The sequence below is a fragment of the Ziziphus jujuba genome, chromosome 12, assembly GCF_031755915.1.
Source record: "Ziziphus jujuba cultivar Dongzao chromosome 12, ASM3175591v1".
Taxonomy (NCBI): domain Eukaryota; kingdom Viridiplantae; phylum Streptophyta; class Magnoliopsida; order Rosales; family Rhamnaceae; genus Ziziphus; species Ziziphus jujuba.
Genome location: NC_083390.1, coordinates 5,181,165 through 5,288,012, shown reverse-complemented (window position 1 = coordinate 5,288,012; position 106,848 = coordinate 5,181,165). Strand labels below are relative to the sequence as shown.

Below are 106,848 nucleotides of genomic sequence, written 5' to 3'. Positions count from 1 at the left end.
AAAGATAAAATTTTAAAAAATGAATAAATAAACAAATCTTTTTGAAGTCCAACTGAAAATGTAAAATTGTCTTGCACTGAAAGGGCTTCTAATAAGGGGTCATGTGGATGGTTTGGGCTTACAAGCTACCCATCTATATTTGGGCTTTGTTAAAGTCATCGATAAGTCCATAGTTGAAGCGCATTTTAATTTTTTTATTTTGCAGGAAAAACTTGTATAGGGGAAGCTGGGGGCTCCACCTGGAAAAGGAACAAATTTGTGGAAGGACAGTGAAAGAGAGGTGGAAAAACCCCATTTCTGTGGGTTTAAGAAGGGGTGCGAAAGCTGGGAAAAAAAAAAAAAAAAAAAAAAACTTTTCAGCTTCTTCTTCATCTTTTGTCTCTCTATCTATCTCTCTGTGTATCAATGACGACGGAGAGTATGAGGGTTCGGTTGGTGTTCGAAAACCGGAGCATACTAAGCGAGTCACAGAGGTCGGAGGGACTGAAGCGAAGTTGGATTCTCATCAAACCAGAGCTTGAAGCCATCTCCGACCTCATCGATTTCATCCTTCGTGTTTTTGACCTCCACGACGCTTGCCCCAATGGCCTCGTTCTCTCTGTAAGCCCTCTCTCTCGCTCTAATTTCCGTCTTAAAAACACCACGCTATTCTGTTTCTTTCGTTTTACTTTTGTTTTTTGTGCTAACTTTTTTAAACCTCAATGGCACTAGCGGTTTGAAATGAATGCTGTTGATTTCTCTATCTTTTCCTACATTTTTATTTGCTATTATGGTTTTTTTTTTTTACTTTTTTCTTTTTTCTTTTTTCTTTTTTCTTTTTTTTAGCCTCTCCTAAATTTGAAGGTTGATTCCTCTTTGTGTTTTGGTATGGTATACATATCTATGGTGTGGAAATGTGTACAAGGATCATCAATGTTATTACTTCTGTGATTGGTGCTTATTTCTTCTGCGAGTTTTCTGTAAAACGCCAGTAAAACGCTTAAATGTCTCTTGGGTATTCCAAAAATTTAGCGTTGTGGGGCATTTATTTATTCGTCTCTGCGTTCTTGTCGACATTGCCTGTGTTAATTTCCTGATTTTGATACGTTTTCTTATTATTTCTTGCAGATGGATGGCTTTGTATTACCTCCTTTTGAGTCAATTTGTATTTTGAAGGATAAAGATATTGTCCGGTCAGTTTTTGAAGGGTGCCTTTATTTTTTTATCTTTCTTTTCTTTTAAACCATATGTTTATATTCTGGCAAGGACAACAATGGGGTTTTAATTATATGGTTTTCTTAAACAGAGTGAAAAGGAAACAGTCTGTGTCGGATGATATTTTCACACTTCGTAATGGAAATAAGACTCTTGAGCTTGAAAGGATACCAGATAATACACCCATAAAGGCAGGCATGAAGCTTTTGGCAAATGAGGAATTTGAAAAGGAGACTGGAGGTTATCAAAGTGAAACTGAAGAGGATATACCTGATCAGTTGGAAGAGACACTGCATGCAGATGGTACACCAGATAAAAAGAAAGTTTCCAAGAAAAGGAAGGCATCGAAGATGCGACAGAGCTCAAAGTATGTAAACATCCTGTTTATGATATATCTAATAAAATCATGTTCTTGCTCTTTGCCTGGAATTTCAGTGCTTGTGCTGGAGAGTAAAATGGTTTTCATGTCTGATTCAGATGTAACAAATGAGAATTGTTGTATACATTAGAATGGAAAACTAGTTAAAGGTATTTTATAGTAAATGTATTGTATTCTTTTCTTCTTTATTACTAAGTTTTCTACTTTTATCTATTTTAATCTATTTATTAATTTTTAATCACAGGAGGAAGAGAAGTAAATTTTCTGCTGCTGAAGAATCTTCTGATGCTCCAGAAGAACCGAATGGTATTGAGGCAGAGCCAAACGAAAGCTTACAAAATTGCAGTTCCCTTCCTGGAAAGATTTCTGCCCAGAAGGACAAGTCAGCAGAGAGTGAAGCAGATGAGTCAAGCAACCCAGATGTTTATGGCAAAAAGTGTGCAGTTTTATCTAATATGCCTGATGGTACTAAAAAGGTTAGACTACCACTAGTGTTTTTGTTGGATGTGTAGTTTCATGTTTGTTTGTGGAATGCGTTTAAATTATAAAAGGAACAGTTTGCTTTAGATATATGAGTATTTTCTTTCATATATTTCTAATCCTAGATAGCTTATCTACCAGTGTGGTAGAGAGCAAGATCATTGAAGTAGGAAATTTAAACTCAAAATGAGTTTATAAGTAAAAAGCATTGCGTAGTAGAAAACCAATTGAATTAATAAAAAGGTAAGTCTAGTATTTTAAGACTAGGGATATGAAAATGAACCTTTAATCGAAACCATGCAGCTTTACCCATACAGTCAACCATATCAGGCAGTGTAGATAGATGCTCTTGTAAGATGAGTTTAACCTTTTTTAGTTTTATTATTATTTTTTTCTACATGTTAATTTATTCATCTTTAAAAGGTTTAGTATTGTAATTTATCCCATCCTTTTTGTGTTTCTGTCTTTCAATCAGTTGGCTAGTAGAAGTGCTCGGCGTAAGAAGGCCAAAAGGCGATGGTTAAGAGAAGAAGCTAAAAAAAAGGAGGTAATTTGTTGGTATAATAGTTACTGATCAAGTTAAACACATGTGCCAACTATCATACACATGTATGTCCCCACCAGTGCACACAAACACAGGTTACTGACTCATGTTATGATAAGTGTTTTTATATGTATGCAAATGCCTTGATCTGCATGGTAACCCAAACTAATGATCTATTTGGTTGTTGGCGACAGAAAATTTCTAAAGTATATGTCCGTAGAATGTGAGTACCTGGATTTGTGTTTTAAAATTTTTTGTTTATGATTTTCAATTTTGCAGCTAGAGCAGAGGCAGATACTTTTAACGGATAATCAACGTTCATCTGTCAAAGATAATCACAAATGTGATGAAGAACATCAACACCCAAACAGATGTAATGATGAAGATGATGACATTGTTCCTGTGGTAATTAGGCCAGGACACATTCGGTTTGAGCCCTTCAGTCAAGGTGTGTGTTTTGGTGGGATAGTTTTAGCATCATAATTTAGCTAGTGATGCTATGTGATGCTATGGGTACATATGCAGAATTGGAGTTTTATGTAAAACCAAGTTCTTCAATCATCTGATATGTGTGTTTTTCCAGTAGATTCTGATCAGGCCATCCAGGAACATCAAACTTTGGTGGTATGTTTCAGTTATTATTTTTCTTTCTCCTAATGGAAGCTCTCTTGCTTGCAGCTTCTGCAGCTGCTATGTCTTTTCATTTGTTTTCTTATCTATCTAAATTCTATGATAATAGCAAAAAGTTTTGTATAATTTTCCACCCAAACTCCTAGTTCCTTTGACTTCTGTTTTCTTATGGTTTTTTACTTATTTTTTCAGTGGAATGGAATAACCAACAAGAAAAAGGGACAAAAATGGGGCAAAGAGAAATCTCCATATTCTAAAAGAAGTGACCGCAAAAATCTGAATGGAGAGTCTTCTGAAATACCAACTATTGAAGAAGAGGCTCTTGTAAATGTTCCTAGAGACTTTTATTTTTTTAGAGAAGAATTGGCAAAGGTTGGAAGAGGATGACCCAATTGCACTGATACAAACTTATCTTCTTAATTCTTACTTCAGGAAACTTTTCAGTGGAATGGAATAACCAACAAGCAAAAGGGACAAAAATGGGGGAAAGAGAAATCTCCATATGACAAAAGGAGTGACAACAAAAATCTGAATGGAGAGTCTTCTGGAATGCCAACTATTGAAGAAGAGGCTCCTGTAAATGTTCCTATAGACTTTGATAAGCTTAAACCCTGTACCAGTTTGCCTAAGGTTGTTGAATGACGCTTTTATTTATTGCTTCAATGAATCTTTGTATTCTATCATCATTGAAAAAAGTAAAACAAAACCAAACGAGATATGGTAGTTCTCCTTTTGCTGTCAAGACCATTCAGCTCTACCTTCCATCTTTTTTCGAACAGTCCACTACTACTTTGGACTACTGGTTGACTGAATAAAATGATATAATTTTAGATAAAACAGCAAAATGTTTTTCAGACCAAATGATTATGTTCAACTTTATTGATCATAACTTGTGTTTGATACATCTATTTTTTGAGGATAAGATTATTCATTTGTTTTTAATGTACTGCAGGTTGGTGATCAAGTTGCTTATCGTTTGATTGAGCTATCATCATCCTGGACTCCTGAGCTTTCCTCCTTCCGAGTACGCTCTTTCTGCTGCTAACCTACCACTAATTTTCCACGGCCCCATACTGTATAACTGATTCTTCTTTCTGTAGGTTGGAACAGTTTCATCATATGATGCTGAATCCAATAGGATTTCACTACTGAAAGTTCCAGAATATCCAATTGTCTTTGAGGAGATAGATGAGTCGTCTGCAGTACAACCATCCCTATATGGGGAAGATGGATCTCTAGAGGTACTCAGCCATGTCTTTTATTTTTATTTTTATTTTCCTGTATTTTTTGTTATACTGCTGTATATCTACTTTTCATTTGTGTTTTTTTTTTTTTTTTTTTTTTGGTCTTAATGGCTGTGATTTTATTTCATCAAAGCCAAAATTGATGAAGTTGGTGCTTAAGCTCACATGGAGACTTGAATTCATTCATGTAGTACATTTACCGTACTGGACTGGTTAAGTGAAATGCTAATGTAATTCTTCTATAACCGTTATTAAAGAATGAATTATAATATCTAGCTTAGCCAGAGATTCAACTTGGATAAGTTTTGAGCTATAGTTGGAATCTCTTAAAGCAGGTTTTAAGAAGTCGGCATTCCATCTCTTTTGACTTGGGTTACTTTTTCACTAATATGTAAATGTTGACTAAGAAGTGGAAGTTTATGTTTACTAATTATGATTGTTTATCGGACCTTCCATATATTAAACCCTCATGTGTATTGTTGGGGAATAATATTAGGGAAGGATTGTATCAAAGAGAATGAATGCAGCATATGGTGGCCAAACCACTTTACTGCTCAAGTATGACCTGATTTTTGACTGGCTTTATGGTATCGGAATTGTCTCTGTAAAATTGTTCCTGAAAGGCTTAAGTTTGTGTCTTATCTTAATTATATACTGACAGACTAACCTTGGACTCTGGCAAACCATGGATGATATATCACTTTTGATGTAGCCTCAGCATGTGGAGGCTGTGCACTACTGATTATTTTTTGTTCGCTAGTATTGACAAGTAAAGTTCCTCTGCAGATAGACTATTCATCACTGGTTGATGTCCGAATTGTCAAACATGGAAACTTGAACAGTCCAAAAGCGGTCACTGATGGGGTTAGCGAAGTTACTGAAGGAGATCAAACCTCTGCATGGGGTCTTTGGCCCAAAAAGAATGGGGAAACTCAAGCTCCAACACAAGGTATTAATTTTCTTCCATGCTAAAAATCAGGCTTTCCATGGAGCATTCAGGATGTTTTTATTTTCATTGATGATCTCATTCTTATTTAACTTTGTAGAAAATGGGAAAAAAATTAGTGGTTGGGATGAAATTAGTGAGGCATTAAATGCCAAAAAAGCCCAACTTTCTCAAGTTGATCATTGGAACGAAACAGAGGGTTCAGGCAGGAGCCCATGGTCTAACAGGGCCTTGAGAGGTAGCGCATTGGGTCCAACAATGGCTCGCTTGAGATGTCAGAACGGATTATAAGGTGGTGAACACTGTTATTACCAAATCGTGAGTTTCTATCAGTTTCTTGTCAAATACAGCAAAGTGCACAGTCCACAGTTGATGAACTTTTGGACAGAAAGTAAATTAATACTACTTTGGAGTAGCTTTCAATTAGATAAAAGGGCACTCCACAGTTTGTGAACATTTTGACTGTAAGTATATGAATGCTACTTTTGGTCCCTTCCTATTATGTCAAAATGCACTCCATTTAGTTTGTGAATTTTTTTGACGGAAGTAAGCAAATTGAAATTTTGCTCTGGAATATGCTAGTTGCCAAGTTTCTTAAGGAGGTTATGTTATTTTCAGTTGGCATATAAATTATTGAGCAAGGGTTAAATGGTTATGGAGCTTAGTGAACCAACACTCGTCTGCTTTTCCTGACCTTTATCATTTTTAGGATGTTCAAAATTAGATCCCAGAAGCATTCATAATGCAAGAATATAAATGTGAAAAAACTATATGGGGGTCTTTGTGATACGATTAGCAATGAATGAACATCAATGTCAATTTTTTTTTTCCTGGAAGAATGAAACAAGCAACCATTGAAATGATTTATTAATTTCATGGAATAAAAAATTTAAATAATTCGAAATTACCTACCTTTTGTTCTTTTTTGTTTGAAAATTCTCGTTTTGAATATTAGGTTATGGTTCAAAAAGATTCTTTAGACTTAAAACAAAACACAGGCGACTGGACAAAGAACGAACTTCTTTTTACTCGTTGACTGATGTATTTGAATTGCATAGAATCATTTTTTTCCCCCTTTTAAGTGGGATTACTGAACTTTTATTTTGTTTTATTTTTAGGTAATAAGTGGGATTACTTGACGGGTAGTTGGACGGGTGGGTTAGCTTCATGCAAAATAATGAGTTTGACAAATAATGAAATAAACATTATAAAATTTACATATTATCCATGTTATATTCTAACTTCTGATTCTCTCAGATGGTTTAGCAGCTGTGAAGTTTGACGAGTTATAATCTAATAGCCAATATTTTCCGTTAGTAGGGTATCTTAAGTTTGAATAAATACAGCTCAAAACCCATATTTCCTTATAGTATATTGCAATCTCATCCTATCCATATTTATTTGGGTCCAATATGGCCAAAATTTTCTCGTATAGAAATAATTGTATAAAACAAAGCCATGACAAAATATAATAATAATAAAGATTTTAATTTATTTTATTCCTCCATTGTCCCATTCTTGGTCAGTCTTTGGCACGGTGAGAGAAATTGCTTATTTTCTGTTTCACAGTTCATGGAGAGAATAAACAGAGCCTACCGATAAGTTAGATGTGGTATAGACTGGTCTTTAAGGAGGAAATTTGACCAAATGTTAATGTTTTTCTGATTCTTTGTTTCACCATCCAGATGAAATTAACCCACCTAATTTCTTGTTTGGCTAGTTGTATTCCAAACTCGTAAGCTGAATTTTGTTACCAAAAAAATGAAACACTCGTAAGCTGAATTCAAACTTTATTCCAAGTACAACATTGGACTAAATATTTTCCATCCTATTAATTTGTTTGGGTCAACGTTTGATGCAGACTTAAGGCTTATGATTTGATTTTTTTTATTTTTTATTTTTTTTTTCCTTTTAAGGCTGAGTAAATTGATCTTTTAATTAAATATAGTTTTGATCTTTGAGAATTACCAAACTGAATGAGGTACATTTTATATGCATCTTCAGAAACTTGCAGAGAGGAAAACCATACTGAATATAAGATCTGCAGACTGCTGCGCATGACAAAATTTCATACAATAAGATAGCTTTGCTTCTTGTTTCCAACTCAAACACCAACACCTTAGGTGCTGGATGTATTAAAAAAAAAATTAAAAAAAAAAAAAAAAAACATAAAAGAGAAAAAAGAAAAGAAAAGTTGCTTATTCCAACTGATATATTATATTCTGCCAAAAAAAAAAAACAGAGAGAATCCTGAGACTATTTACTTTGAAATTAGTATTGATGCACTGCGGGCTTGTTCTCTGTACATATTTTCTTATCTTCCCAAACATCACACAAGCAGATAAGGAAGCTGCCAGGGATGCTAACTCACCTTTCTTATCTTCCCAAATATCACAGATTGATCCTCAAATTCCATCTAGTTTAACCACCGTAACATTATAATTTCTTTTATGAAAGCCATTCAAATTTCCAAAACCAATCTTAACCGTAACTTCTGTCATCCATTTTCGCTAATAATATATGGCTGAGATGGTTTAGGAACTGCTCTGGTTCTTCTCCTTCTCTTACTATCTGGAAAAACATCATTTCCAAAAATTTTAGCAATGGAATTCAATACCATGACATCAAAACAAAACATTTACTTATCAATCATGAAATCTCATATCCGAATAATTGAATAGGCATTTTAAGCATTAGAAATATACAAGGCATTAAGATGCCTAGTGGGTACTCTGAAAGCTATTACAATCTAAATTTGGTGTATCTATGCCAATTGCAACTAGGGCATTCACTACGTGAAAGAACTTAAAATTAGACCAGGTCAATACATTTCTCAAGTAAACCTGGTGGAAACGTGGATGCATGTGATTTTGAAACATCAAGTCTAAATTTTTAAACCTTGGTCCACAAAACAGACTATCTCAACAGTTGCATCATGTTTTATAATTAGGAATTCTTGGCTCTAACCTCAACAAGTGGCATTTCCAATATGTTAAAAGGGTAATGGTCTTCCTCAACATCATAAGGACCATTTCCATATTTTGCTGATAAGTTTATCTAAGCACGTAATCATCAATCCTCAAGTGAATAAGCCAAACAACAGATTTCTTTGTAATAGATACAGAGTGTCAGGTTACTAAGGTTTCTCTATATCTACTCCATCCTTGCCTCACCAGCACCAACCTCACCCCCACCAAATCGCACTACGTGAAAGTTGTTGTTGTTGTCATCTTTTTCTTTCTTTTTTTTTTTTTCTTTTTTTTCCTCTCTCTCCCGGTAAGAGAGAGTATTTCAATACAAGTAGATTACTATAAAACTTTTCTAGTTTCACCTTCATATATAAGCTTGTGAAACAATAGAACCATCAAATTTAAAATAAAATCTAGAAATAAAATGAGCAATAAATGTAAGGGACTAATTGCAATCCAATTGAATGCATTAATTAATTTGTTCAAAGAAAAAATGTGGTAAATTCACTTTAGTTAAGAGCAACATATAATTTTTTCCCCGGTAGAAATCTGTTTTCTGAAACTAGTGTCAGCTGCCATAGTAGACATAAAATTAACATTCAAGCATAATTTTTAAAATTCCTGCACAATAATTGTCTCACTTTAAATTATCATCACCTTAAGATGGACAATCTATATAATCTCGCATATCATGTTAATAATAGTGTGTTAACCAGGACATGTAACAGGAAACAAATGAGAAAAGAGATGTACAAAGTTAATATATTTACCTGCAGAGGAGTATTCAGAGGCAGATCCAGACGACTAAGGAAGTTGTGTCCAATCGTTTCCAAGTTAAAAACACCATTCTCACTTGTGTCACTGTGATTCCACCCATCCTCATGCAAAATTTTACTTCCCAACCATAAAAATAAAATGCCAGGATATTTTTTGCCCAAACCCACATCTGGAGCTAACAAAATATATGCTGATTTAGAATCAAGAATGTGAATGCTATGACTCCCAATTTTATTGAAAGAAGGCAACTCGTACAAAACCGAGGTCGTAACATCAGCATCAATTTCACCAGATGATATATAAGATTTACCATCCTCTTTCTCATCTTTACTCCTTTGTATTTCGTCCCTACAGTTCGCCTCTAGCATTACTTCATCCCCGTCGTCTTCATTCTCAGATTGGCTGAAATCTGTGTCTTCCATCACATCATCTTCTTCGTCAGGAATAGAGAAGGACCATGACCTTACCAGATTCCTTGGAACAGGAGGTGGCTCATCAATTGAAGGTAGCAACATCAGAGGTGGAGGATTACTCCCCCTGCGCTCTGCAATAGAGGGGGCAATCCCTTTACCTGATGTACAAGGACTTGCCCCTCTCAACGAAGGATTAGCATAAAACGTCTCTGGTGATGAAGGGGTGTTTTCTTTATATGGAATATTAGAAGTGTCTAGCAAAGGAACAGTCTTGACGAAAAATGGATCTGTAGAGTCCAAGCCAGAAGGTGAAGGCTGCCGTGAGGAAAAGTATGATAAATCAGACCAATTAGAAGATGATGGTGAAAAGGTAAATGAACTGGCATAATCAGAGGTAGAAGGCGATAGTGTAGGGGATTTGGAATTGAACTTGGTACTTCTTTCACGGAAACAAGAGACAGAATCTGGTGACCCACACGGAGGTGTTGGCGATGACAAAGGATTAGCTAGAGTTACTGAGTGTTCTACTTGTTTACTAGTATCCACTATCCTTTCTGGACTACTATTTGGAAAACATTTAAACGAATCAGGTGAACCACATAAATCTGTCGGTGGTGATAAAGGTGATGAAGGATCAACCAATGAGGCAGGCCGTTCTCCTTCTTTATGGGTATCCGTACTCATGGTTGACACATCATTTGATGGAGTAGTTTCACAGTTCACCTTGGAGGACATAACAAGTTCTTTCATACCACCCATAGCAAACTTCCGTCTTAGTCTGCTCCATCCATTTTCTCTAGCAGGAAGGCAAGTTTCTGATCCCATATTTGATACTGAAAAAGGTGGAACAACCCCACCTGCAAGTGCCTTGTGGAAAAGTTCAAAATCCAAATCATATTCATCTAACTTCCTTTCACCAACTCCAGTCCGAATTTCTGTAGAAGCCTTATCACTTCCAGGAGACCAAGTTTCTTTTTTTTTGACCTCCACCTTGCTGCAATCATCGACTAAGGGCTGCCCACTGGAAAGAGCATCCCAAAATTCAGCCGGCTCCTCACCTTCTTCAATGTTACAGATCGGACCTTTTGCCCTCTCATACCGGATAACCTGAAAGGCTGCTGCCCTTGCATTTTTTGACATCACAGAGCTGCAATTCTTCCCACTCCAAACATATATAGCAGAAGGAACATGTAAAATGAATGCCCCACGAGAATCAAGTGCTTGTGTACTTGGATGGTTTATCATTTTGGGAACAAGATGAAGAGGATCATATGGCGAATGTGGGGCCATACGATACATCCTTACCATGGAATTTGGACTAACAGGCACAGCATGAACCCGTTTCTGGCACTGCAGAAGCTGACAAGCAAAACCCATGTTCGGATTAGTCACCCCTCTTGCTGCCTTCACGAATTGAAATGCATCTTCAAAGCTCTGGCCTTCCCTCCACATGAGGTATGCAATGACCAGAGAGGTCGACCGTGACACCCCCTGGCAACAATGCACAAGAACCCGCCCACCTTGTTCTCGAACATCTTCAAAGTAGTCAAACACATCGTAGAGGATACTTGTAATATCCTCAGATGGGCTATCTTGCAACCAGAGCGTTTTGTACACAAGATCAATCTTGAAATACTCTGGACAAACAAACCCAACACAATTCAGCACATGGGTGATCCCATTTTTTCTTAAAATCTCACGGTTCTTAGCCACAGCATCACTTCCTAAGTATATATGCTCAGCAATTCTGGAGCATTCCTTGTCATAAAAGGCAAGCTTGTCCCTCTTGAACTGGAATTCTCTAACTTCTTGTTCGGAATTCGAATTGGAATTCGAATTCTCAGGTGGGTTAACACTTGGTCTTGGGGTTTGAGGATGAGGCCAAATGCCAAGATCATCAGAACCGGCTCTTGGCCACTCCTCAACATTTCGACGGGCAATAGAAAGGGGCTGAAGTGGTGGCAAACAAGACCGAGCTTTGCTATTGTTTTGCGGTCTGGGATTAGAAATAGGCTTAGTTGGTGACCGGTCTGACCAAGAAACAGACCGTAGATAGGTTTTCCGGGAAGAACCGGAACCGGGAAGCCGGTTCTTCTTGTCTTCCTCACCCAACATCTTACAAACTTAAAAGGCAGGAATTCTGAAAAGAAAAAAACACTAACAGATACCCATTAAAGGAAGTATCCAGGAAAGGGTACAGAAAAAGAGAAAATTGAGGTTTTGGCATAAATAGCTCATATTGAAAAAAGTTACAGTGGTTTTTTTTTTTTTTTTTTTTTTTTCCTTTCCCACCTAAAACCCTTGACTCTCTCTCTCTCTCTCTCTCTCTCTCTCTCTCACTCTAAAAAAACAAAATAAAGTTTCTATTCTTTATCTGTCTAGATAGTTGCTGAAGAAGAAAATTCAAATACGAAAACGACCCAGTAAAACCCTAGCTAAGCTACAGTTTGGCACATGGATTTAGCCAATAGAGACAAGAAGAAAGTGAAGGAAAGTGCAACAAGAAAACGAAAGAAAATAATAAAAAAGAAAAGAAAGAAAGAAAAAAGGGTAATGGGATTAGTTTAATATAAATATATTATAGAAGAAGGACTTACCACAAGAATCTCCATAAGCAGAAGAGTGTGCTTGGTTATTATGCTTAGAAAAACTTTGAAGTTACTTAGAGAACACAGACAAAGGGTGAGAAAAGAGAGAGAGAGAGAGAGAGAATGAGTTGTGTGAGAACGAGTTGGACTGAGTCACCCTATGGTTGGTACTTGGGAGTCGTTGGTTGGTTGTTTAGACTGAAATAGAGAGAGAGAGAGAATGAGTCAAAGTGCCACGTCATATGGAATACCAATAAATCAGCAAGCATGCATGTCAAGTCTTGTGATGTCATTTATGTTTCGCCCGATAAGCTCAGACCGAGATTTTTGGGAAAGGAATTTTATTTTTAATAAATTAAATATCCTCTCTTTTTTCTTTTATTTATTTATTTTTTTTTTCAATTAAATTTCTTACATATTTAGTGCTCTTGGTCCTGCTACATTCACTTTGCTGTTAGATTCTCTTCATAACCCTCACTCCCTGATTCCCTTACGTGGAGATCTGTAATTGGATTTACTTTGATGTCAAAAGTCAACCTTTATGCTTCTATTTTCACCCCAACTATGAGAAGGTATCCGAATTGCGCAGCAAAGTTCCAAAAACTTAAAGCTAGTATGTGAATTTTCGTAATTGCATTCTGGTTTTTTTTTTTTTTTTGACATTTTAGTTTTTAAATTTTAGTTTCTAATGCATTTTGGTCTTTAAAATTATTTTTTATCAACTTAATATCAATTTTGAAACATACATTGTATTTAATGTTATATGAAAAAATTTTATGGGGATATTTGATTTTGTGATTTTGTTCATTCATTGCTAGTTTGCTACAATAAATATATTAGATACTAAACTAAACATAGTTTAAGAATTAAAATGCAACGACCGAATTAATTATCTTCATGTAAAAAGATATTAGATTATCTAGTATAAAAAATTTAAAAATCATCATAAACTCTTTTTGCATACGGTTGTTAATTAATTGGTTATAGGTTCTAATGCTATTTAGGAAAATTTAATTCATTTGGGATTCTCAAAAAATAAGGTTTTTAAACCAAAGTGTGAAAAAATTTTCAAGAAGCAAAATGTAATTATGAACATAGTTTAAGGAACAGAAACAGAGACAATAACCCTAGTTTTTTACAAAAATTATCTTATAAAAAAATATTTAAAATAAATTTTTAATCAATTAGCAAAACTAATTTGAAACTTATCAAATAGTTGTCCATAGGGACAGTGCATGTTCCACAATAATAATGAAGTTTAGGGGAATGACTCATTATATTCAAGGTTTCGTCCACCTTCTGCAGCTACTGCTAGGTGCAACAAACAAGTGGTCCATTTGAGCAAAAAAATTTAGCCATGGATAGTTGCAACTTGCATAAAATCACTCTTTGAATTTACAACCAATACAGTGAAAGAGTCAAGTCCTCGAAATGGCTGTAATCTTGGTGAGAAAAAACCTAATCAAACCCCCAAAAAAAAAGTAGTCAGATTTATATTATACTGAATTCCTTCACAGGCATGGCATTCTTGTAATAAAAACCCATAATCAAAGCTTCTGAATATTTCAGTAAACAAATCTAATTAAATTGTCTAATTTAATATTAGAACCTTCTTTACTCATTTACTTAATCTCAAATTAAATATCAAATCTGCCTATTTTTATTATAAATTATTTTTATCTAGAATTGTAGGGCTTTGAACAAGTTAGATAAACAATAAGCCACTTTTGTGTTCCTCGTGCCATTTCTGGAAGGAGCACTCACTGGGATAAAGCCTTGGGAGTCAAAATGAAGGAGCTGGGATTAGGAGGCTGCCATATGGAGTGGTCTGGATGGCAAACATTATACATGAAATAGCTCCAATTAATTAATTAGGTAATTCATAAAGAATGGATTAGAATAATAATAATAAAGGCTCTAATTGGTCAATTATGTGGCCTTGCCATGTGGGGGGCCTAAACTCCTCCTAAAATTCCAACCTAATGGGGGTATTGTAAAGCTGTTGAAATTTGACCCTTTTTTATTTCTTATGCAGATTCAAATTTGAGATCATAAAATTGATTCTTTAATTGCTCAATTAAATCAAATAAAAAGTTAAACTAATTTTATGTTTCACTTGTGATTCTCCATCATCAACTTTTGTTGTCCCATTTTCATCCCAAAAAAAAAAAGAAAAAAGAAAAAAAATTTGTTGTCCCGTTTGCTAGCTTTAAGGATATAGGTCTCTACCAAATAATAAGATGAACTTATAAGATAAATATTTATAGTTAACAAATTCTTTTTAAAAAATAAAAATAAAAGTTATGCTATCCATCAACTCACAGGCCGGTTGACCTGGCTTTGGTTTGATTAACATTATAATAGTGTCACATGAATAAATAGGCCATTTTAGACATATTGTAACATTTCATGGCTCATGTAACATTTTTTTTTTTTTTTATGTTCAAAATTAAGGACGAAATCCAAAACAATTCTAATAGCAATTAAGCCTTAAAAACAATAAAACAAAACTCTTTCCTGTTCTTTGGATTAATTGCCTATACTCCTGCATAGCCTAGAATATATTCCTAGTTTATTCCATAATTCCACTCAAGAAATCCAATAATGTAATACGTTAGAAATTAGAAAGTGAGGTTTGATTGGTAAAAAAATGAGATCCCAACTCATAAAACAAATCTAATTTGGATCTTTGTTATTGGGCATAATTGGAACTTACCAATTATACATATATAAACACAAGAACAAGAGCCATTCTGTTCTAGTCAACAAAGGAGTTGCACAAGGGAAAAAAATTGGTTAAAAACAAAAGAAATAATAAAAAAGAAGGAGAAGAGGAAGAAGAAGAAGAAGAGGAAATAAGGTCAAAAAAAGTGGGCGAAGAAGAAACAAGTAAATTGCTATCTTGGTTTTGGTCCCCCCACTTAAATTTGTAAAAGAAATTTAGTCAATTTAAATTAATCCTTGTGAAATGCGTCATTATATAAGACAAAAATGAATTTTGATAACTCTTAATAACAATTTTATAATAAAGTTATGTTAGTTTTTTAGGTACCCCGAACTAAGACCAAGTTTTGAAAGCCCCAAGTTGAAGTTGAAGCTGTATTATCAGTAATTAGATAAGACCAACTTGGTTTTTTCCTCATACGGCCTAAGTCTAGGTATTGACTGCCACAAACTTTACTCTTTCCAAACTGACCTTTCACGTCGAAGCAATAAGAGAAACAGAAGAGTGAGATTGAGGTTGAGGTTGGCCTTTTTGGTATGTTTTATGAACGAGTAATAACCATGTCTAACTATAACTTTGAATTTCTATCATGGCCACATATATAATAATTTGGTCCTCCAATTAAGTATCCATTCAAACTCAGAATTTGCAATTATCCTTCAAACTTGGTAAACTTATGGATAAGGTGGTGGTGAATTGAATGTGCCTTTTTCCTTTGGTGCTTGGGGATTTAGGTATAGATTAGATGGATGATGATATTATTGTGATTTCAATTATTATTACTGTGATTATTATCATTCTTACTATTGATTATACAGACAATCATTTATTACTATTTTCTTTCAAATAAGCACCATAAAAATTGTTAATGAGCACAACTTGCATTCACCAGTCAGCTAATTGGTGTATAGGACGGACATATGAAATGCAAGTGTAATTTTTGACGATCAAGGAAGCTTCCTGTACATTTGGGTGAGTTTCCTCTCCTCTCTTTTTTTTTTTCCTTTTTTTTTTTTTCTTTTTTAAATAAGTTTTTCTTTTAAACATTTATATTAATTCTCTACATTTCGATGTTTCAAATTTACGATTTTTCAATTATAAATATAAATAATTTAATAATTAAATCAACCTTACTTGACTTTCTTAGAAAATTGGTTATAAAAGCAATTGTACATTTCCATTTATTACATGATGAATGTGAACGGAGTTATGGAAATTAGAAAAAAAAAAGTTCTAGGTCTTATTATGTAAGTGAATACATTAAAATGGAGAAAAAAATGTACAACAAAATATGTATATAATTAATAGAGACAAGGAAGATGAATAAATATATAAAAGAAAAAAAGAGGGACACAACATGAAAAATAAATTTCCTTTAATATTTTTTTTTGTCACTCTTTAGAAGATAATTATAAAAGAGAGGAGAGTACTTATATTACTTATACCTGCCAACTATTTTATTGAAAATTATAAATATCAATTTATAATTATTGGTATGTCAAATAAGTTGATCTTAATTGATAAATTATTTACACTTATATATTTTAAAGGATTGTGGATTCAAAACAAAATAAAATGAAAAAAAAAATCATTACTAGTACGTGAATTATTGATCAATTAATAAAACCGAAATATTTGTGATAAATATTATGGTTTCCATTTACATTTTTCTATTTTCGTTTATAAAAATGAAAAAAGTAAAAAAAAAAAACAAAAAAAGGACCCATTCAGAGCCCAATGACATAGCCCAGACCAAGTCCATGGATTTGGTATTGGGTCCTCAAATATATTACCCATTGGATTTGGAGCCTCCTGTCTTGCCCGAGACCAGTGTGTCTCTCTGCACTCCATCGCCGAAACCAGGTGCTTTTCTGTTCTTTCTCATTCTCTCTTACTCTCTTTCTCTCTCTTCCTCCATTTTTAGGGTTTTAGGGTTATGTTTGTTTGTTCTTTCTTCTTCTTCTTTTCGAGCTACCTTATATTCTGAATGTCTCTGCATTGAAAATCCAGTCAAGTCCCGCCATCTTCCAACACTTTGATATGTATTCGCTCTGATATGTATCATAGTCTTGGCGTTCAACGCCTCTTATACAGAACTCGCATATCATACTACGTCAAAGCCGGTTTCATTAATCAAGCCGTCCAACTGTTCGACGAAATGACCAACTCGAGCTGCCGCGTATTTAGCATAGACTACAACCGATTCATCGGCGTCTTGGTCCGCCAATCGCGCTTCGATTTAGCCGACTACTATTATTGCAAGATGATCCCTCAGGGATTTTCATTGACCCCATTTACTTACTCTAGGTTCATTTCTGCTTTGTGTACCGTTGGAAGCAAAAGGAGTAATTTCGATCACGTTGACAAGCTTCTTAAAGACATGGACAAACTCGGCTATTTCCCTGACATTTGGGCGTTTAATATATATTTGGATTTTTTGTGCGGAGAAAGTCGGGTGGAATTGGCAATGCAAGTGTTCGGCAAAATGGTTGAGAAGGGAAGAGAGCCTGACGTTGTTACATACACTATATTGATTCATGGGCTGTGCAAAGCTAGAAACTTCGACACTGCCGTAGAGCTTTGGCGTACTATGTTTGAAAAGGGGTTTTCTTTTGATATCATTGCGTGTTCAGTGCTTGTTAATGGGTTGTGTAATGGTGGGAAAGTTGATTTGGCATATGAACTTACAATTGGAGAAATGAAGGGTCGAGTAAAGTTTAACAATTTGATATATAATTTACTGATTAGCGGGTATTGTCGAGCAGGTAGGATTGATAAGGCAAAGGCTATCGAGCGGTTTATGAAGAGTAATGGGAATGTTCCAGATTTGGTTACTTATAATTCGTTCTTGAATTATTATTGTGACGAGTTGATGTTGGAGATGGCACAGGACTTGTTGAAGAAGATGGAGAGCAATGGAATCGAAGCTGATGTATATAGTTATAACCACCTTCTCAAGGGTCTTTGTAAAGCTAATCGGCCAGATAAGGCTTATTTGTTGATGGTGAATAAGATGGAGCTGAAAGGTTTGTGTAATGTTGTTTCATATAATACAATTATCGGAGCATTTTGCAAGGGTCGCAATACTAGAAGAGCTTACAAGCTGTTTGAGGAGATGGGGTCTAAAGGGATTATGCCAGATGTGGTAACATTCACAATTCTTATAAAAGCTTTTCTTAGAGAAGCTAATTATACTGTAGTAAACAAGCTTCGTGATCAGATGGTGGGGATGGGTCTACGGCCTGACCGGAAACTATACACAGCCATACTTGATCACTGTTGCAAGACAGGCGAGATTGGGATGGCTCGTAGTATTTTCAATGTTATGATTGAAAATGATATTGCTCCAGATGTGATTTCATACAATGCCCTTATAAATGGACTTCGTAAAGCTGCCAAATTGGATGAAGCCATGCACCTATACGAGGAAATGCAGAATAAAGGATTCAATCCTGATGAGGTGACTTTCAAATTGCTAATCTGTGGTCTCATACGGGAAAAGAAGCTTTCAGTGGCATGTGGCGTATGGGGACAGATGATGGAAAAAGGCTTTACTCTTGAAGAAGGTATTTCTAAGATTCTAATTAATGCCAAAGCTGGATGATCTTGGTAAAAGGTTCGTAACTTATGTTCACTACTTAATGTTTGAGCTCGTTATTTATCACTGATACTAATAAACACTGGCGATGTTGCATTTATGCCGTGTTATGTCTCATTCCATTATATCGTATTGAATTTCAAAATGTTTAAAACTTTGATGTTGGAGGTCACGGTCACTAAGAAAGTGCTTCACATTTCTGGTATTATATCATAACTTGTGATCGATTATATTTTTCTTCATGTTTATCTGGTAATGTATCTCTGTGTTTTATGCTGAAGATGATATAGTTTTAATATGCTTCCATAATTGATGCAAGATAGAAGGTTGTGCTGCTTTATCTGATGTTTCCAAGAGCATTACGGTCATCTTTGTATGATTTGTCTCCCTAAATTTGGTGTGTTCTTTCTCCTTTATTTTAAAGAAAATACTTTACTTTGTTGGTCTCTTCCTCTCTTATTTTTCTTATTATCATTTTCTGTCAAATTGGCTATGAATGCTTTTGCTATGTACAGATTACTGGAGAATGCTGCTGTTTGGGGTGAAGATGGGAATGGGCTTGACAAGTATCAAACTCAAATATTTTATGGTAATTTCTACTTCATTGCTTAGCTTAGCAAGGATCAAACTGTCAAATTTCTACATTATTTCTACTATAAATGATCTTTAGGAATTCACATGGCGTGTAGAGGACACACTGTATTTTGAGAATGGTAGTGTGATAACACTCGTATTTGGACAGCATAAATCTGAATATAAAGGTATGGCATTTTTATTTCAAACATTTGATGCGTTACATCTTTAGCATACATGTACTTAACATGGGTGACTGCAAAATGTTTTGTCAGGACCCGCTGAATATAGGTGAGAGCCCCCAAAAGCAGTCATAGTTTTGAGATTGCCCTTACCCTGATTCAAAAGGTAATTGACAATCTTCATCTTCAATTTGAAAATTGTCTCAAATCTCAATTTCAAGAGTTTTGAGGACTAAAAGTCTATATCTCTTGGTATGGCACTTCCCAAGATCACTGAACTCCATGGATGGTGCATGAGTGATGAGAAGCTGCCATATATTTCTACTCAATTTCTGCTTGTTGCTTGACAATAAAGCATTGCATGTTATGTGACATGTGGGATGATAAACTTGTGACAATAAAGCTTGAGCTGTTCTTTAGCTAGAAATAATTTAAGGTTTTCTTATTGCTCTGGCAGAGCATTTTTCAATATCAGTAGGTGACATGTGAATGATAACTTGTATATTAACTTTAATACAGTGAAGAATCCTGTATTTTAGCCCCTATTGTTATCATATATAAAAGCACCATGGGATAAATTGTTTGTACCACTGTCGGTAGCTTATAATTGGTACTTGTTTGTTACTATTTAGAGTTGTTAGTACCGGTCTTGAGCATGGAAAACTAAAGCAATTGATTTGGCTTACCCAAAGAAAGCTGGTGAATAGGTTTCTTCCATGTTTCTTTTTCATTAAAGCTGTGCAAATGGAATTATGATTTATTTATTTACTTATTTTTTGGGTGAATAAGTGGAATTATGGTTTAATATGCCCTTAATATAAATATATAAATGATTTTCGTTTCTTGGTTGGCACTCCTAAAAATATGTTTCAATAGAAAGAAAAGAAGATGAAGATGATTCCAACGCACTTTGTTTAATTTGTTTTCGCGGACCCTATTGGTGTTGTATCACCAAAAAATAAAAAATAAAATAAAATTGGAATTTAGCAGCAAACTGATTGCTGCGTAAACTGACATGTCCCAATTAGTACATCCATTTTGATAGTTTATATTTCTTCTGAATAATGATGTAAAATGTATATGGAAACAAAAAAGTTATTTTAATCTTGAAATTAAAGAGCATTTTAATGCATTGAAACTCTCAAAATCAAGGAGATTTTGGGGGAAACGGATTCATAAATGGAATAATTAGTGTAACATCTGATATTGTATATATGCAGAAAGGAAGATTTATAATTTTCTAGTACAAGGATACTGAATAGGGATTAAAAATGGTAAAATGGTCAATGTTGCGGAGGAAAAGCAAGCATCTGATTCGGCATATAATGGACCATCAGGGCTCGGCTTAGCTCACTCATAATCACAGCTGCCAAAAAGTAATATTCACCAAGATTACTTGCCTCCCCTACTTAGCTATGTCTGATACTTTGCCTTTTTCATAAATCATCCTTGAAGTTCTCTTCAAGTCATCCTTTTTTTTCCTACTTGCCAAACACTAACAGCGAAAGTTACCTTATTATTATTATTCTCCTCCTCTTTCATTTGTCTATCACTCCTCATTACAATGAGTTCGCTCCGTGAAGCCAATCCTCATTTTGTCAGACCCAGACCACAACAAGATGATCGAAGTCACCAACCCACCATCCCACTGATTCCTTCAGCACAACCACAAACCAAGCGTTCCAAGTCATCAAAGGGGTCACAATCGTCTCGTCCTGACAAACAAGTCCGGCCATCACGTAAAGACCAACCACAGCGTCGTGATGATGAAAATATTCGGCCATCCATTGTACCGGTGGAACATAAAGACAGAGACTCGGGGCCACCTATAGCTCCATCAGTGCCACTTCCACAGCAGCATCATGATGGCCAACATCTGGAGCCACATGGTTCACCGGTTCCTCATCCACAGCGCCACCGTCCCGGGGTGCATGGTTCACAGGCGGCAGTACAACCACAGCACCAAGGTCGAACCAGCCGCCCACAGAGCCTGTGGCTGCCTTCAACCCAAAGAACCAACTTCTTGACATGGTTTGGTGCAGTCTTCTGTGCAATTTTTTGGATTGCGGTCATCATAGGAGGCTTAGTCATTCTCATTGTTTACCTTGTTTTCCGACCGCGAAGTCCCCGTTTCGACGTGTCTACTGCCACGCTAAATGCAGCTTACCTTGACATGGGGTATCTGCTAAATGCTGATCTTACAGTGCTTGCAAACTTCACAAATCCAAACAAGAAGATGAGCGTGGATTTTAGTTACTTGACCATTGAGCTTTACTACGGGAAAACCCTTATTGCTAAACAATTTCTAGAACCCTTCCGTGCAGCCAAGGCTCAAACCAAGTTTGCCTACCTTCATATGGTAACGAGTCAGATTCGGCTTCCGATACTCGAAGTCCGGAGGCTTAATAGGCAGATGGAGACCAATGCGGTGGTATTAGAAGTGAAGGGGTACTTCAGGGCAAGATCTAATTTCGGGAGTCTCCTACGGTACTCGTATTGGTTGCATGGCCAATGTACTATTATGGTAACTAGGCCTCCTGATGGGACTTTAATTGCAAGCAAATGCAAGACGAAGCACTAATGCAAAGGGCATGTTCAATTTGACAATGCTCTGCCCCATTTTTTTCCCCCTTTTCTTTTCTTTTCTTTAATATTTTTGTATAAAAATTTGAGAACTGATTTTGTGCATTGTTCCAACACATCTTTCGTTTTGGTATTCCAGTATGAGATCCGATTTCTGCATTGTTCCACCAATGTTTAGTGCATTTTTCTCTTCAGCTCGTGTTATCCAATAATTACTCGATAATTTAACAATTTGGTTCCTCAATTTGGGGTAGAATATTTGTGAAGTAATCATCTTTATTTTACCAAATCTACATCCATCTTAAAAAGTTCAGTGAACTAGGAAGTAGAAAATTGGATGCAGGATTACCGTGAAGCAAATGGCAGTTATGGAAAGCACAAAATATTTCATCAACCATGCATTGTTTGAGTTACATATATCCTGATGCCCACACCAATGAGGAAGCAGAAACCAGGGGAAATGACCCGAAAAAAAAAAAAAAAAAAAAAAAAAAAAAGAAAAAGTGCAACACTTGTACGCGATAGAAGCCACCTAAATTACATTTTCAAGGTACAAAACGAGGAGAATCTTCTCCCGACGAGTTATTTACAAGAAAAGAAAATGAGAAATTACAGCAATCTGAGGAATCCTGGTCAGTACTTTAATGATTGTACCAGGCCGAGGAATAACAGCATTCATGACCTTAAGCCAGCATTCAACTTTTTGCTAAGCCATGACTCAGTAAACCACTTCAAGTTTGCATACCAACATCACCAAAATGGAGAAGCTGTACCTCTTGGCTAAAATCTCCTGTAATGATCCCTGGTAAAGAAGGGGTGCCTGAGAGCTTCATGAGCTGTAAGCCTGTTGGAAGGGTCGTATCTAAGAAGAGCTTGCAAGAGGTCAATGAGATCCCCGGCTGAGTGATCCACATGCTGCATTATTAGATTCTGCAAATGCAAACCAAAGACTTTTTATGTTTATTGACTTGTAAAATGGAAAAAAGAAACATCCACGAAGGTTTTATATCACTTCCTAACATGTTCTCCTTTGGAAGCACACTTCCCAACATGTTAAAGAACCAAATAACAACAATATCATTGTAACAAGAAATAATAATATGAAACCAAATATATTGTATGGTACAGACCTGAAGACGAGGCAGCTTCAAAACAGCTTTAATACTATCACGAGAGGCTGCACCTTCAGGCCAGTCTAATCTACCCCTTTTAACATACTTCTCAGCATGGCGCCTGAACCAAAGAAGAAAGCAGAGAAGATTGTGAAATGGGGGAAAAAAAGGATAAAGAAAAGCTTTCATATTGAAATCGGTTTATCAATACGGTAATGTCAAAAGAAAGATCCCTCAAAAGGCACGCACTCTGCTCTTTTCAGCATATTTTGTGGTAGTGGGCCTAATACCCTCTCCATCATGGCTAGGTGTTCAAGGTTCTCATGTGTCTGAAACAAAGCTTCTCCCTGCAAATAATTGCAATTTTATAAACAGTTGCTTACGCTGATCTTGCATCAAGTAAACAAACTGATAGAATTACCAAATATTGAACATACCGAGCATAATTCTACCAAGATACAGCCAACACTCCATATATCACATGGATAACTCCATCCAAGTCCTAAAAGATATATAGGCTCGCACCACATAAGCTTCAAGTAACAAAACAATAAAACTATCCAAGAAAGGAAAAAAAATTTCAAGAGAACAAACAAAACAATATCATACCAAGAATAACCTCAGGAGCACGGTAGTGCCTAGTAGAGACAATATAGTTGTGTTCTTGATGCTCATAAGCTGTGCTACCAAAATCAATAACCTTAATGGCACTAGACTTTGGTAACCTCTTATAAAACATTCCTTCTTTAGGGGACCGAGAGGTGACCTAAAATAGCAGACAAAGAACTTCAAGCCTCAAGGGTGTTGAAAGCAATAAATAAAAAAAGAAAACTGTTGGTAATGTCAAACCAAAAGAATTGCCTGACAAACCTCTAATTACAAGGAAGTAGAAAAGCTAAAGCTAATTCAAAAATCAAGATTACAACTGAATATATACCTTGTAGTCAGGTATTTTAACATATTCTGGAGAAACAAAAAGTATGTTCTCAGGCTTCAAGTCTGTATGGATGAGGCGCATATCATGCATGACTGCAAAATTTTACACCACCAGAGATAAATATAAGCACTGCATTTTTTCAACATAAACATTTATCCAAATCTCTACAGTATCACACAGTACAAACAGAAGCCTTCCTAGGAAAAATATCTAGATAAACTAAGTAATTAAATGAACTTCAATATAAACACCAAAGAGAAGCTGCCAGCAAATTCCCAAACAATTAAAAAAATGGTTCATGCGACACCTAAACTGCTGCCATAAACCTTCAAATTTATAAAAGGAACAGCAGAAGTAACAACTACACACATGCGACACATTCCAATAGTTGCCTGCCAAGCTCGCGGACAAGATCAACCGGAAATGGGCGATAATTATTTTTTCGGAGAAAATCGTATAAGCTTGGTCCAAGCATCTCAAATACCTGTTAAGACCATTTAGATTCAACAAAAGCGCTTAACCCCAAAATATTTGCAAAGTTGGGGAATCATGTTATTAAAGAGCAAATACTTACAATACATATATGGTTACGATAGTCAAACCAGTTCCGTATTTGAACACAACTGCAAAGAATAAACCCACTTAACAAAAGAAGCAAATTTCATTTTAACTAAGAAATTTCAGGGGTAATTATTTGAGAGGAACTTTAAACTCACCGACTTCCATTTCTGTCATACTTTCGAAGCAACTGCAGTACATCAATTTCAATCATTGCTGCTTCACGATATTTCTTTATACTTCTCACAACTTTTATAGCTACCATCTCCTTTGTTTCTCGATCCCAGCATTCCAAAACCTGGCCAAACGTGCCTAGAGAAGGTACATTGATATGAGGGGATAGGTCAACAAAAAAACATATCCATCCAGCACTCCATCTAAACGCAGTCAAATTGAACTAACCTTCACCAATTTTTCTGTGGATTTTATCTGCAAGGAAAGAAAAAAAAAAAAAAAAAAAAAAAAGTTAAGGCCGTGACAAGAACAAGCTAAACAAATTTAAAAAAATTATATATACATATAGACATACATATACTGAAACCAAAAACATCAAAATGTAAATGGAAATAAGTTTTTAAAGGTAGAAAGATTTTGATATTAAGAAAGAAAAGAAACAAAAAAGAAAAAATTGTTGGAGAAACCAGAAAATATATTCATTTTGAAAGTATACGTTGTTTGCTTCTTCTTTCTTTTTTTTTTTTTTTTTTTTTTTATGTGGGAGGAGAGGGAGTGGTGTTGGACCAGTTGGATTGTTTCAGAAACTCCGAACAGGAGAGGGTACTAATGGTACTAAACCAAGCTATCGAACATAAAACGGCTACATATAAAACATTGTTTCAAATTCATAGTACTGGAAAGTTATGTACAAATTTCCCAACCAGAAAAAAAATTGACAGCCGTAAATTTATATGCATAATACAATTAGGTTCCAAAACATATTAAGTTTTAGAAAAACTTACATGACACATTGAGAAAGTAACAAAAGATAAAAATGCACTCTTAAGTGTCATTTAATTTCGAAAAATATATGAATAAGTAATGTACATAATAAATGCAATGAATTTTTCAATGGTGATTAAATGTAATTACAGCGAGAAGTTAAATTATCTTCGAGCGCAAACATGTAATGCCCATCTTTGTCATCGTCTCGCCAAGGGGGAGAGCCCTTTTGAGTCAATCCCTTTACAAAAAGACTAGGATGTTCTGGGAGTACCCTTGAAGGTGCAAAGCTTGTCCCATTTCCAATATCTTGCCCACAACACAATTCTGATAGAGCCTACACACAGCCATTTATTTATGCTCCACTAAACAAACAGTTAAATGAAAACTTGCACCTTTTTTAACTACTACTCAAGTTTCATATATTCCCCCATCTGTTCTAATCAAGCAAACTAAAAATTCAGTGCACATAGGATCATCAGATAAATCACAGATATGACACCAGACAAAGAAATACACCCAAATTTCCCATTACCTCATAGGTCTATGAAGCTAATCTAGCAGAATTCAAAGGGCATTTCCCATTACCTCATAGGTCTATGAAACTAATCTAACAGAATTTAAAGGGAAAATATCACACTAAAACTCCATCAAGTAAGCCTGTAAATGTACTTTAAGCTAAAACCAATCAAGTGCTTAACAACATCCAAACAGCAGAGGCACCATATGTTTTTGCCAACAAAATGGAACCTTTAAATCTTCTACATACAGAGGGCATAAACTTAAGCAAAGTTGAAACTTTTTTCACATCCCAATTTCCCATAAAACAAACAGATTAACAATTTAAAACAGAATTCAAAATCCAAACTGACTAAAATCTTCAGAAGAAAAAAAAAAAATGATGATATATATAAAATATAAGAATATCTCCTATAAGACAGAAATTTTTTTGGAACCAAAAAATAAAATAAAATTATGGGACATGAAGTTTTCAGAAACTCGGAAGAATTGAACGGCCAAAAATTGTACCTTTGTGTGGGGTTGAGGGACGTCCCAAGCTAACCTGGGCCTTTTTCTTGGACGCCGATCCATGTGAACGAGAGGGAATTCGGCCAAATAATCCATCTCCATCTCAAAGAAAAAGCCCTAGTGATTGATTCATCGTTTCAGATTAAATTCTCTTTGGTTCGTAAACCAGAGATCCATGGAGGGCTTTCTGTACCGGAGAAATAGCCCTAAACTCTTGTTCTTTGAGAGCTATTGAGAGTCGTTGGATTTGTTCCTCAGTATTGATCTTATCCGTACAGTTGTACACTTTGCTGTTGGGTTGACCACGTGTTCCTGATTCGAACCATGGTTAAGTTAGTGTTTTTTTTATTATTATTTTTTATTTTTGGTGTTTCCTTTGAATTCGAATATACTATTTTGGATGCCTTTTTACACATTTTCTAGATTTGGAATTTCACACGCGAATGTATTAGGCAAATAAATAAATAAATTGAATTAGAACCATAGCCTATAAGCTTTTAATATGTGTGAAAAACATGGCTCTTCCATGCATTACAATTTTAATTCATATGTTATTTGCATTTAAAAATACGTCAATTTATCATCATGTTAAACATTTTTAAATCTTCATTTACGATTTTGCTTTTTAAAAAATTAGGAATAATTAATTAAATAATTAACAACATAAGAAATTATAATTAACTAAAACTTTGGCACTTCGCCTCATAGAATATATTTGTTGGTATATATGATAATAATAATTAAGAGTATTTGTATATCTTCCAATTATTAAAGTATTGTTTGATAATGTGGTTAGTTTTTTGTTTTCAAACTTTTTTTTTTTTATGTATTTATGTGTGTAATTTGCTTTTATCTATTGTTAGTTTTTCTTTAACATCTAATGTTAGTTAATAATATCTATAGTTTGTTAAACATTTTAAATAATTATAAATTTGTGTAATTTGCTTTTATCTATTGTTAGTTTTTCTTCAACATCTAATGTTAGTTAATAATATTTATAGTTTGTTAAACATTTTAAATAATTATAAACTTGAATGAAATTTAAAAATATTAAAACAAAAAATCAAAACAATTTTAAATTATGTTCAATTTGATATATTTTTTTTTCTTCTTAAACTTTCTAGGTAATCTAGATGTATAACGAACTCTATTATCATTGATTAACATTTGAAAAAAATAAATTATACACATTTAAATTTAAAAAAAAATTCACCCATTTTACTAACGTTAACTTCGTACTTTGGTTTCTCATTATTTTTTTTAACATATTGGTTATTAAACTTTAATTTCCTTTTGTATTTCGGTCTTTTGACAATTTTTCCTTTATTTTTATTTTTATTTTTATAACTATATTGAAGCATGCAGCACACTTGACTCAACATATTGACTCAATATACATGACTCTTATAAGTTTATATCTTTTTATAATTTCGTTGTTTTATATCATAGTAAATGCATTACATGTTTCAAAAAGAAAGAAGGTAGACACAAAATAGTTGAATGACCAAAATATGAAAAAGTTAAAGTTTAAAGACTAAAGCACAAAAATAAAAAAAATAAAAAAAATTAAACAAAAAAAAAAAAAAACAATTAAGAGCCAATGTATTAAAACTTAATAACTAAGTGGGCATAATTTCTAACACCCTAATAATTAAGATAAATTACACAAAATCCTCCTAAATTATTTGACGCTTACAAATAATCCTTTTTATATCACAAAAGCCCCTCTCAAACTATTAAAAACTCAAATTCAAGAAAAAAAATACTAAAAACTCACTAGTCAAAGAAAAAAATTATAGATGAAAACAAAATTATCCTTATAAAAATATATATATAAACAAATTTGAAATTACTTAAATTCTCATAATGAATAAATTCATTTAATTAAAATTAATATTTTTTTTGAAGAAAATATTATTTTTAACTTATATGAATAAAATATTATTTTTTACATTTTATCACAAAGTAGTAAAGATAAATTTTATGAATAGTTATTTAAGTGAAAAATATATATTATTTTTGAATTCCCTCATTTGTTACATTGCCATGTGAACTTACAGTCACCACAAATAGCATTTTCATTATAGTATATTTGGATAAAAATAAAGTTAGTGAGAGTTTAATTTTTTTAGAAAAGTGATTATTTTTTTTTTGTTTGAATATTTAGTATAATGTGAAAAAGTATATTTTAGAGAATTAGATTCCCACCAATATAGAAAAATATGTAGAAAAGTTGTTCCCACTTATATAGGTATGATTTTTGAGAATCCAAGAGAAAATTGGTTTAAAATACATATTTATCATTAATTTATTATACAATATTAAATTTAATTACTTATAAATTCTAACTTTCCGATTACTTACTAAACAGACCAAGAAAAAAATTAAGGGTGTATTTAATTTAAAATTTGAAGGATTTTAAAAGTACTTAAAAGTTTAGAATATTCAATTTAGATTTTAAAAGTATCTATATAAGTCCAATGATATTTAATTCAGATTTAAATGGATTTATAAAAGTCCATAAAATCTATATGTATTCAATTAGAACTTTGTACAATTTTTTTAAAATCTAATAATAATAAAAAATCATTGATTTTAAAAAATATGATGGATTTTTATATATTTGAAAGTATTTTAATAGTGAAATTGTGAAAAAAAATTGTAAATATGAAATCCAGTATTAATCTTAAAGATTTTATTGGATTCTTATACATTCTTTATGAAATTTATGGAATTCTATAATAATCTATCAAATCTATTAAAATTTATAACTAATTTTAAATCCATTAAATTTTAAATTGAGTACACCCCTTAATTTTCAGAAAACTAAATACTAAAAAATTAAATCCTGAAAATCAATTTTACTGTCAACTTTGATATTTCTCAAACGGACCTTAGAGTAATTCTACTTGAACAAAAATATTTTTATACAGTTTCTAATAAATTATTTAATTAAAATGCTATTTTTTTAATCCATTTAAAATGGAAATCGTTTAGCTTTCTTTTCTAACTTTTTTCTCCTCCAGAATCACAAGTAGAATGTGCACTTTTAAAGCACGTTTATTTTTGTGAATAACTTTTAAAGCACGTTTGATACGCAATGGATTGTATAATGATGATACCATATTGCACATTGCGTTTGGTGAGATTGGGTATTGTAACTTATTATCTATTACAATAAACATAAGCAAATTTATATATTTTATTAATATTAATATTTTTTAGTCTCGATTATTATTATTATTATTATTAATCTCCATAACATGCATGATATGCATAATTATAATAAATGATTTAAAAAATAATTTATAATAATTTATTAATATGTGAAAAATTTTTTTATTAACCATCTTACTTTTATATATAATATAAATAATATATATATATATAATATAATAAATAATAATTAAATAATACTATTTTAGTTTTGATGTTTTTATATATTGCATGCAAGTTTATATATAAAATTTTAAATTATATTATATGTATTATTTGTTATAAAAAATAATTTAAATCACCAAATTAAAAATAAATAAAAATTAGATATACTGAAACAAATAATAATAATAAAAAAAATTTTTAAAAAAAACTTGTTCATCAATTAAAACCAGTTTAACACTACTAACGTTTGATTTATAATCAAGCTTGGGATCTCCTAAAATCTTGGGATTCGAATTTTAAAATTTCACTACATCTTATTAGAGTTGATCTGGTTGATAAAATCAACGTATCCGATTATATTTGAAAATTTATTAAAAAAATTTATTGTTATTAAGTACATTTGAATTTTAATTTTTTTTAATCTATATCGTAAAGTTTGTCAATAGGTAAAAGCTTGACTCTATATATAATATTATTCAATTATGAAATTAAAATTCAAAAGAGTATACCTATTTAATTTTTCTTATATACATATCATTTTTGTACTTGTTTAATTTTTTTCATCTATAAAATTCAAATGTATTTTTATAATTTAATTCAAATTCAAATTCAAATGTATTTATATAAAATTTTCCGACTACGAAATTCAAATGTATTATTTGATTCCTTAGAAATAATTAAGATTATTTATCTTATAAACATATTTTTATCTTATAAGGTAATTTATTTGTGGAAATGAAATTAAAAAATATTTACCTTTTTTTTTATCAATGGAATTGAAATTAAAATTTAAATGTATTTATATAATTTAATTCAAATTAAAATATATTTATATAATATTTTTTATTTATAGAATTTAAATTCAAATGTATTAATTGATTTCTTGCAAATAATTAATTTCTCTTTATTAAATTCTTATAATAATAATAATAATTATTATTATTATTATAATTATAATTATTATTATTATTATAACTCAATTAATAATAATTTAGATTTAAAAATAGATATATATATATATATATATATATAGTTTCAGTACATTATAATATAAATCAATATTAAATTATATATAATTTATGAAATATTATATATATTTTATTTTAATATTACATATAATTTGATTATAATTTATATTTAATGTTCATATCAATATTCATTATAACAAAATTTTCAATATGTAATATGCATTATTACGAACAATCTATATAATAAATAAAAATAAAATGCATATAATATATAATCTTATAATTATATTGGTATATATTAAAATATTTAAAATACATTTGATTAAGGAACCATATAATTACAAATGCAATTTATATCATATAATATTATAATAACAAAAAGATATATTTTATTTTTTCATTTCATATCCGAAATATATAATATTCAACTAACCAACTTATTGCCTACTTCATATCTCTGTTAATTATATTTATAATATAATAATAAATATATAATTATTTATTATTAATAAATAATAATATATATTTATTATCATTTATAATAATAGTTTTTTTATATTTTTAGATACATCCATAAAAATAAAAAATTTGATATTTTTACAATTAACTATAAAATATTATATTAATAAAAATATATATTTTTAAATACATCTAATAAAAAATAAAAAAATTTATATTTTTAAATAACTATTTTATTTGATATTTATTTGATATTAATTAATATTTTAATAGAATCATAATTAATAATAAAAAAATATTTTTTATTAAAAAAAATTAAAAAATATGAAAATGATTTGTAAACTATTCAACTTTTATATATTATTATATTATTATTACGTGGCTTCATAATATTTACGTAAAAGGCTTTCATAATATTTTAATTTAAAGCATCAATCCAGGGACCATTATTAGAAAAAAAAAAAAAAAAAATCACTGTTGCATATCTTCATTCCCACCACCAAACCAGATCTGCACACAATCATCAGTAATTAGTCTCATAAAATTTCGAAAAACAGATTTCACAATCACCAAATCTCATAATCAGGGGACTCGTTCTTCTAGTCGTTCCGCTCTGTCGATCGATGGTAATATAAGAGATCTGTAACCCCCCCAAATTACATACATAATGGTAATGGTTCTTGCTTCCTACCCATCTCCCAATCATCAATCTCACACGATCATCTGTAAATTTCACATCTCTACCAAAACCACATATAAAAATAACAAAGACCATTCCATGAACAGCGATGGCGATATAAAATGGTTTCAAATTACATGTGGTTGGTTGGTTGGTTGGTTGGTTGGGTTTTTATTTTTTATTTTTATGAGCCTTTCACACTTAAGACCTCCCAAATCGATTGTCGCAGAAGATCGCTACAGAAGATTGCTGGAGATCCACTAGAGAAGATATATGGTTAGGAAGGAGTCAAGGTCGGTGACAACCTGTGATCTTGCCTCTAATTGCTTAGTAAATTGTAAATTAGTTGCAGCTTAGTTTGTATAAGATAATACCAAGCATTTGAGGTGTATCAGTAAGTATTTGAATCACCAAACAATGTATAGACTAACTGATTCAATGTCAAACTCTAATACATCCTTATACAACGTATCAAACAAACCTTCAAGGAATTTACCAGTCCTCCATTAATGGTGACCTATTTTTTAATAAATTAAAAGTTTGTGAAAATTTGTGTCTGAAAAAAAAAAAAAAAAAAGAATTAGTCACGGAAGCAAATCTAATGGATGGCTGAAAATCTTCAACCAATCTTATGCTAGTAAAAATATTTGAGCTGGGGATGGTTTTCTATCGAAGAAAAATAAAATAAAATAAAATAAAAAAGAAAGAACTCACCATCAACCATAATAGCCACCATTTCAATTCCGTTGGTGGAGGGTAACGGCAGATGCTAGAAGGATATTGGCTGTTGGTGAAATATGTAAACAAATAAAAGGGATTTAAAAAAAAAAAAAGAAAATCATGATTTCAAATAATTAAAATCATATAATTAAAGAAGAGAAGGGTATTTTTGTAACCAAATTTTAGATGGGATTATGATAAGTTTGTTTTGGATTGTAAAAGCAACTATTCTTTTCATTATTTTTTGTCGTAAGTACAATCCATCATGATTGATTAGATTAATCAAAGTTAGAAAAATAAATTTTTTTCCAGAATTTTGTCGACATTGAAGGTAAAGAATTCTTCGTCAAAGAAAAGAAAAAATTAAAAAATAAAAAAAAGGAAAAGAAAAGAAATAGGGAATTCAAACTCAAATTTACAATACTTACCCAAAAAGGTAAGAGTTCTTGTCATAAGATACTGTTGACCCGAAGCATTTAAATGGAGTTTACTTTACTACAAATTTTGAATTACTCTTAGTCAATTCAATAATTATGACTATCAAATTGCGTGTGCGTCAAATATTACTCAAACAAAAGGATAAATTTGATATCAATATCATAGGAAAAAAAAAATCAAGTTATATTTTAAAATTATTTATTTCTATACGATTTCTTTTCGTGCAAAAATTAATTGGCATATAGTTTTAAAATAACTGATATAATTCAATATTTTATTTTTTATTATAATTTTTATCATATATAGCAAATTTATGAAACAGCTACATAAAAACAGGTATGAGTTCCAAAGAGGAAGTGTAGGCGGAGAAAATTTGGTTTGGCAGCTTTGAAGAAATATGATAATCACGAATTTCAAAGCAGCCAATATGTCATCCAAGAATTTCAAAGCCAAATTGTTTTTGGGGTAGACTATTACTCAAACTTGCTGTCTTGGATATGAAGCAACAGAGCACAAAATGTCGCAACAATTCCTACATATGTATCTCAACTTTATGAGTTACAGTGACAACAATAAATAAAAATAACATTAATAAAAATAAAACTAGCTAAAATAAACGAAAACTACTCTTTTTCTAGTGTATTTATATGTTGGAATAATGGAATTGGACAGTTCAACATGGTGATAGGTTTCTAAGGACAACAAAAAATTGGGATCATAGAAAAAAATGTTACTTTTAATTAGAGCAAATTTCTTATAGTGCCCAATAGTTTAGGCAATAATTATATGTTACTACCTTCATTTTGGAAAACTATCACTTTATACTCAAATGGTGTTAAATATAAGGGTTTGACTAGTTTGACTCCCAAATATCGATTTTGCCCCTAATTAGAGGTAACTTTTTTTCTTGATACTAAATTATCCATTCTTTATGAGACAATTCTATGAAAGGAAAGCATATATAATTGAAAAAAAAATTATAAGATATCACTTACCACTTATAATTTATCACATTTTTTAATATAAATTTTAAAATTTATTGACCTCTGATGGTAACTGTTTGTTACTATCATTTATATTAATTCAATAAGAAAGAACTTAATAATACTTATCACGTTGAATACTAATTTTTTAAAATAAAAAAAAGTTAATAATAAATTTTAATTTAATGATTCTCCTTCAGATTTTTTCCTAAATTATTTCTATTTTATTTTTATTTCTCATTAACACTAAACATATAATAAAAACTGTTAGCGACCTCCATAACTTTTTTTTTTCCCGATTAACTTTATCATTAATAAATGCAGCTGAAATCTTATCAATTAACGTTATCAATATGTTGCTACAAAAAAAAAAAAAAATAATAATAATAAAAAAAATCATTATCAATATGTTTATTAATGGCATGTAATATTTTTAAATCAAATGGATAAATATCAAAGTACAAATAAATTATTAATCCAATAAAACTATTATATTTGGAGAAAAAAATTTATTTCTTATTAACCTATCAGAGTTTATATTAAATAATTTAAATAGCAAATTTGCCGAATATATAAAGTAAATGAGATTTTTCCTTTTTTTTTTTTCCCCAAAAAAAAAAATCATTGCATCTGGATCTGAAGTGTCTTCTCTCAAGCTTGGTTTTGTTTTCGAAGATAGATCAAAAAGTGTGAGATGAAGGACGAAAGGAAACAATAAAAACAAAAGAATAAAAATAACTAAATAAATAAATAAAAGAAAATAAAAAAAGAAAAAAATCGGTTTTAATTAAATACAAAATTACCCTTTGACTGTTATATTTAACTAAGCTTGACTGACGGCAGGGTAGTTTATGATGAATATTAAATTAGTAGTAGTAACATGTAATTGGGGCAGACCTAAGGGATGTAAATGAAGTAAACGAGGATTCCAGCTGTCCTTGTACTCAGATATTATATTAAAAGCTAAGTAAATCGAATCTCACACGTCTGTCACACCTAAATGTATATATAACTCCATTCAATGTTCCAAAAACATTTGACAAAATCTGATGTAAAATTAGAAATACAACTAAAATTTACATTTACATATTATAGTGATAGTAATTTTATATGAGATATATATTGCCGAATGGGATGGGTAAGAAATTGCTTGGTACGTGTTGATTTTGGCGGTGTAGAATGGCGGTATGTTGACCATTCTCATTCATGCTTTTGTTTTCATTTGCCATACAATACCAATCACTTTAGTACACTTTAAAGGTTATGGGCCAGGACAGAAAGATACTTCTGATACACCTGCCCACAAAAGCATCTATATATAATTAAAAAAGATGAACAAATTTGCTAAATTGAACTTCCATTGATAAAGCTACCTTAAGCTCTAATGGCGTTCCATACCTATCTTTTGCTTCCTCTGCTTCTAATCCTTCCCCTACTATTTCTCATGAAAATAAAAGTAATTCAGAGAAAAAACAATAAGAATCTTCCACCAAGCCCACCAAAGCTTCCCATTGTAGGCCATTTGCACCTACTTGGTGAGCTATCCCACCAATCTTTATTTAAGCTGTCCAAAAAATATGGCCCTGTCATGCTTCTTCATCTTGGTGGTATTCCAACCGTGATATTATCGTCCCCGGAGGCTGCCAAGACCGCCTTGAAAGTTCATGATCTAAACTGTTGCAGTAGACCTTCACCGGCCGGTCCTCGAAGACTTACGTATAATTTTAGGGACATTGTTTTCGCCCCTTATGGAGATTACTGGAGAGAAATGAGGAAAATATGTGTTCTCGAGCTGTTTAGCACGAAAAGGGTTCAATCATATCGTTCTATTAGAGAAGAAGAAGTTGAATCTCTGATGAATTTCATAACGGAATGTTCAACGTCTTCTACTCCTGTTAATCTTACCGAGAAGCTCTTTGCCTTGACTGCCAGTATGATTTTCAAAATTGCTTTTGGGAAAAGTTTCCAAGGGAGTAATTTTGATAACCATAGATTTCATGAAGTTATTCATGAAAGTGAGGCTCTGTTGGGAAGCTATTTTGCTTCAGAGTGTTTTCCATATGTGGGATGGATTATAGATAGAATCTCAGGTATGCATCAAAGGCTTGAAGGTATTTTCAAGGAGTTGGATAATTTTTTTCAACAGGTAATTGATGATCATCAAAGTTCTGAGAGAAAAAGACAAGACCAAGATGACATTATTGATGTGCTTCTGAAGATAGTTAAAGAGCAATCTGGATTTGGTGCTGCTATGCTCACCGAAGTCAATATCAAAGCTGTCCTCTTGGTAAGCTAGTTATATGAAGTCTCCATATCTGTTATGCTTTTTGTTTTTAATTTGCTTATTATTATAATATATGTTTGTTTTGTGCCTGCCTCTTCTCGAACCTGTAACATGGTGGAGACAACTCATCCACTTGACTACAGGACTAGAAGGTTGGGCTATCATTATAATATATGTACTACATATATTAATTTATTATGAATTCTACAGTAATTTTCGGTTAGGCATCTAGTGTGTGTGTAATTAATAGGATATTCCATTAAAAGCACATGTAATTGGATCGGAGGCGTCTGGCATAAATTGGTTGACTACTCCTTGTAAAATAAATTAAATAATGTTTGAATTCTATATTTATGATTTTGATGATATTTTTTTGTGAAACAGAATGTATTTTTGGCTGGAGTAGATACTGGTGCAATAACCATGTTATGGGCAATGGCAGAGCTGGCTAAGAAACCAGAATTAATGAAGAAGGCACAAGACGAAGTTAGAAATGTGATTGGAGATAAAGGAAAAGTCAGTGAAAATGACACTGACCAACTTCAATATCTCAAGATGATAATAAAAGAAACTTTGAGATTGCATCCACCAGCTCCTTTGCTAATTCCAAGAGAAACCATGTCCCACTTCAAGATCAATGGTTACGATATTTTTCCAAAAATGCTAATCCAAGTGAATGCCTGGGCAATTGGACGAGACCCCGAATATTGGGAAAATCCAGAAGAATTCATCCCTGAAAGATTCACTAATAATTCCATTGATTTCAAAGGGCAAGACTTTGAGTTCTTGCCCTTTGGATCAGGTCGAAGGATTTGTCCAGGGATGCACATGGGAACAACTACTGTGGAGCTCGGACTGGCAAATTTGTTATACCGGTTTGATTGGAAATTGCCTGATGGAATGAAGGAGGAAGATTTGAATATGGAAGAGAAAGCTGGCATTTCGCTTACCATCTCAAAGAAAACTGATCTCCAGCTTGTCCCAATCAAGTTCTATTAGAAATTTAGATTATGTTAATTATAAGCTACTGTTGTTGTATTCATTCAAATATTAATTTTAGTGGTCCGGACCTTGTGGTCCTTTGAATAGTGAACATGGTAAATGTCCCACTTTAAGGTCAAAATGCTCTTTGACATATCCTATATTTTTACGGAGTTTTCAATAAGTGCATCTCTCATGGATTTGTGACTATTATCTTTATGGTAGATATTTTAAAAAGATTTATATACATTCAATTTTGAAACTCATTCTCAAATGATTTTGTTTAAACCTCAATTTATCAATAATTTGTAAATATATTTTTTCTTTAAATAATAATAATAATTTATTTATCTTTTTTTTTTTTTTTAAAATATCTTGATAAAAAACATTTTGATGAATCACATTGTTTAACCGTCTAAAATAAACAGTTTTTTTTTTTTTTTAGTGTTTATTTTTTTTTTTGACCAAATCAGCTAGCTAAAATCTAAAAATAGAACCATTTAAAAGACGTTATTTTTTTAAACTGTCTATATTTCTGATGTGGCAATAAAAATATAACAATCCATAAAATAAGGAGATGGTCAACTGTAAAAAAAATTGGACATTTAATACTCACTGTTACCAAATATATTAATTTTTAACTGATTTTGTCAAAAATTGGTCATGCCACCCATGTGACCAAGCAATTGAATTTTTTTTCTATTTTTCTTTCAATTTCTATAATTATTTTTTTTATATTGGTATTTTAGAAAGTATCCAAATGCAACTTCTTAATTTTGTAATTTTGCTGACAAATTGCTGGACAACTTCTTAATTTTCTATTTTTTTTAATATACCACTATTTAATTAATCTGGAAAATAATAATTGAGGTATCTACGTAAAGAACTGATTATTTCATATTTATCACTTAAAATCGATGCCTTTCCAAATTTGGAAAAACAACTTTCCTTTCCTTTTCTTTTATTTTGATCAGTCAGAGTTTGCTGAGTCATTGTTTCTACCTCAACAAACAGATATGGAGGAGAACATACGTGCATCTTTAGCTGGGATGGAATCCATTTATGAATTGACCAGGGTTGTTATTGAAAAAGACAGAAGGATGTAATCGATGAAAAGAATCGTGAAATAAAGAGTTTGGATGAAACTGTATCTCAGTTAGTTAAGGAAAAAGAACATATTGGATCTTTGCTTAGGAGTGCTTTGTCCAAGAGGATGACATCAAATCCATCTACCAAAACAAATGAATTGTTTCAAGTTGCAGAGAATGGTTTACGAGAGGCTGGAATTGATTTCAAATTTAGTAAGCATGTTGGGGGAGGTTTCCAACTTCTAATGACAAAATGGATGCTCATGAGACAGAAGATGAAATATATAATTTGGTAAGTTACTTTGGAAGTGGTTTGTGTTGTCTGAATTTTGGTTTATGGTTCAAAGCCCCATTTGTCATTGCTGAGCCGTTATGCGCAGGCTGGTGCTCTGGAGAATATTGTTAAGGAATCTCAGCTTGAGATCATTGAGCTCGAGCATTCTGTGGAGAAATTAAGGTAATCTATCTTGCTCAAACTATACCACCGATGTATGTTGATGTTTACAAGTGCACCCTATTCACATGTTTAAATTTGTGTATAAATTACATTTTCTAATATCCTGACATTTTATCTTTCTGCTATCTTTTACTGCTTTTCTGTATTAAGGGCCGAGTCGAGTTTACTTAAAGATCACATAGAGGCTCAAGCCAAGGGGCTTGGACATAGAATGCATCAAATTGAGGAACCTGCAGAGAAGGAGAGCGTGGCAAATGAAAGTGTATGTTATTTACATGTTGACAGTTCCTTTAGCAAATAATATTTCTTTACATTCTTTATAAGTTGCTGTTTGATTATAATATCATTATTTCGTATAAATTAAATAATTATGCGGAACACTGTTCATGAATCAACCAGATGAGACATGTGTGTCCTTTATTCGCATTTTACAGCATTGGATTATAAGTTATTTTAAATGTGTTGCAGATTGAAGGACTAACGATGGACATTGCTGCTGCTGAAGAAGAAATTACAAGATGGAAAGTGGCAGCAGAGGACGAAGCTGCTGCTGGTAGAGCTGTCGAACAAGAGTTTGTGGCATAGGTTAGATGTCTTTATTAATATTGCTTGGTACACACTCAGTCACTTTGAACAATTTATTATTTATTGGTTAGATGTCATTGTTAATACTCTTCAGAAATTGAATACTAGAACAGCTACTTGAAAGTGCTAATATTTTGGGATCAATTTCTGAATAAGAACTTCTTATATAACTGTTATATTTATCAGCAATAGTGAATTTAGTGCAAAAAGTGAAGAATATAGATAAGACAAGACAACCAATGTCTATTAACAGGAAAGGAGAACTTTGGAAAAACTTGCAAGATGGTTTAGAATAGCTATCGAATTCTTAAGAAATATGAGCACACGTACAAGTCTTGGATATTATGTTGAAATTATAGGTTTTGGCCCTTAAGCCTTGGAAGTTGGAAGTTGGATTAGGAGGTAAAGAGGCAAAGGCTGGGTGGTTAGGCATAGGTCATTGGTGCAAATCTTAACTCTTAACAACTGTAAGATTGTATCTATTAGTTTGTCTCTTAAAAGTACTTAATCAAATATCCTATAACTGATCTAATATTCAACATGTGGTTCCTTTAGCATGTTTCAACATTAGTTCTGGTTGAAACTCAATTTGACTTTGGTCATTCCTGCAGCTGTCAGCACTTAAGCAGGAACTTGAGGAGGCAAAGGGAGCCATTTTAGAGTCAGAGAAGAAGCTCAAGTTCAAAGAAGAGACAGCAGCAGCTGCCATGGCTGCAAGAGATGCAGCTGAGAAGTCATTGAGGTTGGCAGACACGAGGGCATCAAGGCTTAGGGAAAGATTAGAGGAACTTACCCGTCAGCTTGAAGAGTTTGAACACTGGGAAGACACAAGGAGGGGTAGAAATGGGCCTAGATATGTACTGGCCATGGCAATGGCTGGGGCTGGACTTTGTAGGTTCCAGCCGGTCTGACATGCAACAACAAAGTTCAAATGAAATGGAGCTTTCTGAACCTCTTTTATAATTATACATTTTTTTTTCTTTTCCTTTTTTCCTTTTGTATTTATTGTGATCTTTCAGAAGAAGTACAGTGAAAAAAAAATTAGCTTAGAGCATCTTCATTCTTCCATGTCTTTTTTGTTTGCAATGATAATATTGATCAATCTTTCTTCACTTGAATGCTAGTTAGAAGTTTCTCTATTTTCATGTTATGACTATGACCATGCTTACAGATAGCAATTACAGAATTTTTTTTTTTTTTTTTCTCTTCTGTTCTTGCTTTCCATCTTACTCATCTTCTCTCCATTTTTATGAATTAAACAGAACACAATATATGCTTAGAGATTGTACATTTAATATCATATGAGCATATGTAATCATAAATAACGAATGAATTGTCACAATATCAAGTTAGGTTTCAGTTTCCCTTTTTATCTTATTTTATTTTATTTTTGAATAAATTTGCAAGTCATTTGAATATAGAGATTTTACAATGCATATTATTTGACTACTTAGACCCAACGCAAGCAGGTTACTACTGGTTTAGATTATTGACCAAAGCAACAGAACTTTTATTATTTATCATGAAAAAATGATAGCTTCTTATACTCTTAAAAGCAGATCTTCTGTTGGTATAGGTTTCTCCTCAATCTATCTTCTGATGCTTTCCAGAGTACTTGGTAGGGACAAGGTTGAGAGCAATTTTCTTAGAGATGGCAAGTGAAATACCAGCTTCCTCTTCCATGTTTATATCTTCCTCTTTCATTCCATCAGGCAATTTCCAATCAAACCAGTATAGCAGATTTGCAAGTCCAAGCTCCACCATTGTTGTTGCCACATACATACCAGGACAAACTCTTCGTCCATATCCAAATGGCAATAATTTGAAGTGTTGCCCTTTAAAATCAATGGAACTATCAACGAACCATTCAGGGATGAATTCTTCAGGACTCTTCCAGTAACCAGGATCTTGTCCGATTGCCCAAGCATTAATATGGATTATCGTTTTAGGATGAACTTCAAAACCATTTACTTTAAATTGTGATATGGTTTCTCCGGGAAGAAGAATTGCAGCTGGAGGGTGCAGTCTAAAAGTCTCTTTCACTATCATCTTAAGGTATTCAAGCTGTTTAATGTCGCTTTCACTGACTCTTCCTTTGTTTCCTATGCATTCCTAACTTTATCTTGTGCCTTCTTCATCAGTTTTGGTTTCTTGGCCAGCTCTGCCATTGCCCATATCATGGTTATTGCTCCAGTATCCACTCCACCTAAAAACACATTCTGTCTCAAAAACATCACAAATAAGCAGAAACAAGTATAGGGCTCAATTTCTTTTACCAATGAGATCAAAAAGCACTTGTAATATAGACATTGCTTACCAAAAGGACTGCCTTTATGTTGTCTTGAGAGAGCTGAGCAGCTCCAAACCCTGTTTGCTCCCGAACTAATTTCAGCAGCACATCGATAACATCTTCATGGTCTGTTTTTGTTCTCTCAGCACTAAGATGATTATCAACTACATATTGGAAAAACCGATCCAACACGTTGAAAGTCCTTTCAAACCTTTGATGTAAACCAGAGAGCCTGTCGACAATTCCACATAAGGGATGAACTCAGCAGCTGAGTAGCTTCCAGCATAGCCTCCACATCATGAACCACTTGATGAAATCTATGGTTATTAAAACCACTTGTTTTGAAAGTAGTCCTAAAAGCAATCCTGAAAACTATACTAGCAGTGAGGGAAAAGAGCATCTCAGTAAGATTAACAGGAGTAGCGGAAGACGAAGATTCAGATATCAAATTGATGAGAGAATCAACTTCTTCTTCCTTGATGGACCGATATGACTGCACCCTTTTCCGCACTGAAAAGCTCAAGAACACAGATTTTCCTCATCTCTCTCTAGTCATCTCCATAAGGTGTAAAACCTACATCTTGATAATTGTAAGTGAGTGTTAGAGCTCCTGGCAATTGAGGTCTGCTACAAGAATTGAGATCGTTAACCTTTAAGACGACTTTTGCAGACTCTGCAGAGGATATACAAGAGTTGGGACACCGCCGAGTTGAAGAAACATTACAGGGCCATATCTTTTGGCAAGATTGCATAAAGATTGGTGTGGCAGAGTACCAAGATGGTGCAAGTTTCCTATGATTGGAAGTTTGGGAGGGCCAAGTGAGAGGTTGTTATTTTGTCTCACAGCTTTCAACTTCTTCTCCGTGGAAAAAGAATAGAGAGAGAAGAAGAAGAAAAAGAAGCAACATGTTTAGAGCATTGAGTGCCATTGGAGCTTATCTATAATTTCTGCAAATCAGTGTCCTTCATATATAACCACTCGAAGTCCATGTCTACAAGGAAGGAGTTATGATACGAACCTAGAGCGACCTACCTCTAAACCCATAACAAAAATTGAATTGGACCGTCTAATTACAAATTATCAATGGAAGACCTCGACCCGATACCTATATTTGAGGTAAGAATCTTGGTATGGTGAAGACGCTACAATAGGGTGCGGAGTAACCTATTGATAAGTCAAATTTGAACTCCACAAGTAAAGCTTGAAAAGTTCGATATAGTTTTTAGAAAACCAAGAGAATCACTCTCACTTTGAATCAAAATTGTAACTTGAATTTTATTCATGACTTGTGTGCCTTTAAATAGGCAAAATAAATTACAAAGCTTTCCTAAATTTGCTAAAAATAATTATGCAATAACTATGGACGAAAATTAGGTTTAGAAAACCTAATTTTGATAGGTTTAGAAAACCTAATGTGGTTAAGTTTACGAAACCTAATTTGGTTAGGTTTAGGAAACCTAATTGGGTTAGGTTTAGGAAACCTAATTTATCTCCTAGTTTCCTAATAAGAATAGGAAAGTAATTTAAAAATATAATAAAAGTAAATTCAGAAAATAAAATAGGCAACATGACAAAATCTAATCAAGACATAAAATAAAAACTAATATTTCCTAATTATAAAATTCAGCCAATGCCATGTAGGTGCATATCATCCTCCACGTGGCAAAAGTGCCATGTCACCATATGATACCATGTCACCATCTATGTCATCAAATCGTGCCACATCACCATATTGTTGGATTCCATGTGTTAGGCTTTCTTTCATGTTGGCATCCTCTGTTCCAATCACATGAACCAATTTTGGTTCATCTTCAGTAATGAACTTGCTTCCTTGGGATGTGAACACCTCTTGGATTAAACCATTTAGTGCTTCTTTAAACCTCTTTACTCTTGCCCTGATTATTGGTCCCGTAGAGATTTGAAGTGGCTCTGGATTCCATCTTGGGGTGCTCCTGGTCATGTCCTCATCATTCCCCTCCTCTTGAAAATAATTTATCCTCAAATCATCACCTGCACAAAAAGGAGATAAATCAGTGACATTAAAGGTAGCACTTACATTATACTCATCTGGAAGATCTGATTTGTAAGCGTTGTCATTAATCCGCTCCAGAACTTGAAAAGGTCCATCCCCATGTGACATAAACTTTGAATTTTGTAGCTCTGGAAACCTTTCCTTTCTTAAGTATAACCAAACCCAATCTCCTGGATCAAACACTATCACAACAAGTCCTAGACATACAAGCTCATTTCGACAAAAATCACACTTTTTAATATTTGCAAATAATCTTTCTTTCCTAAGCACATCTAAAACTAATCTAAGATGCCCTACATGCTCTTCTAAACTCCTACTATATACAAAGATATCATCAAAGTACACAACCACAAACTTTTCAATGTAAGCCCGCAAAACATGATTCATAAGTCTTATAAAAGTACTAGGAGCATTAGTTAACCCAAATGGCATAACCAACCACTCATACAAACCATGCTTTGTTTTAAATGTTGTTTTCCATTCATCACCTTCCTTCATGCGAATTTGACTTTTAAGATCAATTTTTGAAAACATGCATGCACCATACAATTCATTAAGCATATCATCTAACCTAGGAATAGGATGATGATATTTGACAGTTATATTGTTAATAGCTCTACAATCTACACACATTCTCCATGTTCCATCTTTCTTAGGGACTAATAACACAGGTACAACACATGGACTCATGCTTTCTTTAACATATCCCTTTTTAAGCAATTCACTTATTTGCCTTTGAAGTTCCTTTGTCTCCTCTGAATTACTCCTATAAGCCGGTCTATTTGGAATTGTTGATCCTGGAACAAAATCAATTTGATGTTCGATCCCTCTAATCGGTGGTAACCCATTTGGAATCTCCTTGAGAAAGACATCATCGAACTCCTGTAAAAGAGAAACAATGGAACTAGGCAAAACAAATTCATCAGGATTAGTTAAATGATTCATATATGCTTCTTTGTATATAATTACAATCATAGACTTTTTACAACAAAAAAGCTTTTTTCATCTCACTCTATTTTGCATAAAAACTCTCTTTTTTCTTTCCACTCTTTTTTTCTTCTTTTTTACTCGCACTCTCATCCTCACCACTCTTTTTCTTCTCTTGATGGTTGGATAAAGTTTGATTTTGTTGTTGTTCAGCTTCTCTCCTCCTTTGTAAAGCCAATTGATCATCAAAAACCTGTTTAGGAGTATTGGCACAAGCACTACTCGTTTACCTTTGAACTTGAAGACAATCTTATTAGTACGACCATGATGATTAGTATCTCTATCAAATTACCACAGACGTCCCAAATGCAAATGACCAGCTTGCATTGGTACCACATCACAAATAACCTCATCTTCATAATCACCAATAGAGAATGCAATCTTCACTTGCCTATTCACCTTCAACTCTCCACAATCATTAAGCCATTGTAGCTTATATGGTTGTGGATGCTTTATAGTGGGTAAATCTAGTTTTTCAACCATAGTAACACTAGCAACATTAGTACAACTCCCATTATCAATAATCATACTACATACCTTATCCTTGACTTTGCGCCTAGTATGAAAGATGTTCTCCCGTTGCACTTCCTTCTCATCTTTATACACAGTTAGAGCTCTTCTAGCAACCAATGACAAGTTCCCACCAACTGGATACTTGTAATCTCCTTCATCTTCATCACCAATGTCTTCCAATGGTGGCATGGATTCATTGTCTGACTCTTCCTATTCAGTTTCAATGTCTCCACTTTCCCGAATCACCATAACCCTCTTATTTGGACATTGACTTACAATATGACCCCTACCTTGACATTTAAAGCACATGATATCTTGATATTTAGTTGAAGATGAATCTGATTTACTTACTTGCTTGGATGAGGATGGATCGGCCTTAACTTCGGATTTAGGCCATGTGGTGGCTTTATCTTCAAACTTGGGCTAATTGGGTTTCCATGTGGTTGGGCTTGCTTTCCAAGTGTTTTAAGCAATACTAGATCTTGTGGTACCCCTCCTCTTGAGTTGTTGCTCTACTTTGAAGGCCATGTGCAACATCTCTTTAATCTCCACATAATAATGTAAGTCTACTTGATTTGCTATTTCCCTATTCAAACCAGCCAAGAAACGTGCCATTGTAGCCTCCCTATCCTTCTCAACATTGGCTCTCATCATAAGGATTTCCATCTCCTTATAATAGTCCTCCACACTCCTATTCCATTGAGACAAGCTTTGTAGTTTCTGAAAAATGCTTCTATAGTAATGGCTAGGTACGAAACACTTCCTCATCAAAGCCTTCATCTCCTCCTATGTATCTATAGGTTTTTGATCCGCTCACCTTCTAGAAAGTGTCTCTTTGTCCCACCATCCAATAGCATAGTCCATGAATTCAACAGCGGCTAATTTAACCTTTTTAGCCTCGGAGTAGTTCTGACAATCAAATATCATCTCAATTATCTTCTCCCACTTGAGATATGCTTCTAGATCACTTTTACCTTGGAATGATGGTATTTTCATCTTAATTCCTCCATAGTCATTGCCTGGTCTAACCTCTCTCTCCCATGGAATTGATTGGTTCTCGAACCAATGTTGATACGAACCTAGGACGACCTGCTCCTAAACCCGTATTATATTAGCCCGGATCTTTAATTAAGTTCAAGTTCTAATGGAATGGACCTCAACCCCTAACCAACCTGTGGTTAGAAACCTTGGTATAATGTAGACGCCACAATAGGGGATGGAAAACCTATTGATAAGTCAAGCTAAAACAACCAATTCTCTAATGGTGTTTTAGGTGTTCTCAAAGAACAAAGAGATAATTAATCTCACAAGTATTTTCTCAATCAAATCCAAGTTTTAAAGTTATCTTATTAATGAAAAATAAGCCTTTAAATAGGCTTTGAAAGAAACAAAATAAACCCTAAAAACCCTAGGAAAAACCGGCCACTCAATGAAGAATTCTACCTTGGCCGAAACTTTCCTTTTCCTAATCTAATTTTGATTAATTAATTCCTTTATTTTGAATTAGGAATTAATTAATTTACAATGAAAATAATAAAATAATAACTTTCCTAAACTTATTTTTTCCAGAAAATAAATAAATATAAACTAAAAAGTAATGGTAATTTCCTAAAACAAAAAGTAGAATCAAATTAGGAAACTATAATACTAGTTTTTTGACTAAGTTGACTTTGACCAATCTTTGACCAAATTGAGCTTCAAATCAACTTCTAGATGCTTTGTAGGATGCCAAATAAACTGAATATGAAGGCCCACACGTTGCCCATGCTTGGAAAAATAAGAAAAGGCTAATACAGTAAAATACAATAAAGCCAGCAAGCAATACAGCAAATTCGGCCAAATTGTTGAAGCTGTCCGTACAAGCCCTTTTTGATTGCATTTGAGGCTGCTTTAACTTGATTCCATGACCTCTTAGGCATATGTATTGAACCCATAAAGCATTGGAACCATTTCATGCTTCTCGGACTCCAAAAATGTACCAAAACCGTCACCCGGGCCCGTTTTGGCTTCTATTGCTTGTATGAGTAAAACAGGCCTTGGTTCTTTAGATATGGCCAACCACTCTTGAATATGACTTATTCCTTGTATAAAGACAGCAATAATGTCCTTGAACTTCTTGGCTAGGGCTCTAGTGATCGGTCCCACCTTCATCTGTAACGGATCGGCACCCCAGCAGATTGTCGGTTGTACTGGTTCGGGCGGATTCGCATCAAATGTCTTCTTCTTCTTCCTTATAGTCATCTCCCACTCGTTCCCAATTTCCCCTTTTTGGAATATCTCTTCCTCTACCACGTCCATGAGCAAACCTTTGTGGAGGTCGTTGCTCTGGCATTTGGATAGATGATTCCATCCTATCCAACCGATCATGGATCTGCCCCATCTCCAACCGTAGTGCTTTTTGAAGTTCTCCCACCATGGCTTGAATGTATAACTTCCGATCAGCCACACTTGGAGTTCCTTCCACACTTTCTTTGCTTTGGTCTTGTGACATGATTTTTTCTGTAGAACTTGTTAGTAAAAAGGACCTCACAACACTCCCTCATATGTTTCGCTCAAATTCAAGGTCTCAATTCACTCGTGTTTGCACTCTAGTTATAGTTCGGCTTTTACCCTCTATAATTCTCACCTCTTTTGCCTTTTACCACTCTAGTAATTCTATTTGGTTCTTTGCAAACTAATTTCAAACTAAAACAAACTGGCAAGTAACAATCCAAATAGACCTACCAAACAGTTATGAAAATAAGGTTAAAAAAACAAATAGAATGAAAAGTAACAAGAAAAAGGCAATGATGAAAGCTTAACAAGAAATTTGGCAGAAACAAAAGAAACTAGAATGTGAAGAACAAATTGGAATGAGATTTGCAAAGTGGAATTAGTGAATATTCAACAAACCTTATTTTCGGTATTGATTTTCGCTTATTTTTGGTGCTCTTCAAATCAACCAAAAAAAAAATTTCACTACCTGGTTTCTCTTAAAATCTCAATAATTCAATGCCACAAATCACAGGAACAAGAAAAAAAATTTAAGAACGAATTTTGCTTTTTTTTTTTTCATTTTTTTTTTAAATACGATTTGATCGGAATGAATGAAGAAGAACAAAAAAACAAAAAAAAAAAAAAAATGCAAAGAAAAATGCAACAACCCAAATGCAAAGAACAACCAAAGGAATCAAAGATGCAATTTCTAACCTAATGCTAAAAATTGCCAAAAAAACCAAGAAAAATAATGAAACAAAAGAAAAGAAATAGATAGATCAAACCTGTAAATAGAAACTAGCTCTGATACCAAATTGATACGAACCTAGAGCGACCTGCCTCTAAACCCGTAACAAACATTGAATTGGATCGTCTAATTACAAGTTATCAATGGAAGACCTCAACTAGTTATCTAGATTTGAGGTAAGGACCTTGGTATGGTGAAGACGCCATAATAGGGTACGGAATAACCTATTGATAAGTCAAATTTGAACTCCACAAGCAAAGCTTGAAAAGTTCGATATAGTTCTTAGAGAACCAAGAGAATCACTCTCACTTTGAATCAAAATTGTAATCTGAATTTTATTCATAACTTGTGTGCCTTTAAATAGGCAAAATAAATTACAAACCTTTCCTAAATTTACTAAAAATAATTATGGACGAAAATTAGGTTTAGAAAACCTAATTTTGATAGGTTTAGGAAATCTAATTTATCTCCTAATTTCCTAATAAGAATAGGAAAGTAATTTAAAAACCTAATAAAAGTAAATTCAGAAAATAAAATAGGCAACATGCCAAAATCCAATCAAGACATAAAATAAAAACTAATATTTCCTAATTATAAAATTTAGCCAATGCCATGTAGGTGCATATCATCCTCCACGTGGCAAAAGTGCCATGTCATCATAATGATACCACATTATCATCCATGTCATCAAATCGTGCAACATCACCATATTGTTGGATTCCATGCGTTAGGCTTTCTTTTATGTTGGTATCCTCCGTTCCAATCATATGAACCAATTTTGGTTCATCTTCAGCAAGGAACTTGCTTCCTTGGGATGTGAACACCTCTTGGATTAAACCATTTAGTGCTTCTTTAAGCCTTTTTGCTTTTGTCCTAGTTATTGGTCGAGTAGAGATTTGAAGTGGCTCTGGACACCATCTTGGGGTGCTCCTGGTCATGTCCTCATCAAGTTACTCGCGGGGATACTCAATTTCATATGGGCTGTTCAAAAAAAGGGAAAATTAAAAGCTTAAGTTTTGACAAAATTGTTAAACCCAAATCTGTCAATTTATCCACATCTATCACTATCGGTAATCAAAATACCCAATAAATAACACCCAATTTCCTTGTCCAATATCTCACTAATTCTCATGTTCAACCATTAAACACAATCTTCTTGTCCAAAAATAAAATGTTAAAAGTTTATAAAGAAGCGTAATGTTTTAAATATTACCTTTTTATTTTTGAAAAACTGTACTTGATGGGCAAAAACTTGGAACTTATTTCACTGTGGTTATGTTACTAGATTTTTTATCTAATGGGGAGCTTGATGGTTTGCATAAAGTTTACACATTATAAGCTCCAAATCCAGTTTGATGGTTGTTTTATTAGTATTAAGTAGCCGGCATTGAACTAATTGACGCCTAATATTTTGGATTCTGTCATATCAGAACTTTAAAAAGGCAAAGGAAATTTATGTTGGAGTGGGAAAAGGTCATGTTCAAAGAAGAGACAGCAAGCAAGACATGCAGCTGAGAAATCACTGAAGAGGTTGGCCAACCTCACTGCTAAGGTAGAGGAGGAATAATAATGGGCCTAGAGAAATCATTGCTACCTACCCATAGTAATATCTTGGCCTTGCACTTCCTAGGTTTAATAGACACACATGAACATGATATCATTGGAAATGTTCCTTCTGATTTTAATCAATAAAAGCTTCCAAAAAGAATTAATGAACTAATCTGTGTTGAAATTTTTTTTTTATGTGCACTTCATTTCTATGCATATTGATTTCATAACTACGTAATTCATTCGTATTCACAAATTATATGAGTTTTCAATGATAGGGATTCATAAGAGAAACAGAAAACCAAAAACATAAAAACTACCGAAAGAGCTATTAAGGGTTTTAATTAACTACTAGACAAAGTAAAGAATTAAGATTGTTTATCATGAAGTAAATACCATGAGATATGTAAAAGGATATTTTCTTGAATTACAGGTTTCTCCTGAACTCAGGCTATGTTCTGTTGTATTGTAGAGTACTTGATAGGGACAAGGCTGAAAGCAATTTTTTTAGAGATGGTAAGTGACATAGCAGCTTCCTCTTCCATTTTTATATCTCCCTCTTTCATTCCATCAGGCAATTTCCTATCAAACCAGTACAACAGATTTGCAAGTCCAAGCTCCACTATAGTAGTTGCCATGGTTATTCCAGGACAAACTCTTTGACCCGATCCGAAAGGCAAGAACTAGAAATGTTGTCCCTTAAGTCAATAGGACTATCATTGAACCTTTCTAGTATAAACTCTTCAGGATTTGTCCAATATTTTGGGTCTCGTCCTATTGCCTAAGAATTGATTTGGATTGTTGTTTTTGGGTAAACTTCATAACCGTTGACTTTGAAGTGAGAAATAGTTTCTCTTGGAAGAAGCAGAGCAGCTGGTGGATGCAATCTCAGAGTCTCTTTCACTATCATCTTCAAATATTTGAAAGAATGAGGGCAAGGTTAATCAAAAGAAAACAAGGTATGAAGGATTGAAATTGATTTGAAGTGAAGGTGTATCTCGGCTTTGATGTAATAAGCTGTTGAAAAATTTGTAACAAGGCCGGTTTTAGTGTTCTCTTGGTAAGGTATATTTCTCCAAAATTCAATATATTCATTCATGGAACTGTAATACATATTTATAGCACACAAAATAGGTGTGAAAGCAACCCATGACTGGTTTTAAGGACCAATACAAATAAGTCCTTCATGGTGAAGCAAAACAACATGTGTAAAGTAACTTTGCCACATGCATCATGGTTGGTTGACAAGTGTTGCTGCCTCATTAGTTGCTTCATGGTGAAGTAGTCCTCATGCATGATGACACATGTCCTTCCATGCATTGGTTGAGAGAAAGGCCGAATGGTGAAGCTCCATGTCACCAAGTAGCTTCCATGTCACCATCCTTGTCACCAAGGTGCTTTCCATGTCATCTAGGTGCTTGGTTTTTCTTAGACCCTAATTTGGCTAGTATACTTTAAACAACATATTTTGGTGTCTTTGTGCACCAACTTATCTAGCCTAGATTACACAATTTGCTAGAATTAAAATACAAACCAAATATGAAACAAACTAGGTTAATAATTTCGGCCAAGGCATTTCAGCTTTTACCTTGCCTTGGTCTCGATTTTGCATGTTTCATGGCTAACACTTTCCATGATTCTCTAACAATATTAAAGCTGATCAATATCAATTTCACTAACTTTCCCTTTGTTTCCAATGCAATCTCTCACTTCATCTTGTGCTTTCTTCATCAGTTTTGGTTTCTTAGTCAACTCTGCCATTGCCCAAATCATAGTAATTGCTCTAGTATCTACTCCTCCTAAAAACACATTCTATTTCACATTTTTAGAGCTAATTAGCAGAAAGAAAAATATGGATTTTTATTTAAAATACAAGGCAAAACAAGTGTATATACATATATATATATATATATATATATATATATTTAGCAGATAGACATATTTCTTACCAAGAGGACTGCTTTTATATTTTCATGAGAGATCTTAGCGGCTGCAAAGCCAGTATTCTCTTTCATAAGTTTCAGCAGAACATTAATAATATCCTCATGATCTTGCTATGTTCTTCCAGAAATGATATGATTATTAATTAAATGTTGAAAAAATTGATCCAACTTTTTGAAAGTTCTTTCAAATCTTTGATGTAAACCAGATAGCCTGTCTATAAACCATCCCACATAAGGAATAAACTGAGTAGTTGGAAAGCTTGCTAACATGGCCTAAGCATCATGAACAACTTCATGAAATCTATGGCAGTCGAAACCACTCTCTTGGAAACTTGTTCCAAAAGCAATCCTAAAAACTATACTAGCAGTGAGGGAAAAAAGCTTCTTAGTAAGATTAACAGGAGTACTAGAAGAAGATGAATAAGATAATTCAGATATGGAATTTATAAGAGAATCAACTTCTTCTTCCCTAATAGATCGATATGACAGAACTCTTTTCGCGTTGAAAAGCTCAAGAACATAGATTTTCCTCCTCTCTCTCAAATAATCACCATAAGCTACAAAAGCTACGTCTAGATAATGTTAGGAAATTGAGGTATAAAACTCACAATTACAGCTGAAGTAGAAATGATAAAAATGAGAATTTGTGTGCAAAATAATCAAATAAAATACACACAAAATAATTGACAATTGTAGAAGGATTTTATTATAGCAAAAGAATAAAATAATTTCTCTCTAAAATAAAGAGAGCACAATTAACAATACCCTCTCTCTTATAATAGGAGAAAAACACACACTCTCTCTAATAAAGGAAAGACATGAATATTTAGGCGAAATTTTCTCTCTAATACACTCCTTCTCTCTATTTGTTTCTATGTGTATTTCTCACACCAAAATGGAATCACCTTCCTTCTAAAATGGGATGATGTATATATAGATGTTGGAGGCAGTAAGATTGAGGCGGTGAAGTATTTTAATTGGAGTTGAATTTCTAATGCAAGCTGTCAATAGTTGAAATCATGCTTTGCATTAATTCTTTACCACTTATACGTGCAAGTTCTACATTCTTCCCCCTCCTCTACACTCTTCCACCTCCTTTGACTGGTCAATTTACTTAATTGATAAGCAAATGTGGGTTTACTTGCCACCACATATCTCCCACTTAAAGCCTCTTTTGCTATAAGCCTTCTATCCTTTCTACTTGCCATTTCATTTCCATGCTTGCTTATGTTTCTGCTAGGCCAATAGATGATCTACACCACACAAACTTGTCAGTACTAATTGACTTTGTCAGAAAATCTACCAGGTTGTCTCTAGTATGGATTTTCTATAGATCCACACTTCCTTCTTCCATCTTCTCATGAACAAAGTGAAATGGAACTTGTATGTGTTTTGTTTTCGAGTGGTATGCTGGATTCTTTGCTAGATGCAAAGCACTCTGACTATCACAAAACAGAGTTATTTTCTCTTGTTTGTGTCCAAGCTCTTCCAGTACCATTTGCAACCAAATTGCCTCTTTGCTAGCTTGTGAAGCTGCAATATATTCTACTTCCATTGTACAGGTAGCCACGACGGATGTAGTTTTGAAATCCAGCTTACAGTTCCTCCAGTAAGAGTAAACACATATCCCGTGGTGGACTTGCTTTTGTCAAGATCACCTACATAATCCGAATCAACATAGCCTCTGACAGTAAAGTCTGATCCTCCATAATATAATGCAGCATTTAAGGTACCCTTCACATATTTTAGGATCCTCTTCACAATATTCCAATGCTCTCTACCAGGATTCTCCATGTACCGACTAACAGCTCCCATTGCTTGTGCAATGTCTGGTATTGTGCATACCATAACGAACATTAAACTACCCACTGCTGATGCATATGGTACTCGAGAGATTTCCATTCGTCCTTTCTCGTTGCTAGGACTCATACTTGAGGATAACTTGAAATTAATAGGAAGAGGGGTAAGAATTGGCTTACAATTTTGCATGTTCAAACGCTGCAAAATTTTCTTCACGTAATTTTTCTGAGAAAGCCATAACTTCCTATTATTTCTGTCTTGGCAGATTTGCATCCATAGAATCTTGTTTGCTGGTCCCAACTCCTTCATTTCAAACTCCTTAGCCAACTCTGCCTTTCAATCTTTAATACGATCTTTGTTGGGGCCTGCTATCAACATGTCATCAACATATAACAGCAAAATAATAAAATCACCATCATTAAATCTCTTGTAATAAGCACAAGAATCTGAATTAAGTTTGTTGTATCTAAAGCTCATGATGAAGGAATCAAATCTTTTATACCAACATCTTGGCGTCTGTTTGAGACCATATAGAGATTTGTTCAACCTGCAAACCAAGTTCTCTTTTCCTTTTTCTTCAAAACCTTTTGGTTAGAGCATATAAATCTCTTCTTCAAGTTTTCCATGAAGAAATGCAGTTTTGACATCCAATTGCTTTAAATACAAGTAAAATGTAGCATACATTTCCAGGACCACACGAACTATTGTAAGTCGAACAATAGGAGAAAATATCTCATTGAAATCAATACCTTTTTTCTTAGCAAATCCTTTCACCACCAATCTAGCATGACAACGCTCCACTTGGTCATTGCTATCTCGTTTGATCTTATAAACCCATTTGTTACGATAGACTTCCTTCCCTGTGGTAATGGAACAAGATCCTATGTCTTGTTTTTATGGAGAGCTTCAATTTCTTCTTGCATTGCTGCCATCCACAGAGAAGCTTCTGGGCTTTTTTTAGACTCCTGGAACGTTGATGGCTCTCCATCTTCTGTTAGAAGACAGTATGCAACATTACCCTCCATAATATATTTTGAGTGCCAAGCTGGTTCTCTCCTCTTCCTAGTTGACCGTCAAATTTGTGGAGTTGCAAACTCAGCTTGCTCTTATTCATCGTGCTCCGATGCTGCTTCAGAAGAATCCAGAACATTTTGTTCTTCCCTTTCTTTGACTTAAACTATAGTAGTCTCTAGTTTCTCTTTCAACGTGCTATCATTTTTGTTTTCTTATATTTTATCTTCAGTAAATATCACATCTTGGCTGATTATTACCTTATGGGTAGTGGGGTCCCACAAGCGGTACCCTTTAGCTCCATCAGTATACCTTAAGAAAATACATTTTCTGGATTTTGGATCTAGCTTTGATGTTTATTGGGTAATGTATATAACATAAACAAGACTTCCAAATATATGTAAGTGAGAATAATTAGCTGGCTTACCAGTCCACATCTCCATTGGCATTTTTAGATCAATTACAGTTGATGGTGACTGATTGATCACATAGCAGGCGGTCTTGATTGCTTCTGCCCAAAATGACTTGGCCATCCCTGCAATTCTCAACATTGCTCTTGTACGTTCCAATAAGGTTCTGTTCATTCACTCTGCTACTCCATTTTGTTGTGGAGTGTACGCCACTATGAATTGCCTCTCGATACCTTCTTGTTGACAGAAGCTATCAAATTCTGCACCAGTATATTCTCTTCCATTGTCCGTCCTCAAACACTTGATCTTCTTCTCAGATTCAAGTTCCACCCACACTTTGAATACTTTAAAAACTGGAAATACATCCACTTTCCTTTTGATTGGATATACCCAACATCTCCTAGAGTAATCATCAATAAAAGAAACAAAGTATCTTGCACCCCCTAGGGACAGAACTGGTGCTTGCCAAACATCGGAGTGGATCAACTCTAAGATAGCTTTGCTTCTAGCATTAGATCTGCTAAACTTTAATCTATGCTGCTTACTAATACCACAATGCTCACAAAATGGTAATGAAACCTTTTTGGGTCTTGGAAGAAGCTTCTCTTTCTTGTCGTGTTTCTCCTTTAAGCATGTACAGATTTGCTACTATCTTTTCCGCTTTCATCACCACAAGCGCGCCTTTAACTATTTTCATGATTCCATCTTGAATATGGGTTTTGCACCCACTATTGTCTAACTGTCCCAAAGACAATAGATTTTTCTTTAGGCCTTTCACATGTTGTACCTTCTGGATAGTGTGAACTGTACCATCATACATCTTCAATTTAATGGTACCAATACTAGCAATCTCCAAGGCATGATCGTCTTCCATGGATACAGATCCTCCCGAGATAGGTTCATATTGGTGGAACCATTTTCTACGGGGGGTCATATGCCATGTTGCTCCTAAGACCATAAGCCAAATATCAGCAAATTTTCTTCTGCCTTCGGTAACTATTGTTGCTTCGCTGTATAAAATTTCACCATCATCTGAGGTACTTGTGACATAACCTTGAACTTTTGATGACTCAACAACTTTTCTTTTAGCTTCTTCATTCTTCTTAAGATGCCTACACTTTCTTTTGTAGTGCCCTTTCTTGCCACAGTAATGACACTTGACATTCTTCTTGCTTCTGGATTTTGACTTACTCTGATTTTGACTCCCATTGGGGCCACGTTCCGTTGATCTCCCTCTCGTCATCGCCAAAGCTTTAACTTGTTGTGAGCTTCCCGATTTGTCTTAACTTCTTCCAGAACCGCGGCTGCAATATCATCGAAGACTAAAATTTCTACGCTGTTGGTTATGTTGACAATGAGTTGATCATACAAATCAGGTAGACTTTGAAATAAAATTTCAGCACGTTCACCAATATCGATGTTCTGCCCCATTTCCGTGAGTTGTGAAAATAAAGTATTGAGGGTGTTGATGTGGTCTATCACAGTAGTTGACTCCATCATCCAAAGAGTGTAAAGCCTTATTTTTAAGAAAATTTTGTTGTGTAATGATTTGGCCTTGTGCAATTTGGTGAGAGTGTCCCAAATTTCTTTTGCAGTTTTTTTCTCTACCACGCTTGACAATATTTCATTGGCTAGTGCGAGATGCAGATTAGCAATAGCATTGCCATTCATCTCATTCCACTTATCATCATCAAGGAACTCCGTGGGCCTTTCGCCAATTGCCGCTAAGTAGTTATCTTTTCTTAAAATTGTTTTTATTTTCGTTTTCCACAATGAGAAATTATGCCCATTGAATTTTTCTATTTCGTACTTTGCTGCCATGTTGCAGATACCTATGAACCAGGCTCTAATACTACTTGTTAGGAAATTGAGGCATAAAACTCACAATTACAGCTGAAGTAGAAATGATAAAAATGAGAATTTGTGTGCAAAATAATCAAATAAAATACACACAAAATAATTGGCAATTGTAGAAGGATTTTATTATAGCAAAAGAATAAAATAATTTCTCTCCAAAATAAGGAGAGAACAATTAACAATACTCTCCCTTTTATAATAGGAGAAAAACACATACTCTCTAACAAAGGAAAGACACGAATATTTAGGTGAAATTTTCTCTCTAATACTCTCCTTCTCTCTCTTTGTTTCTATGTGTATTTCTCACACTAAAATGGAATCACCTTCCTTCTAAAATGGGATGATGTATATATAGATGTTGAAAGCGGTAAGATTGAGGCGGTGAAGTATTTTAATTGAAGTTGAATTTCTAATGCAAGTTGTCAATAGTTGAAATCATACTTTGTATTAATTCTTTGCCACCTATACGTGCAAGTTCTACATTCTTCCACCTCCTTTGACTAGTCAATTTACTTAATTGATAAGCAAATGTGGCTTTACTTGCCACCACAGATAATTGTAAGTGAGTATTCTAGCATCTGCCAATGGAGGTCTGCTACAAGAATTAAGATCGTTGGTCTTTAATACGATTCTTGCAGCCTCTGCAGAGGAGATTATGAGAGTCGGTACACTTCCTAGTTGAAGAAACATTATAGGGCCATATTTTTTGGCAAGCTTACATAAAGACTGGTGAGGCAAAGCTCCAAGCTGGTGCAAGTTTCCGATTATTGGAAGCTTTGGGGGAGCTTGTGGGAGGTTCTTCTTCTGTACACAATCTAGTTTTGACTTCTTTTTCATGAAATAGAGTAGAGGTAGGAGAAGAAGTAGAAACAGAAGCAACACTGGAGCATCTAGAGCCATTTAATTTCTCACAGCTTAACAAAGATCTCTGCAACAAAATTTCTTACTTTTATATAAGGATATTCTGATTTTAACGAAATTTGGTATAGTATGGAAACGAAGATGTGGTGAGGCGTGTCTCGTACTCCTATATCTATATTATCTATAGTAATAGTAAAAGTGGGAATGGAAAGTGAGATGGCACTTTTTGTAATAAAATGTGTTAGGGTTATGTATTAAGTCACCATGAAATTAGGGTGTTTTTGTAACTTTATTCAAATATTATAGTTATTTATTAAGCCAACTTTTTTGGTTTTTTCAATGGTGCATTTATTCTATTTAAGCTTTCTTCTAGAAGGAATCAATTCAATTTTTTTTTTCTTTTGCTATATACCATTTATAATTCTATCTACCTATATAAGAATCAATGTATGTTACTTTCTCTGTTTCTTTGTCTCCTTAAAAAAATCAATTGTTTTCTATGGATTTTAGACCAGTAATTTCATGAAACTTTTTGAAAATTCATAGCTAATTCTCTTTCAAACAATACACAAAGTCCTTACTTCATTATTTGCACATCAAACAAAGAAGAAATGTTTACTGAAAATCTAATACTTTGTTGATTTAAATAGATATATATATATATATATATATTTGGGTATGTGTAACATCTATGCCTAACAAGGAAAAATATATAAGACTCACGTGGGAGTTCAATGGTGAGAGCACCACAGCCTGGCCAATGGACGCTGCGTTCGAGTTTTTGGGGTGGGAAGGCCTAGGGGCATAGCATAAAATAAAAAAAGGAAAAATATATAATAAAAAACATTGAATGAAAGGATAAATTTGAAAATTGATTAGAAAGTTATAAAAGTAAATATAATACTACATAAGTCCAAAATTGTACTAAAATAACAACTTGCTGACTTGGATATGAAGCAACAGCACACAAAATGTCGCAACAATTCCTACATATACATCTCAACTTATGAGCACATATACCATGACAACAATATATCAAAATAAAACTAGCTTAAAACATGAAAACTACTCTTTTTTTTTCTGCTATTTATATTTCGAAATTGAACAGTACAAGATGCTCATAGATTCTTAAGGATAGCAAAAAGTTGGGATCACATAAACATCCTTATCAAATTTCTATATGAAGGTGGTAACACATTATAAATCTGATGTGTTACACAATCCAATAATATGCTGCCATGTCATCTTCTATATGCCCCCAGTGGTTTAATGCCACATCACATATTTAATTCAATTTTTTTTTTAAACAAAAAACTTCACCTTCTTGCCAAAGACAAACGTTTCTCTCTCTAAATCCGTTTTTGAGCAAGCGTTATCTCTAAACCCATTTTTGAATGCAGCCATTCGTAAAATGGAAGACAAGACTCTTGAAAATAAATAAATAAATAAAAACTTAAAAAAAAAGAAGAAAAAAGACAAGGGAGGAAGGGAGAAAGGCTGAAAAACTTACTTATTTATCAATGCAAGATCCTGTAAAATAAGAAAGATTTCATTGTGTAGATCCGATAAAACAACATGATTTTCATTACAAAAAGCTTCAGATTCTGTCAACAATGGTAAAATGCGCTCAGATCGGAAAAACCCTTAAGGAAGAAAGAATGGCAACCTAATTCTAAACTATGAATTTTTATTTCCATTTTTAATAAAAAAACAATTTTAAATGACATGGCAATCTATCATTAGCTTGTGGTAACACATATGGAAGTTTTTCTTGTCAGGACCCGTCCAAAATTCCCCTCCGGAACCCTAGACAAGCCCTGATCCCAAGGAAACCCTACCGGACCCTCCAAAGGAAAATCCGGCAGAACCTCCCCTAAGGGTTGGACTTACCACAATTTTCCTGTACTGAAACACACTTCTATATTCATCCCTATATTCCTCCTGCAATACTACAAATTGATTCCACAATTTTACAACACTTCATATGAATAACAGTAATCCAGTGCATAAATAATACATAAGTGTCCAGGACAGTATACAGAGCTTCATGAAGTACTATTAAGCATAGAATACAACAAGGAGGAAAGAAATATTACAATTGAAATAAACGAATACAAAGGTACTTCTCGAACTAAGACAGCGACGGAGATTTGGTTCGCTCCGGAAGAACGTCTACCACCCCTTGCACCTAAGGGAACGGAATTTAAAAACGTGAGATGCTAATCATCTCAGTGAGTCACTCTATCTACTAAACACTTTGAATATTAATAATATAACAAATAAAGGGATTTAATTAATACCAACAATTAAATAAATAAATAAATAATAAACAATTGAAAGTAATAATTTCTCTCAAAATCCTCACTATTCACTCCGTTGGAAATATTCCCTTTTTAAAACATTTTCACAAAATCCGATATTCGTATTTCCCGAAAAACCAAGGGATCAATTAATTTAATAAACAATAGATAAATACCTCAAATATAAATAAAATGTAATAAAATATAATAAATAATTTTTCAACACTTTGGGGTTTGAAAATTCTTTATCCGAAAATTTATACTTGACGCACCACACCATATACCAGTGATGCCCTCCGATACCCAGCGTCCCGAGCACCGACTGGCGGGAAGATTAAAGAGAGAAACTTGCATACGGCACTTCGGCGTCCCGACAGTACCACTGCTGAAATCGTCATCTCGGTCGTGGAGGGGGGTGGCTATGTGCACTATATAAAACTTACCTGCCCTCGGTCCAATGGCAACTCACGGGAGACATAATAACTTGCGCGCTAACCACATATACACCGGAACACCAATACTGTATGAGTGCGTTTAAAATAATTATTAATTTAATTATTACCGTACCGATTTTCCAAAAATCACCGTGGAAAATATACCAGTTTTCAATTTCACCATCCCACATTTTCCTTTAACATACCCGGTACGAAACCATCAATAACAATATAAAAATAATTTTTTCTCGTAGCACAAAGTCCATCAAATAATATTCCACGGGCATAATTATAAAATTTAAACCACCAATTTAAACAAATAATTTCCTTAAAATATTTAAACCAATTATGCCCAAAAATAATATTAAAACCACATACGATTTATTACTGAAAATACCTTGCTCATGCGTAATAAATAAAATTAAATCACCATAATAAAAATCGGGGTTTTTGAATAACCCAAAATTCCGTTTAGCACCAACAAACATATATGTACTTGTAAAATAATAATTTTCCACAATTATAATTAAATTGCACCACATGAGCATAATTGCAGATATCAATTAAACACCAAATAAATATAATTAATTATCCCAAAATATTTTTAAATGTGGGTCACTCACCTTAAGCACGTATATCAGCTAAGATCCTCCGCAGGATCAACTCCACTACCCACACGTGCACCTAAAACATCCACAATACACCAAACCAAATATATTAATATTTTAATCGGATAACTCCCAAATGGATACCCGGGGAGCGAACACAAACGATAACCAAAATTGACGAGTAGTATACCGAATCGAAGCTTGAATGACGAGGATCACGGATCCGGTCTTACTTCCCGGAGATCGGACCCGAGGTGGCCGGAATCTCGCTGGAAAGCTTTCGGGATTCAACTCTTCGATTCTCCCAAACCATTGCGAATTGGAGGAAAAGGACGCCGGATTTGGATTCAGGGGGTCGGAATTAGTGGAGAGGGACCGGAGACAGGACTGGATACTCGCCGGAACAGGGATTTCTCCGGCAAGCAGTCGCGGTCACCGGCAACCATCGCAGGCGGCGGTGCGTGCGGTGGCTGATGGCCGTGATTTTTGGAGGTTTTGTAGCTTGAAGGGAGAAGGTTCCAATGGAACCGGCGGTGACAAGAACGGAGGCCGGAATGTGGAGATCTCGGCGGTTGAAGGATTCGGCACCGCCGCCGGAAAAAGCCCCGATCCGGGCGCGTTGCCGGTCGATTGGCCGTGGGATTTTGGGGTTCGGCCGGGAATGAGGAGGCGCTCCCGTCTGGCCGGCGTTTGTAGCAAGAATCGGTCAGAAAATTTGACAACTCCGGTGGCCGGCGATTCTCTCTCTCTCTCCTCTCTCTCTTTCTCTCTCCTCCCCCGTCATTTTTGTCAAATAAAAGCCACCGTGGGTGACACTGTTCACCCACATGGATCAATCAGGTGTCGACACGTGGCGTTACTGTGCACTTAAGCCAGATATAATAAAATATTACGGTATCCGGCAAACTTCACACGTCCATAACTTTTTAACCAGATGTTCAATTTAAGCATGCCACTAGTCTATGAACTCGTATCGACGAGTACTTTACAACCATACAACAGTCAAAACAAAATTATACAACGATAAAAAGTCAACTCCCGACACCTTTTAGACAGTTTGCACCTCGACTTGTTTTGCCCATAACTTTCAAACCGTAGCTCCGTTTTTGACGTGCTACTAGTCTACAAACTCGGGGCATCATGCACTTCGCCACGGTCAACTAGAAATTTCAACTGGAATAAAAAGTCAACTTTTGACCTACTCGGTCAACGATCAACCTTGGTCAACGTGCAAAAATTCCGACATGGTTTGGGACGGGGTGTTACATTTCTAATCTAAAAAAATGTTTCTTTCAATTATTGTGAATTGATTAAAATATATAAGAAGTAGATAACAGTTCCAACTGTCCCTATACCAAGATATAAAATAAAGAGAAAGGAAAAAAAAAAAAAAAAAAAACCTAAGTAAATCGATTCTCATAATTTTGTCACACCTAAATATATTATAAGATAATGTATATGGACCTATTCAATGTTCCAAACAATTTGACGTATGTGATGTAAAATTAGACTAAAATTTTATTGTCCGATAAGGTTGATTTGTCAAAATTTTTATCAAATATTTTGATATATGAAACTAAAGTTCAGATTTAGATATTATAGTCATTGAAAGCTATATAAGATATTTATCATATAAATTTAGGACCAATTGGGCCCACATTTAAGCAATGGGGTCTAACTGGATAAGAAAATGGTAGGTGTTGATTAGTTTTGAGAAAAAATGGATAAGTATATAACTGACCGTGAATGGACGTATATAAGTTGAACATTCTTGCATGCCATAAACGTTTGTTTTGGCCTTACAATACCCGCTTCTTTTAGCATCGATAAAAGATGAACAAATTTGTGACAACTGAAGTCCCAAAATTGATAAAGAGAGAGCTTAGTTTAAGAGCTCTAATGCCGTTCCATACCCTTCTCTTGCTTCCTCTTCTTCTAATTCTTTCCCTACTCTTTGTCATGAAAAAGAAAATAAAATTTCATCATGAGACTGAAAGCACCATGATCAATCTTCCACCAGCCCCCACCAAAGCTTCCTATTATAGGCAACCTGCACCAACTTGGTGAGCTATCCCACCAATCTTTGTTTAAACTTGCCAACAAATATGGCCCTGTCATGCTTCTTCATCTTGGTGGTACCCCAACGGTGATAGTCTCGTCCATGGAGGCTGCGAAAATGGTCTTGAAACTTCATTACCTAAACTGTTGCAGTAGACCTTCATCCGCCGGTCCTCGAAGACTTAGTTACAACTTTAGGGACATTGCTTTCGCTCCTTATGGAGATTACTCTGGAGAGAAATGAAGAAAATATGTTTTTTTGAGCTGTTTACCGTGAAGAGGGTTCAGTCTAGGGAAGAAGAATTGGAACTCGATGGCTTTCATGTCGAAATCTTCGACTTCTTCTACTCCTGCTAATCTTACTGAGAAGCTCTTTGTCTTGACTGCTAGTGTGGTTTTCAAAATTGCTTTTGGAAAAAGTTTTCAAGGGAGTAATTTTGATAACCATAGATTTAATGAAGTTATTCATGAAGGTGAGGCAGTATTGGGGAGCTATTTTGCTTCTGAGTGTGTTCCATATGTGGGATGGATTATAGATAGAATCACAGGCACGCATCAAAGAGTTGAAGGTGTATTAAGGAGTTGGATCATTTTTTACAACAAGTAATTGATGATCATCAAAGTTCTGAGTGATCATCAAAGTTCTGAGAGAAAAAAGACAAGACCAAGATGACATTATTGACGTGCTTCTGATGATAGTTAAAGAGCAGAAGTCAGGATTTGGTGCTGCTATGCTATCTGAAGTCAATATCAAAGCAGTCCCCATGGTAAGCTATAGATATAATAAATCTCCATTTATATAATGTTATAATGTATTATGAATTCTTCAATAATTTTCTGCTGACCCTTGTCATGTAGTTTTTGGGGCATCGAATGTCTGATTACATGTAACTAATAGGATATTTGATCCCAATTACATGTAATAGGATGGGAAGGATCTAGCATAAACTGGTTGACAATGCCTTGCAGAATAAAATGTTGGAATTCTATATATATATACATATATATATATTTTATTATTTTGATTATATGTTTTGTGAAACAGAATATGTTTTTAGCTGGAGTAGATACTGGTGCAATAACCATGATATGGGCAATGGCAGAGCTGGCTAAGAAACCAGAATTAATGAAGAAGGCACAAGATGAAGTCAGAAATATGATTGGCGATAAAGGAAAAGTCAGTGAAAGTGACATTGACCAACTTCAGTACCTGAAAATGATAATAAAAGAAACTTTAAGATTGCATCCACCAGCTCCTTTGCTAATTCCAAGAGAAACCATGTCCCACTCCAAAATCAATGGTTACGATATTTTTCCAAAAATGCTAATCCAAGTGAATGCCTGGGGAATTGGACAAGACCCCAAGTATTGGGAAAATCCAAAAGAATTCATCCCTAAAAGGTTCACTAAATAATTCTATTGATTTAAAAATTCATCAAAAACCTCCCTCCAATATAACTTTCATCCAGCCAATTACTTATTTTATTGATTTGTCAGGTGGTAAGCCACTAACACTTATAACTAGAAGCTCATGATTTAAAACACATTAGAATGGGAGAGTGGGGAAATAAATATTGTAAATGATTAAAAAAAAATATATATATATATCAATTTTCACTGGTTTGACTTATAAAATTCCATTTCTACCCTTTGTACGATATAAAATAGGTGCACTACCGTTTGACAGTTCTGTTTTTAAAATATATCCAATTACTATTTTGCTATTTGTAAATTTAATAATTTTTTTTTAATTTGATATATAGAATCTTCTAATAAAATAAATATCTATTTCATCAAATATAAGAAAAACAATTAAAATTTCTATTATAATCAGAAAACATCTCATCACCATATAAATGTATGTTCTTTGTTAATAAATGTGGATAAATTGAAGATACAAAATAAATATTTGTTCCCTTGAATTGAAAAAAAATATATATATATATATATTATGAACTCTACTTCAATAAAGAATGAAGGCATTAAAAGGAGCCTGAATTTTCTTCAGGAAATGGCCGATTTGGGTAAGAGAAAATTAACCTTTTCTCTTAAATGTAAAAGGAAAATTGATGGAAAAGGGTGTTTCATAAGAAAGAAGTCATGACTCCCGTGCACTAAAATATTGCACGAAACAAGGCCATTTAATTTTTTTAAACTTTTATTCCGTTAAATGAAGTTCAACTCTATACTTTGACTTCGTTCAACCCATCTCCGTTAGAATTAACAGAAAACAAATAAAGGCAAGGGAGGCAACTGACGAACTTCAAAACAAGTGGTCGTGATATATACCAAACCTCAAGTGATCAATAAAGAGTGAATTAATTATTAATAAATTTTAATAAAATAATTTATTATGGATACGGAAATCCAATAAAGGTAATGAACCTAATATTACTTTTATCAAATGACCAAAATATTACTTGTATAAAATATATATATATATATATATCTATATATTTACTGCTAGATTAAACAATTATTGTATTGCAAAAAATAAAATTTAAACAATTATTGGTATGCTCCTCTTTGCATTATTTATGTGAGAATTAATAAATCAATTCAAACTTTTATGCCAATCTGATCCTAAAGTTTTGTCCAGCCCAAATTATTAGGCCGAATTTTTAAAAGAATTATTTTTAATCGAAGACGTAATATTTAAGTTTTATATTATAACCATTGTTTAAAATGCTTCGTAAATTTTAATTAAATAATATTAAATTGTTCAATACACATTAAGTGAACAATAATAATAGATATATATTTAATCCACATCATCAAATTGATGTTTTTTATTAATCACTTTCTGAAGCAAAAGTGATATCTATTACTCATTTCCAAACCATCCTAATTTTGATTTACTCTTTTATACTAAAATCATAATGGAACTTTGGGCATTTTGATAAATTATATATTTCCTATAAATATATAACCATTTTCTTTTATTGGTTGACATAAATGTTGAAATATCAATTTGCTAATTAAGGATCATCTATAAGCTTTTATTTTACTCAAGGAGAATTTAACTGAAAGAAAACAAACCAGATCGTAGTCATTATAAAAAATGAACTAAAACAGAGAAATTATTTGGGAGAAACCTCACGTAATTGACTAAACAAATACAATGATATTGGACGGTAATAAAGTCGATGACTAAACTTATAATTGTAAAAAGATAACTCCCATATCCCAAAGTAGAAAGCGAAATTTGGCTTCACGACAATTCAAATTCTTATATGGCTATGTGCCTATTGACAAACTGTCAATAGACACAGGATTTAGTTCTGTTCAAACAATAGCCCACAGAGTAAGAAAAATGGTTCTTAACCCAATATGGCATTATTCATTATATGTATTTTACGTTTTTAATGTCATGTGAAACTAGATATTAATTATAATTTATAATACAAATAATTTTGTTCTTAGGGTTAAGGGTTACGATTGATCCTTTCTCAACAGTTTGATTTGACGTCCAGTGGCCATACGCCTAACACATGCTAGAGCGATTGAATTGGATTCATAGAATGACTTCCGAAGCCAATAATAGGTTGGAAGGTAATTTTCATGCGTATTTATGCATTAAGAATATCACAAACATGGGTGGTTATTGATTGTCATTCTTGGGTGATGTTGCTCCCTTGCAATAATTTAGTATATAAGCCCCCACGTCCTTGCCAAAAGCTTGAAACTAATCATTGGAAAACTCAATCAATTTCTTTCAAAATTTTTGATATATTGTGTAATTTAATTGTGAACTTTTTAAACGGATAAATGAGTTAAAAGATAAATTAATTAAATATTATTATATTATTTAATAAATAAATTTGATAAATATTTTAATAATTTTAATATTATTTATTGTTAATTCATTCAATAACACTAAGACTATCTACTGCTCTAGAAGAGATCTATTTATAACGTTTATAACCTTTTAATTGTGTGGATGTGTAATATTATTCATACGAAACAACAAATTTGATATTAATTTTATTGGAGTACGTCAAGTTACCATGATGAGTTCCAAGAATAAAGCGTAGACAAATTTCGGTAGCTTTGAAGAAATATGATTATCGCAAATTCCAAAGTAACTAGATGAGCAATAATGTCATCCCATATGTCATCCAAGAATTCAAAGCCAAATTGTTTTTCCATATCATCTATTTCTATTGGAAACACTAAATTGAATATCAAACGGGAGGTTTAAAATTTCAGTATTGATATAACTATTAAAATTTAAAATACAAAAATATCAATAAAAATATCAAAAATTAATTAATTTTAATAAAAACTTATAAAAAAATAAAAATTGATGAAAATTTATTTAAAAATAAAAATTTTTATTAAAATTTAAAATTAGTTTATTTAATTAATTATTAAAATTATAAAAACATTAAATGGATACTATAATTTTCTTAATCAATCGATTTATAATAAATATTAATAGTTAAAAATATATTATTATTAATTAAAAAATATAAACAAATATATATTTACTAAAATTATTTATTATTTAATATATATATATATATAACAATTATTTTAAGTATTTTATAAATATTATTTCAATACTATAAAAAACTTCTGGTTGGTTAAGAATTGTTCGTATTTTTTTTTCTCATTTTAAAAAGTAAAATGTAAGAAGTAATTATTAAAAAAAATGTATTTTCTTGATAATTTTACATGTAATTATTAATAAACCATTGATATCGAAATTTTGAATATTAATTTGTAAAAAATATATTTCCTACATATCTTTCAATTTTTATCTATGTTATAGTTTTTATTTACTTTATAATATTTATATAAATATTAAATTTATTATTGTAAAAAAAAATAATAGATTGATAAACTTGTAACTTGTGATATTAATTTTTCCTAAAAATATGATAGGTAGACTTGTTTAATGTAACTTTAGACATTATTTATTAAATGTGATTTTTTTTTTAATTTTGGTTTGCCTACTTATTGGAAGAAAATTAAAAGATAAAATAAACTATTAATAATTTTAATTTGGTAAAAATTTTTACTAAACATGAATAATATTCATAAAAATTTCTGATAAAAAATTTAACCAAAAAACATAGATATTTCCAAAATTTCTATAGAAATTTATTGAAATTTCTTAAAAATCTATACAAATTTCATGGAAATTTATGAAATTTTCAAAGAAATTATATATATATATATATATATATTTTTACCAAATTGTGAAGGATTTGATGTGGATATTATGATGAAAATCTTCATGAAATTATAGAAAAATATCTAAAATTTTGATACATATTATGGAAATTATATCTGTTTTCACTTGGAAGTTAAATTTTCTTTCGGTCTGTTTAAAAAATGAAAATTTCATAGAAATTTTGCGCAAAATTTTGATATTTTAAACTCCTCAAGCCATGTACACAAACACCCTTTTTTTTTTTTTTCCCTTTTAAATGGTTTAAAAAATAGATATTAGCGATGTCCACAATCTTGAATGGTACGGGATCTACCTGCACTAATTGGACCATCTATACATATTTTTATAGTTTCAGAACCTAAACCTTCAATCCAAATGATAACAAGATTTAAACCTAACCTTTTTAGTATTCAAATTCTTTACTAATTCATGAGTTAGCATAAACTTGCTGTCTTGGATTTGAAGCAACAGCACACAAAATGTCCAACAATTCCTACATTTATATCTCAACCAATGAGTACGTACCATGACAACAATAAATAAAAAATAAAAATAATACTAACTAAAAACTATTTGAAAACTACTCTTTTTCCGTGTATTTATAGGTTGGAATTTGATAGTTCAAGATGGTTATATATATATATATATATTCAGAAGAATAGAAAAATTGGAACCTTACAAACATGTTTAGGTTTATGTTTGGTTAAAAAAATAATTATTTCTAAAAATTAAAGATTAATAATTCCTAGGAATAAAAAATGTAGAATAGAATATCTATTCCTATTATTTAGTTTGGTAGAAAAAATGCAAAAGAGTTAATATGAAACTAAAAAAATAACAAAGTTTAAAAAAAAAAAAAAAGTAAAGTAGTGTGTTTTATATTCTTTTATTTTGGGGAATACAACTGAGCTTTTTAAAAGGAATAGCAATGCTTTATTTTAAAGAATTAGAATTCCATAGGAATATATAAGACAAATTTTAAAAATCCAATCAAATAAAAAAATATTAAAATTTTAAAAATTTTTATTCTATTCCATTATCTATTCCATAAACCAAAACGTATCCTTAGAGTTTAAAAATGATATAGAAGATGTAAATGACAATTCTACATGCCCCTCTACCTATCTAAAAAAGTAACTCCTATGTCTGTGTCACACGTTCATGTATCATTATATATCACGCGTTCATATATAATGTATAAGGGCCACTTTATGTATATTCACCAAAAAAAAAGGGCCACTTTATGGACCAAGAATTTGGCCAGTACGTTGTACTAGACTAATTTTATGAGTTTGGTTGATTTGTCAAAATTTTTTATCAAATACCCTGATAGATAGAATTAGAATCCACATTTACATATGGTTTTTCTTTTTTTTTTTTTTTTTTTTTTTTTTTTTTTTTTTTTTTTTGGGGATAAACCCTCGTCGTTGTTGATATAAGATAATACATATTAATTTAGGTGCCAAATGGGCTTATAGTTTTTAGGTACAAATGGGTAAGAAATTAAGTTGTAGATCTTGATTTTGAGAAAAATGGACAAGTGGAATAACGGCGGTATTAAATGGATGAATGTTGAACATTATCTTGCATGCTTTTGTTTTTATTTGCCATGAAAGACGTATTTACTTTAGTATCTTTCATGGTTATGGGCCAGGACAAAATTTTTTTTATGACACACCTCACCTTTTGCTAAAAAAGTCTACCTTATTTCCCGGAGTTGTATTTTATGGGTCCTACCCATCTGTGAGAAAAGGGAGTTGTATTTGCTCCCTAGCATCTATAAAAGATGATCAAACTTACTAAGTTGAACTCCAATTGATAAAGGTAGTTTAGCTTAATGTCACGTCCCGCGCAAAAGGAGTAAAACCCTTGAGGTTTAACCGGAAGACTCTACACTCTCCATGAAGATACAAGAGGAACCCGGAAGATTCTAGAAGATTCAAGAGCAACCTAGACTTATGTAGATTGAAATCTCTCTAGAATACTCCATGTAAATATCTTGTACATAACCCTAGAATAATTTAGAACCCAAACTAGATAGGTGACATGTGTACATATCTAGAACTTTCCTACATGCCAAGCCCTCTATATAAAGGGGTTGGTCTCTCATTTGTAAGATATCCAAGCATATCCAAGCACATCAAGAATTCTAGCAATACAAGTATTCTCCATATTCTCTCAAACTCTCTTACTTCCTACTCTCTCACTCTTAGCTTCCGCATTTTCATAGCTTGTGAGCAAGGCTTACTTAGCAAGGGAGGTGCTAAGTGCCGCACGGGAGTGTTGGAAAAGTTAGGCCCGTGACAGTTGGTATCAGAGCCAATTGCTGCGCAAGCATATCGTTGGTGTAACGTGGAAGTAGGCAAGATGGCTAGCTCGGATGTTACCATCAATGTGGAGGGAGCTACCGAGGTGCGAGGTCGTGAAGTGCAACGCAACCCCAATGCGGGGAAGCAGAGGCATAAGTCCAAGTCCAAGGATGTAATGACCGGCGTAGAGTTGCGCTTGGAGGAGCATGCATCCCGAGTACAAGAACGGTTTGAGGCGTTGGAAGGTCGCCTAGATGGGCTAGAGTCGGAGGACATTGCCATCAATCAAGCCGTGAGGGGGTTACTCAACGGACTAGACGATGCCTTAAGGAGGGAGCTCCGTGCAACACGCGACCAATGCATGGGGGAGGTAGCAGACCTTCGTGCAATGTTGGAGAGAGAATTGGATGCCATTCGCACCCAAATGGAGGATATGCGGGGTGATTGGGCTCTTTGCAGGAGGGCGGTGGCGTCGGGGACAACCACCATACGCGAGGGGCCACGTATCGATGTGCCAAAGCCCAAGTCCTACTCCGGGGCAAGGAATGCGAGGGAGCTCGAGAATTTCCTTTGGGGCTTGGAGCAATACTTTGAAGCAATGGGCATTGTGGACGATGCTTCAAAGATTAGGACTGCCACTCTCTACCTTAGCGACACAGCAATGTTATGGTGGAGAAGGAGGCATAGCGACATTGAGCGAGGTACGTGCACTTTCCATACTTTTGATGATTTTAAAAAGGATCTCAAAAGGCAATTCTATCCGGAGAATGCCGAAGATGAGGCAAGGAGTCACCTTCGACGACTCAAGCAAGGAAGCCACATCCGGGAATACATCAAGGAGTTCACCAACTTGGTGTTGGAGATCCCGGACCTATCCGACAAAGACTCTCTTTTCTACTTCATGGATGGACTACAACCTTGGGCCAAGACGGAGTTGAAGAGGCATGGAGTACAAGATTTGGCTAGTGCCATTGCGTATGCCGAAGGCTTCATCGACTACTCCAACCAAAGAGACTCTCCAAAGCCAAAGGAATGGAAAGACAACCATGGAAAAGGTGGGGGAGAACCTAGTAGGTCCAAAGAGGATGAAAGGGAAGAAAGTGCACATAAGCCAAAAGGCTCGAAATGGAAGCCACCTAGGGAAGGTAAGGATGCTTCCAAACCTAAAAACTCTTGTTTCTTATGTGATGGACCGCATTGGGTTAGGGATTGTCCGAAGAGGAAGGCTTTGAATGCCATGACTACCCAATACGAGGAGAAGCAAGAGGAAGGAGCTAGTATAGGTTCCTTACAACTGTTGAATGCTATCAAGGCTGCTCCGAAGGAGACAAAGAAGGGTGGCCTAATGTTCGTGGAGGCAAAACTCAATGGAGTGCCCACCAAGGCGTTGGTGGACACGGGTGCCTCACATAACTTCCTATCGGTGGAGGAGGCACAAAGGCTTGGGATCGAGGCAACCAAAGAGAGGGGCTCCGTAAAGGCGGTGAATTCCGATGCGAAGCCACTCCAAGGAGTTGCTAGAGGTGTGAAAACCACCATCGGGGATTGGGAGGGCCAATTGAACCTAACGGTGGTGTCCATGGATGACTACAAGGTTGTCCTTGGTATGGACTTCTTCAACCAAGTAAAGGCTTTCCCACTCCCATTTGCTAACAAGTTATGCATCATGGATGGGGGAATGACGTGCATGGTGCCTACGGAACAAGCTAGCAAGCGGGAGGCCAAGGTTTTGTAGGCACTGCAAGTTGAGAAGGAGGAGCAACTCAACCTGGTTGCTGCCCAAAAGCCTAGTGAGGATGTCCCAAGCCATGCCAAGACACCTCCTAAGGTACAAGATGTGCCAAAGGAGTTGCACCAAGGGAGCTTGCGTGCATTGGCCTCAAGTTGTGGAGACAACGAGAGGAAACATGTGGAGGCTAAGGGAGGGACCTTAGTCAAACCACTGTCTCAACCGCACAAGGTGCATGAGGGGGTGATAGAACCCCATAGGAGGTCGCTTCCCATTGTAGGAAAAGGGGGCAAGGAAGCCCCAAATGAAGGTAAGTCAAGAAAGGCACCCGTGGTGACAACGACTTCACCCGACAAGAATGTGGAGGTCACTCCTACGGATCGAGTCGTTCATCGTAGAGGCGTGCCTAATTACACCAAATACTTGGTGAAGGATAAGAACCTGCTGAATGGTGAAATAAGTGGGGAGCACGAAGATACGCAACGGTAACTCAAAGATCACATTCGGCGGGCAAGGAAGAAGGCGCGACGAGGGCGTCGCGAGTTTAGGTGGGGGAGAGTGTCACGTCCCGCGCAAAAGGAGTAAAACCCTTGAGGTTTAACCGGAAGACTCTACACTCTCCATGAAGATACAAGAGGAACCCGGAAGATTCTAGAAGATTCAAGAGCAACCTAGACTTATGTAGATTGGAATCTCTCTAGAATACTCCATGTAAATATCTTGTACATAACCCTAGAATAATTTAGAACCCAAACTAGATAGGTGACATGTGTACATATCTAGAACTTTCCTACATGCCAAGCCCTCTATATAAAGGGGTTGGTCTCTCATTTGTAAGATATCCAAGCATATCCAAGCACATCAAGAATTCTAGCAATACAAGTATTCTCCATATTCTCTCAAACTCTCCTACTTCCTACTCTCTCACTCTTAGCTTCCGCATTTTCATAGCTTGTGAGCAAGGCTTACTTAGCAAGGGAGGTGCTAAGTGCCGCACGGGAGTGTTGGAAAAGTTAGGCCCGTGACATTAAGCTCTAATGGCGTTCCATACCCTTTTTTTGCTTCCTCTTCTTTTAATTCTTTCACTACTATTTCTCATGAAAAAGAAAATAAAACTTCCTCAGAGAAAAAACACTACAATTCTTCCACCAAGCCCACCAAAGCTTCCTATTATAGGCAATTTGCACCAACTTGGTGAGGTATCCCACCAATCTTTGTCTAAGCTTTCCAAAAAATATGGCCCTGTCATGCTTCTTCATCTTGGTGGTATTCCAACCGTGATCATATCGTCCGTGGAGGCTGCGAAAATGGTCTTGAAAGTTCATGATCTAAACTGTTGCAGCAGACCTTCACCGGCCGGTCCTCGAAGACTTACTTATAATTTTCAAGATGTTGCTTTCGCTCCTTATGGAGAATATTGGAGACAAATGAGGAAAGTCTGTGTTCTGGAGCTGTTTAGCGTGAGAAGGGTTCAATCATATCGTTTTATTAGGGAAGAAGAAGTTGAATCTTTGATGAATTTCATATCAAAATCTTCTACTTCTTCAACTCCTGTTAATCTAACTGAGAAGCTCTTTGCCTTGACTGCTAGTGTGATTTTCAAAATTGCTTTTGGAAAAACTTTCCAAGGAAGTGATTTTGACAATCATAGGTTTCACGAAGTTGTTACTGAAACTGAGGCTATGATGGGAAGCTGTCTTGCTTCTGAGTGTATTCCATATGTCGGATGGATTATAGATAGACTCACAGGCTTGCATCAAAGGCTTGAAAGAGTATTCAAAGAGTTGGATCATTTCTTTCAACAGGTCATTGATGATCATAAAAGTTCTGAGAGAAAAAAACAAGATCATGATGACTTTATTGATGTGCTTCTGAAAATAATTAAAGAGCAATCTGGATTTGGTGCTGCTATGCTCTCTGAAGTCAATATCAAAGCAGTCCTCTTGGTGAGCTAGATGCAAATCTCCATATCTTTAGTGTAGGATGCTTATTATTATTTTTTTAAGGCAAAATACATTTTAATCATTCTGAAGTGTTATACATTTTGGACTTCACTCTCTACTTAAACTACAAAAAAATCTCATTTTCCACCTAAACTATTTTCTTTTGTCACTTTTTTTTAATTTATATATATATATATATTTTTTTTTTCAACTAATAAATTTTTTATGAAATTAACCATTAACAAGTAATGTAACTTTACTGAAAAACTATTCTATTTTGCTTTATTCCATATCTTATGGGTATGTATTTCTAATTTTACCAAATTCTTTTGATAAAATCTTATAATATTTGGACATGACCAAAAAAAGAAAAAAAAAAAAAAAAGGTAGTTTAAGAGGCAAAGGGACCATTTTGTTTTTTAATTAGAAGGTCAAAGTTCAAAAAATGTAATAATTGTATATGGTAAACTGTAATAATTAATATTTTTGTATATATATATATATATATAATATATTACCCTTATGCAGCAAAAGAATATTGAATTCTATCTTTATATGATTTTGATTATTTTTTTTGTGAAACAGAATGTGTTTTTAGGTGGAGTAGACACTGGTGTAATAACCATGATATGGGCAATGGCGGAGCTGGTTAAGAAACCAAAAGTAATGAAGAAGGCACAAGATGAAGTTAGGAGTGTGATTGGAGATAAAGGAAAAGTAAGTGACGGTGACACTGACCAACTTCAGTACCTCAAGATGATAATAAAAGAAATTTTAAGATTGCATCCACCAGCTCCTTTGCTAGTTCCGAGAGAAACCATGTCCCACTTCAAGATTAATGGCTACGATATTCTCCCGAAAATGTTAGTCCAAGTTAACGTATGGGGAATAGGACGAGACCCCGAGTACTGGGAAAATCCAGAAGAATTCATCCCGGAAAGGTTCGCTGATGGTTCCATTGATTTCAAAGGGCAAGACTTTGAGCTCTTGCCCTTTGGATCGGGTCGTAGGATTTGTCCTGGCATATATATGGCTACAACTTTGGTGGAGCTTGGACTAGCAAATCTGCTATACCGGTTTGATTGGAAATTGCCTGATGGAATGAAAGAGGAAGATATAAACATGGAAGAGCAAACTGGTCTTTCTATTACAATCTCAAAGAAAACTGATCTCCAACTTGTCCCAGTCAAGCTCTATTAGAACATAGTATTTATAAGCTGCTCGTCTTAATCATTAAAATAATATTCTAGTCATTGTGGTCATTTGAATATTGAACAAAGTAAGTAGTTTCCCATCTTATGGGTTAATGTATCCGTAGACCTTTGTATTAATAATTTCCTCGAAATAAATAATTGGTTGAACTGTCTCCATCAAATTAATTGGTCATATTTTATATACCGATGATAGAGAGTGAATTAAATTTCAATAAATTAACAAATAAAATATAAATATATAGATACGGAAATTCAATATTAGGTAATTATTTGATGCAGTGAGAAACAGAGAAAAACAAAAGAATTCCGGTCAAACTTCTTGATGATACTCTTAGAGAGTTGAGAAGAGAGAAATTCCCATTTTAAACGAAGCTTCAGTCAAGCTTCAAGTATTACAAATAGATCCAAATTCAACAACCATCTCCTCTCTGGAATAAATGGCTTTTATACAACAAGAAACTGATACAAAACCATTAAGATTACAGATATTAGCCTTAAACAAGCTTATGTAAGTCTAAGCTAAAAGAAAGAAACAAATCATTTATTGAAATGCACCGAACATTCCACTTGCCACGTCGATACCCAGCTGCAGTGAAAACAAAACGTTTACTAGGCCTGACGACAACGTTTCAGCACAACAATTAAGCCTTCTTCTCCATCATTACTTCAGTTGTGACAAATCACTGTGTTTAGTGAACCTAATATTACTGCCCGATTAGACAATTATTGCTATGCCTCTCTTTCCATAATTTATGTGAGAATTAATTATTTAATTCAAAGTTTTATGCCAACTTAATCTAAGATTTTGTCCAGCCCAAATCATTGCTTCAGAGACAGTATATGGGTACCCTATTTTTCCCTTTACTACGTTTTATGAAAATTTTAAAATACCATTTTTTTTCAATTGAAGATATAATATTTAATATTTTATGTTACTAGACATTGTTTAAATGCCAGGTGATTCCAATTGAATAATATTAAAATGTTCAATACACATTAAACAAAAATATAGACAAGTCCAAATAACGTAATTGGTGTTTCTTGATAAATTACTTCCTAAATAAAAAATGATTTCTAGGATTCATTTTCCAATTATTCTAATTGTGATTTACTCTTTTACATTAAAATCACAATCGAATTTTGGCTGGATTTAGCTGTCGCGGTGACCTAGTTGAGGCTATATCATGTTAAAGTTTAGGGGACATTTGGCATTTTCGTAAATTATATATTTCCTATAATATATTGATGAAAATGATGAAAAAAGATTAAAAATATATTTAAGAATATTTTCTGTCTTACGTTACAGATGCTTTTTTATTTGCTGTACCATATTTCACATGATGCTATTTATACAGTACACTATGAATACATGTTGGTTACAAGAAGAATATCTGATAACTATAATAGCTTTACCAACGCTTGAACACTAGATAATGCCTATCCCTCACCAGTTTGTACATCATGAGGATACTTCTTATCACATTGGAGTAGGAGACGTGGAGAAGTAATCCTCGATTGCATTTGAGCTTGTGAGGACTCTGTTGACATGGCTACTGTAAGACAAGCTTCAGCAGAAGCTAACTTATCATCCCCCTCAAACTGGCAAGTGGTAGGGGTCGAACTCCTAGTTTTTCTCGAAAAAGAATGAATTGAGATTTGCTGAGTGCTTTGGTAAACAAATCTGCAACTTGACAAGGAGAGGGGAGATAGAGTGTGTTGAGGTCACCAGAGGCAGCTTTTTCTCGAATGAAATGGTAGTCAAGCTGAATATGTTTAGTCCTATTATGAAAAACTGGATTGATATTTAGATGAAGAGCATTGAGATTGTCACAATATAGCTTAATGGGACGAGTATAAGCAATCCCAATTTCTCGCATTAAGTGAGATATCCATGTCAACTCAGCTGCAGCAGAAGCCATTGCTCTATATTCGGCTTCGGTACTGGAATGGGCAACTGTCGGCTGCTTTTTGGATGACCAAGAGACTAAGTTAGCACCAAAGTAAAGACAGAAACCTGTGGTACTTGGCCTAGTTAATGAACAGCCGGCCCAATCAGCATCAGAGGAGCCTTGAAGAAAAGTAGAGCTTTGCTTGAAGAAACGGAGACCATAGTCTAATGTACCACAGACATATCGTAATATACATTAGACTGCACGAAGATGCTGCTGTGTAGGAGTTTGAAAGTGCTGACAAACTTGGTTCACAGCATACTGAATGTCTGGGCGTGTGAATGTGAGGTATTGAGGGGCTCCCACTAAGCTTCTATACTCTGTTTCATTGACAAGAAGGTGATTATTATGATGAGGAGTTTGTTTAACAGACACAAGTGTTGCCATAGGTGCGGTGCCTAACAGATGTGCACGCTTGAGAAGATCATGAGCATACTTTGTTTAGGATAGAAATAAGCTACCATGAAAAACCCGAACTTCGATTCCCAAAAAATAATGAAGGCAACCAAGGTCCTTTAAAGCAAAGTCTTTGTTCAAACAGTGAACTAGTTCAACAAGCAAAGAAGCATTGGAACCTACCAAGATTACATCATCGACATATATGAAAAGAAGAATGATGTCAGTATTATTTCTAAAGAAAAATAAAGAAGGATCGGCTCTGCTGCACTTGAAACCCAAAATGAGCAAGCTTTGAGACAAATGGTCAAACCAAGCTCTAGGAGCTTGTTTGAGGCCATAAAGAGACTTCTGTAAAAGACACACATAATCTGGATAGGTGGCATCAACAAACCCAGGAGGTTGCTCCATGAAACTGTCTTTTTAAGATGTCCATGTAAGAAGGCATGTTTTACATCAAGTTGCTTAATTATCCAACCAGAAGAAACGACAATAAAAAGAATTAATCAAATAGACATTGGTTGTACTACCAGGCTGAAAGTTTCTTCATAATCCAAGCTTTCAATCTATGTGTAGCCTTTTACCACGAGACGTGCTTTGTAACGATCCAAAGAGCCATCTTCTTTATATTTCACACAATACACCCACTTAGATCCTACCACATTAACATCAGCTGGTCGTGGTACTAACACCCAAGTAGAATTATGATGAAGTGCAGACAGTTCTTCTCGCATGGCATTCTGCCATTCAGGGAATTTGAGTGCGGTTTGAACAGTTTTGGGAATGGAAATAACATTGGTTTCGGTTAGAAGACTGGTGTTTGTGTTATTGTTTGGATGGAGCTCAGTGATACGGTGTGGATTCTGTTTAAGTTGATGCCGTGTGAGCATTGGATGATGAGATGAGTTGGATGGGTGAGAAGGAGATGGTAACCGTGACGGAGATGGCAATGGTGGGAAATCCAGATCTACAAATAATTGGAAAGAGAGGTCTTGAGTAGGATTGGAAGATACTGTTATGGCTAGAGGATATTGTGGTGATGTGGCATGTGAGAGAGGAGTTGGTGTATGAGAGATGTCATGGCTAGGTAGGATCGGCTGTTGTGTGGGAATAGATTGAGATGAAGTAGGTGGGTTATGTAAGAATTCATTTGAAATTTGCAAGTGATGTGGGGCCCGGTGCAGTGGAGTTGTTCGGTTAGGTGATGACTCCTCTGGTGAAACATGAGAGGAAACCGTTTCTTCATAAGAACCAATGGGTAATGAGCTGTTTTGGTGAAAAAGGAGCTGTTTTGTGAAACATGTGATGATACTACCTCTTCACAACAGCTGGCGGTTAAGGAGCTGTTACAGGGTACTGTTCTTGGGGTGATGGAAGAGCCAATTTTCTTGGGTGTGTCATACCATGCATCGGCATTAGAAAAAGTAGTAAGTTTTAAGGGTTCCTGTGAAATAGAAAAAGAGTTAGACTTGAAGGGAAATAAAGTCTCATCAAACACAGCATGCCTTGGAATAAATACACGATTTGTTTTTGGCTTCAAACAGCGATACCCCTTGTGAGATGAACTGTATCCAATAAAAACACATGGATAGGTTTTCTTCATAAATTTATTGTTTCCTGGTTTTCGAAGGTATGGATAACATCTGCAGCCCAAGACTCTAAGATCCATATAATGTGGCATAGTACCATATAATTTTTTATATGTGATGTCCACATTTAAAGATGAAGAGGGTAATCTATTTAGCAAATAGGTAGTAGTTAGGAAAATATCTGCCCAATATTTTTGAGGAATCTCTGCATGAAACATCATAGCTAGACCTGTTTCAACAAAATGGTGATGCTTTCTTTCAGCAATACCATTTTGCTGCGGTGTTCCTGGACATAAAATTTGATGGAGAATACTACAATATTCTAGTTGAGATATGAACATCTTGGACTGAAATTCACCACCACCATCACTTTGAAAATTTTTGATTTTTTTATCAAACTGATTTTCAATTAATTTTTGAAATTTTATGAAGGTCTCATAAAAATATGATTTCTTTTTCAAGGGGTATAGCCAAGTGAATTTGCTGTAATCATCTACAAAGATAACATAGTATAGAAAACCTTGATTAGAAGGAATGAGAGCAGGACCCCACAAATCACAATGTGTCTTATTCAATGGAGCAGAAGAAATATTATTTGAATCATCAAAAGCAAGTTTACACTGTTTTCCTAATTGACAGCTTTTACATACAGAAAAATTGTTTATCCAACTAAAAACATAAATATTGTTATTTTTGTCCAAAATCTATAAGAACCGATGATTTGGATGACCCAATCTTTGATGCCATATTTCAGATGAAACACTTCCATCTTTTATTGCTGCCAACGCCTATTCAGCATCATCCAAAGCATATGGTCCACCTTGTCTATGCCCCTTGGCTATTACTTGGTTGTTGAGGTCCTTAATCAAAAAACCAGAGGATGTAAATTCTACACTATAGGCATTATCATCAGTTAATTTACTAATTGAAAGGACATTCTTTCTCAAGCTCGGAACAACCAAAACACTTTTTAGATAAATATTTTTCTGACCGGTTTTACTGGTAGTATGTCCAATGTGAGAGATTGATAAAGCTTTTCCATTACTCACATATATGACATCTGTCCCCTTATACGGTTTCGAGTTAGATAATGTACCTGTATCATTAGTCATGTGGGATGTGGCTCCTGAGTCTGCAAAGAACACGGGTTCTTCTTGAGGTCTATAGGCAGTATTGGCTTCATTAATCCCATCAGCTTCATCAATTGGGTCATATATATTCCAACAGTTTGGGGCAGTATGGTAAGGTCTGTCACATATTTGGCATATAATGGCTTCCCTTTGAGAAGATTTTGGGTTTTGAACAGCATTTAAAGATGGCATGCTAGTTGTGTTGCGTGAAGAAAAGCTTCCACGGCCGTGCAATGAGTAATTCCATGACGTTGGATAGAGTAAGTTGCTGGACCAAAACCTCTTCCACGTGAACTAAATCTGCCACCATGTGCTCCACCTACTCCATGACTTCTTTGTCCAATAAAAGCATGCTCTTTACTTCGATCTTGTCTTTCTTCTGAAAAATTATTTAAAACGTGTTCATGACTTTTTGAAGAGAGAACAAATTGTGTGAATGATGGATATGTTCATGACTTAATTAAGATTTGTGTGTCTCCAAATTAATAATCGATCCCACTATCTCCATCAAATTAATTGGCCAAATTAATTATTAATAAAGTAATGACAAATAGATATTATATTATTTATACGAAAATCTAATAAAACGTAATCACTTCAGTTGTCAAATCATTATGTTTGGTGAACGTAATATTACTGCTAGATTAAACAATTATCAATTATATTGCAAAATATAAAATTTAAACAATTATTATTATTAGGAAAGTTGGTATTGTTACACCTGAATATTATTGGAATTGGTATTTTGCATTTTAAGATTTTTTTTTTTTTTTTTTTTGCTAATTTACATCTTGAACTCTCAATTTTTTTTTACACCGTTAATAAATTTTAATTAAAAAATATTAAAATATTCAGTATACATTTAACGAATAATATTATAAATGCTCCATCCAAATAATTTAATTAGTGTTTTCCAAATGAGCCATGATATCTATGATTATTATCCAAAATCATCTTAATTGTGATTTATTCTTTTACATTAAAATCATAATTAAGAATGACAATAGGATAGGGTTGAGGTAGTGCCTTAGGAAATCCAACTTGATCAAGGCAATTATGAGCAATCGGTTTCTAACTTTATAAGTTATAGTTGTTTCAGGTTTGGATCAGATCGGTCGTGTTCGTCTTTAATGTACCTATATTAAGATGTTTTGGACAAATTATTAGATAAAGACTTATCTAATTTAAATTATTTAGCTTAATTAAAAATTAATATATTATATATGATAAACTATAATTAATTATTTTATTAATTATTATAAAAAAAATAGTCCGAACCTATTAATTAGTTTTTGTCCCGTTCCATTTTATCCAATGCAGTCTGAAATAATAGTTTTGTCCTGTTTTGCAGACTAAACGGACTCTTGGTAACTTTCATAATTACGGACTAGGAAAAAAGGAAAATTTACTCATACACATCCACCTGTTAAGGTGTTCAAAAAACCCATCGTTATTAATCCGTCCAAATCGATCCAAATCAATCCAACTTTGAACCGGTATCTGACCTGATCGAATAAGTCACGGATAGATCATGTTAAGACCAGTTACTTTCAATCAGATAAACTCCCGGTTTTTATTTTATTTTTTGAATTTCTTTCTGTCAATTCAAACAGTACTTCTTTCATTCTAGACAAGCCACCTGTCTTATCCATCCACACCGACTTGCTTTATTACTTTTCCACTCATCTTGATGTCACACACATTCATTCCCAAAATTTCTACACAGGCTCTTCTTCTTCGCCGACTCCAACTCCATTTCTTCCCCAGATCTCCCATAACCAACAAACGACGAGCACAAGTTGCTGACCAGCAAACTGGCTAAGTTGGACTCCCATTGATAGAAGTACCTTAGCTTAAGCTCTAATGGAGTTCCATACCCTTTTCTTGCTTCATCTTCTTCTAGTTCTTTCCCTACTACTTTTCATGAAAAAGAAAAGAAAAAACGCTAAGAATCTTCCACCAAGCCCACCAAAGCTTCCGATTATAGGCAATTTGCACCAACTTGGTGAGCTATCCCACCAATCTTTGTTCAAGCTTTCTAAAAAATATGGCCCTGTCATGCTTCTTCATCTTGCTGGTATTCCTACCGTGATATTATCGTCCGCGGAGGCTGCAAAGACAGCCTTGAAAGTTCATGATCTAAACTGTTGCAGTAGACCCTCATCAGCCGGACCTCGACGACTTACGTATAATTTTCAGGACATTTCTTTCGCTCCTTATGGAGATTACTGGAGACAAATGAGGAAAATCTGTGTTCTTGAGCTGTTCAGCACGAAAAGGGTTCAGTCATATCGTTCTATTAGGGAAGAAGAAGTTGAATCTTTGATGGATTTCATATCGGAGTCTTCAATCTCTTCTACTCCTGTTAATCTTACCGAGAAGCTCTATGCTTTGACTGCTAGTATAATTTTAAAACTTGCTTTTGGGAAAAGTTTCAGAGGGAGTAATTTTGATAACCATAGATTTCATGAAGTTATCCAGGAAAGTGAGGCTGTTTTGGGAAGCTATTTCGCTTCTGAGTGTGTTCCATATGTGGGATGGATTATAGATAGAATCACGGGTTTGCATCAAAGGCTTGAAGGTGTGTTCAAAGAGTTGGATAATTTTTTTCAACAGGTTATTGATGATCATCAAAGTTCTGAGAGAAAAAAACAAGACCAAGATGACATTATTGATGTGCTTCTGAAGACAGTTAAAGAGCAATCTGGATTTGGCACCGCTATGCTCTCTGAAGTCAATATCAAAGCAGTCCTCCTGGTAATATATGTATATATATCGATATATATAATTCTTCCTATCTGTAATGCTTTTTATTATTTTATATATTTTTAATAATTCTGAATTCCTAGTTTATATATGTTGAGCATGCAGGGTCTAATTACATGTAATTATGAAACAGGATGTGTTTTTAGCTGGAGTAGAAACTAGTGCAACAACCATGATATGGGCAATGGCAGAGCTGGCTAAGAAACCAGAATTAATGAAGAAGGCACAAGACGAAGTTAGAAATGCGATTGGTGATAAAGGAAAAGTCAGTGAAAGTGACATTGACCAACTTCAATATCTCAAAATGATAGTAAAAGAAACTTTAAGATTGCATCCACCAGCTCCTTTGCTACTTCCAAGAGAAACCATGTCCTACTTCAAGATCAATGGTTACGATATTTTCCCAAAAGTGCAAGTCCAAGTTAACGTCTGGGGAATTGGACGAGACCCTGAATACTGGGAAAATCCAGATGAATTCGTTCCGGAAAGGTTTGCTGATGATTCCATTGATTACAGAGGGCAAGACTTTGAGTTCTTGCCATTTGGATCTGGTCGAAGGATTTGTCCGGGGATGTATATGGCAACAACTACTATGGAGCTTGGACTAGCAAATCTGCTATGCCGGTTTGATTGGAGATTGCCCGATGGAATAAAAGAGGAAGACATAAACATGGAAGAGAAAGCTGGTCTCTCTCTTACAACCTCAAAGAAAAGTGATCTTCAACTTGTCCCTGTCAAAGTTTTATAATTAGAATATAATAAATTATAATATAAGCTAATTACTGTTGTAATAATTAAAATATTACTTATAGTCCTTGTGGTCGTTTGAATATTGAACATAATTGGTAAGTTTCCAACATAAAGTTTGTGTGGCGTCTATAAATCTTTGTATTAATAATTTCCTCGAAATTAATAATTGATTGCACTCTCTCCATCAAATATTTAATTGAACAAATTTTAACTGCGAACATTAGAGAATGTGAACTAATTATTAATAAAATATAAATATATTATAGATATGCAACTCCCGGCTGTAAAGGTAATCTCCTTTGTTTATCAAATCGTTATAATTATTTCTATTGGAATATATGGCATATTGGAATATATGGCATTGATTTTAGAAAGTGTTCATGTTTATATGGTTTTTTTTTATTTAATTATATAATATTTTAGATAATTTCTCTTTAATGAGTTCTGTTTAAAATGTTCTAAAATGCTAATGTACAATTTTTTATTTTAAAATTATAACTAATTAAAAAAATTAAAAACTCACATAATAGTTTTTTTTTCTTTTAACAAAAATCAATAAAAATAAATAAAATATTGACTCAGCATGTCTAACAGAACTTCCAGAAGTAGACAGTATCCTTTACAGTTTTTATTTTTTTTGTTGCTACATCAGCTTTATAAAACTAATGTATAGAACCATTGAAGAAGATTTTTTAAAAATCTTATCTATTTATGTGATATGGCAAATAATTTTTAAATGAACAGAGAATAATTGGAGATGCTCTAATATTACTGCTAGATTAAACATTTATTGCATTGCAAAAGATAAAATTTGAAGAATCATTGGTATATGCCCCACTTTCCATAATTTATGTGATAATTAATTAATTAATTCGCCAATCCACTCCTAAATTTTTTCCAACCTAAATCATTGCTACATGGACAGTAAATGGCGGCCTTTCTTTTTACACAACCATTTTTTTTTTCTATCCCCCTACCCCCTACTGTATGTGTATATATATATATTTTTTAAAAAAATTCAAGAATACCATTTTTTATTGAAAACATAATATATAGTTTTATATTACTAAGTCTTGTTTAAATGTTCAATAGATTTTAGCTAAATAATATTAAAATGTTTAGCACACATCAAGAAAATAATTGTTATAGATATGTTCAACCTAGATCATTTAATTGGTGTTTCTTGATAAATCACTTCTTAAATGAAAAGTGATTTCTAAAATCCATTTCCCAACAGATCCTAATTATGATTTATTCTTTTACATTAAGGGTTTGTTTGGAACCTATTACAAGGTGTGACCGTAATCTTTAATGCTATACGATGTTTGGGTGCACTTTACCCTGCATAAGCTAATAAAAACACGAGCCTTTTATCTAACCACATGTTGTATAACTTATTCCAAGTAAAAGCTTGGGTTAATAATTCCATTAATTTTAAAGGTCAAAACTTCAAGTTATTAACATTTGGATCCGATGGAAGGGTTTGTCCTGGAATATATTTGGCAATAACGATATGGAGCTTGGACTTGAAAAAAAATATTGGTTTGATTGAAAATTGCCTCATGGAATGAAAGAGGAAGATATGAACATGGAAGAGAAAGCTGGTCATTCCCTTACCATCTCTAAGAAAACTAATCTTGAACCTGTCTCGGTTAAAGTATGATGTGGTTCATCATCTGAACATAACTTGAGGAGGAGATACATTGTATAGAAGATGGAGATCTCTTTGAAAATGCTATTGTACTGCCTACTAATGATGTTCATAGCACATTAGGAAAAATTAATGTAATACCCACTTTTTGTGATCGAATAAAGTTGGCTTAGTTGTTGAGAAATACTATGTGTAGGTTGAACAAATCTTAATCCAAGCAAACAACCACACAAGAAGATGGCAAGCAATAATAAATGGAACCAAGCACAACTACCAATTATGAGTGTTGAGAGAGAGAGAGAGAGAGAGAGAGAGAGAAAGAATATAAACAAAGAGAGAAGCAAGAAGCAAACACACTAATAGTTCAATCGTTCATTGATTTATGTCCACTAGTGAACAAGGAAAGATATTCTCGTTAATCTTGAAGAAATACAAGCTTGATTTTGATCTTAACTATTAGTGTAATGACACTTTTACTGCTGTCGTAGTTCCTTATTGATGTTTAGTTGCTTTATATTTAGCTTTTTGGTGAAACACTGTTGTATTAGGTAGTCAAAGTATGACTTATATTTTGGTGGTATGATTACTGTAATGGTAGGTGAAAAGTAGGTGATTTACTGTAGTAAGCTTGTGTTTATATATTTTTATTCAAAAATGAATGAAAAAAGTTTCCACACCAATTCAAGCTTCCTTTTCTTTTCTTTTTCGTTTTGTTATGTTTTTTGTCTCAAAATCTTACAAATGGTATCAGAGCTCTAATGATCGTAGTGGGGCTGTGAGTGAAATACCAAAAAAAAAAAAAAAAAACAAAAAACTTCCTTCTACCTTTCCTTCCTTTTTTAAATAGCTTCAACTCATTTTTCTACTCTATCACCTTCTATATTTTTTGGAGAAAATTATGCCATGTGGTCTATAAAAATGAAAGCTTACCTTCAAGCTTTTGACTTGTGGGAAGTAGTAGAGACCGAAAGAAATCCTCCCCCTTTGACAGCAAATCCCATTATCGTTCAAATAAAGCAACATAGTGAGGAGGTTGCTAAAAAGTTTAAGGCTTTATTTGCCTTACATGCTGGTGTTTTAGAACTGATGTTCACCAGAATTATGGCTTGCACTATAGCTAAAAAAGTCTAGGACAAGCTGAAAGAAGAGTTCCAAGGAAGTGCAAGAACAAGACAAATGCAGGTATTGAACTTAAGGAAGGAGTTCGAAACTTTAAGAATGAAGGATTTTGATTTGGTAAAAGACTTCATTGACAGACTCATGAAGGTAGTAAACCAGATCAAATTTCTTGGAGAGAAGCTAGGAGATAGAAGAGTGGTGGAGAAAGTGCTGGTCAGCTTACCGGACAAGTTTGACGCAAAGATCTCATCCTTGGAGGAGTCCAGAGATTTGAGTCAGATTTCTTTGTCAGAGCTTGTTAATGCTTTACAAGCAACTAAACAAATAAGATCTATACGACAAGAAGAAACCTTCGAAAGTGCTTTTCTAGCACTACAAAAAGGTAAGGCTCCTACAAACAATAATCAAAGGAAGCAGCAAGGTGGAGAAAGTAATGTCAAAGGAAAACATGCTAGTAAAAGCAGAGAGGGCGAAAGAAAGAAGTTTATGAAGTGCTCTCATTGCAAAAAGAACAACCATCCTGAAAAATATTGTTGGTTTAGGCCTAATGTTCAATGTAGAGCTTACAAACAACTTGGACATGTTGAAAAAGTTTGCAAAAACAAAGGAGAACCAATACAACAAGCACACCAGGTATAAATTGCTGATGAAGCATGGCAAAGTGAGGAAAGGCTGTTTGTTGCTACATGTTATGCAGAAAATTGGTGGATAGTGGCTGCACTCAACATATGACTCATGATGCTGATCTCTTCAAGACCTTGGATAGAAGCTTTGTTTCCAAAGTCCAAATAGGAAATGGAGATTTTATTCAAGTTCAAGGCAAAGGAGATGTGGTTGTGGAAACTTCAACAGGTACTAAACTCATTTCAAATGTGTTATATGTACCTGAAATTAATCAAACATTGTTGAATGCGGGACAAATGCTTGAAAATGGATATTTCTTGAATTTTCAAGATAAATCTTGCATAATATACGATCAACATGGAAGTGAAATTCTAAATGTTGGAATAAAAGATAAAAGCTTTGTAGTATAATGGAATTAGGAAAAGAGTAAAGTTCAAGCCTCAGAAAAGAATTTTATCTAAGAACACGGTGAAATTCAGGAGGAGTCGAATTCAAATGATGAAGATGCTGTTGGAATTCGAGGTATAAGACCCTTGCCTGATGTATCTGAGAGATGCATCCAAGGTACAAGACCCTAACCCTTGATTGATGCATCCGAGAGAAGCATCCGAGGTATAAGACCCTTGACTAATACATCCGTGAGAAGCATCCAAGGTATAAAACCCTTGACTGATGCATCCAAGAAAAGCATCCAAGGTATAAGACCCCTGACCAATGTCTAAGGTAGAAGACCCTTGACTGATGTCCAAGGGTCTTACCTTGACTGATGTCCGAGGTAGAAGACCCCTGATCGATGTCCAAGGTAGAAAACCCCTGATCGACGTCCGAGGTAGAAAATCTTTGATCGATGTCCAAGGTATAAGACCATTGACTGATGTCCGAGGTAGAAGACCCTTGAGTGATGTCCGAGGCATAAGATCCTTAACCGATATCTGAGGTATTAGACCCTTGTCCGATGTTCGAGGTACAAGACCCCTATCCGATGTCCGAGGTACAAGATCCCTGTTTGATGTCCGAGATACAAGACCCCTGACCAATGCCCGAGATACAAGACCCATGTCCGATGTTCGAGGTACAAAATCCATGGCCGATGTATGAGATACAAGACCCTTGGCCAATGTCCTAGATATAAGACCCTTGACCGATGTCGGAGGTACAAGACCCTTCACTGATGTATATGAGAAATGCAACCTAGCATTGTGTGATCCAATTACTTTCTATGACGCAAATCAATTCGAGACATGGAGAGAGGCCAAACTGAAATCAGTATGATAAACAAAAACAAAACTTGGGAATTGGTGAACAAACCTTAAGGCAAAAAGGCCATTGGAGTGAAATGGGTCTTTAGGACCAAGCTCAATGCAGATAATATAATAAACAAGCATAAAACAAGATTGGTAGTTAAAGGTTATGTGCAGCAACTAGGTATTGATTATGGAGATACGTTTGCACCAGTTGCAAGGCATGAGACATTCAGATTTCTACTAGCTCTTGCTGCTAAAAAAGGTTGGAAAGTTTACCATTTAGATGTGAAATCTTCATTTCTAAATGGTTACTTGCAAGAAGAAGTGTATGTTGAACAACTTGAAGGCTTTGTTGTTCAAGGAAAGGAAGACAAAGTTTATAAGCTGAAAGAAGTGAAGCTGGTTCATTACAGGTCTGAGGTTCAGCTTACTAATATTTTGACAAAAGCATTGCCAAGAAATAGGTTTGGAACATTAAGAAATGATTTTAGTGTTTCCAGCAAAATTTCTAAGGACGAGTGTTAGTGTAATGACACTTTTACTGCTGTCGTAGTTGCTTGTTGATGTTTAGTTACTTTATATTCAGCTTTTTGGTGAAACACTATTGTATTAGGTAGTCAAAGTATGGCTTGTATTTTGGTGATATGATTACTCCAATAGTAGGTGAAAAGTAGGTCATTTACTGTTGTAAGCTTATGTTTATATATTTTTGTCCAGAAATGAATGAAAAAAGTTTCCACACCAATTCAAGCTTCCTTTTCTTTCCTTTTTCCTTTTGCTGTGTTTTTTATCTCAAAATCTTACATTAACAACGGCTTCGCAAGAGAACAAGGAGAACTCTCTTTCTCACTCTAAAAAGGGTGAGAGAAACCTATCCCAGCTAAAGTTGTAATAAATGAGGTTAATTTTTACATTTCGAACCAGGTGGAGTCGAAGTGCACTCTGAGATGTTGCGAGCACCAGTAGTCTAGCACAGGCTAAGGCGTACCAGGGCGCAAGGACGATGCCGCACCTTGCCAGTGGCGGCATGCATGCTCCCCACTCTCTCCACCAGTGTTCTCGGGTAGTGGCCTTTGTTGGCATAGGCAGCAGCTTGTTGCACGCCCATCGTGCTCTTTGCACTTGCTAGATCCTCAAGTGGCTGCACATGGCTTCTTGCCAACACTTGTCTTGCTCACAAAACTCTATGCTTCAATTCAAACCTCATACAGGCTGACTGAAGGCATAGGCCACTAAGGCATATGCCTAGGGCCCCCTATTTTATTGGGGCCCCAAAAAAAAATATATTTTCTATATTATATATATATATATATTAAATAAAATATTATTATTAATTTATTTTGGAAATATAAGAAGTTGATTATTGTTAGGATTCTAAATTATCTTTAATTGATCATTTATTGCTATAATTACTTTATCTTTGGAAAAGAACACTAATAAAGTTTAATTGAAATTTTTTATATTCTATTTCTATAATTAATTAGATTGTAACAGTAAAAAAAAAAAAAACAGAAAAACACTTATTAAATACTCATTCTTGTTTATGCAGAGTTTATGCATTTTTTTTCTCTTTTGGTAACTTCTTTTATTCTCTTCTCATTCACTCATCTTTGTTTAATCTTTGATACTCAACATACATAATTGCAATTCTATTCCAGAAGGCCCCAAAATAAAGGGTAAGCTTGTTGGTTCTTATTTATTTTAATGAATTTACATTCATTCTCCTCATATATATATATATATATATATATATATATATGTATATTATTTTATATGAAATCATGATGCAGTTATTTACTAATCATTCTTATTGTTCTTATATATATATATATAGCTCATGGTTTTGTTCTGTATTTTGTGTTTTTATTTTTTTCTTTATATCTTTTATTCAACTAAATTGATTAAATGTTAATCCTTACATGATGCTTTTAATTTAGGCCAATTATTCTCCTAGATGCTCATTCTAATTAATTTAAATAAAAATTAATATTTGTTTGTTCTTTTATCATATTCATGCAGGTAACAGTATCAGACTTTAAAGTATCATCAAATTGAAAGTGCAAGGTATAAATAAGGTTTTATTGTTTCTTTAATTTTAAGCATTTTAATTTTGATAAAATATTAGGGATCTATATTTTCTATTATTTGAATATAAATATGTCTGCTAGAAAATATAAGTATGGATATGCAAAACGTATGAAAAAAGAAAAACAGAAGAATTTATTCAATAATCTCAAAAAGGAGCACTTGATAGGTTTATTACTAATACTAAAAATTAAGACTCAGAAGAATCAATTGAAATTTTAAATGAAAAAACAATTGAATTTTCACTAGAAGATGCTACTTTATTAGGACAAGAAGAAATCTGTCAAGAACTTTCTAAGAAGCACAAATCTAACTCACCAAATACTAATATTAACGAAGAAGAAAATAATAATTTAGAAGAAGATGAATTAGTTGATCAAGAGGATAAAAATTTTAATGATATTGATGAAACTATTGTTGAAAATATATATGATCCCGTACAATGGGAAAACATAAATTTAATAGATTTATGAGTTGAAGAAGGTCCAATTAAAGAAACCAATTTATGTTTTCCACATGACGAAAATTCTAGACAACTTTTCTATTGTTCATTACATTCGAAAATTACCAAATGGAGAAAAACATGATAGGAGATGGCTGGTATATTCAAAAGAATTAGATAAAGTATTTTGTTTTTGTTGTAAATTATTTAGTCAAAAATCAACTACAATTCAATTAGCAAACGAAGGATGTCAAGATTGGAAAAATCTTAGTGCCAAGCTTAAAAGTCATGAAACAAGCAGTGAACATATTATAAATATGAATATTTGGTTTGATGTTGAAATGAGATTACTTAAAAATAAAATTATTGATCAAAATCTACAAGAAAAGATAAACAAGGAAAAAGAGCATTGGAGGAACATATTAGTAAGAATTATTGCTGTAGTTAAAAATCTTGCAAAAAATAATTTGGCATTTTGTGGCACAAATGAGAAGATTTATGATGACAGCAATGGAAATTTTTTAAGTTTAATTGAAATGATTGTAGAATTTGATCCTATAATGCAAGAACACCTTAAACTTATTCAAAATGGTGAAATTCATAATCATTACCTTGGCCATAACATACAAAATGAGTTAATAAATATATTAGGATCAGAAATAAAAAGTATTATAATTAAAAAAATAAAAGAAGCAAAATACTTTTCAGGTATACTTTATTGTACCCCAGATATAAGCCATCAAGAACAAATGTCTTTTATATTAAGATGTGTAGATATTTCAACAAATCCAATCAAAATAGAAGCGTATTTTTTAGAATTTTTAAAAGTGGTTGATACATCAGGGAAATGTCTTTTTGATATGCTTACTAGTGTAATAAAAATTTTTGAACTAGATACAAATAATATAAGAGGACAATGATATGATAATGGGTCTAATATGAAAGGTAAACAACAAGGCATACAAAAAAGATTGTTAGATATAAATTCTAGAGCTTTTTATACACCATGTGTTGTCATAGTCTTAATTTAGTGCTTTGTGATATGGCTAACTCTTATCCTAGTGCTATAACATTTTTTGGCCTGACACAGCGCATATACTCATTATTTTCTTCTTCTACAAAAAGATGGAAAATTTTGCAAGACCATGTTTCTAATTTAACTTTTAAACCATTGTCACAAACACGTTGAGAAAGTCATCTTGACAGTGTTAAAGCAATAAAGTATCAAGCTCCACAAATAAGAGATGGTTTATATCAACTAGCAGAAGCTAGTGATGATCCTAAAACAAAAAATGAAGTAATTTCTTTAGCAACATACGAGATTGAAAATTTTAAATTTTTATTAAGTATGATTATTTGGTATGATATATTGTTTGCAGTTAACTTTGTTAGTAAATTTTTACAATATAAAGATATAAATATTGCCATTGTATTAGATCAACTAAAAAGTCTTGTTTCATTTTTTAATGACTATAGAGAAAATGGGTTTACATCTACTATGATTTGTGCTAAAGAGATTGCCAATGAAATGAATGTAGAACCAAAATTTTGTGAAAAACGTGTAATTAGAAGAAAGAAAGAATTTGATAAGAATGAAACTAATGAGGTGAGACTTTCACCTGAAGAATCTTTTAAAATTAATTATTTTAACTATAGTTGATCATGCCCTTTTTTCATTTCGGTTTAAACAGTTTAAGATATATGAAAATAATTTTGGTTTTTTGTATTATATAGAAAAATTAAAATTGCTTGGTAATGATTTTCTAAAAAAAAATATTTGCATCTTGAAAATTTTTTAAAACATGATATATTATCTTATATTGATGGTTTAGATTTATTTTCAGAACTAAAAGTTTTAAAAGAAATAATAAATCCTGAATTAAAAACAGCACTTGAGATATCAAACCTTATAAAAAAATTAAATTATTTTTCCAATGCATGGATAGCTTATAGAATACTACTGACAATATCTGTTTGTATAGCTTCAGCAGAATTTTTTTTTTCAAAATTAAAATTAATAAAATCTTATTTATATTTAACAATATCTCTAGAAAAATTAAGTAATTTAACAATTTTACCAATTGAAAAACATTTATTATTAAAACTTGAATATAAAAATTTAATTACTAACTTCACGTCTCAAAAAAAAAAAATTAAATTTTTTATAAAAATCTATTTTTAAAAACTAATATTTAAATTTAAAAAAAAATACTAAAGCCTCAAATATTTTTCTCTGCCTAAGGCCTTAAAATGGCTTGAGACGGCCGTGACCTCATACCGTCACTTCTAACCTTCATTTCTTCTCCGAGGTCCATTGCAGATGAAATCAACACCATCAAGCTTGTGTGCATGAATTTAAGAGTCACGGACAACATTATTGATTTGTTTTTCACATGACATTCTTTAAAACTGGATTTGAGTCACATCAATACTGTGTTGCATGTGACCAGTAAAACTGATATAGTACTATGTCATTCTCACTTTATGTTACAATGTACTGTAATTGGCCTTATTGAGAAAAAAATAATTAAATAAATAAAAAATGTTTTTGTAGTTTTATGTAATAATTAAGATTACCAACTCTTCTAGAAGAGATATCTTTATGACATATTAATTGTTTTTTTTTTTTCAAATTAATAAAACAAACAACAAATTTGAAATTAATTTCATAGCATGCAGTACGTCAAGTTACAATGATGAGTTAAAGTGTGGACAGAAAAATAAAATAAGAAAAAAGATAAATTGGGTCTTGGCAGCAGCTCTGGAGAAAAAAAGATAGTCACAAATTTCAGAACCAAATTGCTTCTGCACATCCTCTGTTACTATTGGAAATACGAAATTGAATTTCAAAATGCACAAAACTTGCCGTCTTGGATATAAAGCAACAGCACACAAAATGACGCAACAATTCCTAAATATATATCTCAACTTATGAATTCGTAGCATGAAAACAATAAATAAAAATATTAAAATAAAACAAGCGAAAAAAAAAAGGGAAACTACTCTTTTTCTAATGTATTTATATAGAATTCGACGGTTCAAGATGGTGATAGATATTTAAAAATGGTAAAATTGGAATCGTACAAACATGATTAGAATCTAAAAATGGTACTTTTTATTGTGTATTGATTAAAATGTAAAAGAAGTAAATGACAAATTTTAAATGTCCCTATACCAAAATATTTTATGAAATTAAGTAAACCAATATTCATACGTCTGTCACACCTACATATTATAATTATAATATAATGTGTAAATATATGACCCATTTAATGTACCAAAAATTTGACCAGCCCCTTGTAAAATTAGACTAATTAGTTTTACCGGTTAGGTTGATTTGCCAAAATTGTTTTCATTGATATAAGATAATTATGAATTTAGAATCGAGATGGGCCTGTAGTTATCGGGTATAAATGGGTAAAAAATTGGTAGGCGTTGAGTTTGAGAAAAATTGGACAAGTGGGTTACTGGCGGTCCTCCTTGAATACACGTATTTCCTTGCGTGCTCTTGTTTTTATTTGCCATAAAAATATTAACGTGCTAAGGATAATTTATAAGCTTTTTTATTTTACTTAAAGGAGAATTTAAATAAAAGAACAATGATTGTAGTCATAATTTTCAGCAAAAATAAAAATAAAAATGATAGTAGTCATAATCAAAATAAAAGCAAAACTAAAGAAATTATTTGGGAAAGACCCCCCACCTAATTGACTAAACATATATACATATATATATATATATATATATATACACATAACTAAAAGAATGCAATAATAATTTTTTTTGTTTTTGGGCTAATAAGTTCAATAATAGAACTTATTACAGATATATTAAAATAACTCCCACATCCCAAACTAAACAACCAAAATTGTCTTTACCACAGATTTGAATGAACTTTATCATTTATCATTAGTTATATTATAAATTTTTATTGAGAACATTTAGTTCTATTATTTTTTTATATTAAAATTTTAAAATTTTTTTAATATTAACTATTTGAATTGTTATAATCGATCCTCTAAGACAAACCTTTAAATAAGAGAAGAAAAACCTTTTAAACAACTTTTCCATTGATAGGAGCTTAAACCATCAGTACGAACAAAATATTTATTAAGAAAATCCAGCTTATGCTTTCCTTTAAAAAGAAGAGATCAAAAACTAATAGAGTCGTAACGAAGTCTCCAAGCAATTTTCATTAGGAAAGCTCGATCCATGCTATGGGCTTTTTTAGTATCTAGACCATCATTGCCCTTTACTTAACAAAACAGTATGCCAATCAATTAAATGAATTTTTCTGGAATTTTGACAACCCTACCATATACAAGTATGTTAAAATCAAAAGCAAACAACAGGAAAGTCCTTTCCACAATATAATAATAATAATAATGTTGATGATGATGAACGGAAAAAAAACAAAGAAAATCGTGACAATAACTAAACAATCACGGGTTTTCATATTGAAAGCAATTTGCAAACAACTAATCTCAAAACTAGAAAATAATATATATATATTTTTTTCCAGGTCAAGACAGCATGTAAAACTTAGCAATGACCGAATCTACATGAAGGAGGTTTCTTCCATGATAGAACATGGTGGAAGTTGATAAAAATACAATACCGAGAAGAATACTTTATATTTATTAATTACGGTGGAGATAAGGAAATGACTTTTATATATATATCTCAGAAATTTAGTTACTTTACAATTTCATGAAATCAATATTCCTAAAAAAAAGATGAAGATAAAATGAATTTAGAGAACTCAGGAAGTGACCAAATGTAGGGTCCTCATTGTTTAAATTTTTTTTCTTTTTTTGTGTTTAGGTTAAATTTTGAAAATAAAAGAATTCAAATTTGAATCCAATTAGCTAACTCCAACTCCATAACCTAAACTATACTTATAGTGTCATTGTATTAGTTGTTTTTATAATATTGTTCATATATGATCTTAATCGAATACCACATTTTATTAACTTTTCCGATCTTTTATAACTTTCTGATCAATTTTCAAATCTATCATTTCATTCGATGTTTTTTTATTATATATTTTTTCCTTGTTAGGCATACATGTTATTCATACCCAAATATATATAAAATATATATATATATATATATTATACATATATTTAAATCGACAAAATATTAGATTTTTAGTAAACATTTGTTCTTTGTTTGATATGCAAGTAATAAAGTAACCGTTTTGTATGCTGTTTGAAAGAGAATTAGCTATGGATTTTTAAAATCATGAAATTGATGGTCTAAAATCCATAGAAAATAATTGATTTTTTTAAAGAGATAAAGAAACAGAGAATTGATTCTTATATAGGTAGATAGAATTAGAGATGGTAAATAGCAAAAAAAAAAAAAAAACAAAATTGAATTAATTACTTTTAGAAGAAAGCTTAAATAGAATAAATGAAACATTGAAAAAAAAAAAAAGTTGGCTTTAATAAATAACCATAATATCTCATGGTGACTTAATAAACAACCCTAACATTTGAAAAAATTGTAAAAAGTGCCATCTCACTTTCTATTCACACTTTTAGCATAGATAATATAGATATGGGATTGCTAGTGTGGTTAGGACACGCCTCATCACATTTTCGCTTCCCATACTACACCAGATTTTGTTAAAATCAGAATATCCTTGTATAAAGATAAGAAATTTTTGTTGCAGAGAGCTTTGTTAAGCTGTGACAAATTAAATGGCTCTAGATGCTTCAGTGTTGCTTCTGTTTCTACTTCTTCTCCTACCTCTGCTATGTTTCATGAAAAAGAAGCCAAAAGTAGATTGTGTACAGAAGAAGAACCTCCCACCAGCTCCCCCAAAGCTTCCAATAATTGGAAACTTGCACCAGCTTGGAGCTTTGCCTCACCAGTCTTTATGTAAACTTGCCAAAAAATATGGCCCTGTAATGTTTCTTCAACTGGGAAGTGTACCAACTCTCATAATCTCCTCTGCAGAGGCTGCAAGAGTCGTATTAAAGACCAACGATCTCAATTCTTGTAGCAGACCTCCATTGGCAGGTGCTAGAATACTCACTTACAATTATCTAGACTTAGCTTTTGTAGCTTATGGTGATTATTGGAGAGAGATGAGGAAAATCTGTGTTTCTGAGCTTTTCAGTGCGAAAAAAGTTCTGTCATATCGGTCTATTAGGGAAGAACAAGTTGATTCTCTTATCAATTCCATATCTGAGTTATCTGAATCATCTTCTTCTAGTACTCCTGTTAATCTTACTGAGAAGCTCTTTTCCCTCACTGCTAGTGTGATTTTGAGGATTGCTTTTGGAACAAGTTTCCAAGGGAGTGGTTTCGACCGCTATAGATTTCATGAAGTTGTTCATGATGCTGAGGCCATGTTAGCAAGCTTTTCAGCTACTCAGTTTATTCCTTATGTGGGATGGATTATAGACAGGCTATCTGGTTTACATCAAAGATTGGGAAGAACTTTCAAAGAGTTGGATCGATTTTTTCAACATGTAATTGATAATCATCTCAGTTCTGGAAGAACACAGCAAGATCATGAGGATATTATTGACGTTCTGCTGAAATTTGTGAAAGAGCAAACTGGCTTTGCAGCTGCTACGATCTCTCATGAAAATATAAAAGCGGTCCTCCTGGTAAGAAATATCACTAGGTATCTCCTAAATATATATGTACACTTGTTTTGCCTTATATTTTAAATAAAAATCCAGATGTTTCTTTCTTCTAATTAGCTGTGAAAATGTGAAACAGAATGTGTTTTTAGGTGGAGTAGATACTGGAGCAATTACTATGATTTGGGCAATGGCAGAGTTGGCTAAGAACCCAAAACTGATGAAGAAAGCACAAGATGAAGTTAGAGATTGCATTGGAAACAAAGGGAAAGTTGGTGAAACTGATATTGATCAGCTTCAATACCTCAAGATGATAGTGAAAGAGACTCTAAGATTGCATCCACCGGCTGCTTTCCTTCTTCCAAGAGAAACTATTTCTCACTTCAAAGTCAATGGTTATGAAGTTTACCCAAAAACAACAATCCAAATCAATGCTTGGGCAATAGGACGAGACCCGGAATATTGGAAAAATCCTGAAGAGTTTATACCAGAAAGGTTCAATGATAGTCCTATTGACTTCAAGGGACAACATTTCGAGTTCTTGCCTTTCGGATCGGGTCGAAGAATCTGTCCTGGAATAACCATGGCAACTACTATAGTGGAGCTTGGACTTGCAAATCTGTTGTACTGGTTTGATTGGAAGTTGCCTGATGGGATGAAAGAGGAAGATATAAATATGGAAGAGGAAGCTGGTATTTCGCTTACCATCTCTAAAAAAACTGCTCTCAACCTTGTCCCTGTCAAGTACTCTGAAGTACAACAGAAGATAGCCTGAGTTCGGGGGAAACTTGTAATTCAAGGAAATATCTTTTTACATATCTCATGGTATTTTGTTCGTAATAAACAATCTTAATTCTGTTGCTTTGGTTAGCGGTTAATCAAAACCCTTAATAGCTCTTTTGGTAGTTTTTATGTTTTTGGTCTTCTGTTTCTCTTATGAATCCCTGTCATTGAAAAGTTATATAATTTGTGAAATGTACGAATGGATTACGTAGTTATGAAATCAATATATATAGAAATGAAGTACACATTAAAAAAAAAAAAAAAAATTCAACACAGATTAGCTCATTAATTCTTTTTGGAATCTTTTATTGATTAAAACCAGAAGGAACATTTCCAATGATATCATGTTCATGTGTGTCTATTAATGTCAATTCAATGGGAGTTGAAACCTAGGAAGTGCAGGGCCAAGATATTACTATGGGTAGGTCGCAATGATTTCTCTAGGCCCATTATTATTCCTCCTCGACCTCATCAGTGAGGTCGGCCAACCTCTTCATTGATTTCTCAGCTGCATGTCTTGCTTGCTGTCTCTTCTTTGAACATGACCTTTTCCCACTCCAACATAAATTTCCTTTGTCTTTTTCAAGTTCTGATATGACAGAATCCAAAATATTAGGCCTCAATTAGTTCAATGCCGGCTACTTAATACTAATTAAACAACCATCAAAATGGATTTGGAGCTTATAACATGTAAACTTTTTGCAAACTATCAAGCTCCCCTTTGGATAACAAATCTAGTAACATAACCACAGTGGAATAAGTTCCAAGTTTTGCCCATCTAAGTACAGGTTTTCAAAAATAAAAGGGTAATATTTAAAACATTACGCTTATTTATAGACTTTTTTAACAATTTATTTTTGGACAAGAAGATTGTGTTTAATGGTTGAACATGAGAATTAGTGAGACGTTGGATAAGGAAATTGGGTGTTATTTATTGGGTATTTTGATTACCGATAGTGGTAGATTGACAAGTGGACAAATTGCCAGATTTGGGTTTAACAAGTTTGTCAAATCTTAAGCTTTTAATTTTCCCTTTTTTTGAACAGTCCAAATGAAATTGAGTATCCCCACAAGTAACTCCTTCCTTGCAGACATGGACTTCGACTAGTTATACATGAAGAACACTGATTTGCAGACATCACAGATAAGCTTCAATGGCACTAGATGCTCTAAACATGTTGCTTCTTTTTCTACCTCTATCTCTATTCTTTTTCACAAAGAAGTTGAAAGCCGTGAGACAAAACAACAACCTCCCACCTGGCCCTCCCAAGCTTCCAATCATAGGAAACTTGCACCAGCTTGGTACTCTGCCACACCAATCTTTATGCAAGCTTGCCAAAATATATGGCCCTGTAATGCTTCTTCAACTTGGCGGTGTCCCAACTCTTGTAATATCCTCTGCAGAGGCTGCAAAAGTCGTCTTAAAGGTTAATGATCTTAACTCTTGCAGCAGACCTCTATTGCCAGGAGCTCGAACACTCACTTACAATTACCGAGATGTAGGTTTTACGCCTTATGGAGATTACTGGAGAGAGATGAGGAAAATCTGTGTTCTTGAGCTTTTCAGTGCGAAAAGGGTGCAGTCATATCGGTCCATCAGGGAAGAAGAAGTTGATTCTCTCATCAATTTGATATCTGAATCTTCATCTTCTGCTACTCCTGTTAATCTTACTGAGATGCTCTTTTCCCTCACTGCTAGTATAGTTTTCAGGATTGCTTTTGGAACTACTTTCGAAAGGAGTGGTTTTAATAACCATAGATTTCATCAAGTGGTTCATGATGTGCAGGCTATGCTGGGAAGCTACTCAGCTGCTGAGTTCATCCCTTATGTGGGATGGATTGTCGACAGGCTCTCTGGTTTACATCAAAGGTTTGAAAGGACTTTCAACGAGTTGGATCGGTTTTTCCAATATGTGGTTGATAATCATCTCAGTGCTGAGAGAACAAAAACAGACCATGAAGATATTATCGATGTGCTACTGAAATTAGTTAGGGAGCAAACAGGGTTTGGAGCTGCTCAGCTCTCTCAAGACAACATAAAGGCAGTCCTTTTGGTAAGCAATGTCTATATTACAAGTGCTTTTTGATCTTATTGGTAAAAGAAATTGAGCCCTAGACTTGTTTCTGCTTATTTGTGATGTTTGTGAAACAGAATGTGTTTTTAGGTGGAGTGGATACTGGAGCAATAACCATGATATGGGCAATGGCAGAGCTGGCTAAGCAACCAAAACTGATGAAGAAGGCACAAGATGAAGTTAGGACTTCCATAGGAAACAAAGGAAGAGTCAGTGAAAGTGACATTGATCAGCTTGAATACCTCAAGATGATAGTGAAAGAGACTTTTAGACTGCACCCTCCAGCTGCACTTCTTCTTCCCAGAGAAACCATATCACACTTTAAAGTAAATGGTTTTGAAGTTCATCCTAAAACAACAATCCATATTAATGCTTGGGCAATCGGACGAGATCCTGGTTACTGGAAGAGTCCTGAAGAATTCATCCCTGAACGGTTCGTTGATAGTTCTACTGATTTTAAAGGGCAACACTTCGAATTATTGCCATTTGGGTCTGGACGAAGAGTTTGTCCTGGTATTTATATGGCAACAACAATGGTGGAGCTTGGACTTGCAAATCTGCTATACTGGTTTGATTGGAAATTGCCTGATGGAATGAAAGAGGAAGATATAAACATGGAAGAGGAAGCTGGTATTTCACTTACCATCTCTAAGAAAATTGCTCTCAACCTTGTCCCTGCCAAGTACTCTGGAACGCATCAGAAGATAGCTTGAGGAGAAACCCGTACCTGTAGAAGATCTGCTTTTAAGAGTATAAGAAGCTACTATTTTTTCATGATAAATAATCAAAGTTCTGTTGCTTTGGTCAATAATCTAAACCAGTAGTAACCTGCTTGCGTTGGGTCTACGTACTAAAATAATATGCATTGTAAAATCTCTCTATTCAAATGACTACCAAATTTATTCAAAAATAAAATAAGATAAAAAGGGAAACTGAAACCTAACTTGATATTCTGACAATTCATTCGTAAATTACGATTCCATATGTTCATATGATATAAAATGTGCAACCTCTAAGCATTTATTGTGTTCTGTTTAATTCATAAAAATGGAGAGAAGTTGAGTAAGATGGAAAGCAAGAACAGAAGAAACAAAAAAATTCTGTAATTGCCATCTGTAAGCATGTTCATAGTCATAACATGAAAATAGAGAAACTTCTAACTAGGCATTCAAGTGAGAAAAGATTGATCAACTTTATCATTGCAAACAAAAAAGACATGGAAGAATGAAGATGCTCTAAGCTAATTTTTTTTTCACTGTACTCCTTCTGAAAAATCACAATAAATACAAAAGGAAAAAAGGAACCAAAAAAAAAAGAAAGTATAATTATAAAAGAGGTTCAGAGAGCTCCATTTCATTTGAACTTTGTTGTTGCATGTCAGACCGGCTGGAACCTACAAAGTCCAGCCCCAGCCATTGCCATGGCCAGCATACATATCTAGGCCCATTTCTACCCCTCCTTGTGTCTTCCCGGTTTTCAAACTCTTCAAGCTGACGGGTAAGTTCCTCTAATCTTTCCCTAAGCCTTGATGCCCTCGTGTCTGCCAACCTCAATGACTTCTCAGCTGCATCTCTTGCAGCCATGGCAGCTGCTGCTGTCTCTTCCTTGAACTTGAGCTTCTTCTCTGACTCCAAAATAGCTCCCTTTGCCTCCTCAAGTTCCTGCTTAAGTGCTGACAGCTGCAGGAATGACCAAAGTCAAATTGAGTTTCAACCAGAACTAATGTTGAATCATGCTACTAGAACCAAATGTTAAATATTAGATCAGTTAAAGGATATTTGATTAAATACTTTTAAGAGACAAACTAATAGATACAATCGTACAATTGTTAAGAGTTATGATTTGCACCAATGACCTATGCCTAACCACCCAGCCTTTGCCTCTTTACCACCTAATCCAACTTCCAACTTCCAAGGCTTAAGGGCCAAAACCTAGAATTTCAATATAATATCCAAGACTTGTACGTGTGCTCTATTTCTTAAGAATCTGATAGCTATTCTAAACCATCTTGCATGTTTTTCCAAAGTTCTCCTTTCCTGTTAATTGACATTGGTTGTCTTGTCTTATCTATATTCTTCACTTTTTGCACTAAATTCACTATTTCTGATAAATGCAACAGTTATATAAGAAGTCCTTATTCAGAAATTGATCCCAAAATCATGAGCAATTTCAAGTAGCTGTTCTAGTATTCAATTTCTGAAGAGTATTAACAAAGACATCTAACCTATAAATAATAAATTGTTCAAAGTGATTGAGTGTATACCAAGCAATATTAATAAAGACATCTAACCTGTGCCACAAACTCTTGTTCGACAGCCCTACCAGCAGCAGCTTCATCCTCTGCTGCCACTTTCCATCTTGTAATTTCTTCTTCAGCAGCAGCAATGTCCATCATTAGTCCTTCAATCTGCAACACATTTAAAATAACTTATAATCCAATGCTGTAAAATGCGAATAAAGGACACATATGTCTCATCTGGTTGATTCATGAACAGTGTTCCGCATAATTATTTAATTTATACGAAATAATGATATTATAATCAAACAGCAACTTATAAAGAATGTAAAGAAATATTATTTGCTAAAGGAACTGTCAACATGTAAATAACATACACTTTCATTTGCCACTCTCTCCTTCTCTGCAAGTTCCTCAATTTGATGCATTCTATGTTCAAGCTCCTTGGCTTGAGCCTCCATGTGATCTTTAAGTAAACTCGACTCTGCCCTTAATACAGAAAAGCAGTAAAAGATAGCAGAAAGATAAAATGTCAGGATATTAGAAAATGTAATTTATACACAAATTTAAACATGAGAATAGGGTGCACTTGTAAACATCAACATACATCTGTGGTATAGTTTGAGCAAGATAGATTACCTTAATTCCTCCACAGAATGCTGGAGCTCAATGATCTCAAGCTGAGATTCCTTAACAATATTCTCCAGAGCACCAGCCTGTGCGTAACGGATTAATATATCTCAGCAATGACAAATGGGGCTTTGAACCATAAACCAAAATTCAGACAACACAAACCACTTCCAACATAACTTACCAAATTATATATTTCATCTTCTGTCTCATGAGCATCCATTTTGTCATTAGAAGTTGGAAACCTCCCCCCAATATGCTTACTAAATTTGAAATCAATTCCAGCCTCTCGTAAACCATTCTCTGCAACTTGAAACAATTCATTTGTTTTGGTAGATGGATTTGATGTCATCCTCTTGGACAAAGCACTCCTAAGCAAAGATCCAATATGTTCTTTTTCCTTAACTAACTGAGATACAGTTTCATCCAAACTCTTAATTTCACGATTCTTTTCATCGATTGCATCCTTTGTCTTTTCAATAACAACCCTGGTCAATTCATAAATGGATTCCATCCCAGCTAAAGATGCACGTATGTTCTCCTCCATATCTGTTTGTTGAGGTAGAAACAATGACTCAGCAAACTCTGACTGATCAAAATTATTGGGATCGACAATCTTCATAACATCACAAACCCGGTCATGTATTCTAGAAACCAAATTCAACTGATCAACCAATAAAGGCCTCTGTGCTTCCATTTTGGATTCTACATTCGTCAACTTATAATCACACTCACTGGCTAGCTGCCTCAACTCTAAAACTTCACTCTCCATCTTACTCAACTTCTCCGCGGCTTCTCTTTCAGACTCAGATATCTTTCCATCCCTCTCAGCAATCATCTTCTCCAATTTCTCAACAGCAGAAGTTTTCTCCGAAACCTCATCTCTCAACCCACTAATCGTGGCCTCAAGCTGAGAGACCTCAATGGCAATCTCGTAATTCCTCTGCTCCATTTGCTCCCTAGTTTCATTCCTAGACTTAGCAGTGGCATCATTCTGTCTGAGTAGTTCTTCCACAATCTCATTCGTCCTCTTAATCACACCATAAGCAACAACAGCCAAACCTGTGTACTTGTGCGAGCGAGGCAATCCCGAAGCTCCAAAATTCTTGAAATTACTGACTTTTGCAGATATCTTCTCGATGCCAGTCTCAAGCATATGCGTGGATTTCCCAATATCTGACCTCAATCCGTCCCTTTCCTTCACTGCCTCCTCCAATTTCTTCTCAATCTCTTCCCTCTGCTTCAAAGCCTCGTCTTTTGCTCTATTCGCTTCGGCCAATTCCGCAGAGACTTTCTCGCAGGTTTTCGAAACCTCTTCCTTTTCGCGCACGGCCTCGTCCTTCTGCCTCGTGCACTCGTCGCGCTTCTTTATCATCTCGTGCGCCAAAACCTTCAAGCGGTTGTACTGAACTTGCAAATCGGACTTAGAATTCTCCGCTGCCTCGCGAGCCTGTCGCTCACGATCGAGCTCGGCGAGGAGCTCCCGGTATCTCTCCGGCGAGATTTCATCGGCGGGCGGAGTCTTGATAACGATCGGTACCGGATCATCGCCTTCCAGATCGCTGAGAACTGCGTCGGCGTCTTCATCTCCGGCACCCGCCATTTTTTTGGTTTTATACCAGTAAATTAGCTATTGCCGATTCATAAAAAGCGATCAAAACCGCTAAATTCTTAGACAATATTCCTCTAATTGATTTTGTTTTCCAAAAACAATCGCACAAAAATGGAATGACCAAATTTCTTGCGGGTTTAGACAAACCGAATTGTATAGGAAAATCTTATATATATATATATATATATATCGGAAATTGGGATTGACAATGGGAATCGGTATTGCTTTAGTATTGGAAGCGCGATTGAGTAAGTGAATTCGTACCTTAAGAACCGAAGAAGAAGATGAAGAAGATGAAGAAGACGGAGCGACGGTGCGTAGCAGAAAAAGAACGATAGCTACCAACCAGTCTCTCCTCCTATTTTCTCCGTTCTTTAAAAAATAAAAAGATTAATTAAGAAATAATTATAATTATAATTAGGAAGTTGGATGTTTATGAATTATAATTATATCCACAGAATGATTATGACAAAACCGTCGTTGTGATGCTGCCACGTAATTGATTATTCTATTCGGAATTTTCATCGAACGGACTGATTGAGGAGATCGGTATTTACGGTGATTGACCAATCCGGCAAGAGACTCAAAACGATGTACAGTGTGAGAGAAATAGAGAAAGAGAGAGACTGAAAGAGTGAAGCTTCGGTCTTAAGGGAAAGCGAGCGGACGACGACGTTGACATCCTACTTAAATAATGGTTTTTTATTTTTTTTTTAAGATTTTTTTAGCACAATGTTTAGTTCTTTTTTTGTTTTGCTATTGAGCTTTTGCAATTTTTAAAGGAAAAAAATTAGATATTTAAATAAAATTATTAATCAACTTTGTGAAATAAAAATAATAAATTGAATTTTATATTTTTAGAATTTCAAAATATATCTGCTAATTTATTTTAAAATATTTTATGATAATGAAAATGATAATAGAAATGGTAAGATATGTTATTTAAAGATTAAATATGATATACATGTATGGAAAAAGAAATAAAAAAATCTTTGTTGTAAAAATTGGTAAATCTTATTCATATTTGATACATATTAAATATGGTACTCATATATACATAGAAATGATTTTTAATATTAAATTTTTTTATTAGTTTTTAAATTATATTCAAATTTATGATTTAAAATTAAAAATAATAAAATATAGATTTAGTAATATATTTAAATCTTATTTAGTGAATATAATTTCTTGATTAATAAATTTAATTGTAAATCTTAATTTTTGATATAATTTAAAATTTTTAAAATAAAATTTTAATATTAATTATAATATTAAAAATTTTATTTAAATCCAATTATGTATACATATACGTGTGTGTGTGTGTGTATATGTATATCTTATCAAATGCATTTTAATCATTTGTAAAACCGTAAAAGAAAGACCCATAGCATTTTTTATTTTTTTATTTTTAAATGATACTTTTAAAAGATTAAGGGTAGTTTAGTCATTTTATATGTATTTAATTAAAAAAAATATAGCATTTTGAAAACCAAAT

The 106,848-nt window shown here is 33.7% G+C and overlaps 11 protein-coding genes, 1 non-coding gene and 3 pseudogenes across 31 annotated transcripts; 10 read left to right on the top strand and 5 right to left on the bottom strand.

The window, feature by feature from the left end:
• The first annotated feature begins 274 nt into the window (after window positions 1-274).
• LOC107428457 (coilin) lies at window positions 275-5,910 on the top strand. Of its 2 annotated transcripts, none has more exons than XM_048463230.2 (13): window positions 275-600; window positions 1,108-1,172; window positions 1,286-1,561; window positions 1,818-2,049; window positions 2,529-2,600; window positions 2,877-3,045; window positions 3,181-3,221; window positions 3,420-3,551; window positions 3,660-3,857; window positions 4,180-4,251; window positions 4,328-4,468; window positions 5,258-5,420; window positions 5,518-5,910. In XM_048463230.2, exons 1-13 carry the CDS (start codon window positions 406-408, stop codon window positions 5,706-5,708), a joined length of 1,947 nt encoding a protein of 648 aa, XP_048319187.2. In that variant the 5' UTR covers window positions 275-405; the 3' UTR covers window positions 5,709-5,910. The 2 variants fall into 2 exon arrangements, with proteins under 2 accessions (XP_048319187.2, XP_015894474.3); XM_016038988.4 differs by having other exon boundaries at window positions 276-600; window positions 3,184-3,221.
• A 1,686-nt stretch (window positions 5,911-7,596) lies between these two features.
• On the bottom strand, window positions 7,597-12,324 carry LOC107428443 (protein-tyrosine-phosphatase MKP1-like). Of its 2 annotated transcripts, XM_060813332.1 has the most exons (3): window positions 12,174-12,324; window positions 9,157-11,716; window positions 7,597-7,988 (listed from the first exon to the last, which is right to left on the bottom strand). In XM_060813332.1, exons 2-3 carry the CDS (start codon window positions 11,689-11,691, stop codon window positions 7,899-7,901), a joined length of 2,625 nt encoding a protein of 874 aa, XP_060669315.1. In that variant the 5' UTR covers window positions 11,692-11,716; window positions 12,174-12,324; the 3' UTR covers window positions 7,597-7,898. The 2 variants fall into 2 exon arrangements, with proteins under 2 accessions (XP_060669315.1, XP_060669314.1); XM_060813331.1 differs by lacking the exon at window positions 12,174-12,324 and having other exon boundaries at window positions 9,157-12,142.
• A 4,272-nt stretch (window positions 12,325-16,596) lies between these two features.
• LOC107428474 (pentatricopeptide repeat-containing protein At1g13040, mitochondrial) lies at window positions 16,597-20,600 on the top strand. Of its 14 annotated transcripts, none has more exons than XM_048462324.2 (5): window positions 16,597-16,752; window positions 16,900-18,455; window positions 19,003-19,076; window positions 19,158-19,248; window positions 19,336-19,829. In XM_048462324.2, the coding sequence occupies exons 2-5, from the start codon at window positions 16,946-16,948 to the stop codon at window positions 19,353-19,355; spliced, it is 1,695 nt and encodes a 564-aa protein (XP_048318281.1). In that variant the 5' UTR covers window positions 16,597-16,752; window positions 16,900-16,945; the 3' UTR covers window positions 19,356-19,829. The 14 variants fall into 14 exon arrangements, 5 of the variants coding, with proteins under 5 accessions (XP_048318281.1, XP_048318282.1, XP_048318283.1 ...); XR_007237500.2 differs by adding an exon at window positions 20,463-20,600 and having other exon boundaries at window positions 16,695-18,455; window positions 19,336-19,408; XR_007237502.2 differs by adding an exon at window positions 20,463-20,478 and having other exon boundaries at window positions 16,695-18,455; window positions 19,177-19,248; window positions 19,336-19,408.
• A 193-nt stretch (window positions 20,601-20,793) lies between these two features.
• On the top strand, window positions 20,794-22,328 carry LOC107428514 (NDR1/HIN1-like protein 6). The gene has a single exon (XM_016039060.4). It carries the CDS (start codon window positions 20,807-20,809, stop codon window positions 21,821-21,823), a length of 1,017 nt encoding a protein of 338 aa, XP_015894546.1. The 5' UTR covers window positions 20,794-20,806; the 3' UTR covers window positions 21,824-22,328.
• Window positions 22,329-22,337: 9 nt separating this feature from the next.
• On the bottom strand, window positions 22,338-26,637 carry LOC107428513 (serine/threonine-protein kinase AFC1). Of its 3 annotated transcripts, XM_016039059.4 has the most exons (12): window positions 26,401-26,637; window positions 25,522-25,708; window positions 24,835-24,861; window positions 24,591-24,744; window positions 24,449-24,497; window positions 24,244-24,358; window positions 23,875-23,966; window positions 23,547-23,703; window positions 23,375-23,439; window positions 23,187-23,284; window positions 22,956-23,058; window positions 22,338-22,755 (listed from the first exon to the last, which is right to left on the bottom strand). In XM_016039059.4, exons 1-12 carry the CDS (start codon window positions 26,500-26,502, stop codon window positions 22,606-22,608), a joined length of 1,299 nt encoding a protein of 432 aa, XP_015894545.1. In that variant the 5' UTR covers window positions 26,503-26,637; the 3' UTR covers window positions 22,338-22,605. The 3 variants fall into 3 exon arrangements, with proteins under 3 accessions (XP_015894545.1, XP_024933950.1, XP_048318277.1); XM_025078182.3 differs by lacking the exon at window positions 25,522-25,708 and having other exon boundaries at window positions 26,401-26,533; XM_048462320.2 differs by lacking the exons at window positions 24,244-24,358; window positions 24,449-24,497; window positions 24,835-24,861; window positions 25,522-25,708; window positions 26,401-26,637 and having other exon boundaries at window positions 24,591-24,609.
• An 8,653-nt stretch (window positions 26,638-35,290) lies between these two features.
• Window positions 35,291-37,521, top strand: LOC107428459 (cytochrome P450 71B37). Its single transcript, XM_048462166.2, has 2 exons — window positions 35,291-36,315; window positions 36,697-37,521. Exons 1-2 carry the CDS (start codon window positions 35,413-35,415, stop codon window positions 37,309-37,311), a joined length of 1,518 nt encoding a protein of 505 aa, XP_048318123.2. The 5' UTR covers window positions 35,291-35,412; the 3' UTR covers window positions 37,312-37,521.
• A 674-nt stretch (window positions 37,522-38,195) lies between these two features.
• Window positions 38,196-40,535, top strand: LOC125418434 (uncharacterized). Its single transcript, XR_009635068.1, has 5 exons — window positions 38,196-38,673; window positions 38,762-38,838; window positions 38,989-39,100; window positions 39,307-39,423; window positions 40,035-40,535. It is a non-coding gene; the product is annotated as an uncharacterized LOC125418434 (transcript).
• Window positions 40,536-40,676: 141 nt separating this feature from the next.
• Window positions 40,677-42,623, bottom strand: LOC125418431 (cytochrome P450 71B9-like; annotated as a pseudogene).
• A 7,796-nt stretch (window positions 42,624-50,419) lies between these two features.
• On the bottom strand, window positions 50,420-58,126 carry LOC112493071 (cytochrome P450 71B20-like; annotated as a pseudogene).
• Window positions 58,127-63,249: 5,123 nt separating this feature from the next.
• LOC107428439 (cytochrome P450 71B37-like) lies at window positions 63,250-64,850 on the top strand (annotated as a pseudogene).
• Window positions 64,851-72,901: 8,051 nt separating this feature from the next.
• On the top strand, window positions 72,902-75,795 carry LOC107428438 (cytochrome P450 71B37-like). The gene is made up of 2 exons (XM_060813675.1): window positions 72,902-74,462; window positions 75,045-75,795. Exons 1-2 carry the CDS (start codon window positions 73,554-73,556, stop codon window positions 75,657-75,659), a joined length of 1,524 nt encoding a protein of 507 aa, XP_060669658.1. The 5' UTR covers window positions 72,902-73,553; the 3' UTR covers window positions 75,660-75,795.
• Window positions 75,796-82,430: 6,635 nt separating this feature from the next.
• LOC107428453 (cytochrome P450 71B34) lies at window positions 82,431-84,442 on the top strand. Its single transcript, XM_016038980.4, has 2 exons — window positions 82,431-83,494; window positions 83,637-84,442. The coding sequence occupies exons 1-2, from the start codon at window positions 82,601-82,603 to the stop codon at window positions 84,249-84,251; spliced, it is 1,509 nt and encodes a 502-aa protein (XP_015894466.2). The 5' UTR covers window positions 82,431-82,600; the 3' UTR covers window positions 84,252-84,442.
• A 12,463-nt stretch (window positions 84,443-96,905) lies between these two features.
• Window positions 96,906-99,011, top strand: LOC107428458 (cytochrome P450 71B26-like). Its single transcript, XM_016038989.4, has 2 exons — window positions 96,906-98,041; window positions 98,157-99,011. Exons 1-2 carry the CDS (start codon window positions 97,124-97,126, stop codon window positions 98,790-98,792), a joined length of 1,554 nt encoding a protein of 517 aa, XP_015894475.1. The 5' UTR covers window positions 96,906-97,123; the 3' UTR covers window positions 98,793-99,011.
• Window positions 99,012-99,803: 792 nt separating this feature from the next.
• Window positions 99,804-101,756, top strand: LOC107428461 (cytochrome P450 71B10). 3 transcript variants are annotated; one of them, XM_025078107.3, is made up of 3 exons: window positions 99,804-100,227; window positions 100,304-100,854; window positions 100,953-101,756. In XM_025078107.3, exons 1-3 carry the CDS (start codon window positions 99,915-99,917, stop codon window positions 101,586-101,588), a joined length of 1,500 nt encoding a protein of 499 aa, XP_024933875.2. In that variant the 5' UTR covers window positions 99,804-99,914; the 3' UTR covers window positions 101,589-101,756. The 3 variants fall into 3 exon arrangements, with proteins under 3 accessions (XP_024933875.2, XP_015894477.2, XP_048318966.1); XM_048463009.2 differs by having other exon boundaries at window positions 99,843-100,227; window positions 100,588-100,854; XM_016038991.4 differs by having other exon boundaries at window positions 99,842-100,854.
• Window positions 101,757-101,958: 202 nt separating this feature from the next.
• LOC107428436 (uncharacterized) lies at window positions 101,959-105,977 on the bottom strand. The gene is made up of 5 exons (XM_048463008.2): window positions 103,926-105,977; window positions 103,751-103,827; window positions 103,489-103,600; window positions 103,166-103,282; window positions 101,959-102,554 (listed from the first exon to the last, which is right to left on the bottom strand). The coding sequence occupies exons 1-5, from the start codon at window positions 105,342-105,344 to the stop codon at window positions 102,201-102,203; spliced, it is 2,079 nt and encodes a 692-aa protein (XP_048318965.1). The 5' UTR covers window positions 105,345-105,977; the 3' UTR covers window positions 101,959-102,200.
• Window positions 105,978-106,848: the final 871 nt, after the last annotated feature.

Excerpts from the sequence above, each read along its gene's own strand:
- LOC107428457 (XM_048463230.2), top strand. The coding sequence starts at position 406 with ATGACGACGGAGAGTATGAGGGTTCGGTTGGTGTTCGAAAACCGGAGC. Across the intron at positions 1,562-1,817 it reads AAGATGCGACAGAGCTCAAA|GAGGAAGAGAAGTAAATTTT; the intron begins GTATGTAAACAT and ends TTTTAATCACAG. Across the intron at positions 3,552-3,659 it reads CTATTGAAGAAGAGGCTCTT|GAAACTTTTCAGTGGAATGG; the intron begins GTAAATGTTCCT and ends TTCTTACTTCAG.
- LOC107428443 (XM_060813332.1), bottom strand. The coding sequence starts at position 11,691 with ATGTTGGGTGAGGAAGACAAGAAGAACCGGCTTCCCGGTTCCGGTTCT. Across the intron at positions 7,989-9,156 it reads CTCTGAATACTCCTCTGCAG|ATAGTAAGAGAAGGAGAAGA; the intron begins GTAAATATATTA and ends ATGTTTTTCCAG.
- LOC107428474 (XM_048462324.2), top strand. The coding sequence starts at position 16,946 with ATGTATCATAGTCTTGGCGTTCAACGCCTCTTATACAGAACTCGCATA. Across the intron at positions 19,077-19,157 it reads TCAAACTCAAATATTTTATG|GAATTCACATGGCGTGTAGA; the intron begins GTAATTTCTACT and ends AATGATCTTTAG. Across the intron at positions 19,249-19,335 it reads GCATAAATCTGAATATAAAG|GACCCGCTGAATATAGGTGA; the intron begins GTATGGCATTTT and ends ATGTTTTGTCAG.
- LOC107428514 (XM_016039060.4), top strand. The coding sequence starts at position 20,807 with ATGAGTTCGCTCCGTGAAGCCAATCCTCATTTTGTCAGACCCAGACCA.
- LOC107428513 (XM_016039059.4), bottom strand. The coding sequence starts at position 26,502 with ATGGAGATGGATTATTTGGCCGAATTCCCTCTCGTTCACATGGATCGG. Across the intron at positions 24,498-24,590 it reads TATGACAGAAATGGAAGTCG|TTGTGTTCAAATACGGAACT; the intron begins GTGAGTTTAAAG and ends TATTCTTTGCAG. Across the intron at positions 23,285-23,374 it reads TCTTGGTAGAATTATGCTCG|GGAGAAGCTTTGTTTCAGAC; the intron begins GTATGTTCAATA and ends AATTATTTGCAG.
- LOC107428459 (XM_048462166.2), top strand. The coding sequence starts at position 35,413 with ATGGCGTTCCATACCTATCTTTTGCTTCCTCTGCTTCTAATCCTTCCC. Across the intron at positions 36,316-36,696 it reads ATATCAAAGCTGTCCTCTTG|AATGTATTTTTGGCTGGAGT; the intron begins GTAAGCTAGTTA and ends TTTGTGAAACAG.
- LOC107428438 (XM_060813675.1), top strand. The coding sequence starts at position 73,554 with ATGGCGTTCCATACCCTTTTTTTGCTTCCTCTTCTTTTAATTCTTTCA. Across the intron at positions 74,463-75,044 it reads ATATCAAAGCAGTCCTCTTG|AATGTGTTTTTAGGTGGAGT; the intron begins GTGAGCTAGATG and ends TTTGTGAAACAG.
- LOC107428453 (XM_016038980.4), top strand. The coding sequence starts at position 82,601 with ATGGAGTTCCATACCCTTTTCTTGCTTCATCTTCTTCTAGTTCTTTCC. Across the intron at positions 83,495-83,636 it reads ATATCAAAGCAGTCCTCCTG|GATGTGTTTTTAGCTGGAGT; the intron begins GTAATATATGTA and ends ATTATGAAACAG.
- LOC107428458 (XM_016038989.4), top strand. The coding sequence starts at position 97,124 with ATGGCTCTAGATGCTTCAGTGTTGCTTCTGTTTCTACTTCTTCTCCTA. Across the intron at positions 98,042-98,156 it reads ATATAAAAGCGGTCCTCCTG|AATGTGTTTTTAGGTGGAGT; the intron begins GTAAGAAATATC and ends AATGTGAAACAG.
- LOC107428461 (XM_016038991.4), top strand. The coding sequence starts at position 99,955 with ATGGCACTAGATGCTCTAAACATGTTGCTTCTTTTTCTACCTCTATCT. Across the intron at positions 100,855-100,952 it reads ACATAAAGGCAGTCCTTTTG|AATGTGTTTTTAGGTGGAGT; the intron begins GTAAGCAATGTC and ends TTTGTGAAACAG.
- LOC107428436 (XM_048463008.2), bottom strand. The coding sequence starts at position 105,344 with ATGGCGGGTGCCGGAGATGAAGACGCCGACGCAGTTCTCAGCGATCTG. Across the intron at positions 103,601-103,750 it reads CATTCTGTGGAGGAATTAAG|GGCAGAGTCGAGTTTACTTA; the intron begins GTAATCTATCTT and ends TTCTGTATTAAG. Across the intron at positions 102,555-103,165 it reads AACAAGAGTTTGTGGCACAG|CTGTCAGCACTTAAGCAGGA; the intron begins GTTAGATGTCTT and ends TCATTCCTGCAG.